Here is a 110,123-nt window from a genome sequence, read left to right on the forward strand (position 1 = left end):
ATCATAAGCACATATGAAACCTTAAACAAGACGCCGTCTCAACTCAACTCCAACCATAGCAAAATATCACGCAGCCAGTTAAATCTCTCTCACATGGAACACTGAGACACAAGTCTCACTCAAGCAGCCTCGTGTCCAACCAAAGCAAGAAGCATCTTCTTATAGTCTCCAGATGTGTCATTTGCAATAGCCCGATCTAGAGGAACGCTGTTCCTTTTGTGGTACTGTTCTTTGATCCGCTGCATGTCAACTTCCGCACGAGTGGTGACTACTCTAGTAAGAGCCCATTCATCTGTTCCCAGCTTGTTGATGGCCAGACGCAGTACCTTCTCAAAGTACTTCTCCGTACAAGTCAAGCACTTGATTGCTGATCTCAGCAATTTGAGAAATTCATCATTTGGATCAGCCTTCAGATCCTGCATACAGAGGTTTCCAGATAATTACCTCACCTAAGCAATCTCTCGGACTAAGCTGTGTCTTAAAATGGACATAAAAATCTCTACTAAGAAATTGTAAGAAATACAACAGCTGACACCTGACATACAGAATAGGAACATAAATAAAAGGAAAATATCTAGCGATGCCATAAGAGTGGTCATAAACACTTACATGTCAGGAGGAATCAACTAGCCAACTTGCAGATCAAAGTGACATCCGCCTAAGTTAGTCTTTCCATAGGGTGGTTTCGGCTGCTCTTTTATAATAAAAATCATCTAACGACGAAATTCTTCACTTCTATCAAAACATCAAGCTTGCTCCATTAGAGCCTCAAGAAAATGGATTATCAAATTTGGAATTTTTGACAATGATGGATACTGATCTAGGTATCGGATGAAAAGGATCTTTCATCTGTCCTCATTTATCAGTACAGGAAAATTTGGGGGGAAGGAGACTGTATCAAGAAGAAATCTTAATCGTAGCAATTCACTCTCCAAAAAGTCACATTCAAGAATAATTTACTGTAGCAGAGTACATCTCTAGATACATTTGCAATGCCAAACATCCAGAGAAGTAAAGAAGTATTGTGGGAGCACTTTAACATCTTGCTTTTAGACACATGTGCAATTTCATTATAATCTGTAACTTCATGAATTTCTGAGGGTAATCCAAAGAACAGAGAACCCAAGGCAATCCTTTGCTTAGTTAAGTTCAAGTTTCCAGATCAAGATCCACTTGACACCATTATACATATGGCAATACTGTAGTATGTAGATGTGGAGGAAATAAGTAGGATACCTTGTTGATGGCATTCCCAAACTCATTGTTATAGTGATTGAGGGTTGCATTAAGCTGAGCTTTACTTCTTGTAGTAACAATTCTGATGAGCTCGTCATGATTGTAAGCCTTCTCGTGAATCTTCTCGTGAAGTATCTTAGCCTCTGATCTTGCCAATGTCATGTTCACCTCAGGCCCCTCATACCGAAAGGTGCTCGCTAGAGGAACAAGAAGCTGCAGTGTATGCATCAGCAATAAGCATGCTTTGTTGAGTTCCAAAGAACAAAGTCAAGCTCTAAGAAACTATAAGGTCATATACAGCCAAATGGCATAGCATAGGAAAGAACAAGACTTTCGCATGTCTGTGATTCTAACGAGTTGCCATCAGAAGCGTACTCAACAAACTTGAATGATATGTTAGTATTTTTCTGCACATCTCCCGAGCTTCTGGCCTTGTGTGTTTGAGACATCAGTTTAAGACAGCAGAGGTAACATCTACATTCACATGTAGTGCAACTACAGAAAATTGACTTCATATCCATTTGATTGACAGGATGATTCTGTCATGAGGTTAAAAGCTCGTAGTACCTTGCGGAAATCCCCAGTAGTGTGACATGCGATGTCTTCTTCAAGAGATTTCTTATAACGAGCATGATAGGCCTGCCTCACCATGAATAACTCCATTGAAGACCTCGTACAAGCTATTTCCAAGAGAACCCAGTTGCTCGAAGTCAACTTCTTGGTAGCTTCATTAGACAAGAACGCATCACGCTCAGCAGGATCCAGGGTCCACAGAAGCACGGATCTCTGATAGATGTTTGATGGAATTAAGAGACAGGGGAGACAAAGAGGACAACAGCTGAGCAAGAACCGTCTTTTGGAGAGATTCTTTCCACGGCAGAATAGAAAACTGACCTCAAAGTCACTAGAGAGTTCTTTGTCAAGCGCTTTGAGAAGATCTTCCCCATACGTCTCGGCATAAGTTTGCCGAATTAATTTACGCTGTGCAGTGTTTCTGTGAGCCAGTATGGATATGATCAGATCTTCATTCGTTCCCCATCCTGCAGACCACAATTTTTCCCACAGCTAAAGAATTTGCTCACCGAGCACAAACAACGACCACAATGAACAAAAACGCGCCGTGAATACATATGCCAGAAGAGCAGCCCATGCGATGGGATAAAACCCCAAGCAAAGGGATCACGGCACAAATGGTCTGGGAACTTTTATTAGCAATTCAACATCGTCATTGAACTTTATCCACTGGATTCGTGTTATAAAACCACGTAATTACTAATCTCCACCAAACTCCATGTATAGAGGTGCTAAAACCAGTCAAATGAACTCGGAAGAAATGGCTCTTGCCTCTTCTTTTTTTGCATTTTCGGCGACGGTCATCCAGTAGTAGCATAAACAAAGATGGGACTAGCAAGACAAGATCGATCAGATCAACATTCTACGATATTCTAGATAAAGGACTGTCTAGCACTAAAAAAAACTACCCTTTGATCAGAAGAAACTAACAATCTATGGCATGGATCAAGAAAGACTCGGCAGCAGGATTACAGAATCATAGATCCATCGAAACAAACAAGAGAAGGACACCCATTGTGCTGAGATAGAAACCCAGATGGGCATCCGATCTCCCGAAACCGACGACGATCAAAAAGCACGAAACAACAGCCCGAGGATAACCCACATACCCAAAAAAATGTGCAGAGCAACACAAAAGTAGATAGAGAAACTGATCTCCCAGATGGGCATCCGAAAAGTGGATAGACAAACCCAGATGGGCATCCGATCTCCCGAAACTGACGACGATCAAAGCACGAAACAACAGCTCGAAGAGAACCCACATAGCCAAAAAAAATGTGCAGAGCAACACAAAAGAGTGGATAGAGAAAAGTTAGCGGCGACGACGACGAATGTACGACCTGCGAAAGCTTTTCGGAGCTGCTCGGCGTCCTCGGCCGGCGACGGAACCGACGGTGGCACCGCAAGAGTCGCCATTCTCTCTCTCTCTCTCTCTCTCTCTCTCTCTCTCTGTATGCGAGTACGTGATGTCGCGAGGAACCGAAGACGAGGAGGAATGTGCCAGGCTTTGTAGGGGACAGAGACAGCGAATTAATTAAAAGAAAATTGATATTATTACGTCATAATTATCATACCTAAAGAGGAAATGGTCAGTAATTATTATCAAATTCAGCTTTAGGATATGATTTTCTCTCTTGCGTTTTTTTTATTAGGACCGTGGGCCGAGTGGGGGTGGATTTTTTAATTGCTGTTAATGCGGATCCGAAATGCTTGTCGCCACCTGCACACCTACTTTTGCTATAAATTGTCGACTTTTTATTCATTTCATTTAATTAGTGCTAATTGTCAAATTGTGACTACTCTCTCCCTCTTGTTGCTTTTGCATTTGGAGGCACGTCCACGCCCATCTCCCCCAGTTTTGCTCGGCCTCAAGGAAGAAACTTTCATTTGTACTTTTCTGAATCAATTTTGTTTTTGCATTCGACTTTGGATCTCTTTCCCATTCCTCACATCCCAAAGCAGATATTTTGACCGTGTTCATACGGGAGATCGGGTATGGCTAGAGTCCCTCGCGCGAACAATAATTGAGCCGAGAAAACGATTGTTAATATAACTTAGTTGGTCTTAATTGGCTTAGACTTTGAGTTATTGTGAATCTAACTGAATAAGTTGAGTGACTCGGTTTTGGATTCACGGGAAACCAATGGCAAACGGAGCTGGTGTGGCGATCGCTTAACTTAAAATGAAAAAACGACGACTAAAGCACTGATGGCGACTAGTAGGGGTGTCAAAAAAGCCCACGCCGATGCGGCCCGACCCAGCCCAGCCCGACCCTACCCTAAAATTTGGAGTATTTTGGGATCAGGCCTTAGTCTGCTTGGGATAGTGTTTTTAGGTGTGGGTATTATCACGTCAGTGTAGCGTCAGGCCGGGCTCGCGCTGGCTTCTTTGACACCATTAGGGCCAGAAGTAACATGAATAGATTTTCTAGAGTCTATTGACTTTTTGACTTGATAAAAAGTTGTTCTCTTCCTTTATTTCCGTCCAACTATTGCTTACCCATCATCAAACCGAAGGAGGGAAAGATCAGGGTTTCTTCGGAGCAGTAGCAGCAAGGAAACCATTGCCTTTTCGTTGATGCTACACGCATCCCTTGCCCTCTACCTCGCGAGGAAGCCCCTCAACCTCAAACCCACAATCCCTATGCGATGCGCCGCACCCGCGGTCGTCCCAATGCAATCGCTGAAGCCGAAGCCGAAGCCATTCGATCTAAAGACGTACAGGGCGACCCTAATCGCGGAGATCAACCAGAAGCTGGACAAGGCGATCCTAGCTCAGTTGCCGGAACGGATGTACAAGGCCATGAGGTACTCCGGCTTAGGCGAGGGTGCCAAGCACACGCCGCCCATGATATGCATCACGGCCTGCGAGCTCTTCGACGACAACTGCCTCGCCGCATTCCCCTCCGCCTTTGTGATTGTCCATGTTTTGGTGGGGATTGTTGATAAGTTCTGGATCTAGGAATGGCGGATCGTGTGGGTTGGGCAGGAGTTTTTGGTTCTGTGTTCAAGCATGGGTTTGACACCCATTTCACCCAAAAATAAAAAAACAACACAACCCACGAAACTGGATCCGGACCGACCCGACCCGACCCTTCTCTTGGTTTATATGCTAAACAGGGTCTCAGGGCGGGTCAAGCGCGACCGTGCAGGTTTCGGATCAGGTTGGGTATCATCAAAGCCGGACCCGACCCGACCTATCAACACCCCTGTTGACTAGTGGTGACGATGGCGCGAAGAGGACAAGGGCTAAAGCACATATGGTGACTAGAGGTGAGTAGCTGGAGGACGTGATCGCGATTTCAGCGGTGTTTCAGGCGACGGCAATGTGCCCTCCAAGGGCTGTAGTGAGTGGCAATGAGGGTTTGAGCGGTTTTGACGATGGAGGCGGCTGTTCTTGGCACGGCCCATCTTAGAAGATTGGGAAAATTGTTCAAAAAATTGTACTTTTGCCAATTTAGTCATAAACCTTTTAATTTTGTCAATTCAGTTCTAAATATTTTTCACGTTTTGCCAATTGAGTTCATTCTGCCAATTTTGACCGGAAAATTGCTAACGTGGATGACGACTGTCCTACGTAGCATGGCTAACGCTGACGTGGAAAAATTTAAATGATATTTTAATAATTTTTGAATTATTTATTTATTATCTTCTTTCTCTTTATCTTTCTCACCGCGTTCCTACTATCTGGCCCTCGCCTAGGTCTAGGGGAGGCCATTGCAGCTGCAGGCAACCTACCTCGCCGGCCGCGGGCGAGGCAGACTAGCCTAGATCTGAGCAAGGCTGGCCTCCCCCAACTTGGCGAGGCCGGGCAAGGGAGTGCCAGCCCTCGCTGGCCACAATAAGAAAGTAGAGAAGAAGGAAAAAAGAATGAAAAAAATAGAAAAATTCTTTAAAAACATTGAAGTATTATTTAAAATCATCAACGTCAACGTCGTCCCCACCACATAAGATAGTCAGCGTCCACGTTATCAATTTCCGATCAAAATTGATCAGATTGACTCAATTGGCAAAATTTGAAAAGGTTTAGAACTGAATTAGCAAAAATACAATAGATTTATGACATTTTAAACTAGGTTGATGAACTTGGAAAGTCTGCTTAGCCAGCCCCTCTTTCTTTCTTTATTTCTTCTTTATTTTAGATTTTTTTTACTGAATGAATTACTCAAGTATAGTCGTTTGTATCATAACCAAATGAAGCTCAAATTCATGTCTTTCATCTTTCTTTCTGTTGTCTTCTGTTTCTAGGAATCACAGAGGCTAAGAGAAATTATCGCTTAATGAAGTCGATATGGGTTGGACAGAGTGCGATTGTTTCCCATGTCTAATCATTTGCTTTTGTCTCTTGAATGAGCCGATGTCAAGAATCGAGTAGTCTGACAATTTACCTGTCACGTTAGCTCCGTTTGTCATCATTTATCCATCTCAGCTGCCATGTAGGATTTTTAATGGTGCTTTTCGATGAAATCATTATAAAGGATACATGTGTCACGTGAATATATATTTGAAATTTTTTTATGATATAGAAAAGTTCGAGATGAATCTCCCAACAAGCGTAGCTCGAGACTTTTCGTGCCTTATTCTTTTTAATATATAGGGAAAAAATTTAATTAAAGCATGTGAACCTTTTTACGTGATCATATAATCACTTTATATAAGATTTTTGAAATAATGCTAAGCACCTTCAGTATGTAAGGTGGCGAATGTGCGTATGCGCAACAAAACATGCCACAAAATAATTGCCACAACCTCAAATTCAGGTAGTTCCTTCGGATTGATGATGAAATTCGTCAACCACGCATCGATTCGAGTAACCCCTTCTAATAAATTTCGGATTTTGAGGGTAGGGTCGAACCATACGAGTTCTGTCCAGGGGCAAAGCAAGAGTATATGTTCAGCCGATTTTACTTCCTTCCGACACAGGTCACACACCGGGTTAGGAACAAACTTTCTCTTTCATAGATTTTCCTTAGATGGAATTGCGTTTTGACATATGATCCAAAGAAAAATCTTAAGCCCGAAACAACCAGATTTTCAGAGGAGTTAAGCCGAATGCAAAAGAAGTAGTGGAATAAGCTTGGATAATGCACCAAAGTGCTAAAAATGGGGCTTTCGAGCTAAAAATGCAGAAAAGAGAGTAGATCTTACCTCAGCACAAGCATGGACAACTTCGGCGGAGGGTATCCTGAAAATCAATGTTGATGGGTCTTTTCGTGAAGGATTAACGAACGGTGCGATAGCTTTCATTTGTCGATGAAAATCCGGCCGCCTTGTTGATGGATTCATCCAGAACATCCGAGCATCCTCCCGGCACGAATCGAAACCCTAGCTCTTCTTGCCGCCCTCAAGTACGTTGAACAGAACAAAGTTGAAAAGAGTGGAACTGGAGTCGGACCGTATAGAACTGATAAGCGCACTGAATCAGGGAGAGCAGATCAGCTGGGAAGTAAGGGCCCTTATAACGGAATGCTCCTGTCTACTTTCAAGGGTACAGGGCGTGGGCCTGGATTTTTGTCCAAGAACTGCAAATTCTGTGGTTGATAGCACGGGCTCATAGAAAGAAATGTCTTCCATCTGACTGGCTCTGTTCCTCCTCAGGCCCTTTGGGCATTGCTATGTAATGACGCCCCTGTTTGGGCCCTGCTGGCTAAGTCCAGTTTGTGATATAATAAGAAATCGTATTTTGACATAAAAAAACAAATAAATTAGGAAGGAGAAATAAGTTATTAATAAATACACACAATACAGAGAAAATGAATTAATATACGTGGAAAGAGAAAAATATATCGATAGATTTTTTTTTTTAGAATGTGTTGGTGGGATGGAAAAAATTCAAATTTGAATATTGAAGTACGTGAGAGATAAAATAAAATTATGAATTGATACAATTGTTTATGAATAGAATACTTATGAGACAATTAACTGAGGATATTTGTGGAAAAAAAAACAAGTGGGTTCTGTTAAAAGTAGAAAAAGCTCTTTACTTTGTACAATACTATAGGTGAACATCCATAGTAACCCCCAATGAACATTTTACCTTCAAGGTAAATTATGACTGCTTTTTTCTTCCCCTTAGGCTATGTTTAGAAAATGGGGTCATAAAAATTTGAGCGAATAACTTTGAACAAGTTAAAATTTTCTTCTCCTAAGGACGTGTTTACTGCAAGGAAAATTTCGCGATAAAAAAAAATACTATCCAAGTAAATCATTTTGAAGGAAAATATTTTCCCCTTTTTTCCTTAGAGAATTCGTTTTCCTTATTTTACAAAGCATGAATATGTTTTTTGACCGTGAATGATTTTCTATAAGGTAATTATTTTCAACAAACCAAATATGTGAAAGTCCGAAAAACTAATTCGTAGAAAATTCTTTAATTCAAACAAACACTGATTTTTATACCTTTTCCTTGCATTTTCATCACTAGGGTGCTCTCCAAAATAGGAGTGATCGGTTCTCAATCCGGTCCAATCCCACCAAGAAACCGGAACCGGACCAAAAGGATCGGTTCCCAATTCTATAACTGGGACTGGACCGCCTGGTCCTAGGACCGGTCTAATCTGGTTACTAGGCAGTTCCATAATTCCTAGGCATAAAACAATAAGAGCCCGTCTAGTGAACACTTAGCCATATCTGAGAATTATCATATGATAACTGAGATTTGCTAAGGATGACAAGTAAATTTTTGACCTTCTAGATTAATGTTCCAGTTTCAATTCGATCGCTATGAACACTTCTGGACAATTTGGGGAAGAAAAAAAAGAAAGCCTATGAATTAAAGGAGCCAGGAGGCAAAGTTCAACTTTTGAGTTTTCTTTCAAGGGGGAGGCAGGGAAGCAGCGAACAAGATTGAGGCTATCGAGCTCTACTCATGGAAGCTAGAGATAAGAAACTACCAAAGAAATCAGTTGACACCGCATCCGGACTAGGATGAGAGGAGAGTGGGACAAGTGAGAAGGGAAGGGAAATAAATAAAAAATTATTGGTCCGGTCAAGTCGATCCGGTTCCCTCTGGAATCGAGGACCGGACCAAAAATCACTAATTCCAATTTTATGGAACTGAACACTAGACCAATGTCCTTGGCCAGTCTGGTCCGGTCTGGGTAGTTTTAGGTTCGATCGGTCTGTGTTGCTCATCTCTCCAAAGTAGCCTTAAGCCTGATGTTGGGTTGGGCCGACCCGATCGTGGGGCCTAGAAAATCTATTAGCTCGGTTAGAGCGAGGGCCGTGTGTTGGTTTTTATCCGAGAGTAGCTTTTGGCCTTTTACCGAACGGCTTGCGTGCGTTCCAATCACTCGGTCCTCGAAGAAAACGCATTGACAGTGAAATGCGAACCGATCAGCGGCGCCCACCCGAGTCGCAACATGGAAACTCGAATGCCCTCCTTCTTCTTGCTCCCTATATCCATGGCGACCTGAAACCGGGGACAAAAGATCTTTCTTTTCTTGGTTTTTTGGAGGTCAGCAGAAGTCAAGAGGGGAGAAAGAAACGAAGGAAAGAAAGCGAGCTGAAGTGTGGGGGGAGGAGAAGAAAGTCGAGAAGGAATCCTCCCACTTTCGATTTGATGCTTCTTGGGTTTTCTTGCTTTTCTGGGTAGTGGGGAATATCTTCGTGGGGGGAGTTCAGTGCATCGTGTTATTCTCGGACTAATATATGCGGCGGGGGTGATTCGGTCTGTCCTGAAAATGGGTAGGCAACGATCGCTCAGGAGTAAAGCTGCCCACTTCGTCTCTGATCTCACCACTGTTCTTCTCAACCCAATCTCTGACAAACCCTCCTCCAAGCCATCTCCTCCCTCTCAATCTCCCGTGAGTCTCCCCTCCCTCAGCTGCTTTCTTGAAGCTTTTCTTTTTCTTTTATGGGCCTTCTTGTTTTGAGTTTCTGTTTTTGGGCTCCATTGTTGAATTGACCCTCCTTTTCGGAGTCCGTCAAACGTCCATTGCTGAGGTTTCTTTACAGGGTTATGTTTGCTCTAGAGCTTGAAGTTTTTCTCTTTCGTGATTCATGGTTCGTCGGCTTGAATTTTCTTGATGGTCCGGGGGTGAATTCCGCGCTTCCATGTGACTCGATATCGATTGCATCTGAATTACGGCACTTGTTACTGCTGATGGGTCGTGCAATTAGAAGTCAAAGCTTAGCTAGGAACTGCTGGCTGAAAACACTCCATCTACGGAGTTTCTGTACTGTATTCGCTCGTTCGGTGTCTGTGTGTAGTAGAAGACCGTAAGAAAAATTGGTGAAGATATTTTGGGATGATATGTTGTCAGCTCAGTTGCTAAATTGCCCTCGCAATTTGCTCGCTATTTAATAGGAAAATGCATGTTACGCGCAATACAAAGCCCGATAGATGGTTCTGAAGATTCTGTAGATAGGCAAGATCATCTTTTTCTTATTTCTGTCAACTCAAATATACCTGCTCCTGCTGTGCTGATTGTGTTTTGTCGTGAATAACCAAGATTGTGATGGTTTATATAGAGTTACTCAAACTAGATAACAGCTACACGATTCCGTGTTGAGACACCTGGAAAGCTAAATCGTAGAGGTTTTCTATGGTACTATTGCATGCCAATGAATTTATTTGGTCAGAAATTGCTGACTCTCTGATATTTACATGCTCAAGATAATGTAAGAAGGGATTTTAAAACCTAGTTAAGAGATAATTTGGCATTACTCAACATCTGCATTAAACAGCAGTTTTCCTTTACTTCTGGTGTTTATGGTGGCTTTTGCTGTTTAAAGATTACATTAACAGCAGCTGCTCATAATTGCCTGTTTTTATAGGATAATGAAAGTGACTCTAGAAGAAGCCAACTAGATTCAATCAGAGAAGAGGGCTCGGAAGATTTAGTCGATGGTCCCGATACATCGTCTTTCACAGCATTTCTTTACTCTCTCTTGACATCATCTGAGCCTGGAGACGATCCCAATGTTGAAGGGAAAAATGATAATGAGCAAGTAAACGGTGAAGTGGTTGCTGCATCGAAAGAAGCATCTGACGTGCCTAGGAAGGAAAGTGGTGGCAAGAAAAGCTTGTTCTCTAGAGGGAAGCAATCATTGGGTAAAGCTTTTAACCAGGCAGCAAAGATTGCTGGGTACCGGAATCAAGAACAGAAAGGCGATAGCGATGTAAATGAAGTTATGGTTCCTGGAGTTGAGATGAGGCAATTGCAGGATGAGACAGAGCCTGTGGCTCTGACTGATGTTCCAGATATGTCAGAACCTTCATTGCTGCTTTCAGAGAAAACACGTAGTGTACTTTATACGTCACTTCCTGCACTTGTTCAGGGGAGAAAGTGGTTGTTGCTGTACAGGTATGGCCATATTTGCTTCAGTTTTGCATCTTTCTGTAACTGGTATCTCACTTCATCTTATTAAAGAAGCGCTCTTAAATTTATGTGTCATAACTTTGCAGTACATGGAGGCATGGCATATCACTTTCTACTTTGTATAGGAGAAGCATGCTTTGGCCTGGACTCAGCTTGCTGGTAAAATTTTACTACTTTCTGTTTAGAAATGAGTTGATACTCTTCATGTCTTTGCCTCTGAAGAGCATGAGTACAAGAGTTAGTCACATACTTCAGCATACCAAAGAACCCTTTTTGCTTGGTGACACACATGCAAATTAGATGTCATCACTATAGTTAGCTATGGTGATTTTTTGCTTGGCTTTTATGAAGCACCTGATAAGTACTTTTTTTTATGGCTTCAAGAGTTTTTAAGACCCTGATTTTATGTCAATAAAAATAAGCTCATCATTCAAGACTCTTTTCTCAGTCATTATGGAGGTTGGACATATTGTCAAACTCCTTAAATAGCCAATCCACAAGAGCACATCAAATCACAATCAGTGGACCAAAAATTAAAGCATGAACTGCTACTGACAATTCTCTCTACTTGTAGTTTCTCAGATACAAGTACTTCCAATGTCTCAAACAGTTTTTTTGTTGAGCAACCTGAGAATGTGAGTTCTCATGCATGTGAGCTCTATTAGGTTTGTTTGAGATGATAAGTCCTCTTTTGCTTCACTTTATAACTTTGAACTGCAATTTTGACAATAACCATATAATTGGTCTCCTTGATGCTTTATTCTCTCTCTCTTTGTATGTTTCTTGAAAGAACTCTTATGGACCTGCAAATGCTCGCCCAGGTAGTTGGAGACCGTAAAGGTGCAGTATTTGGCAGCTTAGTGGAGGCACCACTTAGACCAAACAATAAGAGAAAATATCAGGTGGGCATTCATGAGTTTCCTTGTTTGAAATTTTCTCCAACATAGATAATTATTCACCCTAGATTTTCAACAGGGAACGAATAGCACTTTTGTTTTCACAGACACACCTGGCCATCCAGTTATATACCGCCCTACAGGTACTAATTTCTCCTGTTCCTTTCCATCTAGGAATTTATTTCGTCAAACTTTCGATGGCTCTAATTTGTTTGCATCAAAATTAATCATTTACCATTGACGAGTTTTTATGCCACATTAGCTTGTGCTTGACTATGGTCGCGTACTTTCATACTAGAATTCTTAATTCAGCAATAGAAACTAATTAACTTCGAATAACAAACAATTTGTTGTATTCATTGTCGTTACATCGATGCGTGAACCATGAACCAGAGGCTCATTGACCGAAATTGGGGACCAAATTGAATCATCACGTGTCCTTTCAGACTGAGGGCTTGTTTGTTTAGAATTAAGTAGAAAGTACTTTCAGGTTTTTCAGCCAAAATATAGAATATGATCCAAATTTCTAAAAATTATGAAAAAATTATATGGGAATTTACGTACCAACGTTTGTATATTATGAAAGTTTCGGGTGTTTAGTACTTTAAAAGAAAGTCAAAGTGCGAACGCTGCACGATTTGGAATAAGCGAAAAGTAAAAGTATATCTAGACACCCTAGCTCTCAAACACAGTATAGCTTGCCCAAAATTAGGTGCCAATTTCAAGAATTAGAAAAAGATATCAATTCCTAAAATCTGGTTCTTTCAATTCCTACTCTCTCTCTCTCTCTAAATTGATGTCTATAATGAAGTAGCAATAGTTGTGCATGTCTCCTTGGATAGAGGTGGTTGTGAATGGAATTGTTAACCATGTTATGTTTCCTGCCTTCAAGCGCTAGTTTAGTTTGCCCTACCATGTTTTGTTCCTCTCCTGTATATTTCCTTCCTGGCGACAATGGTTAGAAACGCACAGTTGCCAAGGTGCATGCAACCTGACAACTGCATATAAACAGGGGCCAATCGGTATTACACTCTGTGCTCATCTGACTTTTTAGCGATTGGTGGGGGCGGCCACTTTGCAATCTATTTGGATGGCGATCTGTGAGACTTCTTCCCTTGCTCCGTATCATTTTCTTTTCCCCTCTCTGTACTCTCCAAGTTTTCTTTTATTTTATGTCTTGTTACTTTCCTTTATAAGAGAACTAAGCACTATAGAGAAGTTGGTGACATGTAAGATTACCCAATGATCAATAGCTAATTATTGTTCATTTTTGTTTAGGTTAATTGGATCGAGCTCAGTCTCGGAAACATATGGGAATCCTTGTCTTGCCGGCTCTCAAGACTTTGAAGTAAAGGAAATTGAGGTAGGCAAGCTCTATGACATGTGTGCTAGTGTGATTTGAAAAGGGTATAAAACGAATTTTAAGTAATGCTAAACATACTAAGACTTATCAATATAATTTTTATAATTAGTCTTACTATACCTAGCATTGTTCATAAAATTTAGCTTATTTGGCCTCCTTACGTTCATTTGCTCCTATGTTTTGCAGTTGTGGGGCTTCGTATATACTTCCAAGTACGAAGAGATGCTCGCTCTTAGCCGAACAGAGTCCCCTGGCATTTGCCGATGGTAACCTTGTGAATCACGATCTGAACTTTCCGATAATGGTTGGGGAGCACTGATTACATCTGATTGTGTATATTATCACTGGCACCGGATGATGAAATACTTGCCTAGACCCGGTGCACCACTGAACGTGATCACAATGACCGATCGCCCTGAGTCCCATGTGGGTCTTTTGTAAGGGTTGGGATGATCACACATCCAGTCCATTTTGAGGGAATGTTGTTTTGCACCTACTAACCCTTGTTTCTACCTGTTGTATAGTCCTCATACATGTTTTGCATCTTACCCCGTGTATAGCAGGAGTGCACCAAAACTCAGAGTCAGGCATCATGTTTTTCTCTCTTTTGTCTCATATCTGTAAATATAATCTAAGCAGCTTGGATTGTTCAAATCAATGCAAGACTAGCTCATTTCCTTTTCCCTTTCACTTCCACAAAATCTTCACTTAATCTAAAATCGATGTGGATATTATGAACAAGGTCTAATGTACACTTGGTGCGAGCTTAATAGTGAAATTTCTATAGTGATGTTCGATAGAATTGCTACGCCAGAAGTCTCTTCCCATCTTTTTACAGAGAAAATAAATAAATTAAGCGATAAAAATGAGTTGCTAAATCTGAATGTCTTTGTTTGTAAATCAGGAATGTTCTTGACTTTGAGTTTGTCCACGATATTGTCAAAAAAAAAATTATTGTGTAGAATCATCAAAATTAGTAATATTAATACCAATGGAAAGACCTCGCTACAAAATTACTTTTTGGAAGAAAGTATGTGGCTCTAGAAGTAGTGACAGCATATCACTAATAGAAAGGGATAATGACACAAATATTATTTGAGCTTTAAGCTAAATGTACAATGTGGTTCATAAACTTTAACTTAACGTGTAACGTCATACCTGATTTTTTAACTTGTTCAACGTGGTCCCTAAATTTTTTATACATGTTCAAATTAATCTTTGCACTACATGGAAATATTCAATGTCATTCTTCCAATCAAGTTTATAGACTAGATAGAATATGTATTAAAAGTTCAAGGATATTGAGTTAAAGTTCATGAATTATATTGTTGATAAATTAAAAATTTGAGGACCACATTACACATTAGGTCAAAGTACGTGGACCATTTGTGTCATCGGCGATGTTTTATAAGGGCTCGTAACACTCACTTGTGTTATCCGATCAAATTATAATACATTTAAATTGTAATTGTTAATATATGAGAAAAGAAAAAAGGAAGTGAGGTGTGAGACTTGATCAAATAATAATACATTTAAATTGTAATTGTTAATATATGAGAAAAGAAAAAAGGAAGTGAGGTGTGAGACTTGACCGATGGTTCAAGGTTTTTAGATTCTTTCCTTGTAATATAACCAACGACAAATCCACAAGATTGGCGCTGGTTCTTCCTCTTGCTTGGACACAAACGATAATCGGTCGGAAGGGGTCGCCAACCCAAGGGCAAAAAAAGGAGGCTCCTTTTTCCCGAATGGCGACCTCCCCGAAATCGACGCAGTCCGCGAAGAATTCGAGCGCCAACAGCGCAAGAATTTGGCTCTACTCGCTCTTGCTCACCCTCCAGTACGGCTTGCAACCTCTGATCTCCAGGTGGTTCATCAGGTGGGCTGCTTCCTGACTTCAAGTGCTTCGCTTGCGGGTTTGATCCGTGGGTCGAATTTGCGGATTTCGCTTTCTGGGTGTGGGGTTGTACGGGGCCTTTTCGACGTTGTTAGTTGATCCGAGGGTGATAGGTTGTGAGTTGTTTCTTGGGAATTTCGATTCTTGAACGATAGTGGGTGCTTTGCTTTTGTTCTTGATTTTTGCTCTTTTGGTGGAAAATGTTGATTTTTCTTATGTTGGTGCACGTTGGGATTCTTGGGTCGGTACCCTCATTTAGTTTGTAAGTAATGATCACTGGAAAATCATGTGCTAAGCTGTAATCAGTATGTGAAGAGCTTTAGCAGGGTCAGTAAATCAGAGGTGGGTTATTTGCTCTGTCAAATTGCCTATTAGACTAGACCTCTTTGAAGCATAAAAACTGAGGCCATAGTCAAATTTTTCTTTTGGGGAGGCCGAGCCATAACGTTAATGTTTATTAGTGTTGCTTTTGGAGATAGGAGAGGTGCTTCTTTCTCTATGCGGCTCTACAGTTAAAATGGGAGTTGGCTCTTCGCTGGGCATAGTTGTTATGGTTCCTTTTTTCACTTGAATTTTTTTATGCTTCTGAGGAAACTGGACAATGGAGCCCTAGCCATCTTGGATTGTTTATTGTGAATGATTGGTCCTATTTAAGGGAAGTGATTATGCATGAACATGTAATGGCTGTTAGTACATTGATGTGATTAACTATAATGATGTCATAATGACACAATACAGGTTTCGGGGAGGTCAAAGTCTTCAAGCATCATATTCATAATTGAGTCGAGATATTATCCTTTGCGCCTTCTCAATTCTTGCTAAGGACCAAAAATCATTGTCCCTCATTATATGTTATGACACATTGACACTTGTCAGAGAGTGTTTCCAACTTTGATCCTGAAATCTGTCTATTTGTTGCAAACTATGGAGATTGTATTGCAATGTTTTGTTCCTTCTTGGTGAACTCCTTTGTCGGTACATCTAAAGTGGAGTCTCTGATCTTCCGTCATTTCTCCAGTCATTGAATTCATCTTATCTTTTTTTGCAGGCGTGAAGTCATTGTAACTACCTCTGTTTTGACATGTGAGGTAGCAAAAGTAAGCACCTTTTTTCTCTCATTCTTTGTATACTTACACATTTCACATTACATTCACTATTCATTCCATTTATTTCAATTCACTTCGAGAGAAGAATGAAACTCTTCTGTTCATTTTTCAGGTTGTCTTTGCCGTCTTTTTTATGGCAAAAGAAGGTACTCTGAAGAAACTCTCCCAGCAGTGGACTTTGGTCGATTCTCTGATTGCATCAGGACTTCCTGCTGCTATTTACGCACTGCAGAATAGCTTACTTCAGATTTCCTACAAAAATCTCGATTCGCTAACATTCTCAATGCTGAACCAGACCAAAATCTTTTTTACTGCTTTCTTTATGTATATCATCCTAAGGTTTGTTGCTTAACCCCTCTTTATCTTTAGTTTTTGGAAAAAAATTCTTGTGTATGATTATACTATCTTCCTGAACTGGTTATCCATATTTATTGACTGTTTGTATAGCCCTAGCTGTTGAACACCATTACTTTATGCGCCTTTTGGAGCATCACATTGAACGTTTTGCCAGACAAGAATGAATGTTTGTATGTTGGCAAAGAGCCTTTGATTTCTTCTTCAGGTTCCAACCAAAATATTTTAAGCATGCCGAAATGGGGGTTAAATTTTGTGGGAAAATCTAGTTATTCTAGATTGTATTACGTTTGTACTTTACATAAATTTAGTGCTCCTAATTTTTACTGAAAAACGAATCCCTCCCTCTCTCCCTCCCTCCCTCCCTCCGTCTCTGTCTCTGTCTCTGTCTCTATCTCTCTGTCTCTCTCTGTCTCTGTCTCTGTCTCTTTCTCTTTCTCTCTCTGTCTCTCTCTGTCTCTCTCTCTCTCTTCACATATGGACATGCACATATAACAGTGATGGAGCAAGTAATGTTACAAAGAACTTGTTCAAAAATTTAGAATTCCTGATTTTTTCTGACCACTCTTCTAAAGCAATATTTGGTGCCACATTTGTAGGCAAAAGCAATCAATCCGGCAGATAGGAGCCCTCTTGTTATTGATAATCGCAGCCATTCTTTTAAGCATTGGTGAAGGTTCTAGCAAAGGATCTAGTGGTGGAAACCCTGACCAGACTTTCTTTTACGGGATTATTCCTGTTCTGGTAGCTTCTGTGCTATCAGGTCTGGCTTCTTCTCTGTGTCAATGGGCTTCTCAGGTAATAGGAAACACATCCAGTCACCTGTCATGAGTTGCATTGAAGATTTTGCACAATGACTATTACTTTTGTGCTGCACATTTTCCCTTTTTGCAGATCAAGAAGCACTCGTCGTACTTGATGACAGTAGAAATGTCTGTTGTGGGATGCCTATGTCTACTTGCTAGTACTTTTAAGTCTCCGGATGGAGAAGCCATCAGGAAACATGGATTTTTTTATGGTTGGACTCCACTGACTGTGGTAAGTGTCTAAGGGAATTTTTTTTTCAGGTTCCTTTCTCAGCATACAGATCCAGATATTGTCTCTTTGGTCATAGGCCTATTTTATTTAATTAGTTTTAACTAGCAAACATGTTATTGTTCAAAGAGCATAAAGGTAGGATTCTGGTTGAGATAGACTTGATGACAGTAGAAATGTCTGTTGTGGGATGCCTGTGTCTACTTGCTAGTACTTTTAAGTCTCCAGATGGAGAAGCCATCAGGAAACATGGATTTTTTTATGGTTGGACTCCACTGACTGGGGTAAGTGTCTAAGGGAATTTTTTTTTCGGGTTCCTTTCTCAGCATACAGATCCAGATTTTGTCTCTTTGGTCATAGGCCTATTTTATTTATTTAGTTTTAACTAGCAAACATGTTATTGTTCAAAGAGCATAAAGGTAGGATTCTGGTTGAGATAGCTTTCTTCTAGGTGCTTAAATTGAAAAACACGACATCAAATTAAATTGGAGAGAGAGACAGCAGTACTCTCACTGATTTCATATAGTAGTTGAAACTACTGTTTTTTGGAGCAAAAGCATCTCAAGCTTTGGTCAGGAAGAATTTTTGGGATGAAACCCATGAACAAATGGGAACAGAATCAATACATGCAGGAAGTGGAACTACCTGGGAAACTAAGCTTAAGCTCTTTTATTACAACATGGCTCAGCGTTAAAAATCCATTACACTTCGATGTGGGCTTGTGAAATGGGCTTCATTCGTTGGTGAAAGGTTATGATTAAGTAGCTGTAGTAAGAGTAATTTTCATGGAGTACCTAAATGCATTTGTAATTTAGGGATGAAACCCATAGAAAATTCTTCATGTTCAAAATGGAACAGCCTAAGTAGGATCTTGATACTGTTATGCACTCCATTGGATTAATCGTTCCTTAAAATCATTAGGCCCAGCATCAATGATCATAGACATTTAGCTAGTGAAATGGGTTTTGCAGCCTGTTTATGCATCAATGTTCTGTTGCACTTTGTTGATAATTCAGCTTGAGTTTGTTCAGGGTGTGACTGCATGCTGTTCTGTGGCAACTGCCTGGCATGTGAATTTTCATGGTTTGAATTGGAACAAACAAAAATACTACTTAGTACATACATGAGCAGCTTTTAAAAGTTTCTATCTATAAACTTTGGCTTCTCAACCACCTGTTCAACCATCTAATTCACGTTTCTCAGCAGCAATGACCGATGAGAATTTTTTGCCCTTTTGTTTTGTTTCATCCAGATCCCAGTCATTTCTAATGCACTTGGTGGAATCCTCGTTGGCCTAATTACAAGCTATGCTGGTGGTGTTCGTAAGGTAAGTTCGGCTTCGGCTGCATTACAGTGGCAACTCCATGTGCTTTGTCCTGCAATGTGTCCTGTATCTTGGGTTATTAACTGGCCGAACAAATTAATAGTCAAGTAATTACTTTTGAGGTGAAAGCATTATGAAATTGCCATATGTTAAATGAAAAGGCTGATTTACTTGATTTAGTAAAAGTGGGAAAGATAAATGTCTAATAGAATTTCACATCCATGTTAAGAAATGAATGCGCATCTTTTACTCTGTACGATGCTCCCCTTGGTGCCTCAATAAATCTCAGCCATTAATTCATGAGAATGAGACTTTTGATCAGAGGTTGAGAATTATCAAGACATCAAGGGAAGCACAATACGGGTAGAGAATCTTCTCCCTTTTAAAGTTATGATGCAAAATTTTGGGGAAGCATTTAGTTTGGCCAGCTTTTGGCAGTCATTGGGAACTTTTCCTTGAGAATGAGCCGTGGAAGACAGCAAATTTTTTTTCATATTGCATTGCTTTTCATATATCGATCCTTCATGTGTTGTTGATGGTATGCACATTACTTACATTGGTTAATTCTGTCTTAATTGTGCAGGGGTTTGTTATTGTTTCAGCGCTACTAGTTACAGCCTTGCTGCAGTTCATTTTTGAAGGGAAACCGCCTTCATGGTATTGTCTTGTTGCTCTTCCACTTGTCGTCAGTAGCATCTCTATATACCAGAAGTATCCGTACCAAATCAAAAAGAAGGAAGCTTAGATCGCAGTGTTCCGAGCATGAGGGGAATATTTGATTTGCCCCTAATTGTATTTAATCATTCATATCTTCCAGCTGGTAATTGTAGCTTGGGTAGGTTTTAGATTCTAGTTACTACAAAATCAATCTCTCTGATGTTTCTGTAGTCTCTGCTTCAATTTTGTCATTTCTAGATATTCTCTTGCATTTAACACTGAGGATCAAGAGCTTATTATTCAAGAAAGTCGTTATTACCATCATGTCAAATTTACCGACCTTCTTAAGTTACCGATGTTCGTTTGAATACCATGTTGGAATCTTTTTGGAGGGTTCAACTTGGTTTGGTTGAGTATGTACCAACACATTTCTTGTCTGAAAGGCATATTCTCCTACGAATGGGAGAAATTTACTGGCGCATGAGAATTTACAATCCATGATGACTTATTGTTCTTATGAACCTTAACGGTATAGAGTGAGGACTTATTTATCCATGGTGATAACTGCCTCTTTATTTCAAATTTGCCGACTTCTGTAAAGAGTTTGTCATTATTCCTTTTGATTACCATGCACTGATGTATTTTAAGCTCGTCAAGTTACTCTAAATTGCATGATCCCAGCTCTACTTTACTAATTCTCTTTTCGTTTCCAATGTATAACTTAACTCACAACGACTAACTGAAATTTATACAGATGTGTTGAGAACTTTCCATCAGCTGTACTTTTACCACTTTACATTAAATGGCAATGTTCCTCTCAAATACCATTTACCTGGGCATCTTTAGGGTTACCAACCCGTCCGAAGCAAACCTGCGACGAATTAAGCAAATTTGTTGGCATGCATTGGCATTATGCTCACTATCTTGGAGTAAAATGGAGTGATCTCTCAGAAAGCTGCCCCTTCTCCTTTAAGCAATATTATCATATGTAATAGTAGGTATGGTGCTGCTCTTTGCAAACAAGTGAGTAATTTCATTTCCTATTATCAAATGTGTTAGTATGTGCCGGCTCTTGTTGATAAATTTACGTAAATCTCTTTCTCTTCTTTGGCCTCATTATCAAAATCGAAAGTCAGAGCCCGACTCTGTTTGAAGAAAGCTCTCGAGGGAATGAGCACAAGCACACGTTATTGTTGACGTGAACAGTCCCACATCAGACGTGTACGTGAGTTATGTTGTTTATGACGCTGCGCCTGCGAATTCTTAAAGCCGGTCGTGTTGAAATTGGCGCGGTAGGCTCTATAACCCTTCACGTCTTGCCCAGGGGGTCTTTGCTTCGTTCTCGCGATCAAATTTGTTTCGCAATAATTAACACAATACACGTATTTTATTCCTCTATAATGGTTCAAACCACAATGAATTTCGTGAAAAATAAAAAAAGGTTATGACTTCCTGATTAAATATTTTTCAAGATTGTAAAACTAAATGGATGAAAATTAAGTACTTTTAAGATATGAAAGTTCAGTCACAAGCTCATTTAGAAAAACAAGAACAAGAAAAACTTCTTTTCAACGTGTTGAAGCGGCACGCCTCACACCTCCCAATTTCCTCCCTATCTTTTGTTTTCGTGGGAGAAATGGAATACTCTTTTGTTGCTTTACATCTTGAGGATTTCGAGATCCAAGCGAGGTCCTGGATAAATCATTTTTAGATCTCGCTTAGGACCAGAAAACAAGAAAATCTTGGAGTAAACTATAGGGAAAATTACACAAATAGTCTCTGAATTTTAGCTTAACATGCAATGTGGTCCCTGAATTTTTAATTTGTTCAATGTAGCCCCCGAACTTTAACCTAATGATCAATTTGATCTTTTAACTTTTAATTTGTTCAATGCGGTCCCTGAACTTTTAGTACACGTTTAATTTAGTCCCTGAACTATATGAAACTGCTCAATTTAAGATCATGGACTACATTGAACATATTCATATAGTTCATGGACTAAAATGAACGTGTACCAAAAGTTCAGGGATCATATTGAAAAAATTAAAAGTTCATGAACTAAATTGAACATTAGACTAAAATTTAAAAATTATATTGAACAAATTAAAAATTCAAAAATTAAATTATATATTTAACCAAAGTTCAGGGACCGTCTCTACTATAAAACCATAAATGCAGTCATAAGGATGGCGGGCTGCTGTCCAGTTTTCTGTTTTTTTCTTTTGTCAGAGGGCTCAACCCTGCTAAAAACCAGAACTTTAACTTCTCCGAGATAAAAGCTCGGAACAGGCTAAGGTTCTCTCGAGCCGCTCTCAGCTTCCGCTAGCCACTGGGCACAACGCCATGGCCATCCTCGCCGCCCTCCCCTTGGTCATCTCCTTCCTCAAGCCCCACGCGGCGAAGCTCCCTCTCTTCGGCCCCCGCGCGCCGGGCTCCTTCCGCCTCCGCCGGCCGCTCGACCCCCGCCGTTTCTCCGACTCCTCCCCCGTCTCCGCCGTCAGCGAGACCTCCGCCGCGACTCCGCACCGCCGCTCCGCCGAGCCGCAGGAGCCGCAGGCGGCGCCGACTTTCCAGCAGGCGATCCAGCGTCTCCAGGTGGGTTCGTAAAAATCCGTCATTTTGAACCGTGTTCTCCTCTCCTCAATGCGGGCAAATTCAATAGGATTTGAGGTTCAGTTCTTGATTGATGTTTTCGCGAATCTCGAGTGGACTTAGCTCTCCGGGTGCTCAAAAGCTCGATGCTTTTCTTCTTTTGCCCCCTGAAAATGGTTGTTCTTGCCATTGTTTGAGATTTAGCCGACATTGTAATACGCGAATTATTAAGCTCTTCTTTCGATATTGACATGGAAGTAACAGGAGTATTGGGCTTCAGTTGGATGTGCGATAATGCAGTGCAGCAACACAGAGGTAACGTGTAGCATTGAATTGTTCACGTTTCTCTTTGACTTCATGGATTTTGGTGACGTTTTATTGATTAGTCAGTGTAGATTAGAGATCATACTAGTGTTTACACTTTCGTTGGTGTTCATCTGTTCTTCACAAAAATTGTGGTAGCAATGGCAAAAGAAGTCACGCGTCTGCTGGTTTTTTTTATGTTCTGCATAGGGTACTATTTGTCACATGTCCACTCGAGAATAGGCGGGAAATTCTGCCGTGAGATTGTAAAGGTCTCTGGTCCAATTAATCATGGCCAAGAAAGGGTTTCTGGTCTATAGCTTAGACATGGTTGAAACATCCATTTCTTTTTTGCGTCATCATGCTTTTGTCCATGCATACAAGTTAGGAGCTGCACAGACCATTGTGAATTGATTACATGTCTCATTCTTCCTTCACCTGCATTAACCAGGTAGGAGCAGGAACTATGAATCCCCTGACATATTTAAGGGTTCTTGGTCCAGAACCGTGGAATGTTGCGTAAGTATGCTCTTTTTAAACAATAAAAGTTGCTTTTAAAAAAGAACCTGTGTGCTTTTTCCCGTATTCATATCCTTGAGTCGCAATTATTTGCATCGCAAGTCTAAGATATTTTTGGAGAAAATTCAGAGCTATATTGATTGTAGAACAAGATTGGTATTCCATAAGAGATGTTGCATTTTCTATGATGGTCCATCAAACGAGATTGAAATTGCACCTATAAGTTAAGAGATAAGTTGTTATTCTAGATTCTCATGGAATTTACAGTCATCCTCAGATTATCGTTGCAGTGCGGGAGAAATGCTAGTTTTGTGATGTGGCAGCTTGTCACGGACAAACAAGTCTTGTTTGAATGTGGGCCTTAAATTTGCATTTATCTGCATAATTTTTAGAGAGTCAGACGATTACTTCTGATGGTTCTCGTAGCTACGCATTGATGAAGAGAAATGCTGTTGCATTTTGATAGGGTATTTTCAGGAAGTCCTAGGTTTTCTGATATTTCAATTCTACACAAGATAATCATGTAAATATTTTCTATTAATGTAAAAATTTAATGGTGGCTTGTCTTTCAAGAACATTTTCGAGATGTTGACATAAAAAGCTGATGTTTTGATGTTTCTTATATTAGGTACGTGGAGCCCAGTGTCCGGCCTGATGATAGTCGTTATGGAGAAAATCCTAACAGGCTCCAGCGGCACACTCAGTTTCAGGTTAACTGAATTGGGCTTGTTGATCGTTATGCAATTGTATGATCCTTGATGCTGTCTGTTTGTATTTTTTATAAGTTTTGGATGTCTTTTGTACTTACTGGTCTCAGGTAATACTAAAGCCTGATCCTGGAAATTCACAAGATCTATTTATTCGTAGCCTGGCAGCACTAGGTAGTGACTGCAACTTCATTAGCACACCTAAAATACATCCTTGTTGACTGCATTACGTTCTTATACCTTGTCTGTGAATGAGTGCTAACTTACTTCACATTGTTAATTATTAGCCTTCATTTTTGGCACCCAAGCTTTCAGGTTGATTACTAGATAAAATGGTAGTGACTGTTTTGCCTTGCAGTTTTGTCCTTTTTTTCGCTGGGTACAATCCAACATGATTTTCTGTTATGAGTTTTCTGCTAAACTAATCTACAAGCATGTTGGCTTTTGGAGGGCATAACTTTGAAGTTAGCTCGTTTAACATCAATGGTCTGTCTTTTGTGTAGATTGGAGATTCATACAGATATTTTTTCTCTTTCTTTAGACTAACATGCCTCGAGATATGTTCACATGTTACTCAGATTTTTAATCCAATAGTTGATCATCTGATCATGGATGAACTGTAGTTTAGATTCTCTTGATGGGCCCTTTTAGAAATGGACCTTGTACTTTATAAGCAAATAAAAAGCACCTTTTTTTCTCAGTGGAATAGGCATGGATATTTATGTCAGGATTTTCACGAGCTCCTCCTTTAGTGTAAACAAGATTTTTACACAATCACCATACCTTGAGTCACGTGTACTTTAGAATTTGTTGCATAACCAAATTCTGACACATGATACTTTTCCAAGAGTGAGCGGTGTGAACTTCATTTTACACTGTGGAGGGACCGAATTTAAATTTCTTAGTCGGTGCCCTTCAGTTTTAGAAATGAAACATGAAAAGGAATCATAGCTAAGGATTTTGATTTTGTGAGCTGTCTTTTGAGTGCAATAGCAGAATGCTTATTCTCGATGATGTTCATCCTTTCCTGCACATTATATTCAGCATTAGAATTCTTCTCTTATCGACAGGTATTGATATAAATGCACATGATATACGGTTTGTGGAAGACAACTGGGAAAGTCCGGTAAGTTTTTTCTGTGACAATCAAGTCCGTATGGTACACGCTGATTTTGCATTCTTCAACTTATCATGTTGATGAGATCTACGAAGATGCAACTTGATTATTTCTATGGATTTTTCTTTGATGTTGCACACAGGTGACTAACCTTGATGTGATTTGCTCACAGGTTCTGGGTGCTTGGGGGTTGGGCTGGGAAGTCTGGATGGATGGGATGGAAATAACACAATTCACCTATTTCCAGCAGGTTTTGTTTCCTAGAATTTAATCAGGTTTATTGCAAGCATGCAGCATGGTTTTCATGGGCATGATATACTCTTCTAAGAATCCTTCTCCTCTTCTGGTTCAGGCCACTAATGTGGTGATTTTGTTAAGTCTCAGGTTTCATGCTTATGTTTTCAGTTCTTCTATCCTTATTCTTCAGGCTGGCAGTCTTCAGTTGATGCCAATATCTGTTGAAATCACGTATGGTCTTGAGCGTATCCTGATGTTGCTTCAGGTCTGGTAATTCTTGTATATCCTTCCTTTGGATACTTCATTCAGTTTGCCTAAACTTAACTGTGGATTTCTTTTAGGGAGTTGATCATTTCAAAAAAATTAAATACGCAGATGGAATCACATATGGTGAGCTGTTCTTGGAGAATGAGTAAGCTAACACTTGCCTCATTTATACTTGTTAATATTCTCTCTCTCTCTCTCTCTCTCTCTCTCGACCTCGAAAGCATGTAATGTTAATGCTGTGCTACTATTTAATTATTGTAAGAGCTCCTTTTAACGCTTGTGAACTTGTTGTTCTTGTCTTTGGAACCCTGATAAGTTCGTCTCCTCATTGTGGTAAATATCATGTTTAAATATTCATCAAGTGGGTTCAACACGCAATCAATATTCACCAATCTCACTAATTTTTTATTATAGGACTAATTTACTGTAATAACGTTCATGTCAAAGTTACATACATACATACATACATATACATACATACATACATACATATATATACATACATATATATACATACATATATGTATTATATACAAGGACCTGGCTGAGAGTCCTGATTAGATTCTGTGAACAAGGATTCCCTACTCATAGGAATGGCACCTACCGAGATCTAAGAGGTTTTTGGATTCCTTTGCGATCTTCCCCTCATTATTTTACTTGTCATGGGGGCGAAAGGATTCCCTACTCATAGCTGTTGGGGGAAATGGCATATTCCGAAATTTTTTGGCCACATTTAATGGAGGTTTTTTGGAAGGGCTGCTTTAGAAAGTTTGTGTTCATGGGTTTCATTTGACAAATGGCATGCAGATGCACTGGAGAATTTTTCCTTCCTCGACTATCATAACTTTTCACTAGTAGTATGGTACGAGACAAGTGCATGGCTTACCAAGTCAGATTCAGTCTTCTATTAACATACCAGGTCAATATTTGATTGTGAGAATCTTTTATTGATTTGGTGAAAAATAAGAATTTCAATTATTATGAGGAGGGTTTCAATCTGTTTTGTGTACTTGATGTAGAACAGAGATTGGAAATTAGTTTTGGTACCGGCCTCCAATTTCTCTTCAAGGCTGGCCTTGGCTTAGGACGATGAATAAAATATTGATACCAACAGCTAAAGCCCAATGCTGGCACCTTTATTATCTTGATAGTCAGCAAAGAATTCAGTAGATTCCCAAACTTTGGATTGTTTTCCACGTGCTCTCATCTTTTCAAGGTCTTTAAAAGACAGGTTCTGGCTTTTCCTTTGCTCCTGATACTGCGGACTATTGCTCTGGCCAATTTACTTAGCTCCTAATTCATACAATGACCATGCAAATGCACATGTACAAATTGGAAAGTGGCTAGTGAGCTCGGTTTGAGAAGTTTGATTGCAAAATTATAATAACAATACTCACACTGATATGTTTTCCTTACTTTCACAATTGTTGAGTTCCTTATAAAACATTTGTTGATTAGTTTATACTCGTCCATGTTTTCACTCACGTTTTGAATCAGTAAATTATATTTACTGCCAAACTATCAGAGAAGCTTGATGAGCTTCAGTGGCAAAAAGATTCTATATGATAAAGTGATGAATGTAAAAGTTGAGCTCGTGTTGCAAAAGGATACAAAAAGGATAAAATGATACATGTAAATATAATTGTGCTGAGATGACACTTCTTCTTTAGTTATGAGTTGGAGTAACTTTCTCCCTTTCACTCATCAATTTGCTGTTGCATAACATCACCCTGCTTTGATTTGCTTTACTTTTAAGCTGCAGATGATGACTCTTATATTTTGTCATTGTATTTCAGGAAAGAAATGAGCTCTTATTATCTTGAGCATGCAAGTGTTAATCATCTCCAAAAACACTTTGATTTTTTTGAGGAAGAAGCTCGTTCCTTGCTTGGTTTGGGCCTGGCAATCCCTGCGTATGTTTTGTTTTTTGAGATTTTTCCAAAACTCCAGGTGTCTCTTTGTTCTAGTGATCACTTGCTCTGCAACATGCTAGGTATGATCAGCTTTTGAAGACATCTCACGCTTTTAACATTTTAGACTCAAGGGGCTTCGTTGGGGTGACAGAACGTGCTAGATATTTTGGTCGCATGAGGAGGTATGGTCTTCTGCTAACCTCTTGAAAAAGTTAAATACTTCTGCATAAGATGCCACTCTAGCAAGCTCAGGATTTCCTCGATGAATACAGCATGATGTCAAAATTGTTGAATTGGCAATTTTCTTTTTCAAATCTGGTTTGGAGGATCTCAATGTTTATTGTGATAAAAAAAAGTGCTGTGATAACTGTTCTGATTTGCCTTTTCAGAACCAGCAGTAAGGTAGGAATATTTTTTGGGGTTTCAATGTTTTAACTGGTGCCACGAAGGTCCATGGAGTTACATAAGTGTTGTTTTTTGTTAAAAAGTAATTTCGCTTAGCATTTGAGTTGTGTATCAAAAACTTCTAGAATGACTCTATTTCAGGGTCAGTTTGCTCTTACCATACCCCCTACTCCAATTCTGTACCACACCCAAAACACTATGAAGGGAGTTGTAGTGGGTATCTTGAACTATTAGTTTTCGAACTTTGTCCCATTAAGTATGAGAAGAGTTACAAATGTTTCCCCAAACTTGTAATTTTGCCACCCACGACCTAATGTGTGTGGGGATTGCAACATTCGTTCCAAGAGAATAAAAGGCAGTTGTTGTGCTCCTTGAATAGACGACTAGCAAATTTCTGTTTGGACAAGTTTTACTGGTGAAAGAAGTGATAAGGTGAGACTCCTGATGAAGAAGTTCCAATTATATAGAAGAACCCTAATGTCTTTTCTCATCCCATTTTCATGTCTCTAATGGTTTATATTGTTTGAGTGCTCAGACTGTGAGACATAGTATGCGTAGGTAATTGAAATCATGGCAAAGTTACTATAATAACACATCTTGATTAGGCAAGAGGAGGTAAAGGGGCCAAATCTTGGGCTTCATAAGAATTGGGAGAATGGACTCCTCTGGGATCCACTAGGTCGTTATCTTACATAGCGAGCAAGAGGTGAAGATGAGCTTACAAAATACTTGTGTTTCCTAAGTTGTGGTAGAAAAAGCTCTTAGTCATTCTTTTTAAAGAAAAGAAAGCAAGTCTATGTGATGTACGGAGTGCCAAATTGCCACTTTGAAGACTTTGTCAGTGGTTGGACTGCCCTTACAGCTTTGGGGATAAGCGATTCAATGAGATGGTCTTTATCTTACATAAATATCACAAGTTTGAGATCCTCTCCTTTCAGAATTTGGAGAAGAAGATAATTCAACTCAATTTATTCACCTAATATTATGTAAGGTTGAACTCAAACTATTCCCTAATATTTTGTTGGTGGATGATGATAAAAAGAAATGACTAGTTTAAGAGTTATCCCCCGGCTGCTCATATTAATTCATGTTTCTGATCAGTTTAGCTCGGCAATGTGCGCAATTATGGTTGAAGACCAGGGAGTCACTAGGGCATCCACTTGGTGTTGTTAGTGAACCTGTTCATCTATCTTGTCCCCAGGAGTTTGTCGATGCAGCTTCGAGCAAGGTAAATACACAAATCAATCTGAATTACTTTCTCCATTTTATATGCTGTTAGGCAGTTTCTACGAAACGTTGAATGTGTGATGTTACCGTTTCTTTGCATATTCTCTTGGAAGGACAGCTTTTTTTATTAATGCCCTTCATTTTTTAGGCATAAACCTTCTCAAAGTTGAATTAGTGCTGATTTAGGCAGAGTTCAGGATACTGCCATTGGATTTTAACCATTCCCCTGACATGTTTTAGTTGATTATAAACTTTTAAGAAACTATTACCCTTTTCCATCGTGATCGTCCCATCGCCCTCCTTAACAACTGAAGAAAGATGTTGTGGCAAATGAAATTCTAACTAGTTGGCCTAAAATCAAAGTCTTACTCAGTATGGGGAGGTATACCTTTACATAGTGCAATAATTCTTTTTAATGTATTGTGATTGGTTTCCTGTTCTGGTGGTTGTTTTGACCTTAGGTCTACATAAGGATCTCATCATTGACTCTATATATCTTCAGCTAAAATGATTGGTTGTCATTCCTTTCCTTTTTTCCGTTGTATTGTTCACAGGTTCAAGATGTACCGAGGTTTTTTGTACTTGAAATTGGAACTGAAGAGATGCCACCTCAAGATGTAGTTAATGCAAGCCAACAAGTATTCTTTTCTCTTCTTGAACAATCTCTTTTCAACTCCACTGAGTACTCCATTGGTTCTTTCAATGACCATGCTTCTCTGTTACAGCTTAAAGATCTAGTGATAGAGTTGCTGAAAACCAAAAGATTAGAGCATGGTCAAGTTCAAGCATTTGGCACTCCTCGCAGACTAGTGGTACTGCTTCAATTTTTCAGGCTTTTGATAATATCGTCCTTTGCATATTTTCAGTGACTTTTTTTATGCTTCAGAAAGGGGTAATGGATTTCACATCTATTTCAGCTCTCATTATGTGGAGCTTTTTGTCTTGTAATTTGTTACGGCAGTATTAGTCAGTTTCATATTCTCAGAATAGAGTCACCTTTCCCATCTATGAAAAGGGAGAAATATAGTAACTTTGAATGATTGAGATGTCAACAAGGATGGTTAAAATTAGATGAGTGGTGAATGAAAGGAAAAACCTTATAACCATGCTAAACCATTAGAGAACTTGTCATATGCCCTACCTGGATTTTTCGGTCTTTCTTTTTTATACCAGGTGAAGGATGCATTTCCCATTTATGATGAGTTCACTGGCAGTCAGAGATTAAGGAAACTTATGTTGCAGTCTTGGAATAAAAAATTTAGTTTGTTAAAGGAAGAACAACCAATTTATTTTTTCCTTTCACTCAGGATTGCAAAACTTTTCTTTTGTGTATAATTGAGATAACTATCCATAAACATGGCCTTCTAGGTTTTTCATTTTTTTATATGTTTCCATTTGCGTGATTTTAAGTCTTAGCATATGCTTAATTTCCAGATCTGTGTGGAGAGTCTTTACGCCAAGCAAACAGACAATGAGGTTGAAGTTCGAGGTCCTCCTGCTTCAAAAGCCTTTGATGATCAAGGAAAACCCACTAAGGTTGTTTTCTCTTCTATTTGATGTTTGTGCTCATGAAATTTTGGGCTTATTGGATTAGGTGGTTAATTGCATTTTACTAGAGGAGTTGTATTTGCAATGATCATTTACTAAAACATTGATTGACATAAATGGATCTTGTGTGTCATTTAACTCATTGAAGGTTTGTGGAATCCCTTATGACTTCGATGCATCACAAGGGGTTGACATTTTATGTTATTTTGGTTGAGATATAAAAGAGGATGGCCTCTCACTCAACTTTAAGATAATATTAGAGCTAGATGTTTGTGTTGAACTCTTTTTTCGCCCATTTATGTGTGATGAGCATCAAGAACTCTTCCACCCACCCATATGGGATTTGCACGCTTAAGGTTTCGTCATCAAGTCAACTTTCTCTTGAAGGGAACTGTTAAAATTTAGAATATCTTCTTACCTTTTCTCTACCAAATTAAGCTTTTAGAGAAGATGGCTTACACTCAACTTCAAGACTTACTAAAGCCTGGATATAATTATAATATGTGGAATTTTTATTTTGGTTTGGGGGGGAGGTGCTATATGAGATCCTTTTCTTCTTTCAACTCGAGTGATATTCTTATTTTTTTGTATCTCTGGAAACTGATTTGGTCTTGAATGTTATATTTATCAGGCTGCTGAAGGTTTTTGCCGTAGATACTCTGTTGGCCTGGCCTCATTATATACAAAACCTGATGGTAAGAGAAGTTGAATCTATTCGGGGTTAATTCTTCTTCTCTACACATAACCTTCCACTTAACTTTAGTTTTCCACTTATGCAAGTTCTCCTCAAGGCAGTTTGTACTTCATATGCATGTTTCAGAAATTGGAGAAATGGAAAAAGAAAACTTGAACTAGAATATGTGCTTTTTATCATAGAATTCGTCTAGCATTCCCCATCAGCCACTAAGTTTTGTTTATTGTCTTCGAAAATACTAAGCTGGGAGTGGAGGGAGGGAGGGAGGGGGGGAAGAGAGAGAGAGTGAGGGAGGGAGGGAGGGAGGGAGGGAGAGAGGGAGAGAGGGAGAGAGAGATAAGATGATAAGAAGGATGTGAAGTTTACTTTTCAAAATAATTCGGTGATGAGATTTCTGAGGTTACTAATAAACGATAACTATTGAATATTAAATATGTAAAAAAGCGGTCTGTAATTTAGTCAAAATGTCGCCTTTGAAAGCAGTTATGTTTGCTGCATGATATCTGTCAGGTGTTTGATTGTTCTTACTGCGTCATGTATAGATGGATTTGTCATCATGATGTGGCCATTAAAAAACTTTGAAATAGGCATTGAAGAGAACATACTTTGATTTGTTTTTTTTTTTAAGTAATATACTTATTTATCTATGTGTAAATATTACCTTCTTTCTTCAGGGAAAACAGATTACATGTATGTTCGTATGAAGGAGCCTGCTCGACTTGCTTTCCAGGTCTTCTTGCTTCTTATTTATTTGTTCATTCATTCATTTATAACCTTTAATAATTAGTCTCACTTTTCTGAAGGAGTATACTGAGAGATTGTTTAGCAAAATTGAGATACACATTGCTTTTTGCCGCTATATTATGTTTTATTGTCGATTTTAGGCCCATGGGCCCAGCCCATGCCTGAATTTTTTATTTGAAATTAATTTTAAAAAATTAATTAAAATAAATAGGGCCCAGCCTTGGCCCTGCACGGAAAAACATGCTGGCCCAGGCACAGTCTGATGGCCAGCCCCACTGACAACTTTTTTAAGAACTATTTGCTTGTCATTAAAAATGTTTTATACAGTATTGAAAAGGAGAGTTGCAAGTGGAAGGGCGTCCTAACTTCCAATTTCATTTATTAATTGGTTGATAACGTGTTCAAACCAGTCAAAATAGAATTCATTCGAGGGCTGATAGTTTAGCAAAGGGAAGGGCTGCCTTCTTTGTATGCCACAAATTGTTCACTAAAGCATGGAGCACGAACTCATGGGTTCTTCTTCAAAATAGCATGTTCTAACAGTAAAAGTTGTGATAAAAAATTTGCACGTTCTCACCACCAATTAAAGAAAGTCACAAGATGGCAAATTTCATGGGATTTTCTTTAGTAGTGCCTGTACTGCACTTGCTAAGGAACAAAACAGGGAAAGACGCCAAATATTTAAGGCACCGACTTTTTTGTGATGTATAGTCAGTGCTTTGAAAGTCAAATCCATCTTTATTAAGTATGCTTAACAAGTCTCGTTAACGTAACCTAGGCATCGTTCGAGAGGTGTCAACTCTCTGGCATCTTAAACTATTTATTTTGGTTTTTGGCAAACGATATCGTCATACGTCTTTGCGGAAAATATGTAACATATCCATCTTCTGCTCATGATCACCATATACAATGATTATTGGATGTGGGTCCTATGTTAGGGCAATGATTTTTTGTCTGGATAAGTGTGATTCTGATATTTAACTTCCCTCATATGTTAAGGTTTTGTCTGAGGATTTGCCTGGTACAATTACTAAAATATCATTTCCAAAGTCAATGCGCTGGAATTCTCAGGTATACACATCTTATATTCTCGCTCACTTTGTCATCCTCTGCTGAAAATTCAATGCTGTTTTTACTCTTTCTGTTTTATTTTGATTATACTGGGAAACCGTTTTCATGCTTAATGAACCTTACTGTTAGAGAGGGAAAAATTAATTGTATTATTCAGCAAAATACCGTATTTATACAATGGTAACCCAATAAACCCTAAGAGTCCTAAAGACCACTTTGCCCTTGATACTTCTAACACTCCCCCTCAAGCTGGAGCATAGATATTAATCATGCCCAGCTTGTTACAAATATATTCTATCCTCCCGCTACCCAAAGATTTAGTAAAAATGTCTGCAAGTTGTTCACCAGTTCTAACATGACTAGGAAGAATTATTCCACTTTGCAGCTTCTCTCGAATAAAATGACAATCAACCTCAATGTGTTTTGTTCTCTCATGAAACACCGGGTTAGATGCTATATGTACTGCAGCCTTATTATCACACCATAGAGACATAGGAATTGAAACTTTCAAGCCTAACTCAGTCAACAGCTGCTGAATCCACACTAATTCACATGTTGCTTGTGCCATGGCTCTATACTCTGATTCAGCACTGGAGCGGGCAACAACACTCTGTTTCTTACTCTTCCATGACACTAGATTTCCTCCAACCAATGTACAGTAGCCAGTAGTAGATCTCCTATCATCTGGAGACCCTGCCCAATCAGCATCAGAAAATCCTTCAACTCCACTATGACCATGATTTTGATAAATAATGCCTTTCCCTGGAGTCTTCTTCAAGTACCTTAAAATTCGAATTACTGCATCCCAGTGAGAAGTACGAGGAGAAGACAGAAATTGGCTGACCACACTAACTGGAAAGGCAATGTCTGGTCGAGTAACTGTGAGATAATTTAGTTTGCCTACCAATCTTCTATATCTCTCAGGACTATCGAAGAGCTCTCCTCCTTCGGCAACCAGTTTAACTCCTTGTTCCATGGGTGAATCAAGAGGCTTGGATCCTAACATGCCTATCTCAATGAGTAAATCCAAGACATATTTTCGTTGTGACAGAACAATACCCTTCTGTGGCTGTGCCACCTCAATTCCTAAGAAATACTTCAATTTTCCTAGGTCTTTAGTCTGAAACTGTTTCTGAAGATAGATCTTTAGTTCATCTATACCAACTAAATCATCTCCCGTGATATAATAATATCATCCACATAGACAATCAAGAATAATTTGCCTTTCCTTGACTGTCTATAAAAGAAAGAGTGATCATTGTCACATCTAGACAGTCCAAAAGAAAGTACAGCTTTAGAAAATCTGCCAAACCGTGCCCGAGGAGACTGCTTCAAACCATACAAAGATCTTTTTAATTTGCAAACCATTCCTCCAGACTCCCCCTGAGCAACAAACCCTGGAGGTTGCTCCATATAAACTTCTTCATGTAGAGTACCGTGCAAAAAGGCATTCTTAACATCAAGCTGAAATAAAGGCCAATGATAGGTGGCAGCAAGAGATATCAAAATACGAACAGAAGTAAGCTTGGCAACAGGAGAGAAAGTATCCAGATAGTCAATCCCATACATCTGACCATACCCTTTCGCAACAAGTCTCACTTTTAAGTGAGCAAGAGAACCATCAGGATTAACTTTGACAGCATACACCCATCTACAACCAATAGCAGTTTTGCCTGAAGGAAGAGGTACCAAGTCCCAAGTTTGATTTACCTGTAGAGCTTTTAACTCTTCTTCCATTGCTGTCCTCCACTTGGAAATTTGTAATGCCTCAGATACAGACTTGGGAATAGGATTTTGGTCAACAGTAGATAAAAATGATCGAAAAGAAGGAGACACAAAAGAGTATGATATAAAATTTGCGATAGAATGTTGTGTACAGGCACGTGTACCTTTGCGATGAGCTATTGGAAGATCAAGATCTGACACATGAGGAGAATCAACTAATGGTGGATCTAGGACGGAAGATGACGCAGTCGTGACAGGAGGAAGGGGGGGAGTATGAACCCGAGGACGCCGAGTATAAACCTGTAGAGGAGGTGGTTCCTGTGTAGACGTAGGTGAAACAGCTAGAGTAGTTGACCGAATTGTAGTCACATGTAATTCTTCATCCAACTCAGACACAGAAATTGGAACATCATGATATGGAGTGGATTCGAAGAATGAGACATCAGCACTTATGAAGTATTTGTTCAGTAATGGAGAATAATAATGATAACCTTTTTGAGTACGGGAGTAACCAAAAAACATACACTTGATAGCCTTGGGATCAAGTTTTGATACACTAGGTCGATGATCACGAACAAAACAGACAACCAAATACACGAGGTAGTAAGGCAAATAGTGGCTGATTTGGAAACAAAGTAGAAAATGGAATACCACCTCGTAGAACAGAGGAAGGCATGCGATTAATGAGATAGCATGCAGTCAAGACAGCATCAGACCAAAAGACTTTAGGGACTTTCATCTCAAATAACATAGATCTGGTAACTTCCAACAAATGACTATTCTTCCTCTCAGCAACACCATTCTGCTATGGTGTATCAGGATATGAAGATTCATGAATCATACCATGCTGTGTCATAAAATCAGAAAAAGGTGCAGAAAAGTACTCCTTAGCGTTATCAGAACGCAGCACTTTAACATGCACACCAAACTGAGTAAAGATTTCAGATATAGATGTGCAAAATATAGAAAACAACTCAGAACGATTTTTCATTAGATATAACCAAGTAACTCTGGAATAGTCATCAACAAAAGTAACGAAATATCTAAAACCCAACTTGGAAGTCACATGACATGGACCCCAAACATCTGAATGAACTAACAAAAATGGAGACTCTGTTCGTTTAATGACTCGAGGCGGATAACTAACACGATGTAATTTGCCAAGTTGGCATGACTCACACTCTAAACTAGAAATAGATTTAAAACTGGAATTCAATCTCTGACGACTGTGTAGAGAAGGATGACCAAGACGACAATAGATCTGATGTAGAGAAGTAACACCAGAAACATGCAAAGGAAGTTGAGTCTTCAAGCACATACAGTCCCCCTTCCTCACGTCCTTTACCAATCGTCCTCTTCGTAGCCAGATCCTGGAATATTCAAGAATCAGGATAGAATGTTACTGAACACTGAAAGGTTTTAGTTAACTTACTGACTGACATGAGATTAAAAGGAAATTGTGGAAGATAAAGCACTGAGGTCAAAGGCAGTGAAGGAGTTGGATGAACTGTGCCAACTCCCTTAACATGTGTAGATGAACCATTAGCTAAAGTAACGGTGGACGATGATGGAGTAAGAGAGGAAAATATGCCTGAAAGACCTGACATGTGATCAGATGCCCCTGAATCAATGACCCAAGGGTGAGAACTAGCTGAAACGCATGCAGTAGCATTACTTGTCTGGACTAGAGTAGCAGTGGAAGACGAAGTAGGTAGTGAAATCTGAGACTGGTTGTACTGTGCAAATTCCTCATCAGACATAACCACTACATTGCCTTGTGAAGGCTGTGGTAGGGACAAAGAGTCGGTGCCAGATGCAGCATTTGCAAACTGTTGTTGCTGTCCTGATCTACCATGTAACTTGTAGCAAAATTTCTGAATATGGCCCGGTTTTCCACAATAATGACAAGTTCGAATAGTCCCTGAGCTCTCAGCAGTAGTTTGGGGCGATCCATAAAGCTGCCTTTGTCCTTGGCCTCTTCCTATTCCTGTGTTTCGACCACCATGGCCACCACGACCATTATACCCTCCACGATTTCCTTCGTCACCCCTACCTCCACCAGTTCGATATTGAGAAACAAGAGCTGAATTATCAACCACAGCTGTGGTGCTCTGAGAAGAACCACGGGATGCTCGAAGAACTCGAGCATATGTATCCCTTAGTGACGCAATAGTCTCTCCTCCAAGAATCTGAGAACTAACAGTATCATAGGCTGGACCAAGACCTCCTAGAAAATTCATTACAGCCAATTGTTCTCTTTGGAGTCGCATTTGTTCAGCATTAGAAGAAATAGGAAGGAGAGCATTCAATTCTTCATACATTCTATTAAAATCAGCAAAGTATTGATCAATAGAACGCCCTTTGCTCTCAGATCGGTGAAACTCCTGTGATAGTTCATATATCCTAGAAATATTGTTCTGGCCAGAATACAATACATCTAAGTACTCCCACAAGTCCTTGACTGTATCAATATGAGTTACCAAGTCTACAATATTGCTCTCCATGGAGTTCAAAAGCTGACCCATAAGACGTGCATCAATAACATCCCAATTTGCATCATTAGTAGGTTTAGTTTTAGTCAAGTGCATATGCTGATTTCTACCCGTCAAAACAAACTTAACAATCTTCTTCCATTGTTGAAAATTGGTAATACCCTCAAGCTTCTTGTCAGTAATTCGAGAAGATGACGAGGAAATTACCTCAGTCGTCACGGTATCACTCTTTCCAGAACTACCATCAATTTTACTCGGATCACCCATCCTTAACAATTCAATAATCAACCACAATTGAAAAAAAATATCGCATTAATCCACCAGAGCCCCAAATAATTAACTCCAAAATCTCCAAAATTCACCTAATCAGCATTGCATAAGTTCCGAAAAATTCAGAAACATTCCACAAACACATCCATATCTCTAATAAAGCACTGGATTTGGACTTGCTGGTCTCGGTGACGCCGGGTGACGTCTCTACATGGGTCGCTGGGTCTTGCTGACTCCAGATCTAGCCTTGCCGGGCTTAGGCGACGCCCTGGCAAGGCTTGCCGGCCTAGATGACGCCCTGGCAAGGCTCGTCGGGCCTGGGCAACGCGAGATCTAAAGATTCCGGTGAGAAGGGGGTTGATTGAAGGGGGTTGGTTGGTGGTCGACGGTGGATGGTTCACGGCGGCGACTGGTGGTAGACGGTGGTAAGCGGCTGTTTAGGGTTTAGAATTTTTATGGCTCTGATACCATGTTAGAGAGGGAAAAATTAATTGTATTATTCAGCAAAATACCGTATTTATACAATGGTAACCCAATAAACCCTAGGAGTCCTAAAGACCACTTTGCCCTTGATACTTCTAACACTTACAATGGCAACTTCACTAAAACATGTTGGTCTTATGGTATGTCTGTAATGCCTTGGACTATATTTGTATGGCTTGTGAGCCTTTTGCTGCTCCATTTTTTTATACTTCGTGACATTCAGTGTCTTGGTATGGTCAATGTTTAAGTAGTTTTACTCGATTCCTTGTAGTATACACTTGCAAAGAGAAACAGAGATTGATGGTTCTAACAACTTGTGGGGATTGGCCCAATATATCTAATGATATTATTTCCCAAATGTTTTTTATATCGTTATACAAATGTCTTTCTCTGAAATGCTTCCTATATTTTCATGGACAACTAAAACTCAGGCAAACTTATAGCTATACGTTGTTCATGCTTTTAGTATTGGGACGAAAAATAGGTTCATCTCATCAATCATCTACGGATGGCTCTTAAATAGGCTCATCTCTTCAATCATCGAGGGATGGCTCTTTTTTTATTATGATGGTATGATGCTAAAATTATCGAGTATCTGTTGTCCTTAGAGCATGTATTATAACGAGAAGCATGGTGTTACATATAGAGCTGTGAGGTGTTCTGTATAAACTCTTGAGCTTTTATCGACTGTAGATTAAACGATAAACCCATCGTTTAGATGGGTGCTCATTAATTTTTCTTCCTCACTGGATACATATTATTCTTATCATAAATAAGACTAGGAATAATATTTCGAAAGGGGAGGTATCAATGACAATGATTATGTATGGACGATTCCTCAGTTTTTTTATCATTTACAACAAAATATTTTGTGTGGAGGTAAAAAAGAATACGCTTTCTGAAGAGAGATAATATTTCATCAATCAAGTCACCAGTATCTAACATACTTATACCTGACGTCTTTCTATGAAGTGGTGACGAACCATGTAATGTGCGTATCTTTCAGTAATATCGGGTAATTTTTTGTTTATGTTGAATCCGTTAACCAAAATTTTATCTACATAATTTCACATCCTTAATTTTGTTATCAACATATGAAATTTGGAAGAGCTATTTGTTGTCGATTGGGTCGCATTCGCAATTACGTGTTCTAGACTATATCACATCTCAATGAGTAGCATGCACATTCTTTAATTATAGAAGACGATGAATCTTAGTCTGATATATCAAACAATCTGGACATGAAGTGATTTAAGCATATCACCCTTGGCTTGACTTTATTTTGTGGATTAAATTTTCTACCTACATTCTCCTCATGCTCATTATCATTTACTGAGATAGATGGTCAGGATGTTCATTTCTAGCCTTCGTAATTTAATGATGTCACTATTGTACTGTCCAGGTGATGTTTAGCAGACCTATTCGGTGGATTTTAGCCCTCCATGGAGATGTAGTTGTGCCATTTACATTTGCTGGACTTTTGAGGTAGTTATGAAGTGTCACTACCTGCATCTGTATGTCCATTCTCAATCATTGAGTAAGCTTAATTGATATGTCTTTCTGTCGTGGTCTCAATTTTCTGTGGTTTGCTGAATTTGAAAAGAACTGCTTGTGCAAGTTCCGAATGTTTTGCCTCGTGCACAAGTGATAACTGCTCAAATGATAGGTAGTAATTGGTTTACATTGCTCATTGAAAACACTTCTTTGCATTTTTCGATGTGCTTTAGCATATTTAAGTGGGTAGTCTTTTGAGTTCTGAAAACCTGTCTTATGAAGGATGACAATATTAAAATTAAACAATCGTCCATTTATTTATTTCCGAAAGTGGTAAGAAGAGGACTTGCTATAAACGGTCCAAATTTCTAAGCTGATCAAGCATCATAATTTGCCACTCTTGCACATGGGATTAGTTCTATAATTACTTGACATTCTCTTAAAAGTAGCTAGTATTCTAATGGGATACACTGAATAAGATTCTCTCTCCCTCTCTCTCTCTCTCTCTCTCTCTCTCTCTCTCTCTCTCTCTCTCTGAGGTACCCCTCGTCCCCTCTCTTTAAAGATTTTCTTGTTTTCCCTTTTCATGTGTAAGACATAACTCAAATATCGTTTTATGCAGAAACGGAAGTGTTTTGCCTTTGTTTTCTTATTTTATGGGATCTGATCTGACCTAAGTGCTAAGTGGCATGTGATAGATAATTACTTGTATTATGCTTATTTGGACTCCAGAATGTCAAATAACTTGTTTTTCCTTTCTACCATTCCAATTTTTTTCCGTGTCTTATTATTGGAAGTGCGTTCAATTAGCTAGAGATAGATCTTAGTTTTTTGGGAAATCTTCTTTTCAGCAATTAAACTTTAGGCCATGGTACCTGCTTATTCATAGTCCTCACATTGGCCAGTGCATGTCCATGTTTGCCTTTTCTTTTCAAGTTTATATGAACATTAAGCACTGACAGCACTTGTATGCATGTCCCACCGTCTTGCAGTGGAAATTTATCTTATGGTCTTCGTAATACTCCATCAGCCACCTTCCTGGTAAGTATCCAAATTTTCTCGTGGTCGTAGTATTTTCAAGGGCATGGATATACTGTATGTGTTTTGTTACTTTGAAAGCTGTATGAGAACTCATTTATCAGTGTACTCTATCGTCTAGCCTTTTCCTCAATCTACTGTGCAACTCCAGTATGCTTTGCCCATTTTATTCTATTCTTTTCTCGGGTTGAATTTTCCTCACCTTTTCAGTCTCTTGTACTTTCCTTTAGAACTAGGTATTCTGGTTCGTTCTTCTGTGGTGTTTTTTTCTTTCCATCTTATGCAGGATGGCATTGTCCATTTTCAAATATCTAGCATGGTGTAGCTTTTCACAAAGGAAATATGTATCAACAAAATTAATGAAGATAAGTATAAATCAATGCCATTTATGGCCGTTAAAAGAGCCTAGCTGTACATGCGTTTAAAGGAGGAGGATGGCGACCAAAGAGCATGGCATTCTTTTAAATGCTGAAGATGAAATAGTGCAGTTTTGTAGCACTGCAATGGAGCTTGAAAGGAAATACTATTCATATATGAATTCTATAAATATGTCACATAGAGTTTGAGGAAGATGAATTTGAATATTCCAATAAGCGATATTTGAAAGTACTAGAAATATGTTTAATTCTCTTCAAAGAACAAACAGAACTATTGACAGGGAAAAGAAAAGGCTACTGAAAACAGAATATACAAAACATGTGAAAAAGATAGCATCATTGTATTGGCATGCAAGCTATTTATGTTAGATAAGAGTTCTTATCATATTATTAGGACTGTAACTCCACCTAGTATGTTGGCCAGTATGTGTTTAACGATTCAAGGGCTCCATGCTGTTCAAGAACAAATTATGTTATTAGATGATTACTAGTTGTTAGTTTTATTATTAGATAATTAGCAAGTTGGGTTTATTTTAGGAAAGGGTATTTAGGTCTTTGTATCAAGGCTTAACCCTAAGCCTATATATACTTGGTTTATCTCAATAATAATGAAGATCTCTTTTACCAAATTACATGGTATCAGAGCCACAGTAAAACCCTAATCCTAATCCTAAATTAAGCCCTAACCCTAGCCTACTGTTCACGGCCAGCGAAGAACCCACACGTCTCGCGCGTCTTAGCTCGCGCGCCTCAGCGCGACCTCGTGCGCTCCTCGGCGCGACCTCGCGCCCCCCCGCGCGCGACTCAGCGCGCCTCCAGAGCGCGACTCAGCGCATCTTCCAGTGATGTGATTCGCAGAGAGAGGCAACAGATGTGAAGAAATTTTTGGTCATGTTCCTGTTGCTTCTCTACTGATCTGTCTTGGTTATGGGATTTTTTGCTCGTGTTTCTCTGCCGTCTTGCACTGTCTGATGTGAAGACATTGTTTTTAATTAAAGTGTAGTGGTGGTTGATGTGGTGAGCAGATCTGGTTGATGTGGTAGTGGAAGTTGGTGTGGTGACTTGTAGTGTGATTGATAGTTGCTGTTGGTGGTGTTCACATTTTTTTTAGTGGATTTGGTGACAATCTGATAGATTACAGTGTTCTCTTTTTAATTGGTGGATATGTCTACTGATTCAGTAACTTCGGATGTTCGTTCGGGGGTGACTACCCCGACTATTGCTACTGGTTCCTTTGGTATGAGTGGTTTACACACCACATTAGTAAAGTTGGATGGCACGAATTACCCGAGTTGGTCAATGGCCCTTTCTACTTTTATTTATGCTAATCGCCAATCTAGGTGGCTCCATGAACCACCACCTGAGGATTCAGCTAATTTAGAAGAATGGAGGGTCACTGACGCTGCGTTGCGTACTCTGCTGTGGGGAAGTATGACTGATTCTATTCGTCCTCTTTTTATGGATTGTATGACAGCTCGTGAGGTGTGGTCCAAATGCACTTTACTTTATTCTGGACAGAATAATATGAGTCGAGTATGTGATATGTGGGAGGCATTATTTGAGGCTAAAATTGGTCCTTACATATGGCAGGATCGTCTACTCTCCATTGTGACAATCAATCTGCCATTCATATTGCTAGTAATCCAGTGTTTCATGAGCGAACTAAGCATATAGAGATTGATTGTCACTTTGTTCAGGAAAAGGTGAATTGTGGTGATATACAGCTGGTACATACACGGTCTGAGGAGCAATTAGCAGACATTTTCACGAAACCTCTACGGCGTGGACGAGTTTCATATATTTGCAGCAAGTTAGGTCTTTTTGATATGTATGCCTCAACTTGAGGGGGAGTGTTAGTTTTATTATTAGATAATTAGCAAGTTGGGTTTATTTTAGGAAAGGGTATTTAGGTCTTTGTATCAAGGCTTAACCCTAAGCCTATATATACTTGGTTTATCTCAATAATAATGAAGATCTCTTTTACCAAATTACACTAGTCAACAAGGTCACAAGCAAAAGATAATTCTAAACTCCTTCAAGAAGATGAGCATCAACATTATTTTCTGATTTTACATGAGTGGAAGTAAAATAATGTTGTGATTTCCCTTGATACTCTTTGTGGTATGAGTTTTCTCTTTGCATTTTGCTACTGCTGTGCTTTTCCATTCTTCTATGAAGTTATTGAAAACCTACGTACAGGCGTCTATTTTAAATCCCAAAATCCTCTGTAGGTGGAAAGTGCAGAATCCTATGCAGCTTTAATGAGGAAAGCTGGAATTGAAATTGATATTGAGGTATGATATAACCAAATGATTTGCAGTTTTTTTTTTTTGGTCATTTTTGGCGTTTTGATAACCCTTTTTTGGAAACTTATTATTTTGTTGAAAACCTGTCATAGCATAGTAAGGTTGATGAATACTGATCTTTCAGATTATTTGGTATGCAGGAACGGAGAAATCAGATTTTCAGGCAGTCAGCTGCACTTGCAGAAAGTGCCAAAGGTCAGATTGTTGTCAATGACGGATTACTTAACGAGGTAACAATCATTAAGTAATACATTTGAATATAAAGTCAGGTTTGCTGCTAAGTACCAATTTAACTTGTATCAGGTTGTCAATCTTGTTGAGGCACCTGTCCCAATTCTTGGGAAATTTAACGAATCCTTTTTGGAGCTTCCCAAAGACCTTTTAACTATGGTAAGTCTCATTATCTTGGGAAGTGCAAACAAGTGTTTGAGTTGGCTTCTTTTGCTAGTTCTTTGGGAATATTACCTTGCAAAATTGCAAACTAGTGTTTTGGTTGGCTTGCAAACTGAAATACGTTTGGATTTTGAACAAGTTCTTAAACGCGGCATTTTGATACTAAGATCTTTCTGCCTGGAATCAATCTGCAAAATGAGCATGAGATAGCGTCAAATATGTTGGTTACAATTTTATACATTACAAGTGGTCTTTGCTAGGCTTAGTCCATTATTTAAGCCAACTAGCAACAGTGAAATGACAAGCAGCTAGATAAGAGCCAGACTAGCACTATATCGCTTAATCTAGGATTACTTCAAGCATGGAACTTTGATGGCAAGTAGAACATGCACATTTAATACCTGCAATGATGGAAGTTATATAATCAAATGATGCATGCAAAGCCAATCGATATTCCACTCGTGTTATTGGGAGTCTGTGGATATAATTTCCACTGTATTCAAGTAATTTATTTTGTAGCTGTTCTTTTCCTTGTCAGTTGAGTTTGTTTATGCTCCAATGTGCAGGTTATGCAGAAGCATCAAAAATATTTTGCCATAGCTGATCACAGTGGGAGGCTGTTGCCATATTTTATTGCAGTGAGAAGTTATTTTGAAATATAGCAATTTCTTTCGGGTGTAATATACGTTAATATTGTTTATTTGATAGTTTGGATGGGAATTTCCTTTTAGGTGGCAAATGGAACAGTTGACAGGACAGTAGTCAAGAAAGGAAATGAGGCTGTTCTCAGGTTTACATATATCTTGCCTTTGAACACCTGATGATACTTCTGGAAGAGAATGAATCAATATACTTTTGAAGCTGTTCAATTCTGTTTGGCATACTAAAACTTTGCAAAATGAATAGTGTGAAATACTGCACTTATGGCAGGTCCTTAATTCTTGTGAAGTACTGTCAAATTTACTCATTTGATGAGAATGATTTTACCTTCAATTCATTCTGATAGCAAGTGAACAAAGTTTTTTGTGCAAATTTGTTCTTTAAACTTCCATTTAGTAGTTTTGACCAATTTTTGTCTATTTTGCAGAGCTCGCTACGAAGATGCAAAGTTCTTTTATGAGATGGATACACGTAAAAGATTTTCAGAATTTCAAAGTCAATTAAAAGGGATACTTTTTCATGTGAGTTCGTAAACTTTGTGCATGATCTAAGGAAAGAGCAGTCTGACTGTATATGTAAGATCTATTTCATGATATTTGAGATCTGCTTCTCAATCTCACATAGCGGCCAGTTGTAGATGATCAACAGCTAGAGGGTAAAATTGCACCATCTCAGAGTAATATTTCAATTTGCACCCGGGCAGGCGGTTGTAGGACTAAATAGTTCTTCGAGCACTAATTCTCTCCTTATTCCTGCCAAATATTAGATTTTAGAAATTTTTAGCATACCATAATGTTAGGTCTCCATAAACCGAGGTCTCATTAGAATCAGTTTTGGATCAAGTATTTGAATTGGCATAACTTAGGCGGACTCTCCTTTCAAAATAGTCAAGCATATTTCTGAAGCTAATCTCATCCTCAAAGGATGCAAGTCTAGTGAATTTTAAGTTGAAGGAGCGAACAATTAATCCACTGTTTTCTTTTTTCCCTTTGACCCCCCCCCCCTCTCTCTCTCTCTCTCTCTCTCTCTCGTGCATGTTCTACAAATCCGAGATGAGATACAACACTCCAGAGGTCGTAAATGTAATGATGGGGAATAATGGGAGATGATTAGTATTTCTCAAGACATGCAGCAACAACTGCGTGCACATGAAATTTCAAAAGTGAGGAAACTTTATCTCCAATAATAGTTGTTCTTAGCAATATCTATGGTCATCAGCTATGATTTTTGGCTTAGCATCATTTACTGGTCAAAAACTTCTAGCCACAGAACTGGATGCTCCACTTTCTTAATAAATAAGATGAAATCATCATTAGTACAAATGAACACCCTACATGCTTGATCCAAGCTTTGGTTTGGTTATCCTATTTATAACAAGAAAGATTGTTTTTTTCCTCTCTCATGGGTAATTTTTGTGTTTGACTTCGATTCTTCAATGCAGTATAGATTACTTCTGACATACTGATTGTTTTGATGTTTTAACCAGTACCTGGAATTATTCATGAGGTTGTTTTCTTTTGCTGGTATGTATGATTTAATAGGAGAGGCTTGGAACAATGTTGGATAAGATTTCGCGTTTGCAGAACACAGTAACCAAACTAAGTTTGGCTATGGGTGTTAATGAAGATAAGCTACAATTTGTCCAAGAATCTGCGTCACTTGCTATGTCTGATCTTGCTACCTCAGTTGTCACAGAATTTACTTCCCTTGCCGGAATAATGGGCCGTCATTATGCTCTTCGAGATGGCTATCCTGAGCAGGTTAACTTCATTTACAGTCTCTGCAAGGACTTCTCTCTGCCAGAAGGATTTTTCTTCTTTCTTTCTTTGTTTGGGGTCGGATGGAACGGGTCTTTATTGTTGTGTTATCTATTTGTGGCAATTGCTTATGGTGGCACAGTTTAGTGCCAAGTATGTTCTACATGGCAATACATGTGCTTCATCCTGATGCTTATGGTTTTGGCAGATTGCAGCGGCCTTGTTTGAAGTCACACTTCCTAGATTTTCTGGAGATATCCTTCCCCAGACTGATGTGGGGATAGTGTTGTCAATTGCTGACAGGTGAAAAAACTATTGAGTTTATTTTAGTAGCCCACTCGAGACACTCATAATTTCACCGAATGATCCATGTCATGGGAGATTATGCTGTAATTTGTTGTTAAAGAGCACATAAGTTCATGTCCTTTGTGTTTCATTACCTATTATCGATCTAGCTGTTCATATCATTAAGAATTCCTAGTATTAAATCATTACATTGTAAACTGGATGGTTTTGCTGTTATCATCTTACTACATTGGTTGTGAATTCATCATTTTAACACAACATCAAACAGCATTCTGCATAGTCTGCAGAAATTTTCTTCCGGAACTTAATTGGCTAATTTTCCATAATTGTGCAGACTAGATAGCCTTGTCGGCCTATTTGCGGCTGGTTGTCAGCCTAGCTCAACCAATGATCCTTTTGGGTTGAGGAGAATTTCTTATGGACTTGTGAGTTATCTGTGTCCTTTCTTGCTGCTTCTACGATGGTGATGCATTTAATAGGTCAATTTATCATTTGAATACGTCGCTGTATTGTTAGGTCCAAGTGCTGGTGGAGAAGGACAAGAATCTCGATCTGAAACATGCATTACGAATTGCAGCTGATGTCCAACCCATTGAAGTTGAGGAGAGGACATTAACTGATGTAAGACCCTTGACATTTGACTGTGTTAAGATTGAATGGCTGTGCATTTTCCCATTACCATGTCGATATGCTATGACAGCATTCAGTCCATAAACATGGCATCCTCCAGGCAAGCCGAACGGCAGACTTTACGTGCCCTGCACCATCAATTTACATAATCCAAAGTGAATTGAAAAAATATGGGAAAATGACACTGCAAATGCTATAACTTTCATTCCTTACTCACTTTAGTGGCAAAACTTTTCGACGGATCACTTCAGTGCCATGTTGGTAAATAAACGATAATTAAGTGCCAATTCTGATTTGGGATGCTGGAAATTCAATGTGGCATCAGTTTATTATAAATTGGTTGACGTGGCTCCATTGGAGAATTTAAATCAGCAAAAAACAATGTCATTTGCCTTGTGTTTTTTTCCCCAAATTGAAAAATAGGGGTTAAATTAGGGCAAAGAAGCAAACCCTAACCCTAAGCATTGAAATTACTTGTAAAATAACAAATGATTATCTGCAATAGAGTGACCGAGAGCCCCAAAAACCAGATTTAAGGTCATTGAAGAATTGAGTGATCGGTGTTGTAGTTCAAGTTGATCCTTGAAGCAGAGTAAGCAGAGAGGCATTATGTAAAGCTTCCTGTGGTTGTTGAAGATGGAGTCATTGGGCATGTATATCGTCCATCGGCTACATCAGTCTTCAAGATCTCCTCAAGGTTCCGCAAGGATTGTGGATTCACCTAATGTGTATCGTTGGCTTTGTCTTCATCTTCACTACATAGCCTTGTCTTCAATCCTCCACTCATGGTCTCATCTTCACCACAAGGTGTCCTCTTCCTCCTCCAAACTCAAAGAATGGGCCCCATCTTCGCCCATGCTTCGTATTTCATCATCCCGAGCTACGGCAAACAAGAATTGGAGCATTATGAACGTGAACCGCTGGCTAAGACAGAGCTTTGTTTCTCCATTGTAGAAACAGAGCTTTGCTCTTTCAGCTCCTCAGAGAGAGAGAGAGAGAGAGAGTTTTCCCCCAAAGAAAGCTACCTCGTTTTGTTCACTTTGCTGGGTTGGACGAAAAATTTTCCACGTTGGACTTCAATTTCTTTTAAAAAAAGCCACGTAGGACTTTTGGCTAGAATATGTCGCCAGAGGCACTTACATAATAATTGTTTCTCCGACTTGGCACTTAAGTGATTTGGCAAATAGTTTTTGGCACCAAATTGAGCGTCCTACGAAAGTTATGGCATTTCTAATGTCCTTTTCCCAAACGATATAGAAGTCGTTTTGAAACACTGCCTATCCTAGGAACTACTATTTCAGTAAAGTGACCTCCTGATTGAGTTCAAACGTGCACTATTACATTTCCTAGTTGTTACTCCCAGTAATGATAATTTTATTTTCTTTTAGGTACATCAATTTGTCACTCGGAGATTGGAGCAATTTTTGGTATGTGTACTCTGTATGGGACTTCTTACTTAAATTGATATTTTAGCGAGGTGTTTTTAGGTCAATTTTTTATCGTTTTGTGAAATTAAGAGTCATAATAAGTCTACTTGATTTTATTCTCTATTTGATATAAAGAAAGGTGTTGTCCTTAGTTCCAGCATTTGGGTATGTACATCTCCCTTGCTGCTATGCCACTCTAAAGACACAGCCCCAATAGAAAAGTGAACGAAAAAGAATACAAATCGAGTTATTATACTATGCAGGTGGATATATGTTGGTGATATCTAAACTAGTCTAAGCATATGAAATTAAATGGTTATTCTACTATACCAAAAACATGGTATTCTATTACCGCAATATACCATCCAACATATACAAGACCGGAAACCATAATCAATATTTAACATGTTTCAGCTCCCTTGTGTTGCTACCAACTGATTGTTTTTATGGAACTGGTACTTAGATCATTTCTCCCACATTATTATATTTTCTGGCAAGAGATAAAATGTGCAGCCAGCTTTTGACCTAATACGAAGTGGTATATTAAATTTCAGGTTGATAAGGGCATTAGTCCTGAAATTGTTCGATCTGTCCTTCTGGAACGGGCAAATGTGCCTTGCCTCGCAGCAAAGTCTGCAGTCAAAGTAAGTGACCATGTCGCCAGTTTTTCCAGAAACTCGAACCTCATCTTCAATTCATGCTTCAGTCAAAAGACAAAAGTCGTTTAAAAGGCTTAAACTAGATTTGGAGTTGAAAAGAAAAAGATGTTTCTGATAGTTCACCATGAGTCCACAGAGGATGTAGATATCTGTAGCTGATAAGACTGCAGTGCTCTTATTACTAATGTTGGAAACAGGGAGGGATGTCCTTTGAGAGAAAGTAACTGGAAGATGTTTGCGTGGAGAACCTATATAAACTTATTTATTCTTTCTATTGACCTATGTAAACTCTCTTCAAGGTTATCTTACTTTGACGGTATTAAATTCTTAAATAAGAGTTTCTTAGTCAATACTTAAGGAGACAAAAAGTAGTTCATCTGCTTTGCCTTTATCCATGGATGTTCATCAACTTTTACTTGTATGTCAACATTTTCTTCTAGATGGAAGCTCTATCAAAAGGAGAACTTTTCCCAAAGGTTGTTGAAGCATATTCTCGCCCCACGAGAATAACCCGTGGAAAGGATGTTGGCACCATGGAGGTAATTCTGACTAGAAGAGGAGATTGTATATACAATTAAAGTATTAGAACAATTTTAATGTTTGGGTAGCGTATGCTAGAAGATAAATATTAAGGAATCTTAGGCATAATGTAAGCTTTAGAACTTTTGGAAATTAACTAGGAAATAAGTGCTATTAGTCCTATATTGTTGTCAAAGGTGCACTTTTTGTAGATTTTTCATTTCCCCATAAAAATGGTAATATGAGCCTATGAGTTCTTGAAAGGTGCACTTTGTGGCGCCGCGATCATTGTTATCGTGAGCTAGGCAACTATTATTCCAACCTTAACTTTTGAGACAGTATGGAATAGTTCTCTTGTCACAATGGTGTAAGATGAAAGTTATCTACCCCACTGCCAGAGGTCGATCTTATACTCTTTAAACTCTTTCAGTCGTTGCTGAAGTCCCGTATTGTGTTGTACAATAATGCTATTGGAAACTTCCTTTTCTGCTACATCTGTTTAGGTGGATGAAGCTGCATTTGACACAAGTGAAGAGAGGGCTTTGTGGGACACCTTCTTGTCGGTGAAAAACCAAATAAATCCTGGTATTGATCTACTTACCATCGAAAAGTCACTATTTATTCCGATCCATTTGTAACTCTTTTGAGCCCTTATGCCCCATCATCTAATGGATATCCTGTAGTCCAACTTTAATTGTCTTTAATTACTGATTAAAAAAAATGCTGAACTTGATTCCGCTCTGATTTGAGTTTTGCATTCTCCTGCAGCCATTGAGGTTGATACTTTTGTTGAAGTATCTGCGAAGCTTGTACAGCCATTGGAGGACTTCTTCAATAACGTTTTTGTCATGGTGGTATGTTCTTCCTCAATTCATGATACATTAAAGTAATCTGGTTTCACGGGGAAGTTAAAATTTGACCAGTCACTGCAAAGAACTTCCAAAATGTGCGTATAGCTTCATTGACCATCTCTTAGGTTGGTCGGCGTGTTCCCTCGGTGTGTGTGAAACTGGATGAAAGGTAGATGCTTTATACTCACGAGTTAAGAATGAATACATAGACCAAATGACGTAAGACGCTGGGATTGGAGACCTGACTTTATTGGATGGACTGGTCTCTAGCTTAATTCAGAGCATCCTCAGGATATTACTTCACACTGACACTTCCCTTATATTTCTATGTATATGTGCAACTGATAATTTACGCCGGTCGTGGGTTTTTGCTCTCTTTGTGCAGGAGGATGACAGAATCCGAAACAACAGGCTTAGGCTGCTTAAAGAAATCTCTGACCTTCCAAGAGGCATTGCCGATCTGTCAGCATTGCCCGGATTTTAAGCTGACATTGAGCCAATGTTGTTTTGTTCTGAGAGAATTTTTCTTTTTGGACCAGCTTAAAAGAAAGCAAACGACAGTAACCATAGGATTGTGATTCCCATTGAGGTGTACATACAGGAGAGTAGGCTTCAATAAAGGAGAAAGCCATGGTTCATGTGTCCCTTGCCTTGGATACGAAAGATCTCGCGAAGCCCAGCAAGTTGTGTATTGTGGCCACAATCATGTATAAAAAGATTTTGGACAATTCCTATAGAATGATTATTATAGGATTGCATATTATGCACAAGATTGAAAAAGGAATATACACAAGGTTCCTTCTGTATCGCTTAACGACTCCATTTTATTGGTATTGAATGATGAGCAGGTAGAAGGGGCTGATACTTGTCTTATCTGACATGGTTGTGACAATCGGAACTTTAATTATTTCAAAGACCAGTACATGGTTCTCTTGAGCATTCATACTTGCCGTGTACATAAGAGTCTCATTGTGTTTTCTGTAATTAATGCTAATCAGCTTAGCTCCATACTTAAAAGAAAAGAGTGGCTGTTCATGGTACCGACCAAGACACAAAACCAATTGGAAGGGACGTCAAAGTGTTGAGATCAACAATACCTGAACACAATTGGGTTTGGAAGTCTTTTACGAATCGGAAGGATTCACCATGAAAGATTGCATATTTCAAACACAAGCTGTTTAAATTGCTTGGAATTTTCTAAAGAAGCCCATACCTACAATTTAGGGTTTAAAATTTACCAATAACTTTCCTATGTAAGCCTCATAACTCCAATTCCACCACCTCTGGATGATTGATGTACATAGAACCTTTATGCCTTTTGATCCGCAAAGTCCATGATTTAGGTGAACAAGCAACTAGTTGAATTAATTGTCAGATACATCTGTACGCTAAATGAAGTCGTTATACAGTTTTTGCCGTCCAGTTTACCAGTTTGCAAACTCTACAGATGGGAAGAGAGAAGCAACTAGTTGAATTAATTGTTAGATACATCTGTACACTAAATGCAGTCATTATACAGTTTTTGCCGGTTTAGTTTACCGGTTAATTTGCAAACTCTACAGATGGGAAGAGAGATTGTGGGGTCAGGGTGCCGTAGGCATGAAAGTGTCGTCCAATAGTTCTTCAAGATCAATCAGATCATCATCAAAATCTGTTGCTTCTCCATTATTGTTGGGTGTATATTCATAATCAACCTGTAAGCATGGATCAGAATGGTAACTGTCGTAAGATCACATTGAAGAAGGAAAGAAAATGCAAGGAATAGTTTACTGTTGCTTTATAACTGCATCATAGATAAATTTTCTAGTCATTTCGCCTACAAAAGGAAGCATTCGAAAGACCTCATGCCTGTCGCAATTTGAAAAAAAAATTAAGAAAGCAAGTAATGTGGACAATGCAAGCAGGCGGTACGATAGACAAAACAGAATGGACAATTTCCTACAAAATCGCCTCAATCATATCACCCAGTGCATTATGCACGAGAGGTTATTTCTTCTCCTTTGAAAGTGTGTACCAGCAAGAGTGTGCGTGCTGTGTCCAGGTGGCGTGCAAGCATGAATGGGGTGTGCAGACACAAGTGCCCACACATGCCCACGATAGAGAGAGAGAGAGAGAGAGAGAGAGAGAGAGAGAGAGAGAGAGAGAGAGAGAGAGAGATGTTTTGCCAGTTAGTGCAAACCTTCAAGTACTGAAAACATATAGTTAGTAACACGGGAATTACCTGGGCTTCTTGTATTTCGGAAACAACGTTTAGCAATCTCCTATATTGATCCCTGGCCTCAGGGTATTGCACCATGGACTTCACCCTAGCAAGAGCTTTTTGCAACCTTTCTTCAGTCTGCTTTCGTCCTTCTCTCAAAAAATCATACTCATCCTCATTAGAGGGTGCATCCTGCATGCTGGAGGCCTCAGTAAGTGCTTCTCGTTTAAAACCTCGTAGACCACTTCCCTTTCTTCTCCAACGCAAAATAACCTTCTCTACAATTCCCACGGACCAAAGAATATTTTTGCGATTTTTCCGCACCTGATGACCTCTGAAATGGGCCTTTAATCAAAAGATAAAAAGTTGTCATTTCAAAGGTTAAGTAACTTCTGAAAAGAAAACTGAAATATGCCATGGTAAAACAAAAAAGTTAATACTTTTCTTTTGAAAACAAAAATGAAACTTCAAAATAGTTTAAAGGAAAAAGGGTCTAGAGATTTCAAAAGAAATGTGATGAGCAAAGAGGGAGGTATGTATTTTACCCAAAAAAAAAAAGGGAGGTATGTAATGTACCTGAATTTTGACAATTCGCTGCCGGGTGATTAAAAATTCTTTTCGTCCTTTCCATCCACGAAATTTGTTCTGTATCCGAATTGCCGCAGCATGCAAAGGTTCATCAACTTGTCCTGGTTTGTACATCTTTGTTGCAACCAGTGTAAGAGCATGTTCATCTGAAATTCCATGTTTATCATCACCATACTCTTTCAATTGCTTTCTTTGGAAAGACTGCACTCTAAAAACTTGGTGAATACGTGCAGCAGCTTGAGTGGCATTGCAAACAGCGGCCAACGAATCTTTAAGTGAAAGGCCGCTCAGCAAGTCTCCTTCTCCGATTGGAGTGGGACTTCTTTCTGAAATTGTTTGTACTGCTTTTCCTCCAGAACCATGAGAGGTATCACCTCCAGCGGTGTCCAGATTAAGCGATGAAAGGTGAGTACTCAAAGCAGATTCAGCAAGATAACCGGCAATTCCTTTGTGTCCATTGGCAGAAGCTAAATCTGCGGGTGTTCTGCCCGTTGTATAAGTGGGAGTTGGATCAGTTAATAATCCAGGTGCTGCACCAAGAGAGATGAGGGAAGCAACCGTCCGCTCTCTGATATCATTAACACCACAATGATCAAATGGTATTTATTTCAGAAAAAAAAGTACGCATAACTACAGGAACATCATCATAAAACATTCTACAAGATCATTACAAGATACAGACACATTCAAGTGCCTATAACAGGATCAAACTTTTCACTGGAATGTTCAAATGATTAAGTTATTCACGAAAAGAACTTTAGGTCCTCCCTATGCAGCTCAAAATAATCAATAGTGTGGTGAACCACTGATAGTCAACCAATTCCATGCCTAATAATTAAATCAGAATCTATTGAATGTTTACAACTGAGGGCTGACCACATCTCAGTCCAGACTTGGTTATTGGCAACGTAAACAAAAATAAAGAATGAAGATCTGAGGGCCCATTTAGTCAAAGAAGCATCTAGTTTTCAGTCTAACTAAAAAGAGAAAAATCAGTGAGGATAATCACATGGTGTAACCTTGCCCAGGCAACCTTTGCTTTCCCTGGGATTCTTTCTTGAGTACGCAAAACTACCAAAAAAGAGTAACTCTTCTATCCAATTGAAATCACAGACAAAACATAAAATAAAATATCACAGTAAATTTGAGTGTTGATGATTTTGATTCTAAATTACATTACATCCTGAAGAAAATGGACAATACAAAAGAAGCGAAAGCAATGTATAGACAGCATTTCCCCAGTAATAGAAAAGTAATAATAGGACAGTCTCTAGAATCAAAGGCAACCTAATATATGCCGCCATAAGCTCTAGAGGTGAAAACAGCACTTCAGAAAACCAGGTATGAAATACCAAAAGTGCTTACCTGCCAAAAGATGCTGCCCAGTGAAGTGCAGTCCATCCATTTGCATCCCGAAAATTTACACTTACACCAGCAATAATTGTTGGTTGCAGGGCCCAATCATAGCCAAGAGCAGACGCAAAATGTAGCACACCTTGGCCGCCCTCATCCAATACGCTGGCACCTTTTCCGCCCTCAGCTGCCTTTTCTATGAGCCATTCGCATAACTTCTCCTTGAGTAGCTTTTGGAATAACTGCTCTCTCACTCTCTCTGCAGAAAACTCATCTGAAGTACTTTCCAACACATGATCCCAACGAGCATCATCGTCTTTAAGCAATGAGCAGATCTTACTTCTCAACTGTGAGTTTTCCCCAATATTACCGTTGCTGAGACGCTGAGAGTTTGCACACAGCAACTTTGCAAAACGCGTGTAAAGAGTCTCATCTATACTGCAATCTTGAGAGTTGTTCACACGGAATTCAAACTCACGAAGTTCACTACATGCCACCCTATTGGAACATGTGATGTAAAAGGGAACCCTCCCAGCCTTGTGCACCGGAGCATGGCAACGCAGAACACCATCTGCTACAACCTCTGCTGGAACTTCTACTTCACCAAACATGCAAGACCATTTGCATAGCTCTGCTTCTTGTTGACTTCTCAAGAACCTTCCAGTGATTAGCACCTGTACCACATAGCAAAACACAGAGGTAGTGGCATCACTTAAGTATAAAACTAAGCAAGTATTGCTCCATTCAATAGAGAACTTCTGATAGGTGCTAAAGCTATGACAATGCTAGCGGTGCACAATGTGGAAATTTCAGTCAGAGTACCTTGATTTCTGAACCAGCGTATGTCCAACTTGGTGAAAAATCTATGATGCTAAATAGTTGTTCCTGGGAAAGAGAGGGAGTGAGCATAAAGTTATTTTCATGCTCCTGAGAGTCGCTCGAGTCAACACCACTGTCACTGACAACCGAACTCCAGTAGGCTCCGGTACTGGACTGACCAAGTAACTCATTCACATCCCCTAGTTGTTTACTCATCCACCGGTTGAAACTGTCAATCTTCTTCAAACCTTCTTCTGCTAGGATATTGGCAAATGACTGTTTTCCTGTAGGAGGGCAGCCGGCTTTTCCTTCTAATGCAACATTGCCATCTAAGAATGAGTTTGTATGATGTCCATTTTCTGTGCTTACACTCTCTGCAATTTTATTGGTCAGATGTACCTGGCAAGGGACCAAAATACACTATTGAATCAACAGCATAACTTTCTCCATGTAACTACAAGCAAGATCAAAGGCTATGTCTGCATGCAACTTCGGATCCCCAGGCCACTTAGACAAGGTACAAATCGACTTCAGAATCTGGTTAAAAAGCTCCATTAATGCAAATATTAAGCAAACTCTAAGCTCTGCTACATAAAAAAAAAAACCGGTCAATAGAATATAAGAACCATTCAAGAGCAGATAAAGATGATCCAGGTACTACTAATCTAACAAGGATGTTCCTCGATATCTCATGAATGAGGTTATAGACCTCATAATAGAAAGCCAACTAAAGCTTTTAAAAAGCAATTTGCTCCATGGCGTAACTATTTCAAAATTCGTTTTCTTCTGTAGATATCATCTGACCAACAAAACAGAGCACGCAGATTGCATAGATATTAACACTATGCTTAGAGCAAAAAATTTTCTAACAAAAGAAGGATCAAATTTACATAGCTATCTTCAAGTACCTGTAATTCTTCTTGGTCCTGTAATCGGATCCCAATCTCCCGCTTCGTACAAATACCATCTGTGAAAAGCTGCCCTAGTATATCATGTTCATGTTTAGGCATGATTTCAGGGGTAACAGTTTGTGCAGAAGAAACTGACAGCTGAATAAGATTGGATTGGCCACCAGAAGTACAACTTTCTAATGCCTGCTCCCAAGATGAAAAATCAAGATGCTTTTGAGCCTCTAATGCTGAACCAGCGACATTACACTCTCTAGTGATATCAGCTGAAGAAAGAGAGAGAAAATCCATTCCGGGTTTAAGAGACAGGTTTCTTTGATAATCATCTGCTGGAAGTTGAGAATACTACCATAAGATCGGTGATGTTAAGTTATAAGATAACAAATGAAAAGATAAGAAGCTCAAGAAGCCTATAAGCAATTGAGTATGAATGCCCACCAAATCAACGGGAAAAAATTATATAAAGAAAAAGAATGCACTGATTACTCGAATATGAAGCCGGACAATAAGGATCAGAGTGTCCAGTGTCAATATTTTGCATTCCAGCCTCTTGAAAGTCAACAATAGAGTGAATTCCAGAATTTGCCTGATTACTGTATGCTGTGCAAAGTATAAAAACAACCAAGAAGAGATAGTTAACTTAAAAAATGAACAATCAGTCTATGAAGCACTTCCGACCACATGATACTCAAGGAATGACATCTGGGACAGTTATTAAACAAACGAACCAGGAGAAGCCTATAACACAGAAATGAACCTGATTCAGCATCCCCATACTCCGATGCCTGAGGACTAGAGCTATCTGTTGTTTGAGAAGGAACTTGGTAGTTATTTTGGTGAGAATTAGAAGACAGAGAACTATTTATCTCATGGTTAGCTTCAGTTTCACGGGACAAGGAAATTGTCTCTTCAGGTTCTTTGATTCGATGGATGTTCATCCTGTTGCCCTGAGAAAAATGTGCACGTAATAGTGTGAGCATCATATAGCAAGAGAAAATATATTAGATACAATTGCATTTACAGTGTAGAAACTTGTTGATTGATTCTAATGATTCAGAAGCTCAATTAGTCTAGACTCTTGTGGTAACAAGGGAATTGATTTTCGAAAGAGACTGCTTGTACAGGGTTAACGCAGTTAAATTGGCAATTCTGCTGAGATAGGATATTATGATATTGACTTATAGAAATTAGACATAGCCAGTACCCTAGAGAATTGTGCTATCGGTGATTTTGTGTTCCACTAAACCACAAAATAAAAATAATTTCTTTTATAATGAAAGCACCATTAATTGGAACAAGAGTTAAGCTTGTTGGGAGCGTTTGAAGGACTATATCTACACAGTGAAAAATGAAAAGCATAGAGGTCTGCAGAGATTTATGCAAAATGAGAGAAATACATGCATTACTCTTCTAGAAGAAGAGAAAGTTGACGTGGCAAGGTTTTAGACAAACCTCTTGGAAAGTTGTAAACAATTTCTTGGTTTTAAGGTGGCAAGATCCAAGTAGGGTATACAATTGTCTCAATGAAAGTATGCGTTGCATCTATTGGCCAGGACCAGCATGTTAGGGTTTACACCACCAAATAGTATTTCCTATCAAGTCCAATGTGTATGTTGGTAGCTGATGATGGGGGCTTTTCTGAGCATTCAAACAGATATATAAGGGTAGTTGGGAAGCTGAACTGTCTTGCTGCGCTAGACCCAACATTGCCTTTGCAATCTGCTGTAATTCATTCTAAATCATCTCCTTAAGCTCCTCAACGATTCTGATATCCAACTACTACCGATATCACCTTTTATATAAAAATTTTCAGGGAAGGAGGTTTTTTTCCTGATAAGTGGGAGGACCTATTCAGAGAACAAGTCTACTACCTACTATTCCATATTTGTTGGAGGCAATCTTCTGTCATGGAGAAGAGGAAACAGTCCATAGTCTTGCTATGCCCAGGCTACATGCGATGTGACTTAATGTGCACATGACAGATTCTTAAGGAACTTGAACTCAAGGAGATTGTGCCAATGAAGTAGCAGAGTGACAAGCAGCTCACTTTTCATATTGCACCTAATTTTGTGTCTGACGAGCGTACTAAGCCTATTAAGGTTGACTGTCTTTCGAGCGAGAAAAGCTTCCACAATGGCTTATTACCATAGCTACGTCAACACGGTGGCAACTTGCTGACATTTTATATTAAAAACATTCGACGACTTGCAGGCATGTTTACAAAACCCTTGCATGGGGATTCAATGTATTCATTTGTAACATGCTGGGCCCCCAACAAATAGAGGACTTATTCAATCACATAGTTTGGATCCTAGAATATGGCGCCCTTGGGGCTTTCTATTTGATTATCAGTACTAACAATCGTCCCCCTACCATCTTAAAATAAGAGCACCTGGCTCTGCCCAAGGACTCCCTTCTATGTACAAACATCACATGCTAGCAGATGTGGTCAACCATTATTGGGACTCAAGATATTATGCCACAAGGGTCCAAGAGTAATGCTCACCCTGATTAAGTGTGGAAATTGAGAAAAGCTCTGTACAGGTTAAATCAAGTGTTCCAGAATGACTGTCATAAGTAATTATCAAGTCCCTCAGAAGTCCACCAATCCTTTGTCATTATGCACTAAATATGGAGGGTGGCCACCTATTTGACTGGACTGCATTACTTCCCTCTCTCTCTCTCTCTCTCTCTCTCTCTCTCTCTCTCTCTCTCTCTCTCTCTCTCTCTCTCTCTCTCTCTCTATATATATATATATATATACATATAGATAATATATATTATATATATGTATATGTATATGTATATGTATATGTGTATATATATATGTAGAGCCTTGATTTATGTATAAATACTAAAACTATTTCACTACTTAGTTATATCAACCCAGGCGGTAAAAATGGTTGGCGAGGTTGAATGGCAAACCATTCACTCATGTTGACCAGAAGTTAACTAGTTAGCACAGTCGAACCATAAGCCAGTGGCTTGACCAGTTTTCCATCCAGTTTAACTTCTAAAACACCGTTGATTACAACGAGATAACACTATGCCAGCAGCAGTGGTTAGATCGAAAAGAGAGGATAGTACAGAGAAAAGGGGGAAATAAAAGGTAATAAGCACCTTTACTTCAAGGTAGTGTACCAGAACAATGTGCGAGAGCTCCCTGTAACAGTGAGCAAAAAAGATGGAACAAGAGAAAACCACAGTCAGACATTTTGATTTCCTCAGGATGAGTTCCAATAATAATCTCCTATTGAAAATTTAAGAAGATGAGAAAGATATTACTTCAAACGATTGGTCAAAGAAAGCATTATGGAAATACCAAACTAACTAAAAGTGATTAACTTAAAGGCAAATATTTCTTCGCAGTCAGCTGTGTGCCTTATCCATCTATCTATGTATAGACACGTAAACATATAACGCCGCCCCCCCAAAAGAAAAAAAAAACCATACCCACATAGAAGATAAAAAAAATTATAATGAATAGCCTTTTTATCCCAATAACCTTATTCTTTGAAGATAATATGGTAAGACCTTACAGAAAACTCACTCTTCAAGCATCCAATAGGTGCGTCGCTGAAAATTTTCATTATCTTCACCGTGCGCATAATAGCAATGCAATACGTCAATGCTTCCTGCCTGAAATGATTATACTTCATCTATTATTAAATACAGCATGAAAAGACCTTCAGGATAGAGCTACAAAGTCAGATATCCTTACCTTGAGTCTCTCGTGAGCTTCCTTTACTGTCTTCCCATCTCTTTTCTTCCTCCAATTATGCCCATCTTTTCTGAAGTATCTGAGTACCTTCCGATCAAAAAGAAATAAAGAACCACCTGCATACAAAATGAATGATCACATGAGGCATGCATTGAGAGAGTCTACCTTAATAAACCCATCTCATCTAATATGCTCGTTTCCAAGGACATTACAAGGAACAGGTGTCAGAAGATTTTCATTTCACACAAAAAAAGAAAAGAGGATTAGTACTTCACAATGTTGGCATTGGTCAAGAACGATATCAAGTGCAGATGAAAGGAGAGAGAAACTAAGCAAAAGCAATCAATTAATCAGCACTTTAAAACACAAAACCACAGAATAAAAAAAAACACGAAATACCATTTCGTCTACTATTCAGACAGAAGCAGATAAAGACACCGATTATATAAGAGGAAAAAACAGGAAACACGGTGAAGCAGGACTGAGGATCAACTATGTAAAAAGACGAAGCTAGCAGTAATCATCTCTGAATGGATTTTTAAGATGTGAAAATAGTTTTCAAACAATCGCCGAAAATGAAAAGTAGATACTGCCTGCGTTCAATGCAATGTGAGTGATTGCTTCCACCTCCTCCAACGACATCTCAATCTAACCACGAAGGCAGCCTTGAGGGGACAATGAGAACCCAAAAGGTGTAAATCATAGCACCAACAATATTAAACAAAACTAACTATTAATGTAAAGTCCAACATTGTGAACTTATTAGCTATATCTTGATATTATAGGAAATGTACAAATTCATTAACACGGTATCGAGGGGGTACCGCAGCATGCAAAATCATTCAAAGAATCTATCAGAAAAAGATTATGACACACAAAATTATGTGTCTATCAAGCAAATCTATTGCTCATTATCCGTTCATCTGGAGTATGCAGGCATGTAATTTGCAGAGTAGGAAAAATAAGAAAGGAATTCAAAATGGAATCAGTAGGATGTAGAGATCTTGCTCCTCACCAAGAATCAGCTTCTGCATAGATTTAGTTATGTTATCTACGATTACTACTTCCTATAGAAAGTACACTCAATCGAAATACAAGATTTAGAAGAAAACGTAAAGGTTACACAGTGAATCAGAAAGTGATAAACCTAACCATAAAACTACCCAATTCATAGGGAAAACCAACATACTTGGAGGCATATTTGCGGGCTCTGGTGCAATTTGAAACTTTCTGTAGTTTTGGAGAATTTCACAAATTTCAGCTGGGCGTAACCACCGATGTTGTGCATCCAGAAGTATTTGCTGGATATCTGCATTCAAATCATATCCCAATCTGTAAAATTATATCAAATTCCTGCAAAATTTCATTTATCTTTGGCAATTAAATATAATGATGAAACATATCTATTTACAGGTAAATTAAAGTTGCGATGCCAGTGATTAAATTTTAAATGGGTGCTGTAAACAAGGGATGGTCAATTCTTTTTTTTTTTGTGGGGGGGAGCTGCAGTCAGACGAGTCAACTAATGTATAACAATCAAGAAAACAAAACTCCTCATAAACCTCTTCGGTGTGAGGCCATGCAAGCCGATTATATTAGACAAATGAGAAGGCAAAATACATGCCCAAAATGAAGGTAGTTGCAAGAACAATTCTTTTAAGGAAGAGAAGTAGTTGCAGACTGGTTGGCAGGCACCCTTTGGAAGTGCCAGATGCAAGTGGGGCTGGTTCCTTCTTTGTGTCCACCTCTTTCCAGTGGGGGCATGGCAAACCCCCAAAAGTGCAGTTTGATTCCAAGCTCTATCTTGGCCAGCATAATGCACAAGGGAGTGTAGTCAGGTAACAAAAGCATATGCCCATTGTTACGTTGCCCCAAGACAAGGAAGTGTATGACAAGAGAATTATTGTGGTGAGAGAAACAATGGATGACTCTTGATTTACACCTTAACCAGAGTAATTTACCGATCAAAATTGCTGTATGAGTGCAATTGCATTTCAGTGAGCGTGTTAAGCACCCAGAAAGGAATGTGAGGAACTCCCTTCGAAATGAATGAAATTTGGGGAAAAAATCTAGCAAGAGTATGGGCTTCGTTAACAGAACAACTAGTCGTGCTGTAGCATTAAAAGGTGAAACTTCAGATGATGCATGAGGGCCGGCCTTAGAAATCATTGATCAATTTACGATTTCATTGATGACAGGCTCATCTTTGGCAACACCGTCTAAGCCACATCACCTCCCGAATTTAACCAACAGCTGTACGTGCCTAATTAACCTACATTGCCTCCTGGCATTGCGTAGCAAAAAACTAAAGTGAGCTGCCCACAAAGAATGGAAGCTGACAGCGAGGGGTTTCAGAACGATTCTCGAGACACTTTTCTCATCACATCATTTCCAAGAATCAAGAACCGCAAGCGATACCTTCCCTACAACGAACTGAAGTAAAGCTCAGAACCCCACAAGAGACGAGGATTTGTCGAGGGCCACTAATCCCTCACAAACTAGAAAGACACCGGAAAAGAAAAATCTTGACGACGGAGCACCTAAAATAAGCTCAAATTCATCTCCCAAAGCCACATTTTCTTCAATCGACGCGCGAGAACAAGAACTCCAACGACACCCTCCACGCAACAAACTCCAATTCAAACTAACCGCAACTGCAGCCAAAAAGAAACGCGCCAGCTCATCGCACGAATCAAGAACTCTCGACCATCTCCATCGACAGAGCTACACGACCGCGAAAACTGGAGACGAAAGAAATCGCGCCGCGGGCCAAAATTTCCACCGGCGCCGAACTCGGGTGGCCGAAAAAAGAGAGGGACCTACCCAGCGGGTTACCGACCACGCATCGCCTCGCGTCAGCCATGGACCGCCGGCTCGGTCAAATCATCCAAAGAAAGGACCGGAGCTTTCGGTCTCCCGCGGCCTCCGGATCTGGGAACGGGGCTCGGAGCACCGAGGGGGCGTGCTGGGATCGAAAGAGACGAATTTGAAGGTGGGGGAGAGAGAAGAAGGTGAAGATGAGGATGAAGATGTAGAACAAGAACAAGAACAAGAACAAGAAGAAGAAGGAAGGAGATAGTTTTGCTTGCGAAGGTTTTTTCGGTGGGGGCTTCGATCTTGCGAGATGAGGGGGGGGGGGGCAAGAACGCCGCCGTTTCGGCAGTGAGAAAGCGACTGGGTCGACGCCGCCGCCGCCGCTGCTGCTGCTGCTGCTGCGAGCCTGCGGGCGAGCGAGCGAGCGAGTGGGGTTTCTTGAAAGTGGACGACGCTGGTCAATCCTCGTGACGTGAATACCGGGTACGGCCTGCACTAGTGCCTGCCTCCCCTCTTCTTGTGCTTTTTCCCATATTATTTTTTTTATAGTTATTTTTCTTTTTGGTCATGATATCTTTTTATAGTTATCTTTATAGTTATCTTTATAACGAAGAAAAAGTATGAAAGTTTGACACCTTTCTAGTACATGATAAATCCAAACTATATAAAAATAAAATAAAAAATCAGACCCCCCATTGGTCCCAAATTGAGACGTGTCATACCTGATTTTAGCGTGTATGGTTGCTACGGTAATTATTGAAAAACGTAACGGGGATAAGAGCCTTTGAAAAGTACGTTGCTTTCTGGTGAATTTTTATTGTTTCCGGTGAATCTGTAACGGAAAACAACGAACTAAGCTTTTGGAGCATCCTTGAAGAAGTTGTGACGAGGGAGAACGACTTTTAACATTTTCAATGCACGGTTTTGCAATTTAGAAATCATGTTGCCGGATTAAAAAAAAATCTAATGACGGATGGAAAACTTGCTGCAAACCAATGCGAGCAAGTAACCATATGTAGTGACTTTTTCAGAATAGTTAATATTTTTTTTGGCATATTGGAATAGCGTGTGCTTAGCAATTAGATATTTTTATATGCGACAAGTTACTTGCTATTAGGGGAGAAAAAAAAAGAATCCTTCAACCGATTTGTAGGATTTGAACTTTCCAATAACTAGGGATGAGCATGATCCGGATGGGCGATTCCAACCATGGAACCGGGAACCATCCACTAAGGTCCGGTTCCGAAAAATTGGAATCGGAAACCACCCGTTGGTTTCAAGGATCCACCCGAGAACTGGACCACTGGTCCGGTCCAGTTTTTGGTTGAGTCCATGGAATTCGTCCCACCAAATTTCATGCAAATGGAGGTGGCTGAGAACGAGAGAGGGAGGCAATGAACGCCCGTCGGCGCAACCACGAGTTGATGGGAATTGAGAGTCGAGGTCGTGAATCGATTGGCGACGAGCTTAAAAGTGGAGACCATAAATGTGAGATAGAGAGATGATTTAGACAATGTCAGAGTGAGACAACACGAGCACTTAGTTGATGGGCGTTGAGCTTTTGATTGTGGATTTTAGGGTTTTCATTTTTCTTAAAATATTTTCTTTTTTTGTTTCAAATTGTTTTAAAAAAATTATATGTATTATCGGTCCGGTCCAAGTGGACGTTTTACGCCTAGAACTGTGAACCAGACCGGTCCCCATATAAACTGCCCATTTTGGTTTGCTAGTTATTTCGCACATCCCTACCAATAACCAATAATATCTCAATATGCGCACTAGAGTTTAATATAGAAAAATTCCAAATGTCATGCAACCACTGAATTCATTCGTCAAATAAATTCTCATTTCTTGCTTGTTTCATAACTACTTGTTAGATCTAAATAAATCTAATAAATATCTATTTGCTAGATACTTATACTAAATTGAGGGGTGTATTTGTTTTGGAAAATTTATAGAGGAAAAGTACTTTCTCCATGGAAATCATTTTCAAGGAAAACGTTTTCCCATCTTCTAAATAAGGAGCCTATTCGTCCTTATCTTAAGCGTGGATATTTTCTTTGATCGTAGATCGGTTTTCCATCGACTGATCATCTTCAACAAATCAAATGCATGAGAATTCGGAAAAAAAACTCTTTCGCTCAAACAAACACGCCCCGAAACGAAAATCGGGCGCTTCCGGTTCCGCTGAATCGGGTCGAAACCGGGCTCGGATTGCTACAATCCGCAACCCACCAAAAACAGAGGAACAGGAAAAGGATCTCGTGACTCTCTTTTGCTTTTGTCTGTCTTGTCTCTCCAAAGCTTCACGTGCAGTTCATTTGGCCAAGATTCCGACAAGTATTCGTACGACGACGGAAAAAAGATTCATTCTTTATAATTCCTCGACCTGCCCTTGATGATCCATCCAAAATCTCCTCTTTTTTTGGCTTTGGTTTTTTGACCTTTATAATTTTGTCAATTCATTTGAGAATTTGATTTTCAAGCAACATGCCCGATATTTCTTTTTAATACCAAAATTCCTTCTTTTTACGACGGAGTTTATACACGCGAAGGTGCCGACACCCGAGGGTAACGGGACATCGCGCGGGGTCAAGGGCAAGGGTCTCGACGAGGGTGGTCGCGGTTGTGGTCGGGGGCAAGGCGGCGTGCTCCCCTGTCCGGCGACATGCTCTCTGTCTTCCCCCGCGTCTTTATTGGCCATTTTTTTCAATGTGTTGGGCATTGCCATGCTAGCAAATTGGCAAAATTAAAATTAAAATTAAATGATGTTAGGCTTGATTAAACAAAAATCTTATCCAAATTGTTTTTGTCTCGAGTAACGTATTTACCCTCTGTCACACGGCTCCTATAAAAAATCACATGTGGATCTGACGTGGTATTGTTAATGTTTTTTTAGGACAAGTAACATAGATGTGGCACCTGCTATTCCGGCTTCGCCGATGAGGGCCATCGACCTCGTAGGCCATCAGCAAGGTTAGGACCTTACACTGATTGTGAAGTTATTGTTCATTGTGTTCAAAGTTATTGTTAGTCTCTTTCAAGCTCACGATCGCTTAGCCAATGCTCCTCCAATACTGTCCGCCATTGCCCATTGCTGCATGGACCTCCGGAGGCGACCCTTGCTCGATCACCCGTGAGGTGGCCGTCACTTGCTCTCAAATATGAGATTTCATATTTGCGCAAGTGTATTGTATTAGAACGAGTGAGACAAAGAGGAGGGACGAGTCTCTTGAAGACAATGATCAGAATCTAGTTGCAACAAGCTTCGAAGCCAAAAATTTAGCCATCGCAGCCACCAGCTTTAAGGTCAAATCCGGCTTCTAAGCTCGTGGCCGCCATGGCCGCTCGAGCTCGAAGCTTGGCTTGAGGGTCCGCAACATGGAGGGAGAGGCTGGAGAGTTGAGAAGCGTCTTGAGCAATTGGAGGTGGTGGGGTTGCATATATTAGTGTAGAAGACAATCTCTGAGCTCAGCCCACGCTTTGAATTATTACTGCTCGAGCAGATGATGCAAAAAACGAAGCGTTTCTAATGTTGCTAATGCTACTACCCTCGCTGCTCGAGCTCGGCGACATCTAGGTCGCGACGGCCCTCATCGGCGAAGTCGGAACGACGGTGGCGACCCCGGCCATCCACAATCTCTCTCTCCTCTAATTTGATCTTTTGTTCGCTTTCATGTTTTTTTTTTTATCCTTCCTTGATGTGGTGGCACGACAGCACCGTTTGTCCTCGAAAAACATTAATAATCTCGTTTCGAAACCACATCAAATTTTTAACCGCAGTACCATGACGGAGAGTAAATGCATTACTCGATATACAAGTTTGAAATTAAAAATTTAAGATAAATACGTCACACGGCGGACTTATTTTTGGATTCGTAGTGACATTTTCCATATATATATAAAAATCAACCGTTAAAACTTAAAACGACAAAAAGAAAAAGAGAGGAGATAAATAAATCGGATAAAAAATTGCAAGGGGCAGTTTGGTCAGGAAAATGTCGCCGTCAAGAGGCGTCGCCGTCAGGTTGTTTTCCGGCGAAATCGCGCCACCGCTTCGGTTGAACCTCCTCCTCACATCCCCCTCTCTCTCTCTGTCTCTGTCTCTGTCTCTCTCTCTCTCTCTTTCTGGCGCAGCGCATTTGCTTTCAATGGCGGTCAATCATCACGAGCAGGTGAAGTCGCGCTTCGCCTCTCCACCCCTCTTGCCTCGCACCACATTGTCTGTATTTCGCAGCATTGCATTCGGTTCGCCGCCGGATCTTGGTCGAGCGATTCGACGGTTCTTTTTCTTGGGAATTTCCGCTCGTTCTGTGCGTACCCTTTGAAGTTGTGATGATATACAGCGTTGGGTGTTGAGAGAATTTGAAAAAAGGCCCGAACTTTGTCGTTGTTTTGGTCAAATTTGAAGTCTTGATGTTTGTGCGAGAGGCTTGAGGAGGGGTGCGCGTGCTTGACTGAGCTCGAAAATGGGATGATGCAAAGTGGAAATTTTGGCGGAGAAAATTTGTTGCCAACTCCTCCTCCCCCCTCTCCTTGCTGTGCGCTGGTGATCTCTGATGTGTTCCTCCCAGTACATATGTCTAGCTACTGTAGCGAGTGCCGGTTATTTGGTCCGTGTGTTAAGCGCCGCGCCCGCATCCTGACAGGAGAGTTTTTCGACAGGAAAGAGCGTGCTTCCCGGTGGTTGCGGATGCAAGCGACGATCTTCCCATCGGCTGTCAGTGCTTCCACGCGCTAGATTCGATTATCGAGGAAGACAGCCAACGCTGTCAGCTGGGTAATTTAGCTTCAGTCACATCGTGTAAGATGTTAGAACAAATGTTCCCGGTGTTGAGCTCTCATTACGCTTCTTCGGACTTCGGTTCAGGTTTATACCCAGTCTTCCTTGACGAGGGTTCGCTTCCGATGAAATTAAACTGCCCATTTCACCATTCACAAGCACCGGTAAGTAACGATGAGGGTCTATTTTTCTTGAGGATCGCATAAACGAGCACTTTCATTCTCTCTTTAGTCAGTATCTGTTTGGACATGAACTTTAGCCTTTGCAGATTAGCTCTGCCGATTGGCATCCCGTCTATTTGAGCTTGCTCTGTGATCTGATAATGAGATTGGTAAAACATGTTGGTGCAGGACGATGATGTCTATAGCATTTCCCTGTTGCCTGATGAAGACGATATGAGCGCACAATGTGGATCAAAGCTAGCAGTCCTTAGCTTACTAGAAGTTCAAGATCCATGTGAAGACCAGATATGCTTTGATGCCCACGCAAGTTGTGAAGAATGCATTGACTTTCAAAAGGAAAGCTTAGAAGCTTATTCGCAGTGTGTCATAGATATAGATATCAAGAAGGAAACTGTGGAAGAATCTAAACCCCACATGGAATCTCATGGGAACAAAAACAGCGATAGTTTACTTGCTGTAAGTGCGGCTCTATCATATTTTACTTACAGATGAGCAAGGTACTGCATAAAAAACCAGAATTCAAAATCTTTTGTTACTTGTTTTGTCTGTGATTAGATCCTTCGTTTTGTATGACGTTTGATATTGAGGTCGTTTTTTGCAGAATGTTTTATAAACTCTTCATCTCAAAGCTGGTGTGAAAATCGTTTTTTAAGTTACTTCCTCTGTAGCATGGCATAACAACTTTTTTGATAATAATTTTGACATTCACTGTTGCTTATATCGGATTTTCACCACTCACAGAACACTCCAAGGGTCTTGCAGAGACAAGTAAGCTTAAAGACAGGCGAAAAGTTAGCTCAACTGCTAATGGATCACAGTGCAATGTTTGTGAAGCTCCCTAATAAAGGTATGAGCTTGAAGACACTTTGACACTATCTTTGTTCTAGTGTTTTCTGGTAATCATTTAATTGGATATTTTGATGCTACTTGTAGCAACAAATTTAGTAGGTGTTTGGTGTGGCTGTTCCTCTTAGCATATTGACTTTTTCTTTCACTAGAATCTGAAATGACTTTTATTTAATGTCGAGTGCCATAAATCTTTGAAAACATTTGGGGACATGTCTGGATCCAACTTACATTTCTACTTTTAGATAAATCTTTATCTTGTGGCCAAACACACTTTGCCTTTTTTCACCATTTAAACCTGTCAAATGGACTTATGGCTCTATGTGTGTGAACTCAGGACTAATCTAAACCTTGACTCTTTGTGCATCTCTCCAACTTCTTGTACACAGAAAATATAACATTCTGGTTGAAGATGTTAGCGCACAATCTTGCTGAAGTAGTTATCAGATCTCTTAACGAATCCATGTTTCAAAGAATTTTACTTGGCAAAGAATTTGCAAAGTATAAAATAAATGAGCTCTTTGTAAGTATCAATTTAGAACTCATCCATTAAATTTACAGATAGGTGCTCACCTCATACCAATCCAGCATAGCAACATTCTGCCTGTCTATCTTTTACATGATAATTTGCTCATCCAACAGACTCAACTTGCATTTGGAGGTGTATATTTCATCAATGCAAAACAAGTTCTCTTCGATCACTTTGAGCTTTTCGACCAAAAAACAAAAAACAATTTGGGCTTTTGCAGATACCTGCATTTCATCGTTTCTCTCTTCTAATGCGTTTACCTTGCTGGTCTTAAAGTCTGTATCATATTTCCTACAGTGCTATTGCTAAGCTTGGAAGTTTGTCCTATGCCGTTTCTTTGATGTTACAGAAAAGCCAGTTGTAGAAAAATTTCACGATTCATCAAACAACAGATGGAGGAGGTACAAGCGTGCTGCCTCATTTGATTCCAGGAAAATTGTCTTCCTCTTCTCCATCCTGTAAGCCTTAATATTGCAGCTGAAGACAGCCTCACTAATTGTTCAAGTTTCTGCAGTCGTTTCTGCTGCAGAACCTATCCCAAGCTTTTTATTCTTCACAGTAAGAGCATGCTCCATGTCCAGCATTAAGGACACTTGTTATGCATACTTAGGTGAAAAAACATAATAAGGAAATTTTTTATTTCCAAAGATGACATATCTCGAGAAATGTCACCGCATTTTAGGGCACATTTTTTTATTTATGCTTAACCCCTAAAAGGGCCCTTTAACAAAAACTATGTAGTTTTCACCAGTAATGGGATAGCAATTCTATAATGTTCCCATTATCCGCTGAATTTGCCGTGTACTAAATGATCTGTTGCCGAGTCATAGGAGGAGCCATCGATATTCTACATCTCTGCATTATAATATTACTTATACTGCGCCAGGTTTCTCAGCCTAAACAGAATTATTTCTCATCAAAATGGGATAGTAAACCTCAATTGATTGACTAAAGTTGTGTGAGCGTCAATGGAGGACCAAGACAAACAGTACATTGGCAATGCAGAATATCATTACGTAAACGATGAACATAGATGAAAGCGATTTATCTACTCTTGCCCATTTAGTAGATCTGTCTGTATGACCATAGTAATCTCCTGTTGTTGCGGTTGCAGGTCAAGCTTTGGGACATTGGTACTCATTTATCTAACCCTCAGAGTTAGGCAGAATAGTACTGGGTTCGAGCACAGCTTGTGACAGCTTGATGCTATTCTATTTTGTTTAGAATTGGCTGTTGTAGATCTTTCTTTCCTGTTTCTTTCTAGTGTGAGTGTCAGTAGGCTTGTATGTAAATAGACGAATCTGCTCAACTGCTTTGGACTTGGATTGCTTGGTAAAGCTTACTGTGATTAAATGTCGGCGAAAGCTATATCATATCATGCTTATGCTCTTTCAGAAATGAACTTCATAAGGATCATTCGACCTGGTCATATTAAACTTCATGTTCATTTCAATAGGAAAAAAGGCACACTTTTGGAAGCCATTAACCGGTACCGTTTCGTCATTGTCCTGCCTATACGCCCATCATTCTCAATTGGCCTGCAGAAACTACTGTGGCCATTGACCTGAAGTGAATAATGCCCTCTCAGAATGATTATCACTTGGCATGCATTCACAGCCCACTTGGGCATGGAAATGCACATTACCATTTTGGCATGTTGACAGAGTTGAGAAAATCAGACAGTTTTAGACAGTGTAGCAACTTCACTGCTTAGTGGTGAAATGATGTCCAAGAAATTTTTTCGTTCTCCAAGAGATGACAAACCATTAGTGAGCACTATGAAGTTGTTGTAAGACATTGTTTATGTCTGGCCAAAGAAGAGGGCATAGATTATGACTATCGACTATAGGTTGTCGATGGGGATCCGCATTCGAATTGTGGATAAGTCGAAGCAGTGGGATGGATGGTTGCTCGGCCACCCATTGATTGAGGATTTGGAGCAGTTGAGGCCTTTGCTTTTATAGTAGACAGTAAGATTTTTGTAAAAAGAAGAAGACATTCATGGGAAAGAAAAGAAGTAACAAGAGATAGAAAAAACATTGCATTTTCAGGTTTTCCAGCAGACAGAGGAAGGATTTTCTGAGATTACGATTGGAGAATTTAATGATTCAGCTGTAATTCACAGAACAAAAAATGAGATCGCACTCCATCTGACTAAAGCTCCCTTTTACAAGCATAGCAAAGCAAGATTTGCCATTGCCTATTCAATTTCACATGCTGTCTAGATCGCTTTCATCATGGACCAAGTAAGGTGGGAAAGAACATAAAAACAGTGACATAAAAAATTGAAATGAAAAAGGAAAAAAAGAAGAAGAAAACCTGTGAACTGCCTTCTAGTAAGAACAAAAGTGCACTTAGCAAGGGCAACCTCCTCCTTGATTCTCATTCTGGGAAGAATTCACGGTGGGCTTCAGATTTACATCAACCATGTCTTCCTGCTTTGTAGAGTTAAGTGTCTCCATCCCTGGCAAGGCTGCGGCAATCTTTCGGAATAGAGGCTGCAGTTTCCAAAATGAGAAGCCCATTTAAGCAAAGAGAACAGAGACACACCGCTGTCATTACATGTATAAACAGGTGGAAACTGAGGATAACATAGGTACACAATTGCACCATATAAATGAGCATGCAGGTTCAAGAAAGAAGTTGACAGTTGAAACTCCGGCTTTCCGAGGTCGATAAAATCCATTGAAATAGAAGAAAATCCTCGACAAATCATTCTTTGAGAAGTTCTTCAGCTGAATTAATAACCAAAAAAGATCAGAAATGCAATTTTGCAACCTTAATATTAAATCCTGCTTTTGCACTGGTTTCAATGAACATAACTCCAAACTCGCGGGATTTGGCATCTCCGTCCTCGATCGAGACTTGCCTGTGATATTTCCATCACAGATCATTAGATATAGTATATTATTTACCATTCTAAGTACACCGCCAAACGCTTCATTGTTTAGTGAACTCTAATCATTGCTCCTCATACAGACAATAAAATCCTCTAGAAAAGTAATCAGATAGGATCGTCTCAATTTGCTGCAGAATACAATTCAAACCAAGAGAAGATCCATACTTGAATTTGACCATGAATCTAAATCTCAACCAAAATTTCAAACGTAAACCAGTATAGTCTTTTGAAGAATAGTACATTACAAATTCTTATAAACTAGAAGGGACGTTCTTTGCCAATTGTCATGTTCATGATAACTTGGCCAGCAAATCAACTTTAGCAAGAAAAGTTTCATATTTCTTGCAGGAAATGAACGTTCTATCATCATCTTAGTTGGAAAAGGGCATTGAAGAAACATAAACAATCTCATTAGGGAAATGTTGGAACCACATGGCACTAATCAGGACAGATCTCCAACCAGAACCAACTAGCATCTCTAATAATTCCTTCCACTAATTTTAAGATTAAACAGAGACAAGAATATGCTACACACAAGTTTGAAGAGATTCAATGTTATTACGTATCCTACCTCTTATCAACAAGATCAGTTTTGTTCCCAACAAGGACGATGATTACGTCGCTCCCTCTTTCAGTCCGAACTTCCTCAATCCACTTGGAAGTGTTCAGAAAGGATTGCCTATCTGGAACATTACACTACAGTAAGGTCCTTACCAAACATTCAGTTGATGATATAACTCACTAATTTGAGCAAAATAATTGTCAAAAAGATTTCCTGGATTCAAATCAATGCAAAAACAATTCCAGAACTAGATATAAACAGATAAACACAAACTCCAGTCCACATTATTATTAATACTAGTCTCCTGGACATAGTTGATAATCCCAATTCTAGCATGAAATATGAAAGTTTGATAAGAGGTTGACAAGATAACAAAGTGTCTGAGAATTTTTCCCTTAACTGATACTGGCTACTTCATAGATTAACAGGATAACTAAGGAAGTGTTCAAAAATTCCTTCCTCAACCGATACTTACTGGCTACATCATACACGATGACTGCAACAGATGAATCTCTGATGTAACTTGGGATGAGACTACGGAATCTCTCCTGTCCAGCAGTATCCCTGGGTTCAACAAAGTCAAGGATGTGATATGCGAAAATGTGTATAAATCGAGCAAATGCCACATTGATTTAACATACAATAAAAGATCAAACAGCCCATCTTTATACTCAAAAAATAAACTTTGAAAACCATATTAATTAGAATTAACTATTGGCAGAAATGAAGAGACTCATAGAAAACAATCAGAAAAAAACGACATAATTAATTGCTACTGTGAAAATCATGAGCTCTGAAGGGACTGATTGAAATGAACTTAGGGGAGCAAAAAGATGTATCCAAGTACAACATTTTCTTGGCCTGCTAACACGATATGGGCATTTTACCTCCATTCCTTTAAGATTTAATTGGTTTCAGTATTAACAAGACTACACCTTTTTTTGCCCATCAGAATCAGTGTTGCCTGGTATTACCCATTTCAATTCAGACAAATTTGCATGTTAGGGATATGAAAATAGCAGGACTCAGGTGGCTGGTACTCTACCAAAGCTGCAATCGCACTGTCCGATCCTCAAGGTACATCGTCTTCGACAAAAAATCGATCCCGATGGTGGCCTGCAGGTCAGACAGCTTAAGAAGTGAGAGCCTATTCATGTCACAGAACGGGAATCCGGTCTCAAAAGAATCCTACTAGATGAAGTCCCCGTTTTCCCTTTCACATTTGTATGCGAAAGTTCATGACATCTGAATTTGATGATAGTAATACGTGAACACTTGTGCAGTTGGAAACTTTTTCTTCTTTTAGCAGAATAAAGCAACTTAGAGCCTCGAAAGCCTCAGTTGCAGAATTCCTCTCACATGGACGAAATATGCATCAAAGTTCAGTTCAAGGAAAAGCCATTAGCAAAGTCGAAGGGCCTTTTGCGTAACCCAATGACGGTGCAATAACGGGCCTCGAGATCCGAAAACGTACGGAGGAACGCCAACTCCGAACCCTCGACAATCACATACCACTTTCGTGCGTTCACAAAACGTCCAAAATCAAACGGTCACAAAGGTCCTAACACCAACAGAAGAATCCCACCACGTATATGTAAAACACATGCAACGTCCGTGGCGAGGGACAAGCCAAAATGATCGGTCCGTCGAAAACCAAGATGAGATCGCAGCATCCGGGACGGACCTGGTAAGTGGTGTCGAACTTGTCGTACATGAAGCGGGTGATGATGCTCGTCTTGCCGACCGACTGATCCCCGAGGAAGACGAGCTTGTACTTGGCCAGAGGGGACACGTTCGCCATCTTCTTCTTCTTCTCCTCCTCCTTCGTCTTCTCCTCCTCCTCCTAACCGCGTTTCAGATCTGAATCTACGTGAGCGAGAGAGAGAAGGAGAGAGGGGGAGAGAGAGAGGTGACGCGGTCGTTATTTGTGGCTTCCTTGTAAGTTCGGGAAGGAGGAGAAACCGCCATGCACGACGAAGAAGGCGGCCATATCACCATCGCCTTTACGCATGGTCAACGTCCTTGAAATTCTACATTTCTTTCTCTCTCTTTTTTTGGGACTATTATGCCCCTGTCTTCTCTCCCCCTTTGGCGATTATGCCCCTCCCTCGTCTCCCCTTAGTTTAGCACCGTTCCAGTTTTCCCTCCGAATCGCGCTTCTGTGCCACCCCCGGGCGGACCAGCCGGTCGCGGCGCCTGAGAAAAACGTATTCTACTTGTCGATCACGCGGTTAATGATAGTGCGTTTAAGTAAGCCATGTGATGTACATTTCGACCGGCTTTTGCATTCGGATTTCGAAACCCTACTCTTTTTAATTTCTGATTGCTCCAACAAAAAGGAAAATGCTCGCTCGCATCCATCGGTTTGATTCGATCCTCGAAGCCACCAAACGGATGATCCGATTTTTCCTGCGTGTTGCTACTTTCCTAATGCTATAATAAACAGACTCGGAAAACACATTTGAATTTTTCCTTCGAATTTGAAAAAAAAAAATAATAATTGAGAAGCCTGCACATTATTTGTATATGTCAGAGAGAATTGAACAATTCAGTTCAATGTTAAGAAAAAGTTAAATGATACGCATTTAAAGTAAAATGTTTAAGGTAAAATCTAAAAAAGAAAAGAAAAGAGAAACGTTTAACACCACCATGCAATCTAACCATTCGAGCTAAGACTATGACTGTTTCATCATATCGTGCATAGCATGCCGAATTCACTGGTTAAAAACCATAATGCGAAACCAAGCACTCATACAATCAATCATTTCCCAGAATCACTTCAGTTGACTTGCCGATGAGAATGAGGAGAATAAACCGCGCGCACCAGTTTTCACTCGTGTCTTTCTGTGTCGATACAAATTCAACTGCTATCGCCTCTAAAGGACGCGTTGCCTAAGCTTTCCCATGGGCAAAGTGGAAGAAAAATTTCAAAACAATCTGCTACCTGTAGAAAGCCTCCTGTGCAGCATTGAGGCTACTTCAGTCGGTCTCGGACATTTTGTTTATCGGATTGCTCTCACATTGCCACACATTTGGGGTATTTACCACATTCCCTGCATAAAAAATTAGATGGCTTGAAAATCGAAGATTGAAAAAGGGACGAAAGTATTAGATTCTGCTACTACCAAACGGTAGATGTAACACAGATAGCATGCGACATGCAATAATCAAGTGAGAACAATAAAGAACTATAAATGTGTTCAACACAATAGCTCTATCCTTCACTAAATCTCAAACTTTCTTCTGCCGTATGCACATTAAAGTACAATAAAAAATAGGTTGGTCAGGGAACTGCCTGAATGGCATAATATTGGTAACGCAGGAGAACAGGAACTAGATGTTAGCATCTTTGAGGGTAACGATCCCTCAACATCCCTCATACTTAGCACTCATAGCTAACATAAACAGTGGCAACAATAAAATAATAGCAATGACAGCAGCAAGAATAATATGACGAAATGTAGACCGTTTTGCGCTTTCTCACCCCCTCCCCCCACACACCCAAAACAAAAGGAGAAATTACGAACTTACCTTTTATCATACATCTTTTGTTAAGAGACTTTCACACCAGAAAATGCTCAAACTATCATCGAACCCCTAACTACTTTTCCACCGAGTGCCTGCCACTTTTGCTCGATGATGATGAAATACCTTGCTCAATACACTGCAAAGGGGAATTGAAATGAGCAGAGAGAAAATTTTAGGCCCTCAGAATGATCTTCTTTTGAAGCAAAAGTTACCAATAATAGTATCTCGCAAGTTCCCAAGCTCAACAATATTATAGAAGCACGAGTCTGAATATTTAGGAGCTGTTTGGTAACTGACCAAACAGTGTTGGATTCTATTCTTTTGTTCCCGGGAACAAAAAAAGAACAGAAATCCGTTTGATAAATTTTTTGTTCCCGGGAACAAATTTGTTCCCAGGAATAGTTTTGGAACAAAATTAAGAATAAAAAAAAAGTTGACTCTTGATTCCGGGAACAAAGGAAAGAATCAAGACAGAAACAAATTTTTCTTTTTCCTTTTTCTCCTCCCTTGGCATGTGGCTGGTCTTCGGCCTCTTCCAGCCCTCTTCCAGCCCTCGCCGACGAGGGCGAGGGCTGGACCCTCGAGGCCTAGGCAAGGGCCGCCCTCACCCTCACGGCTTACGGGGGCAGCCCTCGCCCAGGCCGCAACGCCCTCGCCGGCCCTAGCCTGTGGCTGGCCGCCGGCCATGGCTGGAGACCAGCCACAGGCCAAGGAAGAAGAATAAGAAAAAAAAGGAAAACAAGAGAAAGAAATAATAAAAAATTCAAAATATTTTGTGCAGTTAGCATTTCTGTTCTTTTTCTATTCTAGGAATAGAAATTTTTGGCAATTACCAAACACTTTCAAATACTCAGAAATTGTTCCCGAGAAAAAAAAAAAAAAAAAATCATTTCTGAGAAGAAATTATTTCTGGAAACAGAATGGTTACTAAACGCACCCTTATAGTTTCATTCATAGGCTGCAGATATAATCTACTAATTGTGACTTTTTCCAGAGTCAACTGCTTTCTTAGGAAGATGACATCACCAGCTATATCATTGCGTATATTAAGATAAGATTTCATTCCAAGTCTGCAAAAGAAATATAATTGTTGAAACCTTTTTCATATTCACTCAGCTTCTTCAAAAGAGAATATTGCAAACCGAACAAAACGTCCACCAACCACAGTCACTACAAAATCTTGTCTACTTTGTGCATCATGCACGTGAACATGCTACCAAGTGTATGCAATATGTCTGACCTCACTGTTCTACATGAGAAGGCAACTATGAAGAAAATACCTCAAGAAGATAATTATGAAGATGATCTAATGTTTGCGGGAAAGTTGTTGCAGATATATTGACAACCGGCAAACCCTGTGGCAGAACAAAATGAATTAAGGTGCAGAAAAATGCAAGAACAAATATAGAATAGCGGTTTCTCTAGCTTTTTCAAATATTTTAAGTTTGCATGTACACTTCCTCTATGTGACCTTTCTAACCAAGAGCACCAAGAACCATACCATCAAAAGAATTAACTCCTTGGTCTCTTTAAGTTTCGTGCTAAAGGATTAGCTTAGACAGCAAAAGAGTTTTATGCTTGATAGAGCCATGATTATAGGTCAAAACACATATAGGATAGGAATAAAGAGTAGAAAGCACCTACTTTTACTAACAGTAACTCATGAATCTGCAAACCTGTTTTTCAAACGAGCAAAGATAATCTTGAATAGTTTTTAAGTTGCCTATCAGCCTATCCTTGTCCTGCAAAGGACAGAAAAAACTGTCACATAGACAAAACATGAAGGTGCAAACATCCAGTAAGCAGTAACAAATGAAGTAAAGAACATTAGAACAAAGTTACAGAACAAAATGTTCATGATATGAAATTGACCATAACAACAGCAAACTAAAGAACAATAGATATCAGCATGCCTAAACCAGGGTGAAGGCCGATACTGCATCAACTAGATAATTGGATTGACTTAGGATTGGCAAATTAACACTCCATTTGTAGGCTATGGAAACGGAAGGTGTGTCATCATGGCAACAAGATAAACAGACATGAGACATTAGCAGGCCAAGAAAATGGCAACGAAGCATCAACTTGACAAACCATTCAATTAATTGATACTTCTCAAGTTAATCTTTTTTTCATTTCCCACCTTCAAGGTCGTCTAAATTTTTTTATCACCTTCACTACAATCAAACAGTAGGTACAGATGCTAGTTTGACATTCAAGAGAAACAAAAAGAGGGGAGAAACATGTCCAACGACTACAACTTAAAGGCCATTTCTGAAAGATGTACAGCATGTGAAATTCACGGAAAGAGGACTTAAATAATATGCCTGCAGTCTTCTCCTTTCACATCAAGAACAATTACAAGAAAATGTCAGTAATGAAAACGCAATTTTGCTTAATGTTAGCCATATTGACTTCATTGAAATGAGTCTAGTTTTCTTAATGTTATGGTTTATCCTACAAAAAAATTATCGATAGCCTTCATATTATATTTGTGCCTTGTTACTTGACATCCTCCAGAGTTTCTTTATCTGAGGATCTTCATTAGTACCAATCTTTTAGATCAAACAAAAATAACGTACAAAAAGGAAAGCTGCTTTTTATACTACAACACACCATACCATCCACAATTCATTGTAAATGGTTTCTCTCCCCTTAAATCTATATTTCCGTGCAGCAAGAAATAACTATATATAACATTATAAACTTGTATCGTGTATTAATTACACTGCATTAATGATAAACTGGTACTAATTGACTATAGTCTCAACAATTCATCTAATTTTTATTAGCCAATAAAACTATAATTATTGCATGAAAGTACACAAAAATCATAATAAAGAAATAATTTCTTTAAAACTTTACAATGTCAAAGACATGAAAGTTAGAAGGTCATCACTACAAAACCAATGCATAATACACAAAAAAAAAAAAAAAAAACTGTCATGCAAAACTATGAAGATGAATAACCATTAAGTTTATCACCTAAGTTTAACTACAAAAATTGGATATGAACCATGCATCACATGAGCATGATATAGTGGCCAGATACGATAGTTTCACTGTATGCACATGTTGTGGGTGTGCCACACTTCACAACAAAAATGACCCACACCACTCCTTGCTACCACTCATACCCAGTAGTACCTTCATCACCCAAAACTTAATTTGTCCCTATACAGAAATTCACATGGACGCAGCTGCCTGCTTTATCGATTTCTCTGCCTTCACTGAATGTTTCAGCAATCGCACAGACTCTTTGATGTAAAGCTAAGTGACATGTTAGCCTTACACATCACAAATAGATACCCGGACATTTCAACAGGATATCTTTTTTGTCCTAGAAACTCCTTTTCATTATGCTTACTAGCAAGATTGCATCTTCAAAGAACACCCAGATAGGTACTTTCATGTCCCACCATTACTCATCAGCTAGATGCATATTCATATTATACTTTTGTACAAACAAACATTTAAGAAGTCATTTGTCATACCTCAATAAGACATTTACCACTAAATGTCCGTGTTGAGATCCATTCCTCCAGTAATGCCTGCAGACAAACGAATCAGTATGACATATGTAAAAACTAGATGTTAAATAACATATCAAGATCACAGGTATTGTAAACTTCTACAACCAATAACTGATTTGGTATAGCCATCTTAGTAACTGATATACCAGAAGCTTGGGAGAACTAATGACCTGTAACCAAGTAAATTCTTTTGTGTATAAATACTTTTAAGAGGTACCAAGATAACAAACTATTCCATCAGCAGTATCTCCAGGGAAAGCGGTAAAAATGCTAACCCAGAACTTCAAATACTAGCAAGCATCTTCCTGTCAGCCCGCAATTGCTCAGTGGACACAAACCCTAAAATGGCTATAATTGACAGAAACAAACACAAGTTCTTCCCAGAAGAGAAGTCTCTTTTGATTCTTTTGAAATAGTCTTGACACTGGCAAAGGCTCAGGGAGCAGGGCAAAAAGATGTTCCAAATATTTGCCTTATGTTATAATACACCAAATCCCTTTAGTATTTTTACCATTCTGCCAACTTCTTGACATATAACACTTGGTCGAAGTTTCTTTGACTAATAAGAGGTTAGAGATTGGGAAAAAAATTATTTCAAACTGTTGCCTTCAGTCAATGCACAAATTCCGTTGATATATTAACCATTGTGGCATGTTCTTCATGTATGAAACATGAGTTGTCTCTGGGATACTAGCTTTCACTGCTTCTACGTTGCATGATGCTAAGAATATGGTAGATATACATTGTGGCTTCTTTCCAGTGAGCTAAAATTTTAAATAAAAAAAATCGCCTAACATGCATCAGAGCACACATAGGACTTCCAATCCTAGCAGCTGCTTAATTTTATTTTATCTATTTGAGTTTTATATTGTCTTCTCAATATGATTATGTCCAAAAATAGGGATTTATTTGTACGACTTGACTTACACGCGAGAGAGCTAAGCATATGCTATATGTCCATCCTCAGCCCGTTTCCCGACAACTTAAGCTTTCTGGAATACTGATCCTCTAATATGACTGATTGTATAAGCACTATAAGTTTATCTTTTACAAACAGGGGTAAGAATTTTATATGATCTTTAGGAAAATAAGAGTGAGAAGTAAATAAAGATTGTATCTCATAAAAAAAAGGCAGCATAGTAAATTAAAAGCACAAAAGAAAGGGAACAAAAGGACGTCAGAAACAGTGTTGCTAGTTCCAGAAAGACAAGTTAGATCAATGAGGATGAGACATCTGGTGTCCAAAAAGTGTTTTGCACTGATAACAAGCTGTAACTTTTACAGGCCAAAGCAAAACAGCAAGTAACAAACATAAACTGAACTGTATTCTGGCAACAATACTAGCAAACTGCTCGTAATATTAAATAAAAAGAGAATGAAACAGGCTGTCAAACCTTATGTTCAAATTCTGCCATCTTTAGAACTATAGGAACAATTATTGGTTCAGCACCAGACTTTTCTTTCCTTGTCACCATAGTTTTATTTTCCTCTGCATCTTTGACATTTTGACCTGGAATTGCAAAATTCAGAAGGCAAATAAGAAAAGTTTAACATGAATAGCAGTATCTTTTAATATAATAGATTTAGGCATATTGCCATCAACATGAATGAATGTCTCGATTATTCTATGGAATCAGTCTTTATCTTGTTGCACAAATTTAGAACGAGAGAATATGGAACCAAACGTCATGGAGGACTTCTTTCCACGATCCCATGAAAGGCGATATAATTTTAAATCGGCAGAGAGGATAGAGAAAATGAAAGCAGAGATGAAATGAAACATGGGTCTTACATTCAGTGACTTTTCCACCTAGGTGCATAGATTCCAGAGAAACTGACATTTTAGGCAATTGGTCAACATTAACCTCTTCAAAGTTCGCTTGCCCAAGAGAGCTATTGCTACTCTCATCATGACTACTACAGACACTTGAAGGATTATTTTCCATTTGAGTGGCAGTATAACCATCTGATGTAACAGGTAAGGGTTTTGCCTCTTTTCTCTTTGCTGGATCATCACCAGGCAATTTGTTCTCGTCGTCCATTAAATAAATGCTTGGGTCCAGATGTATTCCCTGATAGCAAACATTAAGCACCACTTACAGAATTTTAAATTGCACAAAATATAGTGGAGTGATGACAAGCTAAAACAGAGCTCAAGAGAAAAATATTAGAGAAGAAAAAAAAGGATTGGGGTATCACAACTTTCCATTACCAGTGGAGAAAGAAGGTGTACTAGAAGGTAGAATGTATTCCACTGAACAAACTTTAAGATTGGTTTTAGAGTGAAAGCTCCACTATTCTATCATTTTCTTTTTAAAGCTCACTATACTATCAAATTTTGAAAATAGCATTCAGAGAGTGTCCCATTTCTGTTCAATGTCTCATGACAACCAACAGAAATAATTCGCTTGCAGTTTTGCATTCAAATTAGAAGCTTCAATTCTTGACATGCTTGACATCTAATCTATAGCAATTCTCCTACGGTCTTGTAAGCAGCGGTATTGCACAAAAAGATTAAGTGACAATAAGAATTCCTTAAAGGAATGATAATACGTACATACCTCAATAATAATTGGCTTACCATCTTTCATTGCCTTCTTTAAATCGCCAGCAAGGCCTGGAGAATCGATTAATAGCACAGAAATTACGACCACTTGCTAAAATGGAACTGAAAGTAAACTTTGAGCAGAAAATAGCTATCGACATTCATGTAGAGTATAGTATGATAAATTGCTGGTAATGGCGAACAAAATTATAGAACTGTAGAAAAAGCTGAGAAAGGGATCAGAGAGATTACCTTTACGAACAATTCTGCATTCTCTACAAAATTCTGTAATCAGCTCCTCGGATGAACTATAGTCTCGTGCCCAAACAGGAGTGGATGCTAGTGGTGCACTAATAGTAAATTTTGCATGAGATTCTAGCTCATTGTGATATTTCACAACTGAAAGCATGCCAAACAAAAACAAAAGCATAGTGGTAGGCGAAAGCATACTCTGTTGAGGTTCTCAGAAGCTCATATACCATATCCGTCTGCATGTATGGAATTTCGAAATAGAAAGAAAATTATGAGACAAATTGTTTTCATAGAAAACTCCACGAAATTGAGGGGGAAAGTTATTACCTGTAAGACATTTGGCAAATTCAATCTCTGAGCAAGCTGTGTTGCAATGGTAGATTTACCAACACAGGCAGTCCCACACACTAGGATAACCAAAGGCACTCTTTGATGATGAAATCTGGAAAGAGGATTAATCCCAGGTTTAGAATGAACTCCATGACACCTCCTGACATTTTTCTTTGAGAAATTTACTCTTATTTTACAATTCCGTGGAGCAACATCTTCTTAAATAAGCTTGCTTTCACTATGAGGAAATATTTAACCAGAAACAACTCACAGAAAGAAGAAATAGGATATTTTAACCTTCAAAGTTCGTTATTGTCAATTATCAGAAGCTAAATACACATAAAACAAAATAAGAGAAAGAAAGTGAGAGGCACAAGGAAAATAATCATGTTGCCATTTACTTATATTTGACAAACTCTAAACAACAATGACATCACAAAGAAAGTCTCAGAACAACAGTTATATGGTTCTTGTGTACTCATTGAGATGCACTGCACATGTTGCAATACAGCATGCATTTCACACGCCATGAAAACTATATAGAAATTGGTCAAAGATATAGAGAGTTTTCTAGCCATGAATTCACCCTTCAATTCTCAACCACAAGTCATTGCATTTACTTTACAAAAACACTTAAAGAAAATGGCCCCCTTTTATTGTTCATATCATCTCAAGAACAAAGGACCAGGTCAATTGTACTCTTGCTACATGTTTTGGAAAGAAAAGGTTGGGCAGGAGATGACGCAGATTCTAGCAGAGCTTAGTTACCTAGTCATCATTTTGTAACGATTTATATACTCCTCTCCATAACCCCGCCGCTCCATCAGCTGCATAAAAAAGCAAAACGGAAGGAAACTAAGTAGAGTTCAAGAGTGATAGTAATCAAATTAAAGCTTAAAATTCCTTCAAATTAATTATTAAAATCGAGACATAAGACTCCTTAACATATGACTAGCAAACAGACCAAATATATATATATATATATATATATATATATATATGACTAGCGAACAGGTTCTATGTGGTATCAGCTCAGGTGGATCCATTAACATCTCTCTTTCATCAAGACAGAATATTTCGTGTACTTCTCATCTGCATATTAGGAATGTATGGCATGTGTTCGATCTAAATGTCAAATTTCCATTTAGATGTTTTCTTGAAAAAACCCTAACCAGGGAATACAGAGAAAAGGGATAAATTACCTTGAAGAGGTTAGCTTCCAAGTCAGACTGAGAGCTGCAAGACAGAACTCGAAATAAGAAGTGGCACAATTATGTTGTCGTGCAAGAGCAACCCTACCCAGAAAGAGAGAGAGAGACCTACACATCCAGAAGGCTGTTGTCTATGAGCAACTTCTTCAGTTCGAGGGCGATTTTGATGGCAACATGATTTGGAATCTGACCCAGATGCCGTAAAGATCATTTAATAATCTCCAGGCTTCAATATATTTCACTACTACTTCATCTAAAACATAGAAAATACAAGAATGGACCAATGCGAATGGGGATCAAAGATTGCAAAATGTTCTAAACACAAGGTGCCAACTGCTAACCAGACAAGCCACAATTAGAAGTATTCTTCATAAAATTGGCTCATCATCCCATTCTTTACCAGCACGAGCACGCAAATGCAGGGGAAATCAATTCATTAGCACGCTGAAATGCCTCTCAAGCATCATAACCAGAGCTCATATCAGAGGATTACTGTATCCAGTGGCTGCTACAGCCTAGGAAAGCTAAACATCCAAAGCACCGAAATGTGGAACTAGCAGCACGTCGAAGTCGGAAAAGTGAAGAAGAACCTTAGTGACGGTCAACATTCTGCTGAGGAGAAACCTCGAGAGAACGTAGTAATGATCGCAATTATCCCCTAACCACACCTTCACCTGCGAAGAAACATCACCGGAGCAGAGTGAGAATCCAGATTCCTCTTCCGAACCGAACTCGCACACGATCGCGTCGCGCCTTCCTCGGGACACCAACCTTGACGAAGTCGTACTTGGAGGAAGCGTTCCGAGTGGAGAACCTGACGGCGGGGAGGGAGGAATCGCCGCCGCCGCCGCCGCTGCCGCCGTCGGATCCCTGGCCGTCCCCGCCGTGCTCCTCCCCGCTCCCGCTCTGGCTGCTCCGATTCAGCGATTTCCACGCCGCCGCCGGCGACGGCGGCTTCGCCTTCTCCTTGTCCTTCTTCATCTCGCCGGCGGCCGCCGCCGCCGCGAGGTGACGGTGATCGAGGACGGACTTCTTCTCGGACATGCTGGTTTCCCCTCTGTCGATCGACGCGTGCTCGCCGTGAGCATTAGCGAGACGGAAGTGAAGAGGAGGAGAACGCTTTCACGATCTTCCAGAATAGCCCCCGCGGGGACAATTTATATTCGCGGCTTGATGGAGGACTAAAATGAAAAAAACTAGGGATAATGACACAAACAACCCCTGAACTTTGACTTAATGTGTAATTTGATCCCTGAACTTTTAATTTGTTCAATGTAGTCCCTAAATTTTAACCTAATATTCAATTTGATCCCTAAACTTTTAATTTGTTCAATGTGGTCCCTGAATTTTTAATATGTGTTCAATTTAGTCCCTGAACTATATGAAAATGTTCAATATAGTCCCTGCACTTGAATTAATGGAAGGACTACATTGAACATTTTCAAATAGTTCAGGGACTAAATTGAACACATATTAAAAGTTCAGGGACCACATTGAACAAATTAAAAGTTTAGGGACCAAATTGAACATTAGGTTAAAGTTCAGGGACTACATTGAACAAATTAAAAGTTCAGGGACCAAATTGCACATTAAGTCAAAGTTCAGGGACTGTCTGTGTCATTTTCCCAAAAAACTATTTGAAACTGTGTTAATTATAGAATTTTCCTAAACTTAGAAGAGCATTTCAATCTAGTCCCTGTGCTTCCAACTTCACGTGTATAATAAAGGACGTTCAACCGGCTTGAGAGATTTGTTCGAACGAACATACACGATTAGACATCAGATTCAATTATATGCGTGATTAGATTGTGTTGATGCTTCTGCACACCCCTGCCTTCGCTTTTTTTGGGACAGACATAATTCTCTATCGGTGTATAAGCTATGTGAACGGATGTCGTTAGCTAAATTTAATCGGGACAAAAAAAAGATTCCAAGTGAGTTCTATAGTGTGTTTGAGAGAGCGTTTCCAAATTCCTTTGGAAGCGCGGGTGCCAAATTCGAAATGTTTGGTAACACGACTTCCAAAAGCCTTCTAGCATTTAACAAGATTTTTTTCTTCCAACTTTGCCCTCGCGGATATTTCCGGTATTCCTCTCTTTCTCTCTTTTCATCGTCTCTCTCCAAATATTTGGAATTGAAATATGCGGAGGAACTCGGGGACGCCGGTCACAATCGAGCGACACCGACAGAGGCCTCGTGTGACGCCATGCTCCAGACGCGGCTTAACTCACTTTACCGAGGCCTCTGTTTTGGTTTTGGTTTTCCAATCTAGCTCGCCGTCTCGTGCTCGATTTTCGAGCCCTAATTGACAACGTTGAGCGAGATCTATTGAGCGCGGCCAACTTCGAGCCTCATCATCCTCGTCAACGGTGGCAGCAATGCGAAATACAGCTAAGGGTCCTCTGTTTTGGTTTTGTTATTCCAATCTAGCTCGCCGTCTCGTGCTCGATTTTCGAGCCCTAATTGACAGCGTTGAACGAGATCTATTGAGCGCGGCCAACTTCGAGCCTCATCATCCTCGTCAACGGTGGCAGCAATGCGAAATACAGCTAAGGGTGTGTTTGTTTTGAGGAAAATTTCCATGATTAAGGAAAATGATTTCCAGAAAATTTGTTTTTTTTTCCTTTATTTGGTGATATGTGACTAAAAACACTTTCTGGTGTTTGGATCACATTTGGAAAATGATTTTAATATCATCAATAACATTTGAACTAACAATTTGCACTAGTGTGCCTCACTTTCAAATTAATTTATTGAGTCAATGTTACTAAATAAACCGATTTTCTCTATCAATCTAGTAAATCTAGAATTTGAACCCCCAAAATGAAAACGAAACCCGAATTCCTACACGTGTTCTTCTAAATCCTCATCGGTCTCCATCGTCATCACCACTTGCCATCGCGCCCCATCGGATTGCAGGTGACTCTCTCTCTTCGAAAATTAAATTATGAGCTAAGGAAGAGCAAGTGTACCTTAGAAAAGGCGGGAGAGACTTGAGAAGACCAAAGGTGAGAGAGAACCCGATAAAAAGGGGAAAGTGTTTTCCCCTTCTCACGTCCAGGAATTCATTTTCCGAAAATTAAACATTATATTTGTGTTGACAGGAAAGTGTTTTCTATTGACTAAATCATTTTCGGAGAATCAAATAACCGAAAGTCCGGAAAACACTTTCACCAAAAACAAACACACCCTAAGATTGAAGCAAAGAAGAGGGGAAGAAAGATGACATACGCAGAGATGGAGAGATCGATTCACCGTGGGGTCGAGACTCAGAGCCAAGGGAAGAGAGGGCGATGGCGTGCTAGGCCGACGAAGCCGTTCGGGGCGAGGCTGTCCTTAGTGTATTTGGAATGTCACCGTGTCTTATTCTTCCAGCTCTGAGGAAGGGTAAAGACCCATATTCGGCTAGCAAAAGAGTTTTTCAATCGGATGCCATCTGAGTCCCAACTTTAAACTATCGTATCCTTCCAATTAAAGCTCGCAATTATTGACCTGCATATTCAAAAAAGGCAAGGGTAAAAATTGAAGTCCAAGACAACAATGCAATTATGGCAGTGTATCTAGGACATAAATGTAATTTTATTATTTACAAGAGGTACGTAATCTTGCTTAATAAATCAGGTCAAAGGAAGAGTGCACAAACGACAGGCCAAGTGTAGCCAAGAAATAGGGGCCTTTAAAGAAAATCTACCGAAAAAGTTGGGGGCAAATTGACATGAACTAGCAAATCTGGGGGGTCAAAATGGGCATTTCGGGATGAGCCCCGGAACGCAATCAAATTGTCTCCTCGTTCTTTGACAAGTTCAAGCTTCTCCCCTCTCCTCCGCTCGCACTGAGCAGCCAGCGGCAACGCCAAACCTCCGCCAACCTCAAGGTCTCCATCTCTCTCTCTCTCTCTCTCTCTCTCTTCTCGTTTCCGGGTTGCTTTCAGTAGGCGTGGTGGGTCAATCTAGGTGATGGGTCTTGACCCGTTTGACGAAATTCCTGAACCAGGTCGCCGGAGAATCTGTCCCGCGTTGTCTGGAGCGTTCAACCTGCTGCTCCGACGAGGATTCCGACGCCGGACAGAGAAAGACGGGCGGGGCGTGCGAGAAATGCTAGCCAGAAGGGTAGTTTCCGTCGCCAAGGATACCCCGAAATCGCTGTACTCCAGGTTCGGTGGTTCTTGATTTGTTTGTCAGTCGTTCAGGGTTCTGCTGCATAGATTGGCAGTTCGTGTTGTTTTTGATGCATTGGTTGGTTTAGTAGGTGATGGATTATAGCTGTTAAATTGGGTGGCTTAAATTTACTCGATGCCCGCGTTTTTCGCAGTTCTGCGCAGCCTTCGAATGAGGGCAAAAGCGGTTTCGCTCGAAAGGCCGTGTCGTTCGTGCTGATCACGGTGACGGGCGGTGTCGCTCTGAGCGCTCTCGACGATCTTGCTATCTATAATGCCTGTAGCAGGTAGTTTCTCATTGTTTCTTTAGAAATTTCTTGGGTTAAACTTCTTCATGTTAATGAGTAATGTGGAGGTGCCGGAGCAGGGGGAAATTTGATTATTTGAGTTAACATAGGTACATGGTTGTGATGTAGTAATTAGTGAAGATTGAGCCTGAAAGATATCCATTGGGTTGGGAGAACTCGGTTGCCTTTGGCTTTCATGTGCTTAACTTATAAAATCTCATGGCTAATGTGGCTCTACTTGAGAACTATATTTCCCACTATACTTTACATACCCAAAAGAGAATAAATTGGGAGCTTGTGCTTTAAAGATTTTCCCAGGTGGAGCGCAAATTTGTCAAGGCTTAATGCTTTTCAATTATTTTGCATTTTCACTCATGATCTCGACTCAAATCATTTGTTGCCATGCTTGGCATGAGTAGTTAATATACATAAGACCGAACATTTGATCCTATTAGCATATATATCTTGTATAGCTTCAGTGAGGAAATTTGATTGCGATATCTTTGCGTTGTAAGTGCACAAAGCAACTAAAAATACACTCCTGATTTACATGACCAGGTTCTATGATTGCCGAGGTATGTATTAACTGACACAACGTACGGTATAGCCTTTTTAGTAAAGTTGACGAAGCAGAATTAGAAAAAGCAGATCAACATATCGCTCTCTTGGAAAAACTCTTGAACTCTGAAAATTTTTGGCAAATCCAAAGAAGGTATTATGCAAAAATAATTAACAAATACTCATATTAACCTCGTCCTTCACTTTAAGGCCATTCCACCTGGTTACAAGTGAAGAGGGCTTTTCCATGATCTTTTTCTTTCTTTGTAGGTTTTAAAATTTGGGAACATGTGCAGTTCTATCCAAAAACAATTTAATGAGGAAGTCAAATCCTTGAAATCCCTAAAATAAATCCAGTCAAGTCTTATATTATCTCGATTGGTACATTGTGACCAGGGATTCTGTGCGACGCTTGAATACAAACACTTATTTCTCAACATCCAGCATGGCTAAAAGATCCATTTTCGGAAGAAATTAACGAGTCAAATGAATCTTGACCAATTTTCAAGTAACTGCAAACTACACGTATGAGTAATTTCATCAAGAATCATATATATGGTTGTCAAACTTCACTTGGGAGCCAAAAATTGAGTCTCTGAGAATACTTGCAAGAAACGCAATTCCTAAACATAGAAGTGCAAACCCTGTTGACAAGATTGACACTAGGAGTTTTATAATTCAAAATTCGAAAGTGTCCTTTAAATCTCAGCAAGATAAAACAAAGGTTGTCATACTTTTCTCATATATGATTGGCTAGTCACAGGGATCATGTTTTTGCCAATTTGGCTTTCTATTTTTCAGTTACAAGCTTATTATACCTCAAGCTACTCAAGTTCATTTAAGATCGATACTCTATGCTGCTAGGCAGTAATTATATTTTGTTAGTATTCTTTTCCTTATCTGTCATTAAATTGCTTGTTCTTTTGTTTCTTGCTACTTATTGGTAAAGTAGTGTAAATGACCATTAGTCATCACTTTGTTTGTTTCTCATCGAGATTTTTCTAACACTTCCTTGGTCTTTGCCTCAATTTCATTTAGTAAGGCCCTGGATAAAGCAAGTAAGAACAAGGCAATCGTAGATGCCCTTGGGGAACCGATTAAGAAGGGTCCCTGGTACAATGCATCTCTAGCAGTTGCTCACCAGAGGCATTCTGTTTCTTGCACATTTCCTGTATCCGGTCCACAAGGCAATGGAATCTTCCAATTGAAAGCAGTCAGAAATGGAGGTGTGTATGTTCTATTGAACTAATGAACTCTCATCGTCTTCCTGTCTAGGTGCTGTTGCATTATCTCTGATGAGAAAAGAGGTGCCATTACTTTTCCTGAGATGTGATTGCTAGATTAATCTTTTTACTATCCTTCCTAATCAAGGCCTTTTCAATTTTTAGACCTGGATATGGTTTAGGCACATCATAATAACTGAAAGCGTATAAATGTGGTTCTGCAATAGCAGCTGCGCTTCCAAATTACATCGCTTATGAAAGTTCGAATTGAATGAGTGTGTGTTGCAGTGTTGTTCTTTTAACATTTTGCTATATCCTATCCGTAAGCTGTATACCAAAATTGATTGCCTTAACTGGAAAATTGCAGAAGACACGTGGTTGTCCTTTCTGCGTCCTCGGGATTGGGAAATTTTAGCCATGGAGGCACTCCTCCATGTTCCTGAAAATGAAGAGAAGCAGCGGACTTTTCGTATAAGTCTGTCGGGTGATTTTCGTCCTCCGGGTTGTGAGGCATGCACGAGCTGCTCATCCTCAGAACAGAAGCATGGAGAAACGCAAAAGTCATCTGCTAGCGCTTGAGATTGTCGGTTTTGTATGCGTCCCTTCATAACTCTTTGGGAGGCTTTTGTTTTGCAAATCGCGATGGATCGATTTGTGTTACATAATTCATTTTGGCAACTCTGAGATTTGATGCAATAATTTTGGCTGAAGCGATCAGATCGTGACTGCAAGTTTCTCTGCAACTCAATATAGGCTCATTTACTTTTTTCTTTCGTTTGTTTAATGTATGTGCATGAGGCAAGTCAAATCCCGACTTACATATTCAGAAGATATACTGAACAATCAGAATAAGCAAAAGGGAAACTCACAAATTGTAAAGTTTCGAGTGATTTAGCTCTTTGGTAACATTGAAGAACTCCAGCACACGTAACCACCGATCCCATCTCTTGAGCCTATGAACTGCCACTGTGTCTGGAACAAGCTCGTGAGAGCACCTTCCATTGGTTCCTGGATAGTCATACATTGCTGGTTTGCTTGTGAACCTGTTCCTTGCCTTTTTCCCCTTGTTCAGCCACCTTCCTACCAACTTGTCCTCCGGTCCAAATGTATCGTGTTTAGGAATTTCCGAACTAGCAATCCATTCAACAAGATCCCAGGATAATGCAAACCCCATCCCGGACATGTACCCCTCGTGCGGATTCATGCTCGGGCAAGGGAGCACGAACCCGTAGTACAAATCCTGTCTTGGCAGAGGCTGAAGCGATGACACCAGCTGAGCCAGCCGAATGTAGACGTCGTCGTCGGCTTTCATGACGTAGTCAAATCGCCTCGGAAGGATGTCGGGGAGCGAGGAGAAGTATGTGTAGGTCTTACCAAAGTTCATGTTCTCGGTGCAGTTGAGGATGATTATGTCGTTGAACCTCAGGATTTCAAGCGCCAAGAAAATCTTCTGCTCGGGATTGGTCACGCTGCAGAACACAAACTTGACTTGTACTTCGGCTACAGGAGACGATTGGATGCCGTACACTAGCCGAAGGAAATGGCGGCGGTCGTAATTGTTCGGCCTTGTCAGAACCCCGATGAGGAGGCTGAACCGGGTGCCGCTTGTAGCCAGCGCTTCATCGACCTTAAAGGCGTTCTCGGGCGAAGCTGTAAACAGGAACCTGATCGGGGCATTGAGCAGAACGAGGAAGATCACGAAGACGGCGAGGATGACGGAGGAGTTCAGCATGACCAGGAAGATGCTCCTTTGCTTCATTAGGTCCCAGCCGATCATTTGGGTGTAACAATCCACAAGGGAAACGAACGAGTCCTACAAGAACAGGTTCAGAAGAGGTGCTAATAATGTGATGGTATATATGAGATACCCTTCACGTTGTGCTCATTTCTGCTCAAGTTTCCATGCTTGCTTCTGCATGTGAACGAAGAGCCTGCAATTACTGCTTTGCTCATTGTATGTCGTTCCTAAGTAGCATGCTCGGCGTGATACTCCAGCAAGAAGGGCCTTTCTATCAAACCCAAAGGAGCAGTCAGTTTTAATCAGAAGTTGCTAGACATCTATGAGTGGATGGGATACTTAGGGTTACGTTTGGTTCGGTTTTTTGGAAAAGTTTTTGGGAAAATGCAAGGGCTAAAAAGGTTTTTCAAAATGTAAGTAGTGCATGATAAATTATAATTTTAAAGTGTACTGGGAGTTTAAATGTCATTTGGTAAAACACTTTTGCTTTTATTGAAAAAAGAAACTCCAAACCGGAAAGCCTTTAGCAAGACTCTAGCGAGGCCAAATTTAGCTACCGGCAAGCCAAATCTAGTGCTGGCAGACTCGCCTAGGTCGCGTGACATTTCACTTTACTTTTATAATTGTCACATGACAAGACACGTTACATAGTTTTGTCACATGAACCATAATCAAATAATAATAAGTGTTGGTTCATTTGATTTATCATCCCTAATCTTTTGTTGTTATTGAGTATAGATTTGTAAAAACTAAGGATAAAAAAGAATTCATCTCACATATGTATTTTTCAACACTTACCTCATTTCGGCTTTAGCACTTCATTAATGACTAAATTTTGGAAAATTTAAGTGTGAAATGCATATTTTATTCGTTTAATTTCTATTTACTCTCCCATGCGACGCTTCGCCTCAGATGCACGATTGCCATGCAACACTTCGCGCCAATACGACCAAATTAAATAACGATAAAATTGTGCTATAAACCTTTTCTAAACAAGGAATAATGAAATTTGTTCGGGTGTCATTTTTCAGGTGTATAATTAATCCGACGTCCAAAAAGAAGAAAAAGATAAGGAGGCAGAGAACTTACATATGCATGCATAGTGGAAATGACACAGATGATCAGAGAACTCTAGCTCAATACGTAATATCGTTTCCAAAATTTTAATTTATTCAATATGGTCTCTAGACTTTCGGTGCATGTATAATCTATCTCTCGAGCCGTATAAAAATATTTTCGACATCGCCCTTCCATCAATTCAAGTTAGAGGATGATATTGAATATTTTCATATAGTTCAGGGATCGGATTGAACATGTGCCAGAAGTTCAGGGGCCATATTGAACAAATTAAAAGTTCGGGGACGTCATTGCTCACTAGGATAAAATTCAGGGAACACATCGAACAAATCAAAAGTTGAGGGATGATGTTGTACACTGAGCCAAAGTTCAAGAGCTATTTGTGCGATTACCCTTACATACATACATACATACATAATTTTCCAGAAATTCTTGATATCTTCTTCTTTTTTTGCAATTTTATCCCGGACAAACCCACGTTTCTTTGCCAACAATCCACCCTCCGAAGAAACGGAATTATAATCTCCCCTCCCTGCCCTTCCCCCTCCCCCTCCCCCTCGCACTTTCACTTCCCGTTTGTTGCTTGCGAAGCCCTGTTCCGCTGCAAATCTCGTCGTGATCTCAGGCAACCAGCCGTCGCCGTCGCCGTCGCCGAGCTTCGCAAGCAGTAACTCTCTCTCTCTCTGTCTAGGGTTTGGCGACCTCATAGGGGATGCAGGATCGAGGGCTAGTCCGTACCCCGCTTGCTTGATTTCGATCTCAAGAGTCTGTAGTGGAGGGTTTCGCGAACTCTGTAGTGTTCAGGGTGGTGCGACGAGGGTGGGGGATTATTGGGGGCTTGGCCGCGGCGCGGCTGCTGCGACTATCTTGCTGCTGTTGATTATGCTTGAATTGCGGAAGGAAGGTGTAGATTAGCGGGTTTGTGGGTTCGGTGCCGTAGATTCTTGGACTTTCGGGGCTTAATTTTGGGGCTATTGTGCTCGGGGGATTCGGTTTTTAGGTTGTCAAGTTCAAACCTTTGAACTTTCTTGCCGTGAAAAATTTTGAGTTTGTGGAGCATGCTTGGGTCTTTTGGTGATTTTTGGTTGGGCGCAGATTTTTAAGTTTCATGTCTGAGTTGGCGCTCGCGCGATATGGGCTAACTTCTATCCGTTGAAGCCGAATGACACTGACATGTTAATATTGATTGTACATGGCGATTTTAGACAATTTCAAGTACTCTTTGGAAGCAATTTTGAATTTTGACTGTGTGTTTTTACCCTCAGTTGCTTTTAGCATTTGTCGCCTGGATTAGTTGGTGAGGTTTGAGGTAGAATGGGCATATGGCCATGCTGCGATAGTTCCTGCTAGCATTTTTTTGATCGGCTCTTAGTCTCTTTCTGTGGCTGAAAATGCTTGAGAAGTCTTTCTCCTTAATCTGTGATGACATCGAGATACATCATCTTCTTTTGAACAAGGTCTCCTTGTGGTGTGACGAGACTTGAATTTGATGAACCATTTCAGCTGCCTGGTTTAGCTAATTCTCGTTTCGTGACTTAGGTTGAGCTTGGTTTTGTTTGTTTAACATGTTTGTGAGGTACTTTGGATCTTGCTTTCTCTATATCATCCTTGCAATATCGTATTTCTTTCATTTACAATGAAATTGTGCCCTAGCGGGAACTTTGACAATGAAAAGCTCCAAAAAGTAATACCGATCCTCCTAAGTACATCCTTCTGATATAAAAGTTTGTTTGTAGGCTTGATATCTTCTCTAGAAAAACATTGGGGATGAAACACATCTCTGTCACACGTGCCTTTTGTTTCACTTGATTGACTACGTGACTAACACTAGTTGGGTGCGATGGTTTTTATCTCCATTTGTACTTGCTATGAAGTGATACATACTTAGGGTTGGAATTACATAATCATTTATGCACCCTTGATCTGAAAATGTAGGATTCTATACAATATACTTTGAAATTGCTTCTTCTTCCATCCACTTTGATGTGATAACTATACGCCTTGGGGTTAGTTGCCTTGTTTTTTCTTTTGAAAGTTTTAAATCGCTTTAAGTTACATTAGATTTGGAAATTTGAAATGGAATAACGGATACTCGAAGTGAGATTTTCCATACTAGGGACTTCGTCTTCACATATGGCCTGCTTGTGACCATAGTGTAGTTATCATCGCGCTTGACGTCTGTTAGGGTAACAATTGGTAGTTTGCTCTCCAATAGACATTTGGTGGAGTCTTCTTGGAGGTTCATTGTGCCCTTCACTCTTCCAAATGTTCATATGCCACAGTTTCAAGGGGATGACAAGAGACGCTGAAGAACATTTTTGTCCATACTTTGCCCAAAACAAACCTTTTCATCTCTTTATTTGAGTTCATAATCGTCTTCTCTAATTTAGTTTTTCTCCCTGTATTTTGCAGTTACCAAAGATGTCTCGGAGATATGACAGCCGCACGACAATCTTCTCCCCTGAAGGTCGCCTCTACCAAGTTGAGTATGCAATGGAGGCCATTGGCAATGCTGGGAGTGCAATAGGGATACTAGCTAAGGATGGGGTTGTCTTGGTTGGTGAAAAGAAGGTTACTTCCAAGCTTTTGCAAACCTCAACTTCAACGGAGAAGATGTACAAGATCGACGATCATGTTGCATGCGCCGTTGCTGGAATTATGTCTGATGCCAACATTTTAATCAACACTGCTAGAGTCCAAGCTCAACGGTACACATATGCATACCAGGAGCCAATGCCTGTGGAACAACTAGTCCAATCACTCTGCGATACTAAGCAAGGCTATACACAATTTGGTGGGCTTCGCCCATTTGGTGTTTCTTTTCTGTTCGCAGGATGGGACAAGAACTATGGTTTCCAGCTTTACATGAGTGATCCAAGCGGAAACTATGGTGGCTGGAAAGCTGCGGCAATCGGTGCCAATAACCAAGCTGCACAGTCTATCCTGAAACAAGATTACAAGGATGAGATCAACCGAGAGGAGGCAATCCAGCTTGCCCTGAAGGTGCTGAGTAAAACTATGGACAGCACTAGCCTTACTTCCGATAAGCTTGAGCTGGCCGAAGTGTTCCTAATGCCTTCTGGGAATGTGAAGTACCAAGTCTGTTCGCCTGAGTCTCTGAACAAGCTCTTGGCGAAATTCGGGGTGGCGCAGCCTTCTACGGAGGCGTAAAAAGCTCTATCAAGGACTATTTCGGGTCTTATTTATACTTTGGGGCTGTTTGAGGTGGTTCTCTGGTACCTTTGTTGAATTTAGACTTGCAACGACTGTTTCGTGATATTGTCCTTATGGCTCTCTCAATTAGCACTCTCAGCTCTCGATCCAGTTTACATTATTGTTGGCATTTTGTCATGGTTTTCCCTACTTTCTCTTTCCTTTTTCTATTGTGGTGTGTTCGTGCTTGCTTTGCTTGCAGTGGCACCTTCACTTCCATATGACTTGAACCTGTGCCATTTGGACTTTTATGAGGAGCTATTTCATTTATGCACAATGTTGAATCTGTGTCATGTCAATTTTAATGAGAGCTATTACATGAATGCACAATGTAATTCTTTGTTTTCTTGGTCGAAAAATGCACAATGTAATTCTTTTGAGGGGCTGCTTATTTTTCATTTTTTTTTCTTTGAAAAATTACAATATTGTGCAAACTTTATAAAGTCAAGAAACATTACAAATGCAAATTAATTAATCAATATTTATGTGTTTAGAAAACTTTTAGGTATATCATATTAATACATGTAAATTTACTTAAGCCGCAAAACTCGAGAAAAGACAATGTTCTAACAGTAAAGATCGATCCGACCAGATCTTTCTGAAAAAATATTCATTGAAAATGTCTTTCGTGTATTGCCAAAAAAAAAAAAAATCTCAATAATCAGCTCACGTCGCTATAGGTACTCCCTCTTTTATCAATCGCTAAATTAATAGTGGATGAAGGCTTTTGTAAAGACTTTTTCTTTCGGTGTCGACGTTCAATCTATATGAGTATATTGGGGTGAATTCCTTCAAAAACCCCAACTTTAAGCCAAGTGCAAAATCTGTTATGAATCTTTTTTTGTCTCAGAAAAAATCACAAATTTTAGGTCCAGTTCCAAATTTGCCTCGAACTTTTTTTGTCTTAGAAAAAATCCAAAACTTTAAGTTCAGTTCCAAATTTGCCCCGAATTTTGTTTTGTGTAAAACAAATCAGCAAATTTCCATTTATTTTCAAAAATATACCCCACGTGATCCAGTCCCAACTTAATGTGGCACTTCCACGTCGATAACAAATCCACATCAGTAAAGTAATGGGGCGATAGGTACAAACTGACATCACATTTTCACTTCGATAACAAATCCAACTCAATAAAATTGTTGAAATTCTTGAAAATAAAACCATTCTAGGACATGAAAGTTAGGGACGATAACAAATCCACCTCATTTTAAAAAAACTTAATTTTTAGGTTTAGTCCAAATTTGCTCCGAACTTTTCTTTGTCTAAAAAAAAGCTCCATTACTTTGTTGATGTGGATTTGTTATTTTCATGGAAGTGCCGCGTCAAGTTGAGACTAGATCACGAGGTTATATTTTTGAAAATAAATTGAATTTTGGTGATTTTCTTTTACACAAAACAAATTTCAGGACTAAACTTAAAGTTTGGGATTTTTTTTTAGACAAAAAAAAGTTCGGGGCAGATTTGAGACTGGAACTAAAGTTTGGGGTTTTTTCTGATACAAAAAAAAGTTCGGGGCAAATTTGGGACTTGACCTAAAGTTTGAGTTTTTTAGGGAATTAGGCCGAATATATTGTAACATAATATTTTGTTAGTCTAAGTGGGGATAAGTGTCAGAAAAGTTATAAACCTATTGGTGCCAATTTAGCTCTAAACCTTTTGATCTAGTGCCAATTCAGTCATTTTGTCTAATTTTGGTTGGATATTGCTGAAGTGAATGCCGGCCTACGTGGTACCGCCAACGCTGATGTTGATAGTTTTTAATAATTTTTTCAATATTTTAATTAATTTTTCTAATTTTTTTTTCCTTTCTTCTTCCTTTTGTCGATGGCCAGCCATCCTTGTGGCAAGGGTCGCCATTGCCTGCCACAGGTGAGGCCCAGCAGACCCTCGCTTGGGCGAGAGCAAGCCCCGGCGAGGCTGCCCTGGCCTCGGCGATGGTCGATCTCGCTAGATCTGGCTTGGGCGAGAGACGGCCTTGCCGGATCTGGCAAGGGGAGCACTCGCTAGGGCTCACCCTAGCCCAGGCAAGGGTCGACCGGGCTTTGCCTGTGGTCAACACCAACCCTCACCTAGGTGAGGTTAGCCCACCCGGCCATGGCTAGTGGCTAGTCACCGGCAAAATGTAGAAGAAAGGAAAAAGAAAAAAAAGAAAAAAGAAAAAAATCAGAAAAAATATTAAAATATTATTAAAAATTGTTTACGTCAGCACCGGCGGTACCACGTAGGCCGGCCGGCCTCCACGTTAGCAATATCTAGCTAAAATTAGTCAGAAGGACTAAATTGGTACTAGGTCAAAAGATTTAGGATTAAATTGACACAATTAAAATGTTTAAGACTAAATTGACATAGGTTTAGGATTTTTTTGACACTTTTCCCTCTCTAAGTATGTCATCTCAAATTGTACATTGTTAGAATTGGACTCTCCTCATTGTATGAAAAAATCTTGGTGCTTTCTCAACGAAAGTAGCAAGACATATGTCGACTAGTTTATTATACCTCCTCCTCTGGCCTCATTATTTTATTATCTAATTATAACTCATTTGTGTTAAAAAAATATTTTTTGTTTTAGCATATAATTTGAAGTTTTTCCTGGTATTGGTTAGTTGATAAAAGTTTCCATTGTTAATATGCATTTTAGAGATACTATAATATTTACGAAATATTTTATATTATGTTTGTATATTTTTACTTTTATACTAGTTAATTGTTGTTTGCACTTTGATAATTTGAAGTTTTTGGCCGACAATGTGATAATTTAGTCTTATATGTGCCTTCTATAACTAACGAAACGTTAAAAAATTATTACATTTATGCTTAAATGTTTCATGCTCCATTTTGATTTTATTTTTCTATAACAAGTCGCGCAATGCGCCGGTGAACATCTAGTGTTTCTCTTACAAAAGTCCCTTATTTATTTGATTTCAACCACTGAGATAAGAAAAAAAGATCGAAAGAGAGAATTGTGTAATTTCTATATATTTCTATTTATTATGATAAGAGTATGTTAGACTTTATTACATGACTATCTCATTATTATTTATCGCCGGACCATTATTATCTCATACCTTATTGATCAATTGATCATCATTATCTCATTATAGTCCCTCCAAGCTCTTATCTGGACCCCTTAATCGGCCATCAAAGCTCATCACAACCGTCCATCTCTTATTCAATAATTGATTCCCCCGCTCCTCAATTATAATCAATTATGCTGCATTTGATCGTCCGGATTTGGATTAGGAAATGATAGGATAAGGTGGAATCGAAAATCCTCCAAAATATCCTTCGGATTGTAAAAAATCATATCTCATGTTTGGTGCAATCCAAGCTAAGATTCAAAATCTTGGAAAATCAGTGCAACCTTCTCCGGCTCCGTCTCTGTTTTCCTCTCTCCGATCGGTCTCTCTCTCTCGTTCTCAACGGCGATTTCCGTCCAACTAGTAAAGATATCAACTTTTTTTCTATTTCTTTCCAAAAATTTTGAAGCTTCGACTGAATTCAGTTAATTGTATGCTGCCAGTTTGTTTCCTTTCTGTTCGTCGAAATCTGAATCATGCCCAGTACTGTGCATCGCGTGCTTAAATTCTCTCCGTTTCATGATCAGAAGGAACACCTTAGATGTCCCAACGCTTGAATAATTTGCGAAGCTTAAGACATTACAGAATACAGAGGACTGTGTTAATGGTCGGTTTGCGCAATTGGATCAAACACATCTTTGTTCATTTACTCACAGTGATGCATATGGGGGTTTCTCGTTGCTTCCCGTGGCTTTCGCGCGTGTCCAATGGCAAGGAGCCGGATGGCTTTGGAACCTTACCGGATGATGTCGTGGTGGATGTGCTCGGCAGACTGGAAGTCGACCAGCTCGGCCATGCAAAAAGAGTATGCAGAAGGCGGCGTGCTTTGATCGGGACGGCTCAGTTCACCCGAGTGCATCTACAAAGAGCTTCTTCGGTAACTGTCATGTACTCCTTGTTCTTCTTGCGCCTGCGTTGTGACAAGGTCAGTTTGTTCTTTCTCGACTGGGGGCTCCGTGAAGAAGAAACCGATCGGAGGAGCAAAGTTACCGGCTTTGCGACGCATAGCCATCCTTGACAGAGTATGTCGTCTTCTAGGTTGTTGTGACGGACTGCTTATCTTCATCGCGACTTGCACCACATCTATGTATGAGATTCTCAACCCCGTCATGCAGGAGCGAATCGTGTTGCAGCAAGAAGGCTCGATCTGCGGTTTCTTTCTCCATTCGCTTTTGAACAAATATCGGCTGCTTTCTTACATAGAAACTCCCAATGGCTTCTTGTATCATGGGGGCGGTCTAGGGCCAGCAGCGTGGAAAGATGTCGGGATATTTCCTTATCGTCCTAGAGAACGAGAAGCCCTGTCTGGCGTAAAGGGTCGTATTCACTGGTTGGTGGTTGGGAAGGAAGGTATGTCGCCCCGTGTTCGCATTCCATCATGGTCTTTAGCACCGGAGAGAGCAAACTTCGTTTTATGCCTCATCCGGGAGATTCATGTCTACGGGGTGAGGGACATTCGAACATGCACTTGGTGGAAATGAAGGGCCGGGTATACGTGTATGCGATTCATACTAAACTCATGAGCATCTGGGTTTTGGAGGACTATGCGAGTTGGCAGTGGGTAAAGAAGTGCAATATTGATCTCGAATGGGACTTAAAGTGGCATCCGGTCCGCGATGAGTACATAACAAGCTACTCAAGCTACTCAAACTACAAGAATATGCAGCTTATAGATATCCGAGATGGGGAGTTGCTCCTGTTTTGGCCTGGCAGGGTATTCTTTCGGCATAATCTGCAGTCGGCAAACATCAAAAAAGTTGAGTGGAACTTTTTCAAGTATGGTCTCGACTCTAACACGAGCAGAATGATGATCAGGGCCGTCGTCGCCGGGTTTAAAAGGAGCCTCGTATCCTTGAAAGATCTTCAGTCAAATTAGTTTGATCTTTAAGGTAGTAAAGTTTGCGATGAAGCTGACTTGTTTACGAGGGAGAGAGATGACAGTCTTCATTCGCAGAACCAGAGTGGTTTACTCCGTTAGGACTTTGGAATGATTTCTGCTCGTTTTGACTTTTGAGTTTTGATAATCCTTGTGGATCCTACGCTCTGACTTTATTAATAGCGAGTTATTCGAAACCTTTCAAAGCATTCGCATGTTGACATTTAAGGCATTACCTTGGAAACTTAATTAATATTAGGTATTTTCAAATTTGAAAGAAAAGTACCAGAAAAAACCATCATGGAAAAGTACCAGAAGTATCATCATTTCTCACAAAGTGATCATTTGGGTTGGTCATTGTTCCTCAACAAGTGATTAGTTGGGTTGATTAATTGTTCACCTCAGAGAAAACAACAAATAGTCCTTGAATTTTGGGCTAATGTGTAATGTGGTTCTTGAACCTGCAATTTGCTCAATATGATCCCTGAACTTTAATCCAATGTGCACTGTTATCCCTAAACTTTTAATTTATTCAATGTGGTCCCTGACCTTTTGATACATGTTAAATCTAGTCCTTGGGCTATATGAAAATATTCAATATTGTCCCTAAACGTGAATTAATAGAAGGACAACATTGAATATTTACATATAGTTTAGGGACTAAATTGAACATGTATCAAAAGTTAGGGACTATATCGAACAAATTAAAAATTATGAGACGACATTGTACATTGGGCTAAAATTCAAGGATCACATTGAATAAATTAAGAGTTCGGAGATTACGTTGCACATTGGGCCAAAGTTCAGAGACTATTTGTGCCATTATCCCTTTACCTTAATGACCACAATATAAAAGGAAGCTATTAAGAAAGTATCTTTATTGAGTTTTCGAAAAAATATATTGAATTATATATATATATATATATATATATATATATATATATATATTGGTATTAATTAATAGGTAGAATATCATTTTGAAAGTTCACGTAACAAAGTAAGTTTCAATCCTTGTTATGCCTTATAAGTTAGACCATTTAGTAAGTACTGATTTCAAATTTATATAAAAGAGGGTTCTAAAGATCTATTGTGTTGACACTTGTCCATTTCTTGAACACGTTTGGTATGATAAAGAGTAGATTTTCTTTTTTCTTTTTCTTTTCTTTTCTTTCCTTTTCCTCCTTTTTTTTTTAATTAAATTACTTCCCTCCAAATTTCTTCTTTGGAAATGAAGGGCCAACTACACGAATATGCAATTCATTTCATGATAAACTCGTGCACTGGGTAAGTATATATGCAAGTCGGCATTGCGTAAATAAATGCGAGATCGATCTCGAGCGGGCCTCGGAGCGGTTCTCGTTTCGCAGCAGCAAACTACAGCAAGCTACAGCAAACTACTGGCATATACACAGCTTATAGACGTATGGAGTAGCGAATTCCTCTTGCTATGGCCCTCGCGCTGGGACTCTTTCGGTATCATCTGCAGTTGAAAACCATCGCGAAGGTGCATTCGAAACTTCTCTCGGTATCATGTTTTACACTAGCAGAAATGGGTTTACCTCGGCAGTTTTTGAACGCACAAGGAGCCCTATCTATGTCCCTTTAGAGATCCCGAGCGATGGAAGACTAGTTTTTCTGGGTGTGAATGTCACGATATGTTCATTATTGAATGAGAAGTTCGACTGATGATGATGCCTGGCTTTTCTAGTGTGGTGAAGCGGAGCGTTCGCGCGTTCAACTTGCATCGCGCAAGGTTAAACCACGGAACACCAGATCCTTTTCCTTTCTCCGGCTTCTTCGTGCTCGGCGGTGAATGATCACCATTCTGGATCGACATCAAATGAACGCGAGAAACATTCGCGGGCAGGACGCGTAATTTTTCGAAAAGCGGAGTTACCGTTTTCTCTAGTGTAGAAAATTTACTTCAAATTAGCCTCGTCAATGGCATAAAAAACTAGCACAGGAACACAAAACCGACGTGCATGTTGTAGTTCTTACCAATTGCGTCTCGATTACATGCGGAGTCTTCTCCCTAATCAAATCTTCTCTGCAGCCTCTCATATTCTTGCCTTCGAGCAACTTCGTCTTACGTAGCACGGTCGGCGTTGAGGTAGACAATTTTAATATTTTTTCGAATTATTTATTTATTTTTTCGTTTTCCTTTTTTTTCTTTACTTCTATTTCCTTCTTTACTTTTTTTCTTTTTTCCTCCTTTTCTCTTGATTTTCTTTTCTTTTTTTCTTTTTCCCTCCACTAGCCCTTGCCCGGCTAGGCGCGGGTTACCCTCGCCCGAGGCGGATAGCCGGCGGAGGGAAAAAGGGAAAAAGAAAAAAGAAAAAAAAAGAAAAAAGAGAAAAATGGAAAAAGTAAAGAAGAAAAAAGAGAAGAGAAGAAACAAAAAGGAAAAAGCAAATAAAGAATAAAAAAAATAAAAAAAATCGAAAAAATATTATTAAAAATTGTCTACGTCAATACCAAACATGCCACGTAGGACGATCGACGTCCATGTCAGCGATTTCCGGCCAAAACCGGCCGGATCACCTTAACTGGCAAAACGAGAAAATGTTTAAAACTCAATTGGCACAATTGTCCGACCAAAAAAAAATTGGCACAATTAAAAGATGTATGACGGAATTGGCAGAAGTGCAACAAGTTTAGGTTTTTTTTGGACAATTTTCCTTATTTTTATTGTTATATTAATTAATTGTTTGTACTTTGATAATTTTATTTTTTTCCCGACAATGTGATAATTTAGTTTTATACGTAACTAACGATATGTTGATCCAGCAATATGTTTAAAAAATTTCCACCTTTTGTCAAAAAAAAGAAAGAGAAGATTATTCTATCTATGCTAAATGTACCATGCTACATTTTAATTGTCTTTTTCTATGATTCAAGTCGCGTGATGTACAAATGAACATTCAATCACCGAGATAAGAAATAAAGCGAAAGAGAGAATTGTGTAATTTCTACTTATTTTGATATCTCATAATGAAGATTACATCAGTGTACTTATTGGCTTTATCATACGACTATCTAAGGAAGATATATGCACGATCCTAAGAGATATGGAGAACGGAGATATCCTTATTATCTCTAACATTTGACTTTGGCAGATCGGAGTTTCCCAACTTCCTTCGTTTCCGTTTCCGTTTTCCTCTCTACAATTGCACTGGCAAAGCACGATATGAAGCTTTTCAGCCATTTTCTAGCTGTTTTTGGAAGGTTCTCGAGCCGCTGCCTCGCTGCTGCGAAGTAAAGGTATCAACTTTTTTTCCTTTTGCTATTTCTTTCTGAAAATTTTCAACCTTCGACTGAATTCAGTGAATTGTATGCTTCAAATTTGTTTCGTTTTTGTTCGTTCAATCCGAATCATGCTCAATACCTGTGCATCGCGTGCTTAAATTCTCTGCCGTTGCGTAATCAGGATGGAGCACCTTCGATGTCACAACGCTGAATTATTTGCAAAACCTTAAAAAGGGCATTACAGAGTACAGACGACTCGGGTTAGCGGTTGGTTTTGCAATTGGATCGAACACATATTTGTTCGTTTACTGACTGTGATGCATATGGGGATTTCTCGTTGCTTCCCCTGGCTTTCGTGCCATCGTCGTCGGGGCGAGAAGTCGGTCGACACATCCGATGGCGAGAAGCCCGACAACACATCCGATGGTGAGATGCGGGACGGCTTCGAAACCTTACCGGATGACGTCGTAGTGGATGTGCTGATCAGACTGGAAGACGTTGGGCTCGGCCGCGCGAAAATAGTATGCAGAAGGTGGCGTGCTTTGATCGGGACGGCTCACTTCACCCGAGTGCGTCTTCAAAGATCTTCTCCGGTAACTCTCATGGGCTCCATGTCCTTTTTGCTCTATTGCGTCTGGGGCTCTCGGGAGAAGAAACCGACTAGAGGAGCAAAGTTACTGGATTGGCGACGCATGAGGAGGACCATGTACAGGTTTTTTGATCTTCTAGGTTGTTGTGACGGACTGCTTATCTTCATCTGCCCTATCACCAAATCTAGGTTTGAGATCTACAACCCTGTCACGCGAGAGGGAATCACCCTGCAGCAAGAAGGCTCGATCTGCGGTTTCTTTCTCCATTCGCTTTCGAACAAATATCGGCTGCTTTCTTACAGAGAAACTCCCGATGGCTTCTCGTATCACGTGGGCGGTCTAGCGCTAGCAGCCTGGAAAGATGTCGGGATGTTTCCTTATCGTCCCAGAGAACAAGAAGCCCCGTCTGGCGTAAAGGGTTGTCTTCACTGGATGGTGGTTGGGAAGCATCGCATGTCGCCCCCGTGTTCGCATTCCATCATGGTCTTTAGCACTGGAGAGAGCGAACTTCGTTTTATGCCTCATCCCGGAGATTCATGTCCTTCGAGCGATGGACATTCGAATATGCACTTGGTGGAAATCAAGGGCCGCGTATATGTGTATGCGATTCACGTTAAACTCGTGTGCGTATGGGTTTTGGAGGACTCTGCGAGTTGGCATTGGGTAAAGATGTGCGATATCGATCTAGAATGGGGCTTAAATGGGCATCCTGGGTTCGTAACAAGCTACTCAAACTACAAGAACATGCAGCTTGTAGATAGCCACGGAGATGGCGAGCTGGTACTGTTCTGGCCTCGCGGGGGATTCTTTTCGTATAATCTGCGGTCGGAGACAATCACAAAAGTCCAGTGGAACTTCTCTATTTACAGAACGATGAGCAGGGTGGTCGTCGCCGAGTTTAAAAGAAGCCTCGTGTCCGTGAAACATCTTCGGCGACGTTAAGTTTGATTTTCCTAGGATTTAGGGTTTAGGGAGAAGCTTGATTGTTGATTCTGGTTTGGATGGTTGGGAGACTAACAGGTTCTCTGTGATCGACCTCTTTAGTCTTCATTTCCAGCACTCCGTTTGGACTTTGGAATGATTTCTGTTATTTGTACTTTTGACTTTTGATAATCTTTGTGATCCAATGCTTTTAACACTAGGAATATGTGGCACTGAAAGTCCTAAAACTTATAACGAAAGTATAATTGAGTTTCAAAACTTGTCAAATTGGTACAATCGAGTTCTTCCGTCAACTCCGTCCAATTTGGTTAATGGAAAATGCTGATGTGGCTTTTTAAAAAAAGTATTTTCTCTTTTAGGTAGCGAGATCAGCTCAATCTTGCTATAGGTACTCATGCTTTCATCAATCACTAAACTGACAGTGAAGGGTGTTAGTAAAGACTTTTTCTTTCACTATCCGCGATCAATCTATGTGAATGTATATATTTATTATGACAAAACCTTTTATTGGTGTTATCTCTATGTTTGTCTACCTCGTATTGTAAATTGCTAGACATGGACTCTCCTTGTTGTATGGAAATCTTGGTGCTTCTTCGACGGAAGTAATAAAATATGTGTGGACCAATTTATTGTCCCTCGTCCTTTCGCGTCATTATTTTATTATCTAATTGTAACTCATTTGTATATAAGTTTTTTGTTTTGTTTTTGTTTTAGCATAGAATTTAAAGATTTTCCCATTTTAGGTAGTTGATAGAAGTTTCTATTATTGATATGTATTTCATGAATAGTCTAATATTTACGATATATAGTATTTTATGTTATGTCCGTATATTTTTACTACTATATTAATTAATTGTTTGTACTTTGATAATTTTATTCTTTTGCCCGACAATATGATAATTTAGTTTTATACGTAACTAATGATACGTTAAAAAGATTATTGTATTTATGCTAAATGTACCGCGCTACACTTTAGTTATATTTTTCTATGATAAAAGTTGCGCGATATGCACGTGAACATTCAACCACTGGTTGATAGGCATGCGGTCCTACTGGTAAAGAGATTGGAGGGTGGTGACGCTAGTATCATAGGTGCAGAGTTCGATTCCCGCGCTCTGCAAGAGGCAGAGCAAAAGTCTGAGGGTAAGGAGAGTTAGAGATAGGACAGACAAAAAAAAAAAAATTCAACCACCGAGATAAGAAATAAAGCATAAGAGGAAATTGTGTAATTTTTATAGATTTTAATATCGGTGTACTTATTGGCTTTATTAGATAACTATCGAAGATAACACAGTATCATTTTGAATTGATCCGGATAAGCACCATCAAGAAAGGTATATGCATGATCCTAAGATATATATCTAGAAATATATATGCACGATCCTCCCCTGGCGCTCTCGCTGTTCCCACTGAGCGTTGATTTCCGTCCGGCTCTGCCTCGCTACCTCGCCGCTGCGAAGTAAAGGTATCAGACTTTTTTCTGTTTCTTTTTAGAATTTTTGAAGCTTCGACTGAATTCAGTGAACTGTATGCTTCAAATTTGTTTCCGTTTCGTTCGTTGAATCTGAACCATGTCCAGTGGCTGTCCATCGCGTGCTTAAATTCTCTGCTGTTGCATAATCAGAATGGAACACCTTCGATGTCCCAACGCTGAACAATTTTTCAAAACCTTAAAAAGGGCATTATAGAGTACAGATGACTGTTTTAGAGGTTGCATCAAACACATATTTGTTCATTTACTGACAGTGATGCGGATGGAGATTTCTCGTTGCTTCCCGTGGCTTTCGCACCATCGTCAGGGCGAGAAGCGGGACAGCTTCGAAACCTTACCGGACGATGTCATAGTGGATGTGCTGAGCAGACTGGAAGTCGGCCAGCTCGGCCGCGCGAAAAGAGTATGCAGAAGGTAGCGTGCTTTGATCGGGACGGCTCACTTCACCCGAGTGCATCTTCAAAGAGCTTCTTCGGTAACTGTCATGGGCTCCATGTTCTCCGAGCGCCGGTTCCATCGTGACATGCCCTTTTTGTTCTATTACGACTGGGGCTCTCGCGAGAAGAAACCGACTAGAGGAGCAAAGTTACTGGGTTTGCGACGCATGAGGAGGACCAGCCAGAGTTCTTTTGATCTTCTAGGTTGTTGCGACGGACTGCTTATCTTCATCGCGCCTATCACCAAATCTATGTATGAGATCTACAACCCTGTCACGCGGGAGGGAATCAGCTTGCAGCAAGAAGGCTCCATCTGCGGTTTCTTTCTCCATTCACTTTCGAACAAATATCGGCGGCTTTCTTACAGAGAAACTCCCAATGGCTTCTCGTATCACGTGGGCAGTCTAGGGCCAGCGGCGTGGGAAGAAGTGGGGATGTTTCCTTATCGTCCCAGAGAACAAGAAGCCGACCCGTCTGGCATAAAGGGGATGGTGGTCGGGAAGGAGCGGATGTCGCCCCCGTGTTCGCATTCCATCATGGTCTTTAGCACCGGAGAGAGCGAATTTCGTTTCATGCCTCATCCGGGAGATTCATGTCTGTCGAGCGATGGACATTCGAATATGCACTTGGTGGCAATGAGGGGCCGCGTATATGTGTATGCGATTTACGGTAAACTCATGTGCGTATGGGTTTTGGAGGACTATGCGAGTTGACATTAGGTAAAGAAGTGCGATGTCAATCTAGAACGGGGCTTACGTCCGCATCCTGAGTGTGTAATAATAAGCTACTCAGAGTACAAGAACATGCAGCTTATAGATAGCCGAGATGGCGAGTTGCTTCTGTTCTGGCCAGGCAGGGGATTCTTTTGGTATAATCTGCGGTTAGAGAAGACCACAAAAGTCCGGTGGAAACTCTCTATGTACGGAATGATGAGGAGGGTGGTCGTCGCCGAGTTGAAAAGAAGCCTCGTGTCCTTGAACCATCTTCAGTGACGTTAAGTTTGATTTTCCTAGGATTTAGGGTTTAGGGAGAAATTTGATTGTTGATTCTGGTTTAGATGGTTGGGAGACCAACAGGTTCTCTTGGACTTTTGACTTTTGATAATCTTTGTGATCCGATGCTTTAACATTAGGGATATGTGTACTGAAAGTCCTAAAACTTGTATTGAAAGTGCAATCAAATTCTAAAATTTGGCAAATTGATGCAATTAAATCATTCCATTAACTTCTCAATCTCGCTATAGTTACTCATTCTTTCATTAATCACTAAATTGATAGTGAATTATGGTGTTTTTGTAAAGACTTTTTCTTTCGCTATTCACGTTCAATTTATATGAATATATATATTTGTTATAACAAAACCTTTTATTGGTGTTATCTCTAAGTTTGTCACCTCGAATTGTAAATTGCTAGACATGGACTCTCCTCATTGTTTGAAAATCTTGGTGCTTCTTCAACGAAAGTAACAAAGTATGTGTGGACCAATTTCATTGTCCCTCGTCCTCTCGCTTCATTATTTTATTATCTAATTGTACCTCATTTGTATATCAGTTTTTTGTTTTTTTATTTTTGTTTGAGCATATAATTTAAAGATTTTCCCATTTTAGTTAGTTGATAAAGGTTTCTGTTGTTGATATGCATTTCATAAATAGTATAGTATTTACGATATATAGTATTTTATATTATGTCAAGATATTTTTACTGCTATATTGATTAATTATTTGTACTTTGATAATTTTATTCTTTTGCCCGATTATGGGATAATTTAATGATACGTTTAAAAAGATTATTGTATTTACGCTAAATGTACCGTGCTACACTTTAGTTATATTTTTCTGTGATAAAAGTTGCGCGATGTACAGGTGAACATTCAACCACCGAGATAAGAAATAAAGCAGAAGAGGAAGGTAACACAACATCAATTAGAATCGATCTGGATATGCACCATCAAGAAAGATATATGCACGATCCTCCTCTCGCGCTCTCGCTGTCCCCACTGAACAGTGATTCCCGTCCGACTCTGCCTCGCTACCTCGCCTCTGCGAAGTAAAGGTGTCGACTTTTTTCTGTTTCTTTTCAGAATTTTTGAAGCTTCGACTGAATTCAGTGAACTG

The 110,123-nt window shown here is 39.7% G+C and overlaps 11 protein-coding genes across 18 annotated transcripts in view; 6 read left to right on the forward strand and 5 right to left on the reverse strand.

Annotated features, from left to right (window-relative positions):
• The window catches only part of LOC115683028 (annexin D2), a 3,422-nt gene extending 105 nt beyond the window's left edge, over positions 1-3,317 (reverse strand). The window contains exons 1-5 of the mRNA XM_030607408.2: positions 3,150-3,317; positions 2,131-2,276; positions 1,804-2,022; positions 1,237-1,449; positions 1-416 (exon numbers count right to left, since the gene is read on the reverse strand). The exon at positions 1-416 is cut by the window's left edge and continues 105 nt beyond it. Of these exons, the coding sequence (XP_030463268.1) occupies positions 120-416; positions 1,237-1,449; positions 1,804-2,022; positions 2,131-2,276; positions 3,150-3,225 (951 nt within the window). The 5' untranslated portion in view covers positions 3,226-3,317 and the 3' untranslated portion in view covers positions 1-119. The remainder of the gene's footprint in view (positions 417-1,236; positions 1,450-1,803; positions 2,023-2,130; positions 2,277-3,149) is intronic.
• Positions 3,318-9,097: 5,780 nt separating this feature from the next.
• On the forward strand, positions 9,098-14,048 carry LOC115683026 (oxidation resistance protein 1). Its single transcript, XM_030607406.2, has 8 exons — positions 9,098-9,613; positions 10,587-11,116; positions 11,218-11,290; positions 11,953-12,033; positions 12,107-12,170; positions 13,040-13,127; positions 13,306-13,390; positions 13,577-14,048. Exons 1-8 carry the CDS (start codon positions 9,491-9,493, stop codon positions 13,658-13,660), a joined length of 1,128 nt encoding a protein of 375 aa, XP_030463266.1. The 5' UTR covers positions 9,098-9,490; the 3' UTR covers positions 13,661-14,048.
• Positions 14,049-14,987: 939 nt separating this feature from the next.
• On the forward strand, positions 14,988-20,094 carry LOC115683027 (UDP-N-acetylglucosamine transporter ROCK1). Its single transcript, XM_030607407.2, has 7 exons — positions 14,988-15,269; positions 16,336-16,384; positions 16,506-16,732; positions 17,347-17,545; positions 17,642-17,785; positions 19,035-19,109; positions 19,690-20,094. Exons 1-7 carry the CDS (start codon positions 15,139-15,141, stop codon positions 19,849-19,851), a joined length of 987 nt encoding a protein of 328 aa, XP_030463267.1. The 5' UTR covers positions 14,988-15,138; the 3' UTR covers positions 19,852-20,094.
• Positions 20,095-21,963: 1,869 nt separating this feature from the next.
• Positions 21,964-51,372, forward strand: LOC115683025 (glycine--tRNA ligase, chloroplastic/mitochondrial 2). 2 transcript variants are annotated; one of them, XM_030607402.2, is made up of 36 exons: positions 21,964-22,358; positions 22,620-22,670; positions 23,110-23,177; positions 23,806-23,887; positions 23,995-24,058; positions 24,955-25,010; positions 25,174-25,251; positions 25,429-25,503; positions 25,580-25,650; positions 27,302-27,418; positions 27,499-27,600; positions 28,925-29,051; positions 29,605-29,688; positions 29,776-29,862; positions 30,485-30,586; positions 31,230-31,293; positions 31,967-32,022; positions 33,036-33,107; positions 39,480-39,562; positions 40,564-40,612; positions 43,218-43,280; positions 43,433-43,522; positions 43,596-43,682; positions 44,252-44,323; positions 44,417-44,475; positions 44,773-44,866; positions 45,887-46,105; positions 46,311-46,405; positions 46,743-46,833; positions 46,925-47,029; positions 48,427-48,465; positions 49,020-49,109; positions 49,565-49,663; positions 50,147-50,228; positions 50,412-50,497; positions 50,880-51,372. In XM_030607402.2, exons 1-36 carry the CDS (start codon positions 22,107-22,109, stop codon positions 50,976-50,978), a joined length of 3,210 nt encoding a protein of 1,069 aa, XP_030463262.1. In that variant the 5' UTR covers positions 21,964-22,106; the 3' UTR covers positions 50,979-51,372. The 2 variants fall into 2 exon arrangements, 1 of the variants encoding a protein (XP_030463262.1); XR_008816792.1 differs by lacking the exons at positions 48,427-48,465; positions 49,020-49,109; positions 49,565-49,663; ... (1 more) ...; positions 50,412-50,497; positions 50,880-51,372 and having other exon boundaries at positions 45,887-46,194; positions 46,925-46,972.
• Positions 51,373-51,832: 460 nt separating this feature from the next.
• Positions 51,833-63,123, reverse strand: LOC115682994 (calmodulin-binding transcription activator 3). Its single transcript, XM_056312308.1, has 13 exons — positions 62,907-63,123; positions 61,273-61,392; positions 60,084-60,199; positions 59,913-60,001; positions 59,483-59,525; positions 57,120-57,309; positions 56,849-56,962; positions 56,363-56,691; positions 55,458-55,853; positions 54,648-55,309; positions 53,271-53,850; positions 52,716-53,039; positions 51,833-52,188 (listed from the first exon to the last, which is right to left on the reverse strand). Exons 1-13 carry the CDS (start codon positions 62,944-62,946, stop codon positions 52,078-52,080), a joined length of 3,114 nt encoding a protein of 1,037 aa, XP_056168283.1. The 5' UTR covers positions 62,947-63,123; the 3' UTR covers positions 51,833-52,077.
• Positions 63,124-66,948: 3,825 nt separating this feature from the next.
• LOC115683059 (uncharacterized) lies at positions 66,949-70,635 on the forward strand. Of its 4 annotated transcripts, none has more exons than XR_008816793.1 (7): positions 66,949-67,072; positions 67,563-67,677; positions 67,768-67,844; positions 68,031-68,318; positions 68,604-68,709; positions 69,587-69,795; positions 70,352-70,635. XR_008816793.1 is itself a non-coding variant. In XM_030607463.2 (7 exons), the coding sequence occupies exons 1-7, from the start codon at positions 67,049-67,051 to the stop codon at positions 70,431-70,433; spliced, it is 801 nt and encodes a 266-aa protein (XP_030463323.2). In that variant the 5' UTR covers positions 66,949-67,048; the 3' UTR covers positions 70,434-70,635. The 4 variants fall into 4 exon arrangements, 3 of the variants coding, with proteins under 3 accessions (XP_030463323.2, XP_056168288.1, XP_056168289.1); XM_030607463.2 differs by having other exon boundaries at positions 69,587-69,695; XM_056312313.1 differs by lacking the exon at positions 66,949-67,072 and adding an exon at positions 67,244-67,470 and having other exon boundaries at positions 69,587-69,695.
• Positions 70,636-71,301: 666 nt separating this feature from the next.
• LOC115683060 (ras-related protein RABH1e) lies at positions 71,302-74,757 on the reverse strand. Its single transcript, XM_030607464.2, has 6 exons — positions 74,383-74,757; positions 73,744-73,814; positions 73,174-73,262; positions 72,708-72,819; positions 72,016-72,106; positions 71,302-71,735 (listed from the first exon to the last, which is right to left on the reverse strand). The coding sequence occupies exons 1-6, from the start codon at positions 74,497-74,499 to the stop codon at positions 71,592-71,594; spliced, it is 624 nt and encodes a 207-aa protein (XP_030463324.1). The 5' UTR covers positions 74,500-74,757; the 3' UTR covers positions 71,302-71,591.
• A 574-nt stretch (positions 74,758-75,331) lies between these two features.
• Positions 75,332-85,225, reverse strand: LOC115666585 (uncharacterized). 4 transcript variants are annotated; one of them, XM_056312309.1, is made up of 16 exons: positions 84,869-85,224; positions 84,688-84,771; positions 84,210-84,283; positions 84,089-84,122; positions 83,655-83,713; positions 82,884-82,998; positions 82,755-82,792; positions 82,557-82,654; positions 82,321-82,376; positions 81,552-81,831; positions 81,154-81,269; positions 79,721-79,777; positions 77,903-77,968; positions 77,507-77,581; positions 76,230-76,362; positions 75,332-75,751 (listed from the first exon to the last, which is right to left on the reverse strand). In XM_056312309.1, exons 1-15 carry the CDS (start codon positions 85,139-85,141, stop codon positions 76,300-76,302), a joined length of 1,488 nt encoding a protein of 495 aa, XP_056168284.1. In that variant the 5' UTR covers positions 85,142-85,224; the 3' UTR covers positions 75,332-75,751; positions 76,230-76,299. The 4 variants fall into 4 exon arrangements, with proteins under 4 accessions (XP_056168284.1, XP_056168285.1, XP_056168286.1 ...); XM_056312310.1 differs by lacking the exon at positions 75,332-75,751 and having other exon boundaries at positions 76,231-76,362; positions 77,871-77,968; positions 84,869-85,225; XM_056312311.1 differs by lacking the exons at positions 75,332-75,751; positions 77,903-77,968 and having other exon boundaries at positions 76,231-76,362; positions 79,738-79,777; positions 84,869-85,225.
• Positions 85,226-87,819: 2,594 nt separating this feature from the next.
• Positions 87,820-91,046, forward strand: LOC115682992 (uncharacterized). The gene is made up of 5 exons (XM_056312109.1): positions 87,820-87,971; positions 88,091-88,250; positions 88,409-88,540; positions 90,137-90,324; positions 90,689-91,046. Exons 2-5 carry the CDS (start codon positions 88,192-88,194, stop codon positions 90,898-90,900), a joined length of 591 nt encoding a protein of 196 aa, XP_056168084.1. The 5' UTR covers positions 87,820-87,971; positions 88,091-88,191; the 3' UTR covers positions 90,901-91,046.
• Positions 91,047-91,186: 140 nt separating this feature from the next.
• On the reverse strand, positions 91,187-92,080 carry LOC115682991 (hydroxyproline O-galactosyltransferase GALT3-like). The gene has a single exon (XM_030607369.2). It carries the CDS (start codon positions 92,078-92,080, stop codon positions 91,187-91,189), a length of 894 nt encoding a protein of 297 aa, XP_030463229.1.
• Positions 92,081-93,660: 1,580 nt separating this feature from the next.
• On the forward strand, positions 93,661-96,479 carry LOC115683044 (proteasome subunit alpha type-4). The gene is made up of 2 exons (XM_030607441.2): positions 93,661-93,803; positions 95,549-96,479. The coding sequence occupies exon 2, from the start codon at positions 95,558-95,560 to the stop codon at positions 96,305-96,307; it is 750 nt and encodes a 249-aa protein (XP_030463301.1). The 5' UTR covers positions 93,661-93,803; positions 95,549-95,557; the 3' UTR covers positions 96,308-96,479.
• Positions 96,480-110,123: the final 13,644 nt, after the last annotated feature.

Source organism: Syzygium oleosum, unplaced genomic scaffold (assembly GCF_021117445.2).
Source record: "Syzygium oleosum isolate NSW1041296 unplaced genomic scaffold, Sole_v2.1 Sole_v2.06, whole genome shotgun sequence".
NCBI lineage: Eukaryota > Viridiplantae > Streptophyta > Magnoliopsida > Myrtales > Myrtaceae > Syzygium > Syzygium oleosum.

Excerpts from the sequence above, each read along its gene's own strand:
- LOC115683026 (XM_030607406.2), top strand. The coding sequence starts at position 9,491 with ATGGGTAGGCAACGATCGCTCAGGAGTAAAGCTGCCCACTTCGTCTCT. Across the intron at positions 12,034-12,106 it reads ACAATAAGAGAAAATATCAG|GGAACGAATAGCACTTTTGT; the intron begins GTGGGCATTCAT and ends GATTTTCAACAG. Across the intron at positions 13,391-13,576 it reads TTGAAGTAAAGGAAATTGAG|TTGTGGGGCTTCGTATATAC; the intron begins GTAGGCAAGCTC and ends TATGTTTTGCAG.
- LOC115683060 (XM_030607464.2), bottom strand. The coding sequence starts at position 74,499 with ATGGCGAACGTGTCCCCTCTGGCCAAGTACAAGCTCGTCTTCCTCGGG. Across the intron at positions 73,815-74,382 it reads AGTTCGACACCACTTACCAG|GCCACCATCGGGATCGATTT; the intron begins GTCCGTCCCGGA and ends TCTGACCTGCAG. Across the intron at positions 72,107-72,707 it reads ACTGATCTTGTTGATAAGAG|GCAAGTCTCGATCGAGGACG; the intron begins GTAGGATACGTA and ends GAAATATCACAG.
- LOC115682994 (XM_056312308.1), bottom strand. The coding sequence starts at position 62,946 with ATGGCTGACGCGAGGCGATGCGTGGTCGGTAACCCGCTGG. Across the intron at positions 61,393-62,906 it reads CGTGGTCGGTAACCCGCTGG|ATATCCAGCAAATACTTCTG; the intron begins GTAGGTCCCTCT and ends ATTTGAATGCAG. Across the intron at positions 53,040-53,270 it reads AGCGAATTGTCAAAATTCAG|GCCCATTTCAGAGGTCATCA; the intron begins GTACATTACATA and ends TTTTGATTAAAG.
- LOC115682992 (XM_056312109.1), top strand. The coding sequence starts at position 88,192 with ATGCTAGCCAGAAGGGTAGTTTCCGTCGCCAAGGATACCCCGAAATCG. Across the intron at positions 88,541-90,136 it reads ATCTATAATGCCTGTAGCAG|TAAGGCCCTGGATAAAGCAA; the intron begins GTAGTTTCTCAT and ends AATTTCATTTAG. Across the intron at positions 90,325-90,688 it reads GAAAGCAGTCAGAAATGGAG|AAGACACGTGGTTGTCCTTT; the intron begins GTGTGTATGTTC and ends GGAAAATTGCAG.
- LOC115682991 (XM_030607369.2), bottom strand. The coding sequence starts at position 92,080 with ATGAAGCAAAGGAGCATCTTCCTGGTCATGCTGAACTCCTCCGTCATC.
- LOC115683025 (XM_030607402.2), top strand. The coding sequence starts at position 22,107 with ATGGCCATCCTCGCCGCCCTCCCCTTGGTCATCTCCTTCCTCAAGCCC. Across the intron at positions 25,011-25,173 it reads AAGACAACTGGGAAAGTCCG|GTTCTGGGTGCTTGGGGGTT; the intron begins GTAAGTTTTTTC and ends ATTTGCTCACAG. Across the intron at positions 44,324-44,416 it reads TGTTGCCATATTTTATTGCA|GTGGCAAATGGAACAGTTGA; the intron begins GTGAGAAGTTAT and ends ATTTCCTTTTAG.
- LOC115683027 (XM_030607407.2), top strand. The coding sequence starts at position 15,139 with ATGGCGACCTCCCCGAAATCGACGCAGTCCGCGAAGAATTCGAGCGCC. Across the intron at positions 16,385-16,505 it reads TGACATGTGAGGTAGCAAAA|GTTGTCTTTGCCGTCTTTTT; the intron begins GTAAGCACCTTT and ends TTCATTTTTCAG. Across the intron at positions 19,110-19,689 it reads ATGCTGGTGGTGTTCGTAAG|GGGTTTGTTATTGTTTCAGC; the intron begins GTAAGTTCGGCT and ends TTAATTGTGCAG.
- LOC115683044 (XM_030607441.2), top strand. The coding sequence starts at position 95,558 with ATGTCTCGGAGATATGACAGCCGCACGACAATCTTCTCCCCTGAAGGT.
- LOC115683059 (XM_056312313.1), top strand. The coding sequence starts at position 67,372 with ATGATGCAAAGTGGAAATTTTGGCGGAGAAAATTTGTTGCCAACTCCT. Across the intron at positions 68,710-69,586 it reads TGTGAAGCTCCCTAATAAAG|AAAAGCCAGTTGTAGAAAAA; the intron begins GTATGAGCTTGA and ends TTGATGTTACAG. Across the intron at positions 69,696-70,351 it reads GTCTTCCTCTTCTCCATCCT|GTCAAGCTTTGGGACATTGG; the intron begins GTAAGCCTTAAT and ends TTGCGGTTGCAG.
- LOC115666585 (XM_056312309.1), bottom strand. The coding sequence starts at position 85,141 with ATGTCCGAGAAGAAGTCCGTCCTCGATCACCGTCACCTCGCGGCGGCG. Across the intron at positions 81,270-81,551 it reads AGGTGGAAAAGTCACTGAAT|GTCAAAATGTCAAAGATGCA; the intron begins GTAAGACCCATG and ends TTGCAATTCCAG. Across the intron at positions 77,582-77,902 it reads TTTGCTCGTTTGAAAAACAG|GGTTTGCCGGTTGTCAATAT; the intron begins GTTTGCAGATTC and ends GTTCTGCCACAG.